Source organism: Ammospiza caudacuta, chromosome 12, assembly GCF_027887145.1.
Source record: "Ammospiza caudacuta isolate bAmmCau1 chromosome 12, bAmmCau1.pri, whole genome shotgun sequence".
Lineage (NCBI taxonomy): Eukaryota > Metazoa > Chordata > Aves > Passeriformes > Passerellidae > Ammospiza > Ammospiza caudacuta.
The window spans coordinates 17,941,622-18,063,998 of NC_080604.1; the positions used below are offsets into that span (position 1 = coordinate 17,941,622).

Sequence of the window (122,377 nt, forward strand, 5' to 3'; positions counted from 1 at the left end):
GAGAGGAATTAGAGATTGGCAGTGGCCCTGCACCAGCTCAGCTCCCCCTGACCACTGAAAGTCAGGAGATCACCCAGAGAGGACACAGGACATCCCAGCAGGACAGGATGAGGAGGATGTGGAGGATGAGGAGGATGGAGCAAGGACCAACAGGGCTTTCCCTGGCAACAAGGACAGGACTCAAGGGTCTTGTTCCATCAGGGAATTCTTTACACCAAGTTTGCCAGTCAATTCCATTTGCTGATGAACCTCACTGAATCCCACTTGGCTTTGAACCTGGCACTGGTGAGACCCTTGGTTGCTCTGACCTCGGTGCAGGTGTCACAGTAAAACCAGGGGTGATCACTGTGGGCACGTTGCCTTTAGGTAAAGGAAACTTTAAAGACTCTTGAGTAAATGTCCGTGAAAGAGCAGGGCAGCAGTAAAACTCGTAGAACTATAACAAAACTCACACTAAGAGCAAAACTGCCAGTGAAGTGAGGACGATGTTGGGGTGCAGCAGATCCACACCATCATCACAGGGCTCTCCCTGGGCTTCTCAGAGCAGAATAATGCTGCTGGAGCAGGTGGGATAATCAAGGCCATGATATCCCTGGAAAGCTGGGACATATCAAATCTATTGGAGTGATTATAGAGCTAATGAGGAGAAGCTGTGTGTTCTCCCTGGCGGGGTATTTAGGCAGGCAGGAGGGGGCAGAGCTCTCCCTGGGCTGTCTGGCAGTGCTTGGGAGGGCTTCACTGCAGAGCTGCAGTTCCCTCTAGCACAAACACCCCTGGAAGTCTCAGCGTCCTGCATTGCCCCTCAGGAGGAGCAGATGAGTCAGAAAGAAGAGAGAAGCTCCAGCTGGGATCCCCTTTTTGACCTGTAAGTCAACCCCTGGGGCAGCTGTGTTCCCACATGAGGGGTGTTGGCTTAGCTGTAAAAGGAGATTAAAGATGAAGTGGCTGTGTTGCCAGGCCTGTGGATGTTTAGCCGAGTCACTGTGGGAGCTTAGGAAGCTTCCCAGTGAGCAGAGGGTTTGTTATTATGTATTAATGATGGAAAATATAACATCACTTTCTTCTGAGGTGTGGGTACTCTGGTAGCTGGCATTGTTGAGCACAGAATTCGTTCCTGGGAGGATTTCTTGACACTTGGAGCTCATTGAAATCTATGAGCATGAGTCCAATGACTTAAATGTGTTTTAATTTATCCCTGGGCTGCTGCAGGCTCTGAGCAGGAGCTCTGTTTCTGTGTTAGCTACAGTGCCCTGCCTGGGCTGTGAGGGGGAACACCAGCACCTTCCCCAGTTTATCCATTAATCCATTCTGGGATTTTCTTCTCTGGGCTCTCCCCTTGCTCCTCCCCAGCATTCCTGTGGTACTTGCAAAGAGCAGCTGCATGCCTGCTGTGCCATGGCTGTTGGCACCCCTTGATCTCAGCTTTGTGTCCCAAGATGTGTCTGTTTGTCCCTGGGTGTCTGTTTGTACTTTGACTTACCCCACCTCTCTTAGGACTAGAATATTCACCAAATGCCATCCAAAATCAGTGGTAGAGAGGTTAAAGTTTTAGAAATTTTAACCAAGTTTTAATTTCAGCTGCTGTAATTAGCACTTGGGCTCTGAGAGCACACATGGAGCTGGTGGTGAAAGCTCCTTCTGTCCTCAGTGTAGAGGAAGGAGACTTGCTCTCAGCTATCAGCCTTGGTCAGCAATGACCTTTTCTTCTTTGACACTTAGCTTATGATTTTTTACCATGTTTGTGCATGTGAAGAACAGAAAAAGGCCCAAGAAGCAGGTGGGGTTGTAAATTGGGTGTGTGAATCCCTTGATGGGAAGAAAGCTCTTCCCCCTCTGGTTTCCTCCTCTTGTGATTTACCAGCAAGGCTGTAGAGTACAGGGGATCTTCCAGCTTGTCCTGTTTGATTTCAGGTGGCTTGGTCCTGACTGAGGCCAGGGAGCACTGCAGGAGAGTGCTGGAGTGTGTAAGGCATGTGCACTGCCCTCCCCAAAGCTTCTTTGTTAAACAGAAGAAATGATGTTAACTCTCTGCTTGATGCTTCTCTGAATATGATCCAGCATCATTCTGCAGGCAATAAAACCCGGTGTCAAAGCACCAAAGTAATTTATTTTACCCATTCCATCCATGCCCTCCTACTCAGGATGGAATAATGCACACCAGCTGTACTTTAGAGCCTAGCTGGCTTTGAACATTACAAAGATATAAGCTAAATTCAGGAAATTACCTTGCTAAGGGTTCATTGAAGATTTCCATATATGGTGCTTATTACTGTTATTACAAATGAATTCATTGGAAACTTAATTAAGTTCTCAAAAAGAAACAAATGGGTTTCTATCTATTAAGAACACTGGCCAAGCTTACTTTTGGCATATTTCCTTGTCCTGTAAAGGTTTTCAGAACATTGCTTTTCTCTGAGTAATCTTGTTACTAATTTAAGCCTTGGGGTCAGCACCAGCCTGCTGTCTAACATGGGAAATGTTGATAACTGCAATGAGCTGCACCTGTAGCCAGGGATGCTTTAAATATTGAACTCACTGCTCTCAAATAACACTCTCAGAGGGCTCACAGTTACTTTTCCTGCCTGTGGCTCCTCTGTATTTCAGTGTGGATATTTGAAAAAAGCATCTTCAGTCCTAGAAGGAAAGGATGCTGTGTTATGTCACCAGATGATGCCATATGTGATGGTGATTATACACATATATATATACATATAATTACATTGCCCAAATTAACCTTGTGCCTGAGAGTTTGGTGGAGGAGACCAGCCTGGGGTGGGACTTGGTTGCTGGAGTACTGAAGCTAATTTAAAATAATGTATTTCATATATTTGCTGCAGATCTCTGAGGACATGAGACAGCCATCCTGAGTTTGGAGTTATACCACAGAAAAGTGGGATTTGCTGATTGGTTGTAAGGTAAGGCTTTTTATGAATTTAGCAACAGACAGGAAATGATGTAATGCTTTGGTCTCTTTGGTCTTTCTAAACTAGCTGTACACTTCTGCCTCATTTATTATTTAGAGCTGATATGTTGCTTTATGTGGTGGGGAATTTGTGCTCCCAGATATTGATTTGGTGAAAAATCATAGAGCCACTTTGGTATTTCTATTTGAGCTTGGAAAAATGAGCTATTGTCAACTGTGTGGAGGCTGCAGCTGCCCCAGGGCATGGTGTGATCTTGGGGTGATGGAGCCAATAATATTAATAATATTTCTAATAATAATAGTAATGAAAAGGAGACAGAGGAGTAAAACTCAAACTACAATTGCTCATCACTCACTGGCCAATACCCAGCCCATTGCTGAGCAGTGATCAGTGGCTCCAGGTTGTGTCCTGAGTGTGACATTGTCTGGTTTGGAGCACCCCTTTGGCCTCTTTGGGACAGCTGTCCCTGCTCTTTGTGTTCCTGCTCACTGGCAGAGCATGGGAAGCTGAAAGGTCCCTGACTCTCTGTCAGCCCTGCTCAGCAGCAACTAAAGCACCAGTGCGTTACCAATGTTGTTCTCACCCTAAATCCAGAACACAGCACTGTACCAATTACTTTGAGGAGCATTAACTCTATCCTGCCCAAACCAGGACATTATGGATACCCAGCCCATCCCCTCCCAAGGGACAGAGATTCAGCTCAGGGGGTGTCAGACAGAAAATGAGCTGCTCTTGTGGCATTCCTGAAAGACCTCAATCCCTGCTTTCACTGGGGAGAAAGGGGCTGCCTTAATGAATTTTGGGCAAAATCTCTGACTGGGAATTGGAGTTAGGGCAAAAATAATTCTTTTATTTAGGGTGAGATCCTAGGCGTACTTATATCTATGTAAGAATTTTTTTTCACTCCCAAAATGGATTATACGCACCAGCAAATAAAAGGTTGTGCGTATTTTCATTGACTTATCCTAGAACTTAGCTGTGCCCAGCCTGCTTTCTAGTTGGAGTCTGGTAGGGGTGTAGCAAGTACTGGGCAGGTTTTGGAGGGTGACAAGCACAGGGAAGGGTGGAAAGGATGTGCTCTGGGCCCTTTCCCAGCAGGACTGGAGCTCCGGGCAGGGTGGAAGCGAGTCAGCAGCACCATCTGCTGCAGGCGGCCAGAACGGCAGCAGTGGGAATTAACTGTGGCTTTCAGGGCTCAGATGCTGACTGCAGACCGCGCTGTAAATCACACAAACATCAGGCTGAAGCTGCCCAGCGAACAGCAATGGGCTCAGCTGGTGCTCCAGGAGAAACACGAACCCCGATGTAAATCTGCCTTGCTAAAATAAGAAATGTCAAGTTTGTACAGAGCCTTTGAGGCATTTCAGATGGAAAGGAGTCAGGGGAAGTAAGCCTTCCCTAATTATAGAAGTTGGTCAAAACCTCTGATTTAATCCCAGAAAAGGAGGAAGTTCAGCTGTGACCTCTGTATCAGAGAGCTATAGGACACAGCAGTTTTGGGACAGTGGTGGCACTTGGTGAGGTCATTAAATGAGAGGACTGACACTGCTGTGAGAGCTGTTTGGAAATCTCGCTGCTGCCCTTTTCCACCCTATAATTGGTAAACTGTTTTCCTGCAAAGAATGGAAAATTGAGCAATGTGCTGAAGGCTTGATCCAAAGCATATTGGTTTCAAAGCCCATCCCAAAACTTGAGCTGCAGGGGAATTCAGAGTGTACTCATCCCAGTAAATCTTCACTCAGAGCAGTAGAGAACAAATTTATTTTTCAACAAACATATAGGAGGTGCCAGATAGGTGCACCAACCACCTGAAAATGTGGGTACCACATTTTGAACTGATCTCAGCAACTGGAAATCCTGTGGAAATGGTGTTGAACATTTTTCTCAGGGACCTGTAAACATGAATAACCTAGAAACTGCTTGTAGGTCTATATGGTGTCCTTGAAATCTTTTCCATGGGAGGAGTGGAGGTGCCCAATACCAGGTCCTTGTCAGACTGATGAGCAGATTAGGGATTTTGAGGGAGCTCCCCTGGGCATGGCAGGATGTCTGACTGAGGCTGGGATGCTCTGGGGCCCTTGGCCCTGCTCCATCTTGCTCAATGCCCAAGAGCAAAGCACAGAGGAGTGTAAGGAGACACTCCAAACAGCCAGGCTGTTGCATCTGTTTTCCAACAAGGCTTGTTCTGCACCCAGCAAGGGCAGCCCAGGGCTGTTTGTCCTATCCAGGAATGTGTGTTTCCAGTAAGCTCCTCTCATGAGAGGAAGGCATGTTCAGGAAACCCAGAGCAATTTTATTTCCTCATTTCTAGACACACAAAAAAAAAAAACAACCCAGCAAAACCCAAAAATGTTGTCAGAAACTCCCAGCAGGATTGAAAATTCTGGTGAGTGGAGGGCATTGATGAGGAGGGGCTTTGAATTGGTCCTGTGGGACATGGGCCAAGGAACCCCCAAAGCATCCCAGTACCAGGAGAGTGCTTGGATGCCCACTACAATATCATGCCACTACCTGAGCCAGAGTGTACAGTCAGCCTTCTGTGGGGGCTTTGGAAAGCAGAGTCCAAAACTAGGATGAGAATTTCTGAAATTACTGTTAGCTTAAAGAGCTGCATCATAAAGGGGCAAAAGTAATTTTAAATGCAAAGTTCTGCCTTAGCCCTGTACTTTGCAAAGCCCCGTTGATAGTACAAATTTTACTTCAATCTCAGTCCCACCCCTGATGTTTGTGCTGGGAGCAGGGCTCTACCTTATCCTCCAAGTGGAAGGTACGCAGGCCTCTTAGAGAAAGCCCCAAGTTCACCCTCTATATTTATTTTGGGGACAGGCTAAGGAAGGATCTAAGATCCTGACCTACAGTTACATCAGCTTATTCAGCTTCAGCAGCCAGAGCACGTGGCTATTAGTAATCTAGTGAAAAATGTAACAGCACTTGCTTAAAAATAAACAGCCTACTCAAAAAAGGAAGTTACAATAAATAATCTGCATGAGAGGTAGCAATAAAAACTTCATGGCTGGGGTCATAATTGGCTGTAGAAACACATGTCTGCAGAGCAGGAGGTATTGAATATTTCCCTCCATACATCTTGCCACTGAAATTTTCCCAAGTGGAAGAAAGCAAAAGCTCCCAAGCCTGAGTGCCTGGGAAGGAGACATCACTGTATTTAGAGTCACCTCAGTGCCTCTGCCCACACAACTTCCTTTCTTCAAGTCACGCTGGAGAGAGAAAATGTTTCCCCTCCACTTGCTCAACAGAGCATGGTGAGCTCATGAGCAGGAGACTTCAACTTTCAAAGGTTGGACTCGGATGAGAGCTGGTTTCCCTCGTTATTTATGTTTTCTTCAGCAGCTCCCCTGAACTGAGGCACTCTCTGCTAAACTCATATTCACCAGCTTTCACTCCTCCTTGTCTGGGAAAGTTGTTGCCAGTGGCTGTGGTCGGCCTGTGAGTAATCCTCCAGAGTTACTGCAATCCCAGATAATCGGGACTTGCCAGATGAGACAGGGACAGCCCAACAGGGGGGTGGGAGAGGTTGCTGCTTACATCTTCTTTCTGCTGGTTTTGAGTAATTTCAGCTCAAAAATGAGTTGCTTAAAAGCTACTCTAAAGTAGAGTGGTAAAAGCAGACAGACTCCCACCTGGCTTTGTACCACCCCAGTCAAAGAGAGGACCCAAATCCCATTTCCAGGGAAGAGACAGATCCAGACCCCAGTAAAGCCATGGCAATGCTGCCAATCTACTGCAGCTCTGACCTGACAGAGTTCAGAGAGTTGTTCTTAACTACAACATCCCACCCTGTGTTGCAGAGATGATATCCTCCCACACATGTTGATATTGTTCTCCAGAAGGCGTGTGGTTTTTTATTGTGCTGGTAGAGTTAGATGAAACTAATGAGTCAATGGTCCCACATTTTTTAACAGATGGTTGAGATATAGCACTTTTGATTTTAGTCAGCTGATGTGCTCCAGTGCCTCTGTGTTTTGGACTGTTTGGGATTACACCTGTAGGGAAAAGAGGCTTGAAATGTCTGTGGATGCAGATTGTGGAGTGATGGTCCTTGCTGAAGGAAGCCTTCCATGGGTTTTAATACCCTTCAAGGAGAGTGGTGTCCTTGAAAAAGAATAAAATAGTGTCCTGAGAGTGACTGGAACATCCTAATTAGCCCCACACCAAGAACAAGCTGGTTGCTCTCAGTGATGTCAACCTGGTTTCATTGCACATCTTCACCCTCTCTCAAGCCATGGTGTTCTTATTCATGCTGGGCAGTACCACTCTGAGGAAGCAGTCACTGGCTACAACAGGGCTACTCATGGCAGGCACCAATACCCAACATGAGTAAACAGCTGTACGTGTGTGATGGGGTGTTCACAGCTCTTGAGGGGCCTCTGGTTTGCAGCTCCAGGAATGCATGCACACTAATGCCGAATTCCAGATAAATGCCCTCAAGGTTGTGCTGGCATTTCTGCAGAGCCAGAAAAACAAAAGGGTTTCAGTGATTTTAGTTGGTAAGCTTTCTTGTCCTCTATTCTGAACTGTTTTCCTTCCTGTCATTTTCTGGGTTCTGTTGACTGAGCTCAGAAGCTAGGAGAAGCAATGTGTGTGAAAAATAGGGTTTATAGACCTTGTGGTACTTGAATTCCTGCTTTAGAGTGCCCATACTGGCGGATCAGAGCACGGCAACCAGCTTGAAGATTGCAAAAGTTGTCAAGCACGTTGCAATGCTCAGTTTTGGCATTTTATGGATGACTCTAAGGAGTGTATTTGTAGCTTCCTGTGTTGACTGTGTAGAAAAGCCATCACAAAAGAGCTGCTTGACATCTTGGACCCATTGTGTAGAATGATCCATGTACCTCCAGGACAGAGATGTTGGGCTGCCAAGTATGATGGCAGGGATTCTCAACACCAGGGATTTTGGGCTCCTCTGGCACTCAGTCCACAGGTATTTCAACAAATCCCAACCTGAAGCATTTCAGAGGAGCTGGGAATGGGCGAAAGGAAAAGCTTTGTTTAGAGAATGGAAAAATCCCATTGCCTGTGCCCTCTCCATAGACTCCTGGAGGTGGGAGGGTGCTTTGAGTGGCATTCGTAGAGGCTGCCAGTCCCACGTAATTCACGTAGGAAGTTTCTCACTGTTACAGTCTTCAGGGACATTTCTTCCCCCTTAGTGACCTAATTTTGGTGAGTGAGCAAGTGTTTGGAAGGACTTTCCTGCCTTTCTGACTGCAGCTCAGAGCCAGAAAGGCAGGACCCAGGTTCAGAGGTTTCCTGGTGGCACCCCACAATTCTGCCCAGGAGCCCCTGGTGTCCACAAGGTGACATTGAATGGACAGAATGTGATAATGTTGCTAGAATAAATAGAACCTTAAGATATTAAAGCAGCAAAAAGCAAGCTTCAGATCCCACTGAGAGTAACTGGATGTGGCTCACTGAACTTTCACAGGGCTTTGCCAAAAGAAAGTAACTTTTTTTTTTACACAAGGCACATGATTTTCCTTTGAAAATATGTTTACAGAATAGAGCCCATTGCTTCATCAGTCAGTGAATCCTTGATATTTTCATTTATGTGGTTTCTTATTCAACACGTGTTTGAATCATAAGACTTCTGCCCCTTTATCTGAATTTATCTGCTGGAAGCATTTTTAAGAGTGAAATGTCAGTCAGGTGCATGCCAGACATGCAACAGTTTTTTCTCTGCTCCCCGACTCAGTTCTCTGGAATTCCCCTCTGCTTCCTTCTCATTTTTCATGTCCTCTTTCTAGCAGAGAACAGACACAGGGTTTTCTCTGACCAAGGGAGCACAGTGAGGTCCTAGGACCAGCTCCTTGCTTAGCATCTTCAATCCATTGGCATCGCACCAGGAGATCCTTTTGTCTCCCAGATGAGTCTTTGAAGACTCCTCATATTTCCTTTGCTGCTCTGTTCTGGTTTGGTGATGGAAGGTCCCTGCAAGCTTTTGATGGGCCCAGAACCAGACAGCAGCTGTTGTGCTGCTGAAGTGTTTTGCAGGTGGGTTTTTCCTTGGCTTTATTGACACAGCAAAGGAAGGGACAACCAAACGAGTCAGGAGCATGGGAAGCTGTGGGTGCCCACCCAGACCTGTCAGCAGGTGAAGCACTCCTTGTCCTCTGGGTGTCTCTTGTTTCTGATCTCTTGTGCTGCAGCTGCATGGAGATCTGAGGATGTGGGCAAAGCTGGAATGGGAACAGAATGTCATTACTTGTGGTGGATTATTTCTTCATGCTGAGTGTAGGAGAAACCGTAAATATATGCAATGACATGGCATTAGCATACTTCTCTCTTCACAATAATAATGCAATTTTCTAGAAAATATCATAGAAATCCTGGCCAGAATTTGAATAAGTGAAATAGATATTTGTTTTTCCCACATTTAGTTTTTCACTTAAAATAATACACCTAGGTGTCACCAACAGCATGATGCATGGGCAAGAATGACAAAGAATAAACATGGGGGTGGTGTGATGCTGAGCAGAGGCAGCTTGATGTTTGGTGGTTTAGGCAAGGCATGTTTAGGACAAAAACACTGTACCTAAAATACATGATCTTGCATGTGTGCCCCTGTTAGCTGCCCCAGAACATTCTCCTGGCTGCTGTGTGCACTGATATCACAGGCAAATGCAGCTGCTGGCATTGATGCCTGTGTCACATGCACTGTATGAGAAGAGGGTAACATCTGGCATTAAGTATTTCAGGCCCCCAATCAGAAAATTGAGTGTAAGAGGAAATGTGGTGGTTCTGTTGTCTCCTGGGTGCTTTAAAAAACAGGACAGACTCAAGAATAAAACTATTTCTTAATGAGGCCTACATGATCTTTCCAGTATTAAGACTGCAGTGAGCTCAGACAGCATCTCCCCAGAGTGCTGACGTGGGGTTTCAGATATGTCTGCAGTCAGCAAAGGCATCACTCTGCTGCTGAGGTCCAGGGCAGAGCCCTCTCCATCACCCAGGGAGCTGAGGGACAGGGTGGCTTCAGCTCAGCCTGACAGCAAACCTGGGAAGGGGACACAGCACACCTGGAAGGTCAGCACATGGTGACATCTTGTTTCCTGACATTTGGATGTGCTGAATTTGACTGGTGATGCCCAAGCTGGGCAAGAATCCTGCTCACTCACCAGCAGTGGAAGAGGAGCTGCTGTGCTAACGGGGCCTGTGATTTCCCATTAATTACAAGGTGCTGTGATTGCACATTTACATTTGCTGCTGATGATGGTGTCTTTCAGAAAAAGGTATAGAGGATTTTACATGACTTTCAGCTGGAACACAGTGTCAACCAACACTCCCCCTCCCAGGCTGGTGGAGCAGTTCTGATTGCCTGCAACACTTTATTAATAGACTTGCCAACATCAAGGAAAGGTTGATGAACACTTAGGATACAGGAAAGTGCCAGTGACTGCACCTTGTGCTGCTTCTGCTAATAATGTGTAGAAATGATAAATAATGTATTTATTTTCTGCCTGAGACAAGTTAGTGTCACCAATAGGTGGCCTTTCCTTGCCCTTTCACAACAGATTTCAGCAGCCCTGACCTCTCTGATGCTCACACCAGGGCAGGGACAGGGGACTGTGTGCTTCTTGCTCCATGGTTTGGCAAGAGTCAGTTTCTGGTAGGAGAAAACTGAGGGCTTTCATGCTTCAAACAGAAAGAAGCATGACTTTCTTTACCCAAAGAAACCCTTATTCCAGAGGTTATATCTGACCTTGGGTGCATTGCTCTGGAGGGGGTCATGAGAGCTGGTTTCAACCACATATTTGATTCTATCTCAGCAAGGTCCATCAAGGCTGTCCTCAGCAAGGACATCACAGTGGTTTGAGTGGTGCTTTTTGCACTTACAGTGGATGGGTAATGCAGCTGGTTAAAAACCCTTCTTCATGGGGAGCAAGATGATTTTCCATGAAAGGCTAGACAGGTATTGAGGTGCCCTGGCATGAACAGGGCAAAATTTAGCTCTTTATAAGAAGCAGAACTTGAGTTCCTGGGCTTGGACAGCACCTTCTCCAGGTGCTCTGATCCTGTGGTGCTTGTAGCTCCCAGTAAATATCCAGTAAATCCAGCCACTGCTGGGGAAAATTCAGTGAGATAGGCTTTATCAGCCCCAGACAGAACAATCCGCTTCAGAAATACCTCTCCCCTGATAGGGATCAGGCCTAACTGATACAGGAACTCCCACTGGTATGTATCTGAGCATCTGTGAGCCACAACTTGGAGCCTCCTCTTTGCCTTTATTGAAATGTAAAAGATTTCTGGGGGTTCTGACAACAATCAGACTAATTAGTGGGTGCAGACAGGGGTGTGAGGTTCCTGGATACTCAAGGCTGCTCTGCACTGCTTGGATGCCACAGGCAGGCAGGTCAGTAGCAAGGGCAGCCCAGGTGAGCATGGGAAGGTGGATTTTGGGTAACTTTGGCTACTCTACACTCAACCCTTGGCTGGCTGCTGAGCAAGGCTTTTGTGCTGCAATAACTTCTCCTCGAGGCCTGCTGTGCAATGACTTTCCATGGATATCACTAGAGAGTTTCCTCCATTCCTCCACAGCTGTACAGAGTGAACTTTTTACTTCATTTTACCCCAGTAATGGCACAAACTGCTGGGAAAGCAGACAAGATGAGCTCCAGGTGTGGCTTTGTGACTGACCAGCTCCTTGGAGAGGAGTCAGCAAACTTCAGTCATATCTATGGAAGCTGCTCTGCCAGATAATTGAGGCCACTGAAGCAGTTTGAGCATCCAGCTCTCAGCACTGCATCATTGGCAGGGTGTGGAAGGCTGAGCTGTGTGTCTGCTCATGGAGTCACTGGGCTCTGTGCAGCTTGATCCAGGCCGTGCTATTCTATATCAGCTCTCCCCACACAGAAAGGAGCACTGGTGCTTCCCAAAGCCTGGCAAAATGAAAAGAAGCAGTGGGTGGTTGTAGCTGCACTGCTGGGGCCATGCACTGCACATGGCTGGGATGTGTGTCTGGGGACACTGATGCTCCTCCCAGAGCATTTTCCCCATCCTCCTCACAGGCTGGCATTGATGGGAATGTGAGTCCTGGATGAACACAGAATCAAGGGAAATGTGGGGGAACAGCTGATGGAGGGATGCAAACAGAGGGGCAAAACCACAAAGGCATTTTACTGGGCCAGATAACTCTTCTTTTTTTGCTTCTTGGGCACACATATTTAAAGTAAACATTTAAGCTCCTCTCTGGATTTGCACTAAGGGAAGGGCCATCCCTTCTTTGTGGCTGAGTGGCCTTTCTTCACAAGCAGGACATGGATTCACATTCAGCTTGCTGGGTTGGGCTCACAGGCCTTTAACTGCCCTTTTCTTAATGAAGCCTTGTTAAAGAAAAAGAATCCTCTGGCAAATGATCCTTTCCAGGTGGATGGAGGCAATGCCATGGCCTCACAAAGCCTGTTCAGATCAAATGGCAGCCTGCTGAGACAATAAGGGGAAAAGAAAGTATTACATCCCTGTGGGGATCTGAAGTAGGCACACGTTCTGAGCAGAGCATTTTATGATCACTCAAGAAGAGTTTTGGGAAGCTTATTTTTTTATATATGGGCAGTTTTGATCTCGACTATACATAGTTTTGGCCCTTGATGCTGCCAATTACCTCTGTATAATAGGGATTTAAAATACTTGTCACACTGTCTTGCTAGCTGAAGGCATCCTTTTTGTACATCCAAGAGTGTGAAAAGTAGCACGAAAAATTCAGCAAATTGGCCTTTATCCTTTAAATCGTCTGCTTCAAAAACCCCACAAGTCTCAGCAGGCTTTATGTACTAAAGACTTTTTTATTTTGCTTTGGTTTTGTGATTCTCTCAATGCTTAATTTTTGTTTGAAGACAAACTCTTTAGGTGGTGACATAGAAATGTAGGAATATAGTAGATGAGGGAAAAAAGAGGGATTCTGACTTCAGGTGGAGAATATTTTAGTATTAATTAGAATAATATTTGATATTCTGATTTCAGGTGAGTAATTGAAGACATTTGAGGAGGGTTTAGTTTCATGATGTGTGTGTAAAGGCCTGTTGGAAAGCAGAAATATGAAAATCTTGGTATTTGAACTCATGGTGACTATTAATATTCATATTTCTAATGTTAAAAAGGTCTTGTTCTCTTCAGGTAGTGCTTGTAATGAAATATCTCAAAAGACACATGAAGCACAGGAATCACTCATGGGATTGTATAGAAACAGCCTGATAAAGTTTTCACTGAAAAATCTTTACTTTTTCCATTCAAAACTATTATTAGACAGTGGGAAAGGAAACAAACACCTTCCCTCTGAATTGATGAGATTGTGTATTTTAAAAATGGGCTGTGATTTAATCTCACCTTTTATAATAGGATTTTTGGGAAGCAAATTTAGACCTGAGTGTTGTTGAAGTGAGGATAGCTCAGTTTCTCAGGAAAGCTGAGGAGAAGAAGGCACCAGAGACCAGGGCTGCTGGGCCAAGTCCCCTGTTCTCAGTGCTCTTTGCTCCTGGTTACAAGCAGTTTCTCACATGTCTCTACAGGTTGTGCTGGTTTAAATACAACAGGGGAAGTTTGGCAGAGGTCTACAGTTTGCTTTTCACTTTAAAGCAGTCCAGTTAAACCAGTGCCAGTACTTAGGGCAAATGCATTTAAACCAGTTAACTCTCTAATCAGTTTAACTACCACTGATGCTGTACTGAATTACATTAAATCAGCATAAGTGAGAGTTTAACCTGGTTTATCTACGTCTGCTCTGGCCTTTGCACCAGTTTAATTAACTGGATTTGCAATGCCTGTTGGCCACATGAGGTTTGGCCTCACAAACTTTATTCCACAGAGGTTTGCTGAGTTTCCAGCCCTTGCTGCCAGCCTGTCCTTGGCTGTTCCAAGTGCCAGTCTGTGATACCTGCTGGGATCCTTCCCTGCCCACTAGAGCTCAGCAGGACGAGCCTTGAGAAGCAAGACCCAAATGATTTCACATTGGGGGAAAAATGCTCCGGTCCCCAAGAGTAGCTGATGACACACAGCCTGCTGCCAGCTCTTCTGACCCTCTTCTTGGCTTTGCTTTTGTCATTCTCAAGGCAGTAGTTCTTAGAGCTGTTCTAGCCCAGGAGAACCTCAGCTTTCACTCAAAGAAAAGGCCAGCTCCCTGCTTCTCCCCTTGCAAATGCACAGTCACCACTTCCGAGCTGACTGGGTGTTGCTGGCTGGAAGCCCAGCTCAGAGCTGGTCAGAGCCTGCTCTCCAGGTCAGGCACTGAAGGCAGGAGTCCCCAGACTCCATCCTGCAAGTCCTGTCCCTGAATACCTCCCCAAACCATGCAGGACTGACCCATTTGTCCCTGCAGAGGCAGCTGTGACCCCCCCACACCCTCTGTTTGAACCCAGGAACATCTGCCTCGAACACCAGGCGTGGAAATCATGAAGGCAATTCTTTTGATGAAGAACCAAAGAGAATGACTTAATCCCAGTCTAGGCTTTTTTTTTTTTTTTTTTTTTGCCCTAAAGCCAAGTCAGAATGACATTGCTCTTCCAGCTTCTGTTTGTGCCACCACTGCTGTTGCTAACCAGTGTCATGAGTTAGCATCTGGAAAGAGGAACATGTGAAAATCAAAACAAGGATATTGAACAAGAGAGATTGTCCAGTTCCCCCTTGAATTCTTCTGTTACCTATCCAAATATGGCAGAGATGAAGAAAGGGAGGACTAGGAATTAGTGAATGATTCATTGGAGTAACATAATTCATTCGGGAGCCCCAGCTGCAGAATTAATCTCCTTCAGTTCTGCTGATAAAACCACCCTGGGACTGACAGGGTTTCAGACTTTGTTCCAAACTGATGACACATTCTTAGAAACTATATTTTAAAATATGAACTCTCCTTATTTCTCCTGGTGTATTCATGTAACAAGGGGGCCCATTTTCAATCTGAGAACTCCTAACTTTTTTTCTAAGAGAAGCAAATGCAACTTTTCAGGGGAATTATTAGACCTGGCACCAGCATCTTGTGTGGGGAAGGCTGTGGAGAGCAGGGCTGTCCTGCTGAGACATGGGGTAGCTGACCTGTTGTTTTCCCTCATAAAATGATTTTTTGGATTCCTTCTCAAAACATCTGGTTGTTTCTGGCTGTCTAGCAAAGCCCTGCCTGAAAACTTACAAAGCTTGGAAAAATTACCTTGCTATATGTGGCTGCTGGTTTTCATGTATGTCAGAGATATGTCATGTCCTGCTCTTGTGACAATCAGGCTAAATGATAATTCTTTGCAGAACTCTACCTGGTATATGGACAGCAAAGCAGCAGTTAAATGTCCATGAGTTTCATCCCTCTCAGGCATTTTCCACCATGAATGGAAGCAGGATTTCCTGTCTGTTACACTTCTGAGGTCCCATCTGTAGGGAGCTGAGAGGAGATTGTTTGGTTTTTTTTCCTGAGTGGGGAAAAGAAAACCCTTCATTAGAAAGCAGAAAGGGTGAAAAACTGAACCTTATTGGAGAAAAAACAAACAGCACTCAGGGTAGGCAGAAACTGTGATTAAATAAAAGTGTGTGGGTATCGCTGGGAGGTGGAGGGAGCTGAAGTCCAAACGAGGAAAAATGTGTCTTGCCTGGGCAAAGAGATGGGATGGCATCTGGGGATGGAAAGAGATGGGTGACAGGCTGGGGGTCCCCAGTGTAGCTGGAGAAAAAGGAACTGGAAAAAGAAAAGAGATATTGGAGATGGGATATTTTAACTGGCATTATATGTGCTTGGTGGAGCAAAGAAATGGGACAGGGATGTTCCTGTGAGACTCACAGAACCCCTCCATGGCTACTGGAAGCTCTCACTTAAATGCCCCCTTTCTTCCATACTCAATACTGAAAGCTTTTACTGAGTCCTCTTCCTTGTAGGGAGGTAAAGAATGATAACTTTTTGTCTTTTAGTCTGCAGGGGTAAATTGCATTCTCTTCATGAATTTCACAGTGTACAATGCAGAGTATGAATGCAAAAGTCAGGGAACTTTCTTCACCATTAAATCACATGTCTGTTTATTTTTTATTTTGAATAGCAGCATTGACTGCTTCCTTTCCTCTTCACATGAATGCACAAATAGTTGGTGCGGGGGAATTCTTGCAAACTGGGAACTCTGCTGAGTTGTGTGTCAATTTTTTGCCTACTTATAGAGATATCAATCTATGTTGTTGCTCCCTGCTGTCAACTAGAGATCCCCAGACTGTGATTGGAGTAACATTGCTGATGGGAGAATCATTTTAAGTGGTACTTTGAAGAAAAATACAAATCATGAGAATTATAAGTGAGGATGTTACAAATTAGGGAATTGCAAAGAGTAATGGGGAGGGGGAAAAGCAGCAGCTCTGCTCAATGTGCTTGCTGCACATGAAATTTTGTACCCCATGGTATCTGAAAAGCATTGCTGAAATCACAGGAAATGTTGGTACCGAATGAGGGAGAGCCGTGTCTCCTGATAAATTTTTCTCAGGAGCTGCACAACCAAAGTCCTTCAGTCTCCTGAACCTTTGTGGTGCTTTCTCAGTCTTGATGGGAATTCACTCTGAAAAGGAGAATTTGCCCAATAAGTTGAACACACTTTAATGGTTTTAGCAAAATCAGACCCATCATTTGAAGAATAACTGAACAATGCTGACCAGTGTCTACATGGCACTGGGGAGCCCAGACACAAGTGCTTGTGGCTTTTGAGGGAGTTGTGTTAGTTTGGGTGAAAAATGAGACAGAAGTGTCACATAAACACTGAGACTGCCTTTATTGCTGGGTTCATTTCCAACTCTGGAAAGGACTTAGCAAGAACTTGCTTTTAACCAATAGAAAACTCCAGCTGAGCATTCCCTGTGAGCCCTAAATCTGAATACATCCCTTATGAAACCTGACTGTACCTCCTAGAGAGTGTTTGGGACTTGCTTCTATGCCATTGTCCTACAGAAATAGCTCCTAGTAAGAGTCTCAGTAGGGTTATGCCCATGATGTGAACGCTAGATTGAAGTTCATGTTCTGCCACTGATTTGATGTTTTGACAAGTGACCCTTCTGTGTTTTGTTTTTCACTGCTAAACTGGATAATTGTTCTTGCTCACCTCCCTAAAGCAGTCTGACATTCATAACTGGAAAGCAATCAATAGAGCTGTACAGAATTCCAGCTATAGAGAGTGTAGAAATCTGAACCCCGCAGCAACACAATAGTCACTTAATCTTAAATTTTACCTGATATATAGTTTGGGGTTAATTTAATTTTCTTTATAGCATTTTAATTGTAATATTGACATAATAAGATTCATTTTTAAGCATTTTTGTTTTGGGGCATGCTTACGGATTAGTATCCTGCTTAGGCACAGTGGGAGTATTGTTCTTTCACCCTGAAAGATGAACTCTAAAATGATGATATAAACATGGATGACTTCTATTATGAATAGAACGCTTTGTATGACTCAGCAAAGCAGTGTCAAGGTCCCAGCTAGCCCAGGTGCAATGAGAAATTGCCTTGGTCTGAACACCAGATAAAACTTTACATTGCACAGAGGTTGCAAGACAGAAACAAAAGATTCATGGTCTGATGAGAAGTAAACCAGATTCCTTTCTCCCTGGGAGCTGCACACACAGCTCCTGCTGAAGCTGTGCTAACTCAAGTGAGGCAGCATTGCCTGGGATATGTATTTGCATAAGAGATCTTTGCTCTTTAGAACTAGTGCTATAATTACAGCAGAGCTGAAGGCTCATAAGCTGTACATTTCAAACAGCAGAAGAGAATATCTCATTTTTACACCTGGAAAAATAGAAACAAAATCATTGCAAAGAGATGAGTCCTGCTGTTTACTGCCTTCATCAAATCATGGAGTGATTCCTCACTTGTGAAAACACAGCTCCTCAGCAACACCCCCTAACCCACAGAGGCTCAGGCTGTAAATGTAGCTAGCAGTGGGTTTATTCTAAGTTGTTTTTAATTGTTTGTTGGTTGCCTTTTTTTTTTTTTTATCCCCAAAGCACTGTTAGCAAGCCTACTCCTCTGTTGAGCCATCCCAGCCATCTGCCAATGTGGGCTCAAAAGAACCTTCTTCAGGGCATTATCCAATTTGTTGTATCTGATTCATTAAAGTAATTACACTTGCTATTAAGTCATTGCTTGGAGTTTGGCAGCTGCATAATAATCTGAGACTTAAATTTCTGAAGCAACTTCAAATTCTTGGGTTTATTTTATCAAATCCTCTACATTGCCTGAAATGAGCAGGAGTCCTGGCTGCCCAGGTGTGAGCAGTCCCCAGTGCAGCACTGAGCAGCTTTGGCAGTTGTGAGGGAGGAAAAGGATGTGTAGAAAAGACATTTTTCTGGCTTTTCTGGTGTGTTAGTCACAGTTGTTCCAGTGGTGTGATTTTAGCTGTGATATGATGGCACCACAGTTATTAGCCATCAGTTACCCACAGCATCCTCAAGTGTCCCAGGCCTCTGAGTTGTGCTATGACTTCATTAAGTGAGGCCAAAGCTCTGGGAAAATGTCATGGATGAAATTCTCTATGGAATTTCTGTACTGAGGGTGGTCCCTGCCATCCTAATGTCACCGCAGGTAAGGGGACAGGACAGAGCTGGGGAAGGTTTCTTGCCTTCCCTTGTTGTAAGTGGAAATTAGAGATGTCCTGAGTCAGTCAGTGCTGGTAGAAGGTCCCTTGTGAGCACAGGGACAGAGCCCCATTCCTGAAATCCATCTTCCTGTAGCACCAAGATGAGATGGAATTGAAACATTTCTGCTGGAAATAACTGATTTGCCAGCATAACTGCTGATTTCCTTAGAAGCCCAGCTGGCTTCAAAGGTTCCATTTTACTGAACCTTTCTTTGCCATGTTGATGAGCTTTGGACTCTTTATGAAGGCAGATAAAGTTCAAAGGAAGCCACTTAGAGCTGTCAATTCTTGTGCTGGGAACTTAACTGGAGAAGTGCAAAGTCCTGGCATGCAAATGCTCATTGCTTTTGTACCTGTCAAAGTAAGTTACAGTAAATGTCCCATGCTCTGTCACCACTTGATGATCTCTGCTGTGGGCATTCAAGCCCGTCACTGGGTTTGACCTCCTGGGTTATAAGTAAACCCCTGGCAGGGCTGATTGCAGTTCTGCAGCAGTGCGGGAATGCTGTTTGCAGCTGGTCCCTTCCAGTACCTGAAGGGAGCCCACAAGAAAACAGAGAGGGACTTTTTACGAGCCTGTAGTGACAGGATGAGGGAGCATGGACTCAAACTGAGAGTGAGCAGGTTTAGATTGTGTATGAGGAGGACACTGTTCCCTCATGGGGAGGCGCTGGCACAGACAGGCTGTGGCTGCCGCATCCCTGGCAGTGCCAAGGCCAGGTTGGCCTTGGAGGGCTCTGGGGCTTGGAGCAGCCTGGGGCAGTGGAAGGTGTCCCTGCCATGGCAGGAGATGTGCTTTGAGGTCCCCTCCAGCCCAAACCATGCCGCAGTTTTAGGGACACCCGCAGCGCTTTGCGGAGGGCCCAGGCCCGGCCGCTGCGGGCAGCGTGACGTCACGCGCGGCACCTGTGCCGTCAGAGCCGCGTGACGTCACGGCGCGGGCGGGGCGGCGCGGGGAGGGGGCGGCAGGTGGCGCGCACGGCCGGGCCGGGCTGGCGATGGCAGCGGGCTGGCGATGGGCTGGGAATGGGGCGGGAGGGACGGGCCGGGCGGGCGGCCCCGCGCTCCGGCTGACAGCGGCGGCCCGGCCCGGCCCTGCCCTCCCGGCGCGGCGCGGCGGGACTTGTAGTGCGCGGCGGGCGGAGGCGGCCGGGCCGGCCCCGGGGCGGACTACAAGTCCCAGGCGGGGCGGGCGGCGCTGTGTGTGAGCCGAGCCAGCGGCGCGGAGCGGGGCGGGCGGCGCGGCGGGGCTCGCTCGGCGCCGCAGCCGTAACCTCCCGTCTCTCCCTCTCGCAGCGGCCGCGGCGACGATGCAGGCGGAGTCGGGGATCGTGCCGGACTTCGAGGTGGGCGAGGAGTTCCACGAGGAGCCCAAGACGTACTACGAGCTGAAGAGCCAGCCCCTCAAGAGCAGGTGGGGCGCGGGTCCCGGGCGGGCGCCGAGCATCCCCCGGCCGGCGCTGCGCAGCGGGGCGGCCGCCGAGCGCTCCGTGCCATAATAGCGGCGTTGTTGGCGGAGGGCGGGCCGGGCCCGCGTTATGTAAAGGGCATTGTTGGCCGTGCGGGCCCGGCTGACAGCCCGGCAGCCCCGCCGGGAGCGGGGGCGAGGCCGGGGCCGCGCCTGCCCCGCTGAGCGCCGCGGCCGAGAGCCCGTCCGAGCGCGGAGCTGCGCACGGTCAGGGAACTGCAAGGTCTCGTAGCGTCTAAGGTTGTTCTGGATTGTTTGGCTTTTGGTTGTTTGTTTGGTTTATTTTTGCGTGTGTTTGTTTTTCTTTTTTGAGCCTCAGCGGGTTTGTTACTTGCTTGGGGACTGAAAAGTTTTGCTAGGTAGGTCACTTTCTTCCTAGAGTGGTTCTTCCCTGAAATAGACTCTGTTTGCTTATCTGGAGCGGCTGCATCGCGTAGATACGCTCTGTAAAGGGAAATGAGGCGGTCTGTGTGTGTTTCCCTCCCTTGAGGGCTGTTAGCGACCCGTTGTCCGTCCTACTGCTGGAAGAAGAAAGTCAGTGCTCTCCCGCGCCTTGAGCATCCTCCTTGTCAGCTGTGGCACGTTTCTCCCTCTGTGTTTTCATTCAAGGAACCCTCTATTTCACCTCAACACTCTCCGTAGCAGCACTCTGCTGAGTATAAGGTCATTGCTGCGAGTGTATCGTGTTTGTCATCAGGTCTGTCGCAAGCCTGTCTCTATATTCACATTTTAGTTTTGAACGCTGCTCTTCGTACGTCTGTGTGTAGTGGAAAAATAAATAAGAATGTAAGTGTTAAAAAAAGAAGTGCTAGAATGAGTTTGGATTATACAGCCTGTCAGACAAACTTCAAAGTAAATAAATGACTTTTTGATCATTTTCTGAATGTTTCAGAAACACTGAAGGTTTGTAGTAAAAGGTGTTAAAAATTCTGTTGCTGTGACAAGGGCTGACAGATGTGGGGCCACCTCTCGTGGCCTGTTTTCACAGCAGCCCCGTCTCACACTCTACCCCTGGTCTGGCTGAGAAATGGTGCAGGTCGTGCTGGTGATGTGCAGCCTGACAGGCCATCCAACCAAACTGAAGTTGCCAGAACTCCTTTGCTCCCTAAGGTTATGCAGGGAAATTGCCATTACCCAGGTAATTATCTGAGAGCCAGGCTAATGTGCAGAACAGATGGGGTTCAGCAGCACTGATGGGTTCCAGCTGTGATGGAGGCAGCTGAGGGACACACAGAGCTTTGGGTTCAGTGCTTGTGTTGCCAGTGGAGTGCAGCAGTGATGAGTGCTGTGCTGTGGCCCAGTAGCCCTGTTTGTACCAGCTGTGTGTCGTAACTGGTGTGCAGGAGTTGTCCCTTTGTAGCTGTCCTCTCTGCAGTCAGCAGTTTGTCTGTGCTTTCCTGGTGTGAGCATGGAGAGCAGGTCTGCACTGGAGCTTAGGTGACAGGTCTGCATTTGACATTGCACAGATGCTGCAACTGCTTTTGGTTTCTGTGACTTGGTGCTTTGGGACCCAAATGCAGCCTTGCATTGTTCACCTCTCTCAGGGAGGAGTGAATAAACTCTCTAATGAAACACTGGAGTATTTTACTGTCTTCTAAATGTTGTCACTTCAGACTTCCCTGGAGTGAATGTCCCCAGTTCATCCTTACCTGATACTCCTGCAGAGACAGCACTGCCCACCCTTTGGGCTTAAAGGGGTCTGTCATCCTGACGCCCTGGTGGTGCCTCAGGCCGGCATCTGCCCTGATGCTGCCCTCCAGGACAGCTTTTGGAGCAGTGACCAGCTTGTCCCAGCCTGCCTTGTGCCCCTCCACATGTAGCCATGTGTGAGAGAAGAGGCAGCCCCGAGGGTGGAATAGCAATCCATGGTTTTTCTGGCAGATAGTGAGCTGTCATGTTAACCTTGGCGTGGAGCCTGCCCAGCTCACGTACCACTCGTACCTCGAGGGAGAGTCTCAGCTGTCTTCCTGGTATTGTGGGAGATGAAGATGCAAGGGAGTCAGGGGCCCTGCCAGGTCCATATAAACCTGTCCCTGGAGCCAGGCTAATAAAACTTAACGATAACAGGAGGCAGAAGTTGCTCCCAAACCTGTTTGTTTCATGATCCTATCTCAGAGGACTTCTGTAGCCCTTCAGCTTTGCTCAGGCCTGGAACCAGTCTGACTGATGATTATCGAGGGTATCAGCATCACCCTGCTGCTTTCTCCTGTGGATGTAAATCAGGGGTAATTGCATAGCAGTGCGTGGAGCAGCAGCAGGTCAGCGTGGTGTAGTTGTGGGACTGTGGCCATGGGAATTGCTTTCTTACCCTCTCCACAGCCTGGCTCTGGAAGGGTGCCTGGGGAGCAGGCAAACCGGAGCTGATGTGAGGAGCTGAGTCTAAACAGCAATCTGCTCTTTTCCCTGGTGAGAACTGCTGATTTCCTAGCAACATTCAGGGCTTTCTCTGATCTTTTTAACCATAAGAGTTGAGAAGCATCTTGGCTTACTCATAGCAGCTGAAATTGTGAGTACACAGAAAATTTCATCCTGCTCAGAAATAGGTAAGAATGTCAGTGCTCTGAACCAAGAAGAAGCAGTTTTGTTGACCATTTTAGCTCAGCCCTGCTGATACTGCCATCCTTCTCTCAGTGAAAGTCTCCTATTTGCTTCCTCCCAGATTGCTTGTTTTCCAATATGTGACATCCAGTTAAAGATTTCTCCTCTCCAGTGTGCTCTCACAGTTACTCCATCCCTGTTTCATAATTCAAGTCTGCAATCCAAAGCCGCAAGGGGTCCAATAATAAAAGCTTTTTGCAGTAAATACTGTACTAACTTAGGCCAAGCCACAATTGAGTGCTAGAGGCCAAGTTAAAATGTAAGCCCAGCAAAAGCTTTAATCACAGGGGGTGGAGAGGATACATGGGGCTGAGATAGATCAGTCAAACCCACACTTCCCAAACCCTCCCGACTCATGAGGAGTTGGATCCTTGGGCAAAGTAATACCTACATTCATGGGACCTCTGGAATTTGCCATGGTCAAATGTCTTTGAAAACTGAGATGATGTTTCAGTTGCTTTGGTTTCTCCAGAGTCACTTTTCTCTGTGGGAGGAAAATGGGCTTTCAGGCTACCCCAGCAAGACAATGAGATCTATTTTTTCCCCCCTCATAGTCATATTTTATTCCTCTCCTGCCATATTCACAAATTATAATAGCTTTAATCTACAAGTACATACACTTAAATATGTATGTGTTTATGTAATGAACAAGCAAATAAGATTTGTTTCCTGGTACAAGCAGTGTACAGTGAAATCGATGGAGTTCTATTACTGAAAGTAAACACAGGTCCTGACATGTCTGCATGCAGTCAGCAGGGCACTGGAGGATTGAGTTACATCTTCAATGTGGACACTTTAAATCATTTGGCAATGTTTTGGATGTCAAGCTGGTGTCTGGAGGTAAAGGCTCTACAGCCTGCCATTGCACAGGGCACTCTAAAGCAACCCAGATGTGGCAAATGCAGCAAAATTTTCTATCTTAAGTTGATTTTCTCCATATTTTTTTTGTTGTCTGCAATGTGTTTCCATTTGGATGGTCTGTGAGACATGGCAAGCGCCAGCAAATTATTGTCAGCTGTTGTAATTTACTGCCATGCTCTTAATAAAACCTGCAGATAAATTACTGCTTTGTGCCCTTTTCTGTTGGCTGTGTTTTCAGACTGGTTAAAAAGCACCTGAATGATGCAGTTACTGAAGTATTTTTAGTGGAAGAAAATATTAGGAAATGCATTTAATTTGCATGATAGTTTCTTAGGAGGCTTATTTTTGTTTTATGAGCAATAACATTGGGATGTAGAGTTTGTCATTATTAAAGAAGTGATGTCTTTATAAAATTCTCTTCATTCCTGCTGTCCAAAAACCTTTTCCTTTGTGCAAACCTTCAATATTTTACTCATATCAGCTGGTGCCTCATCCCTCTCCAGTCAGGATCCTCTGTAAAGCATTCCTTTTTTGTTTTTTCCTATCTGCTCAATGTTGAAGTTTTCATTTAGTTAAAGCTTCCCTTTTAATACACAATGATTGTGGAGGAAATATTAATTTCACCATATAGACACACGTTTTTTAAATGCGTGCTTACTCTGGAGCCAAAGAGGACTCTTCTGAAGTGGCCTAGTGCCTTAGCCTGCAGATGATCAAATTTAATTTTGTAAATGAACTTTGCAGCGTGATTGAATTTGAACTTGATTACATTAGGCTTAACATTGAGTTTGTGCCTTATTGGAGGTAGTCTTTTCATATTACTGCTATTTATGGATCTTGTTCAAGTGTTTTATATTCTGGTTGGGTTCTGCAATGCAGTTTGTTCAAGCTACTGCTTATATCTGTTCCAGTTGTGCAAGAAGTGGAAAATATCCTTTATTTAGAACAGGTCACATGTTCTTGCATCCAGGAACCGTGTCTCAGTGTGATTAAAAAAAAAAATCAAAATGTATCTTGGAGGAACAGATTTAAAAAGTTCCTGAAATATTTTTCCGTCTGTTACAGAGGAACATTACATATTTTAAAGTAAAAGGTAATAATAGCTGAGCTAGAAGTGCTACGTAGGCCAGCACTGCCTGAAATCAGTGGTAAAAGTCTGAAGCGACGTCAGTGGGAGTAGAGCTAAGCCAGAAGTATGTCTCTGAAATCTCTCCGGTAACATTTTTGCGACTGAGTCAATAATTCCATGTTTATTCTGCACCTCAAATTCGCTGCTCTGGGAAGGAAACCCTCACCACAGCTTTTTGTACTTTTTTTATTTTTGAAAACAGTCTTAAAAGGAAAGGCTGCTGTTGGAGTGTCTGTGGTATAAACATGTGGAGACAATAAGTGGTATTTCCGTATATTTCCTTACACAGGGAGCCGGTGCTGCTCCCTGTCTGTAACACAGTATTTGCCACGGTGAGAGATCCTGGGTGACCTTTTCTCTCCTGCAAAACTTTCACTCTGTTATTTGCAGTAGGCCTTTGCTATTTAGCAAGGAAACAGAAATAGCCCATGAAATTCAGTTCAGCATTTGCTTTGATACGAACTATTGAGCGTCACCTTTTTGCTTCCCTGGCCTGCTTTCCTCGGTAGGGTTTTGTGTGGCTGCCAAGCTGATCAGAGAGGGCACAGATATTTTGAGGCTGAGCTGGCTGCACTGACTGTGCATCTTTTAGCAAGCACATGTGTTTGCTTTTTATTTATCGAACTGCTGGCTGCATTAGTTGTGTACAAGTACATATGCATTCTGCTTGAAATAAACCCATACTTTTCTGGTGAGCTGGAAACTTCCCTAGCTGGCTGCTGTTGGTTTGCAGATTCCAGGTGATAATTTGAATCAATATTGTCTCTTAAGAGGCTGAAAATAAGCCTGTGCAGCCCCTGCTGATGGAGAGCTGGGCTGCCCCTGGTACTGCTCATTTCCCCACGTAGAGTGGAGGTCATTTCTGCTGGTATAGAATTTGTGAGGCTGCTGTGAATCTGTCCACTGTCATTAACAAGTAATTGCAGAGCCTCTTGTGCACTGTGTATGTTTTTATTTGGCACTTAGGGCAATGTATCAGAGTCCTTCCCAGCACGGTGGTAGGCAGCATGACTAATTCCTCCTGTACAGCCTGGTCAGGATCTAGAAGAAAACTGGAAGTGAGAGCAGAAGAGATTTGCAGATGCACTGTTTTGCAAGCAAATTCAGCCTCTTAAACTTGTTCTCTGATTAAAAGTTGATTGGGAGAGAATCAGTAGAGCTGCTTAAAAATGAGGGTACAGGAGAAACCTGTTCTGACTTAACGATGCTGTCCTGTTTCTGTGTTGGCTTTTAAAAGCAATGTGCTTTAAGACTTAGAAAACGAAACAGAAGGAGTAATTTTCTGTTTACTTTTCTGCTAAAAAAAAATTGAAATTGTGTGTTGGCTGTTAATTGTCTTCTGTGAACAATCTGCTGTTTCAGTGTTGGGAACAAAATGAGAGTCCAACTTCCATTAAGCTGGTCAGGCTCTTGGCCATTATTGTGTGTCTCGTTCTATTTTGGATTCAAAAAGTTTTTGAAACACACAGGCTGTAACATTTTTTGCTTGGAAAAATTAACTGTCTTTTAATATTATTTTTTGCTGGAACAAAGACAACATGATTAAGCAGCCTGGCATGGCAGATTTTGCTGGACAGTTAACTGTTGCATTACTATCATATTATACAAGAGCTGTGATGATTTATTTTTTATAATCTCTAGTTAAACAGTTACAGCACAACTAATGGCTTGCGTGTAGTTTTACACTTCATTTCATACTGGTGGAAAAAAAAAACAACAAAGGAAAATGAATTTTATTGCATATTCACAATATAATTATGCCACTGCTTTATTTACACAAACATGATGCTGCTTTGAGTGTCAAGATTGAAATATTCAGGTTTACTGGAGCCAAAGTCTTGGAAGAGGTCATCCTGTTCTCCAGTCCATCTAAGGCAGGAGTTAAGTGCAGTTTTCAGTGTTAGGCACCCCAAGGCTCTGCTTGCTGTGGGTGGGCACAGACAGTTTTGGGTGCCTTTTGAAAGGCTCTGTCTCAGTGTCTTTGCCCAGAAATTCAGCTTGTGACTTGCATAGGTTTTAGTCACTGCTGCCTGTGGGCTTCACCTGAGAACAGGTGTTTCAGAGAGGCCACAGTAGTGTCCAGGTGAAACAGGATAGTGTGGGTATCACTGGTACAAGCACAAAAAAGGTGACAATTACTAAGGAGGGCTTGCAGTACCACTCTCAGCTAGTACCTCAACACTGACAGTGCCCTTGGATGGAGCTCACTTTTTCTGGTAACATCCCTGCTGCAAGGCCTGCTCTAGTGTTTGTGTTAGCAGCTTTCTGCCAAGCATGCAAGCCAGGGGCTGGTGGTTTTTAGCTTTTTTCCTTCAGTGGTAAGTGATTATGTAGAAATAGTCTCTGTAGACTCCCCCCACCCTGCCCTGCTGCTCGCAGCTGCTGCATGGACTGGACTGGCAGGTTGAAGGGCAAAATTGTGTTGCTGTGATATATAATTACTTCTTGCAGCATGAGCCAACAGAGCAGCTTGCTGTGATGATTGTTACGTGTACTGCTATGTAAAACAGAATGCAAGTGTAATGTGGGGTTCGGGCTAGTATTTTAATGTTGTAATTAGCAGCCTCTAACTGTAAACAAGTTTTTTTTTTTTAAATCAGTTCCCATGAAGATTATTCCTTTACAATGCAGGCAGACATACATTTGCAGATGTGGGGTTTATGGATTCTGTGTTCCGTGCAGAAATGAGCATCAAGAACAAACAAGTGCCTTTGTTTTAGACCCTTTTAACTCTAGAGCACCTCAGGTGCAGTGTCAGGTGGCTGGAGCCCAGTCCTGCAGTTGGTATTTCATAGGGATATTACAACTCAGGGAAACAGTTGCTTTGGGGACGATGCTGCAGCTGCCACCTCTGGGAAGACTTGGATTCATCCTCCTTAACTGTTCCCCGAAAAACACTGATCTAAATTCCCAGGTACGTTGCACCTTCCTTTGTGCTGCTCTTCTGGCACAAAATGGGCATAAACCCACCTGAACCTGCTGTTTGGGCTGGTGTGGCCAGGGGGAGCATTTTGGGGGTCTGGTCTTCTCAGACCACCCTGTGAGGCTGCTTCTGAGGAGAGCACTGAAGTTTTGTAGAGTTGGAAGGATGTCTGTGTCTGTTTAAACCTACAAAAGCAATCTCTGTGTGCAAGGATTACGTGCCTGGTTTGGCCTACTGTTACATTAAAGAATTTATTTGGGGTGAATTCTGAGAAAATCCGGGTGAATATTGGTATTTTGAGTTCCTGGAAAGATGTTGATAATCTCTGAGATATTTAGGTGGTGGATTCTTGCCAGTTTTAATGTGTTTAAAGCAGAATGATGATAACATAGTATATTGTTAAAGCTTGCCTGTAACCCAAATGCTGAGATGCTGTCTCCTTTCTTTGCAAATATGTGACAGCACAAACTGCTGGAGGAATGGGAGAAACAAGTGGGGCAGGGGAATTGGGGTCCGAAGGTGAGAGAAAAGTAACAAGAAATGGGAACAACCAGAATGTCCCAAGTGAGGGATGCTTTGTAGGATGGAGATTGGAGCAATCTTTGTTACTAATCTTACTGCCAGCTGTCCTGTTGTAACATAGAAACACATAAAACAGGAACTGCTTCTCCCTGGAAGAGAAGCAGCCAGCTAGGAAACTTGGGCTGGAGGTACTGTTTCAGGGTGAGAAGGTGGGAGCAGACTTAGGAAGCTGTCAGATGGTGAGAAATTTGGAATATGGGCAAGGGGAACATGTGGTTCTGGGGCTTCAAACTGGGAGGTCGGAATAATGCCATGGAAGTGGAAAAGGATCTGAGTGGGAGAGCCTAGCTGAGCATGTTTTGTGCACATGTACTATTTCCTTTCAGGATTCTTTGGGTTTTTCTCTAAATAAAGGAGAAAGCTTGTATAAAGTATGACTTTGGAAATGCTTTTTCTGGATGTGTTGCTGCATGGTAATATGCATCTGTAAAGCCAAATTAGGAATACAAACCCTTTCTGTAATGTTTGTGAACTTCAGTCCGGATGAAAGTTGCAACCTGAGAGAGTGAAATAGAATGGAATTGACATGTGTACACATGCAGGAGGGAATGATCTTAGAGAAAAGCAAAGGAAAACAAAATTAGGGGCTGTTCATTGGAAGCTGGAAGGAGTTCAGGGGCCTGTGGGTCTCTTGCAGTGTGTCCCTTGGATGCCATTAACTACTGTGTTTGGGTTTCTGCTCAGTCTAGCAAGCTTTATTTTATTTGTAGCAAATATTTACAACTCTACCCAAGCTCACCGAGCTAAATGCACATTCCAGCTGTCAGTTTGTCTAGTGAAGCCACAGGCACGGTTCACAAGAGTTGCTGGGATCATTTATTTATTTATTGCTGTTGTATCATGAAGGTTGCTATCAGATAAATAATTATTCCACCCTTGGAGAAGGTACGTTGTAAATCTGCTACGCTGCTCCTTTGTTTGTTAGGCTTGTGCATAATGAGTTTGGAATTTAAGATGAGTAGTGTGCAGTGCAAAGTGCTCATTTTGTGACCTCATCTCGGCCGGGATGCTGGCCTGCCCCTGCACCTGTCACATCCTGTGGGACACTCGGGGCTGTGCTCATTAGGGGAGCTCCGGCTTAGCCTTGCGTCATCTCATTTCTGTGCCTTCTGCTGCCTAGTGGAATTTACAAAAACCCCACAAGGTGGGTGTCTGGGTTCCTCAGAGAGCTCAGGGTGGCTTCCAAGTGAGCTGGTGAGCGCTGGCCTGGAGCTGGGCAGTGCTGAGCTGGCCAGGGCAGGCTGTGAGAGGCTGTGTTGGATCCAGGGGAGCTGTTGCTAAACCCTCCTCGCAGTGACGTGCCCAGGGCAGGTGTGCTCTGACAGAAATGAGGAAGAGCAGGTAGTGTGACATCCCCCTGCCCCAGCTTTGTCCACTCAGCACATAGAAGTTTTGAGTTCCAGTCCTGACCGTGACTCAAGACACAGGATTTTAAGTGCCCACTGTCTTTGGGAGTGCCCAAACATAAACCATGGGCTGAGGTGTCTTTATTTTGCAGAAGCTACTACTACTTTTGCATTGTATAATGTTGTTTGAGCCTGGTAGGGGCAGGAGGAACTTGGTGTAACACAAGGGAGAGAATATTTGGATGTTCTGACTTTGCTCCAGAAAATAGTTACTGGTGCAAAGTGGAACAGCTCTACCAGGAAGCAAAATGTGCTCAGAAATGGTTTTCAGCTCCATCTTAAAGGTAATTGTCCAAATTTCTGTACTTGAGGTCACAGCATGACATATGGGGACCTGCTCAAAGTAAGAGCGGTGATATCATGAGACAGAGAGAGTTGGATGAAGGGAAGGAGTCCTGAAGTGTTGCAGGAAGGTAAGGAAGTTGAGGGTGGTGTGGGCTCTGGTGCCCAAAAGGCCTCTCAGAGTGCTGTGTTGGTGAAGCAGCTTCAGGCAAAGGTGGATATTAAGAGTGACGACAAACATACGTTAGTTCTTAGGAGTGCTTAATTTTTTAGGAATGTGAAGTCATTTGTGGTACAGCAAAAGGAGCTTGAATCTGTGTAGAAACAAGTTACAAAGGAGTAAGGTGAGTAAGGCAGGAGCTGAAGTAAGATTATGTCTGTATCACAAACTTGTTTTTTAATTTAGCTGGTTGCACAATTTACAATTTCAATCTAATTGCAAAACTACTGTGCAAGTGATAATTTGGTTCCCAGCTAATGCAACTTTTGATACTGTAAAAAGCTGTAGGGGCTGTCAGCCCTGAAGATGCTGTGGGCCATCCAGCAAAGGCTTTGTGTTTTTCAAGTGTGTCCAGTAATGTAGAAAAGTGTGAAATGGGTCTGCCTGTTACGAAGCTCTCAAAGGTGCTGCAGCTGCCCCTACAAGAAAACCAGGGTTGGCTGGAAGGGGCCTGGACATTTTCAGAGGTGGGGAGGGAGGTCTTCCTTGCAGCTTTTTGGTATTTCACAAGGAATTGGCTGCCCTACCTTTACAGCAGCCTCCTGCTTTCTGGGAGAGATCCCTCGGAGCAGGCAGTAATTGCTGTCTTTCCAGAGCAGTCCTCCTTTGTGGAGGAGTCATAATTATCCCTCACTCAGCCTTTCTAATGAAGGTGCTTGTAAGAGTTGTGCTGGGGTGCAAAGATGTCCATAAGGCAAAGTTTCCCTGTCTGTGCCTGCAGTGGTCTTGCCCCAGTCTGGGGTGTGTTCTTGGTTCTCAGGTGGGATCTTCAGGTGCTTGCTCTTTGAAACTGGGGACCATTTGTCTTTTTGCCTTGCAGCACCATCTGAGACTATAAACAGGCCTGCAAAGAAACAGGTCCAGTGATCTTGTGTTCCTGAATGCTGCTCTGCTGTGCTGAGAGGCACGCTGGGCACCAGCTCTGTGAAAGGAAGCTGCTGAGAGCAAGAAAAGGTGGCCCTTGCAGTGAGCTTCAACCAGGGGCACCTTATGGTGGCTTTATCAGCTGCTGATCCCACCATTTCCGTGCTCAGAGCTTTTCCTGGCAGCCTGGAGAGCTGTTTTAGGAAGGCACAGAGGGCAGCTGGCAGGGTCCTGCTCTCCCCAAGGAGTGTGAGCATCGCTGCGCTGCAGGGCTGGGGGTGAGCCCAGCCAGCAGCACTGCATGAGAAAACATGCTAATGATCTGAAGAAAAAATACTTGAGGGATTTCTTCCTGTGTGAGAAACTCAGTTTAAGTACTGAGTGTGCTCACTGAACTGTTTTCTCCTCTCGGTTTTGGGGTGTGCTCAGCAGGATGGTGCTGCTTTGTGTGATAACCAGTCCCATTCCCTGCTGCGGGATAGATCCTGCCCCGTTGCTATGAAACATTTTAGTTAGATGCCATGTAAAAGGGATGAATATCCATCTCTGACTGCAGAGAGATTTTTTTTCGTGGCTCATCTCTTGCTGATCAGTTTTTTGATTCTGCTGGTGATGGATTTGAATGATTTCAGGTGTTATGTAATTTTATAGATGCTTGTTTCCCTATCTGTAATTGAATTCCTTTGCATTGAGATTTATTAAATAGCACAGCACAGAAAATTGCAGTATCTCTCCTCATCCCTTCTCAGTGGGTTTATTTTCTGTGGCAAGGACTTTCACAGCTCTTGAAATTCTAAATCCGTAATCACTATTTAATCTAAGACAGTTTTCCCTGTATTTAAGAGCTGCAGAATCAGGCTGTGCTTTGGAGAAAATAGCAAATTTGCTAAATTTGGCTGCTTGCAGAGTCATTCAAAGTACATAGGTTGTTCAGCAGGTGCTCTTTGGCTTCTTGTGCTGTAGGAATGCTGGGTTTTGGAGGTTAAGTGGGTGGGAATGCAGTTCCTCATTTCTGCATGTAGCACAGGAAAAATGAAGTGGTTGAACTGCGTGCAGTTCATTTGGTGGTGCTTACAGCTGCAGAGCACCCCTGGCAGCAGAAAGCTGGGCCCTTTAGAACTGCAAGATTGTATTGATTGTGCTGCATTTCTGCTGGAACAAAAATATAATGGGCTCAGCATTTGCACTTTCCACTTGTGCATTGTTTTCTCTTTATTTTGTGTATTTAGAAAACGCTATGCTTTGCAGACTGCTGGTTTAGTATTTTCTGTGGAATGAAAACCATCTGGATAATTTAACTGAATTTTATCGAAATTTTTGGGAACAGGCTCTTTTCTGTTTCCTGGCATCTTGTTAGAAAAAGATGAGAATTTGAGCTAAACTTCAGGGAGGTGTCTGACGTGCTGGAATTTTAGCAACAATTTGGGCTTGTTTGAGGTTTTAGAAGCAATTGAAATAGTAAAATGATGTATAGTGTCTCCCAAAAGCATTCTTCCTGAGCAAATGCCTGCATAGACTGTCCTCCCCCCTAAATTTACTTTAAATCCTTGGCATAGTGCGAGCTGCAAGCTAAGAAAGCATCCAGTGCTCAGGATGAGGCTTCTTTGAAAGAGATCAGACTTAAATGCCAGCTGAAGTTAAGCATATGTTTAAAGATCTGCCTCAACCAGACCTTTGTTCAACACAACACTTCTGTGTAGTCTTTATTTCAGAATCCTAAATAATTCAGTCGGTTTTGTACTGGTAGGTTTCATCTTGTTACAGCCCCAGGCCTGTAACAAACACAGGAGGGATCCACCAAGCCTGAAGCAAGCATGTGAGCTGTGCTGCTCAGAACTATTTGTGCTTCAGTTTCAGCTCATGGTTTGAGCTCAAATCCATGTTGTTGGATTGGGAGAAGAGTGTTCAGCATATGGCAAGATCCTAAATCTGATGTACTTTCCAGCCTGACACTGTGATTGTAATATGTTCCACTTTCACCGAAATACTACTTAGAAAAGTGAAAAATCCCGCTAGAAAAAAGGTAAATTCTTAATCTTTTCAACATGAGATGCAGAATTAACTGAATTTTGGTATATAGTCTGTTCAGCAGAGGATGATAAGTATCAGCTGGTTTTTATTTTCTTTCTTTTTTTTTTTTTTCCCTAAAGACTTAACTGCCCATTTAGTTTCTGATGTCCTGATGATAATATTTGAGATGAGTATTTAGATCTGCACATGCTTATATCATAGAACAGTTGCTCCAGCCCCCACATGTGTGCTTGCCTGCTGTGACAGGGAGGCTTTGTGTGGCTTCCCTGGAAAAGGAGCTCAAAATGACCACAATTTTCTGGATACAAAACTGGGTTGTTCTCAAAGCCAGCCACAATGTTAAATCTGATGCTGGGTGTCACAGGGACAGGGTCTGAAAGTTGGGAATACAGTTGTTTCCAGCAGTCTGAAGCTTTTCCCAGTGGCTGGGCAGACTCTCAGTCACTGAGGTGACACCTCTGCAGATCATCTTGTCCAGCTCCACTGCTCAGGGCCATGTCACACTGGGTTTTGAGTATCTCCAAAGCCAGAGACTTCACAACTTCTCTGGATGACTTCTTCCAGTACTGGTGACCCTCGTAGTGAAAAAAAGGTGTGGAGCCTTTTTTGTGTGTTTTGGGTTATTTTCTGAGTTATACATAAACTGTTTCCTGAGTTCTTTGTCTCAGTGCACACAAGATGGACTGTACAGGAGGCTGCACATCTCCCCAAGCTGCATTCCCTCAGCTTTGCTTTTTGAAGTAAAACAAGGCGCTGCATTTCTCATGTAAACTATTGCATTTTGCCCTAAAAACATTGGATTGTACAGGTCAAGCTTAAAACCTGGTGAGCAAAACTTCTGCACCCTTCAGTTGTGGCTCAAGGGCTGACGAGTTTTCTTCCTCATCTTGATTCAGCCCTGTATAGTTTTTAGCTCTGCCATTGCCCTTTGTGGATGGATGCAAAGCACCCTGCAACATAACCTTGCATTTAATGAGCAGTTCAGCCTCAAAGCAGAGGTTGTGTCCAGTGCTGCAGAGCTGTGCCTTGGTGTTGTTTGTGCAGAGCCCTTGACAGATGCTCATCGCTCGCGATGTTATCTGGACTCTTTAACATGTATAATAATTCCACCAGGCTGTTGACTAAAATATTCCTGTTCTTTGATGCACCAGCACTGACTTGTCTGCTATGAATTCATATAGTGAAGTTGAAATTACTTCCAAAATAGTAAACATGAACTTTGGCCATTTCTTGCTCTGGGATAATTCTAGAATTGGTTCCTTGGTGAGCTGTGCACAAAGTGGCTTTCTGTAACCTGTACCTGTTTCTGTTCATCAGGACAGCATACAATGCACTTTGGCCAAGCTATATTAAATACATATCACATGGAATTGAGCATCTAATCTTTAGCTGGGACTGATCTTGTCTTGACTCTGTAGGACTCTGCTTCAGTTTCATGCAGATGGTTTTTGGCAGCTTCAAGGGCCAATAAACTGGAGATTTTAAAGAATATGTTCCTTAGTATAAAGCAAATTTTATTGGAATTACTGGAAAAGTTTATTTCAGAGATGTCTTCCAGGATAAAATGAAGTGTAGCAATTAAATAAAAATTTTCAGTGATACTGTGAATAACAACCAAGAATACAGTGCTATGTCCTGCCATAGCAGTCTCACTTGATTTACTTGGTATCAGCCATCAGAGTGACCATGGTCAGTCTCCAGTCTGTGTTTTCTGAGGCTACCTTCATTTCTGTGTATTCTCCAGCTCTGACATGTTTGGATAATTGCAGTTGACTGGCAACAGCAAAACATCAAATATAGAAAATAAGCCATGTTTACTGTTCCAGACTTCATTCATTTTGCATTTCCAATAACTGTTGAGAAATAAGCAGAAAGTTACAGGTGATTTCCCAAAGCAGTGTTTTTTGGGGAAGAGACAAGATTCCTTAATGCCATCTAGAAGCTCCAAAGGAACCTTGGGACCCTGTAGTTTCAGTGGTGCTTCTTACTTCACAATTTTAGATGAGAATGATACTATAATTTATGCAATCCTTTTGGGCTTTTCTTGTGTAGGTTAGAGTGTCTGTGGATGGTTAACAGTGAGCAGCAATACCTGTGTAAGTCAGGATACTTACGGCATGGTTAGCTGTTCAGTGCTTTGGTGGCAGAATTAACACCATGTGAATGCTCAATGTTGGCAGATCTTGATAGCAGTTTTTGCATCTACCTGTAATTCATGAAGTGAGAGCTCTTTTTACCCGTTGCTTTTCGTTGTCTCCCCATGTTTATCCCAAGGCTCAGTGGTGTGGATGAGGCAGGTGGGGAGAGGTCTGGACATCTGCTCACAAAGCCATCACAAAGTGCTGCTTGAGTGGCTCACTGCAAATGCAAGATTTGGGGTCAGGAGTCCTGTCCCCTGTCATCTGTGTAAAATGTGGGATCCTGGGAGGTCTTAATGTGTGAGCTGCAGCTTGAATAAAGCTGTTGGGGCAGTTTAACTCTGCAATGCCTAACTTCAATTCAGTTGTCAAGTTTAGCATTGCTTTAGGCATTAATAGAGTTTTACTCTCACTTAAAAATCTGGTTTAGTAATTAACCTCCATTTTATTCTGGAGTTCAGAAGGTGCTCATTTAGTGCAGCAAATCTAATGTCATGTGAATTAAAACATGAAAGATATGCAGTAATGAGAAACCGAAACAGGGTAGTGCAGAAATTTGATTATATGCAGTTTACAGGGAGCTGACTTCCTAATGAGAAGTGTGTTAAAGGCACAGTCTTGCCTCTGCACTTGCAAGGTTAAGGGATGTTCTGAATTAAATTGGGACTTAGTAGCGGAGCTGGTATTTGTCACATTGCACACTGAGTTTTTGTTGCGCTGAGGTTTTATTGTGCAGCTTTTTCTGAAATCTGGATGTGGGATGGCTGTGACTGTACAACTGCCAAAAGGTGTGAGGCATTTGCAGGGGCTGGGAGAGGTGTATAAAGATGTAGATCCCCTTTTCTGTTCTAATGGAAGTTTGAACCCCAACTCCAGAACATTCTGCGGAGTTTATTGTTGTAGAGAGGCACAGAAGGTGGTACATGAAGGAGAATTACACCTGCAGGCAGCAGAGTTGCTCCACAGAAGTTGGCCTGGTCTTTGTGATGTAGTTGCTAGAGCTTTCCACGCTGCTGTGTCTGTATTTTACATCCTACCACAGCCATTAGTGTTATAAAGAAAAGTCCCCAGCTCCTTTGACAAGGGGACTGTTTAACTACTCCCAGCACTGAGTACAGATGTGTGTAATTTTCTTCAGAAAGTGTCACTTTATTGCCTGTGTAATGTGTGGACTATGTGCCAGCTGGTAAGTCCTGAACTTTTCTGGGCTGGACTGCTGGCATCACACTGATTCATAGAGGCTGACTTGCCTTTGGATATAAGGTACAGGCTCTCAAACAGCCTGAAAAACTGCACCAGTTTCTGCTGCCCAAGAGTTTTGGGTGACTGCAAGGATAAAACACAGGTTTCCCCTTTTATGCTGGACATTGCACGCACAAAATGCTGATTACACATCTCTTTCTGGTCTGAGAACCAGAGACTGTGTAACAGATCCAGTTCAGAACATGAACCTCTGCAGAGCAATGCTGTCCATTGTGCTTTTGCCCTGTAATGTGCATTCTCACATGAAAGTGCACTTTTACCAATTCTTTGTCATTGTCTACTTCAGAAAATCTTGGCAGCAAAGATGGACAAGGCTCAGTGTTTTCCACCCATCTCCTCTCTAACTTAGGTATGTGAAATCAGAGGCTTTGTCTTTGCTATCATTTGAGTTATTTAAGGTAAAAAACAGCTTCTTATCACTTCCTTAGCTACTTGATTTCAAGGCAGTAATGCGGGGTAAAAGTTCACCTCACGCGTGTCAGAAGGACTCTGCACTACATGGGTGTGGCTTTGTGCTACACCTGGTCTCTGCAAGGTATGGCTCTGCTCAGTCCTGGGCTGCTGAATGGCTGTAAGGAGAATTGGTTTATCTCACTGATTCGGTGGGAAGGGACCACACATGTTCAAAAATAAAAGGTTTTCTGTCTGCTGACAGAAATTACTTGTGCTATGGCCACACAGTTACAAGACCCAACCCAGGAGGAGACTGTGGGCCAGACTCCTCCTGCTGTGGCAGCTTGCAGTTATGCTGGGTTGGATGGAATTTAAAATCGTTGCTGACCTTATAAAAACATGTTAGAAGTCATGTGTGAGTTGCATTGTTGCTGGCCTGTGTTGTATTAGGTTGAATTTTGCTTTCTTAAAACCAGCATTCCAGTAGAATGTGTGGCAAGTACCACACAGCCAGTGACACCTTTACCAATTAATCCAGTTTGAGGACTTTGTGTCTGATTCTTGGCATACTGAATTTCTGAAATGAACAAGAAGCATATGCCAGTGGTCTGTTAACCTGCCAGGGCTCTCTTCTTGAGCTTTATGCTTACTCCAGAGGAACCATGACCCAAAAATACAGGCTCACTGGGCTAATCATCTTACAGCTCAAGCATAGTTGAGTTAATTCTGTGTAATAATTTACTGCTGTCAGCTCTACAGCAGGAGTTATCTGTGTGCAAAGTCCTGGTTCACAGCAAATACCACGTAGTGCAGGTTAACACTCACCCCTCTGACTACAGACTAAGCTGAGCTGTCTTAGAACACGCTGGCTGTTGTCTAAGCACACACTTGGCTGCTCTGTCTGCTCTGCTGCTGGATGGTAACTGGTTTAGCCAAGGGATTTTGATGGACTGCTGCAGTCCTCTTGCCACCATGGAGGCCTGGGACCATTTGTGTTGGCTGAGGCTGTGATGACCAAGTTGTCCTGTGTTAATCCATTTTCTATGGATGACAGAAAGTGTAGATAAAGGATGAAATGGGGTTAAATTCTTCCCGTGAGTAGCTGCTGCCGGTAACTGTGTACTAGTTTGACAGGGTTCACATCTGTGTTAACTTTCAGAAGACAACATGAAGCTATTATGCAGTTACTACCCACTCCAGGATCTGCACATCAATTAGGAGAGGCTGCTTACTCATGCTCCTCAAAAGTTGTGCCAAAATAGCTATTACATTATGTCAGAGCCCATATTTTCATCCTGAACAATTAATCAGAATATAAACCTTGGTTCTCCTCAGCAGCTTTGAATATAGACCTGCACCTTTGATACACGGTGCTTTCAGCTGCACTGTCTGAAGAGGGCTCCTCTGCTGCTGACACACATCAGGGAAACTGTGATGAAATGTGATATTATTTTGTCAGCAGTATATCTGGGAAGTATATCCAGCAACACCATGTTCTGTAAACAGTTTTAGTTCCATGCGTTATGACTTATTCTACTGTAACACTTCGGGTCCCTGCTCGGGACACAGCATCCCGTGCTGCTGGTAGGTGCTGTGTGAGCATGAGGGGAGGTGGTGGGCTGCTTCACAGCAGCTCTGCCATCTCAGAATAAGGCACAAGAAGCAGATGGCTGCAGGGGGAAACAATGAGGCAGAGCTGTCAGCGTGATGGGATGGAGTCCTAGCACACCCACTGCCTTGCTGCTGGCAGAACCCTGCTCCGTGTCCTGCCCTAGAGAGAGCTCTTGGTGGACTTGGTCAGGGCAGGGACACTTGGAGGTACGTCTGAGGATCTTCCTTTGTGAGTGGGATAAAGCACTGAGCAGGTGTTGTTGGAGAAATGTGGCGTTGTTGGTGACCAGCTTCCAGTTTTCCTTCTTGAGAATCAGGAACCTGGGGCTCTGGATCCCAGCCCTGTCCCCTGGGGTATTTGTGGTGGTTTATTACAGCCCAGAGATGATGGCAGCAGGGCCTTTGACAGGTGTAGGGTGTCAGGTAAGATGTGACATGCCAAGGAAGTAATGCCTGTGGTGAAGTGACAAAACCTGTTGTAACAAAAGCAGAATATTTGCTTTACTGATGCTTCTGGTTTTAGACACGGAGGAACATGGAGACACATTTGTCTCCTCATTTTCCAGGCTGTCCTCCTGTAAGAGCTGCCTGATAATGCTATTCAGGAGCTGCTCTTGTGAGAATATTTGTACTGTGCAGCACAAGGCTTGAATGATGATTCTATACAGAAAGTGCCATCATGCTGATGGCCAGACTAAGCTTTGTGCTGTAATTCTTGATCCTAATTCACAGTTTTCTGGAGTTTTTTGTCTTTTGCCAAATACCTTTAATGCAGAGAACATTATAACTCAGAAGAGATGGTGTATGATAAAAATAGAAGTACTTGCTCCAGTTCTTCCATATGTTAATGGCTGGATTTTCAGGCAAGAGATTCCAGTAAGGTGTGCCAGCAGTCTGCATACCTGCATGTGCTGTGGCCCTCTGCATGAAAAAGCTGTTTGGGTGGGAGACAAGGGTGAGGTCACTGGGAGTTTGGTGTCTCTAAACTGGATCCAATTTTGTGTGATTTTATTAGAAGAAATGAAGTACTGTAATTCCTGAGGTACGTGCAAGGTTCTTGCTTTGGAAATTCTGTCTTGCTTCCATTTATTTCTTCTCCATTGTAAAATCATGAGTGCATAACTTCAGCACACTGGAGGCCATCTGGAAATAGCTGGAGCAGGCTCAATTACACATTACATTTGATAAAAACTTTTCAAAGACCCTTTCTCAGGGGAAGGGGAAGGGTGGAAGCCTGGAAAAAACTTCAATAGGAAAAACAGAGATTAGGGTTCAATAAATAGGAAATTATGGTACTGTTTTCTTTCAAAGAAAATGCACAGGCAGAGATATTAGATGATGATTGAATACAAATGTTGAACCATCAAAGTGGTCCCTTGCCAGTGGCTGTTCTCTTAGTTTATTCTTCTACCAGCTAATGTATATGACTTCAAGATACAAACCACTTTTTCATCATTTCATAAGTTACCTACCAGGATTAAAATAAAAGTAAACTCATTAAATTAATAATACAGGCTTGTAGGGAAAGTAGTAATCTTCAGCAGGTAGTTAACAGATGGATTTGGTTGTTTGGGAGGCTGTGGAGGTAGATTGTATACTGGAATACTCAAAAAGATTGGGCAGTTTCATGGACAAACCAGACAGAGGGCAGCTGGGCTGGGGTTGCTCTGTCCCTCAGTTAATGGCTGTGGATGCTGGAGGGGAGCAGAGCACAGAGTAGCTGGGTTTGTGCCCTTTCCCACTGGAGATGGGGTGCTGACCAGGACAGAGTGTGACTCTGCCATGCCCTTGGCCAGCACCTGGGTCTGGGCACCACTCAGCCAAGCTCTGGCAGGTTGGATGTCTCCTTCCTTCTTTCTCTTGTTGTTTCCAACCCAGGAACAACTCGTCAAAGTGTGGACTAATGAATCATTGCAAGTGCTTGATGTGTTGGCAGCTCCTTGCCACCCAGCTTCACACTCTGTTCTGCTGCTGTAATTTTAAGAAACTATTGGAACAGTGCCCTCCTCCCCCAAAAAGAGTCTATCCAGAGATCTGGGAAGTAATGTATGCAGCCCTCCCCCAGTTTATTTGTACCAAGCCATTTGGGTAGGCCTTGGTGTTAGTTTTAGCAGCAGAGCAGGTTCCAGTCAAGGAATCAAAATCTTGGATGTAGTTTACCCTGAGAAGGTAATTGAGTGAGTTATTCTAGTATTGGTGAAAACAAACTCATCTGAGTTGGGAGAATCCAGTCCAAGACACCAAAATCTCCCAAGTCCATAAGAAAGAGTTTTGCTTTACATGGGGTATTAGTCATTATCCTGTCAGTCGTGTTTGTTAGTTTGATTTAGAGTTTATGTAGCAGTCTCTCATGCCAAGCTGTGTTCTGTGTTCATCTTTGCATCTACAGGAGACTTGTTTGTTCTCCTAATGTCTTGGCTTAGTTGAAAAACTGAAATCTGTACTTTCATCAGCTATTTGTCATATTTTATTTGACTCACAAAGTCCATATCATGATGTACTTCAGTGTACATGCTAAAACAATTTAGTCCAGTGTTTCTAAAAGTCTCTGGGGAGCAGATGCCTTCCCTTGGCTTGGCTGTGGGGTCAGTGGGTTGCATTTGTGCTTTCAGCAGAGAAGAAATAGGGAGTTATGGAAGTCTGTGGTCCTCTCCTGACAGGGTACTCAATGAATCTTTGAGCTTTCACCCCACATCCCTGTAGAACCTTGGCCCTTTGCTTTCTGAAGCAAACCACAAGTCACGTTGCAGGTGAGCCTGGGCAGAGGAAGAGTTTCCATTTTAGAGAGGAGTGAAATCAGGGACAGTGTTTCATCTGGAAGTTGGGAATTGGGCCTTTCCTTCAAATCCAGAGGAACAGTCCCCTTCTCCAAGAGCTTAAACCCTTTTCCAGTATTTGAAAAGTTGCCTGCTCGCCTCTGCTAGTGTTCCTGCCTTTTATTTTCTTCCATTTCTGCAGTGTCAGGAAGAAAAAAATAAATCTGTAATCCAAGTAACATCCTAAATATAGAAGTGCTAGTTTACAAATGAGAAGTCTTTCTGATGGCTTCAAAATGGTTTTGTAATAAAAGGAAATGTATTTGACACTGCCAGAATTTACAGTCCCACCAGAGACTTGTGAAAGAGCTGCTATACCAAACAGCCTGGGCTGGAATGGAGCTTGTTGACACGTAGGGGTTACTGAAGGGTATTTCTGGCTGTTGCCATGAGAATGGCTTAGCAAGAAAAAATACCTTCTCTGCAACTACTGTAGGGCCTGCCTGTACCATCAGCTTTAAGAAAAAGTATTTTAATGGATGGTGGTTCAAGGGGGAGGCTGCTTTTCAAAATTGGTGCCAAGATATGGCCCCTGAGAGCCAGGAGGAAGGGGTTCTGAGCAAACCTGGTGTGGGTGGTACAATCTAATACTGCTTTTGGCTGTTTAACCAAGTAAGAAACAGTTCTTCTGGAGTCCCTGAAACTTCAGGCTTTATTTTTTTTTTTCTTCCTCTCTTTCTTTCTCCAAAATCTTAAGCTTTGAGTCTCTCATGTGTTCAGTTATAATTGCAGGAAGGTATCACAGTGGTCTTCAGGTGCTCTCAAGCACAGAGACCTTTCTCAGCTGCTTGAGATTTCAGCTATGGGTTTAGAGGTGAATGGTCTTATTCCATTTGACAGCAGTTATTTGCAGCTGCATCCAGGGGTCCAGTTCTGTTTGGCACTTAGAGGCATAACCACGAAGGAGTCGGCACAAAGGGGTAGTTTGCCATGGTTGCTGCTTGGTCTGCCTTTGGAGGCACTGTCAATGTGTTGGGGAGAGAGGAACCTTCTTCCCAGCTTCTGAGAGTGTCCAAAAATAAAATGGGAGGACTTTAAAAAGTGGCTGGTGATAGAAGAGAATAAATAGTCTGTAATGAACTTCTGTCCTATCAAAAGTAGTTTGCAGGATGAAATAAGATGGCTAAAGCAAGTATTGGAAGCTTGATCAATATAATTGTCTGTAAAACTGGGGATCTAATGCCTCATTGTCTTCAGATGAAGTTCCTGTCTTATTCACTGTCCCACACAAGGTTTGCACTATATTATTTTTATCTGCAGTCCTCTTAAGGGCTTTATGGCTTGCCTGGGAATCCTGTGTTGCTGCACAATCAAAAAATGGAATGCCATGGAATGCTGAACATCGAGGATTTGCTTAAATGTTTTGCTGAAGATCAGTTCCCCATGCTGAGTGACAGCAGTTTAAACAGCAAAAACCCAGCTTTAAAGCCTTAGTTTTCATCCACGTTTAGGCCTGTGATTGTATAACTTGTTTCTGTGGGTGCTGGGGCTTTGCTCTTTCTGCTGTGATTTTAACTTGAAGGCTTCTGCTGTCCTCACAGCTCTGGCTCTTGTTTGAGTCCCCACTGTGCTGGGACCACCAGGCTCTGCTCCTCCTTGGTACGCAGTGAAAATACCTCCATAAGCTCTCAGAGATGTTTCAGGTTACATAAACCAGGATTTAAAATAGTATCTTTTTCACAACATTTGGAACACGTGTTCGTGAATATAAATTTTCAGCGCAGTGCCAACAGAGTTAGTTTAACAGATGCAGAACTCTGTTACTAAGTATAGTTTCTGCAGTTATCTCCCCACACAAATTTCTCCCTGGGCATTTGCTATGTGCTTATCAACACTGCAGAAGATCATATGCGTGTTCTTCTTTTTTCAGAAAACAGTCTGCAAGCTTTCTGCTTTCAGAAGCTATTGAAAGCACGTTCTTCTGAAGCCACATTGAGTTTCAACTGATGAATCAGAATTCTGCATGGAAAGATTTGGGTACAAACACAATAAGAAATTTTAGCAATACTTTTTTTTTTTTCTTGTGGTTTTTTTCCCCCCCCATTCTTGCTTTCCCTTGGTAAACAGCAACACTTGCTGGCAAGAATGGGAATAACAGATCAATCTGCTTATTTTGAGTTGTCGGATTCGTGTGTGTCAGTCATCCAGCTCTTTTCCAGCTGGTACCCAATGAGAATTTACCTGCTGGAGAGGAAGATTTAATGTGTTAGCAAAAGATCAGATTCCTTCCAGTGACATTAAACACACAAGAGAATCTGAAGTCAGTTTCAGATTTTATTTGAAAAGAGGCCGAATTCTTTGAGTTTTCCCACCAAAATAAAATGCTCTCATGAGTTAGGCAAACGGGATTTGGTCACCAGTGATCTCAGGAAACTATATTCAAACAAGAAAGGAGTTAATTGAAGGTTGCCTGTTCCTCTTTTGCCAAGCAGCAGGACTTTCGTAGGGTGTGAAAATGTGGTTATTAGCCAGGGCTAATGGGGATTGTCTCATTCATTACCATGCACTGTTAAGAGTAACTGTTGGTTCCTCTGTTCAAGCAGCGCCTCTGTTGCCAGTGCTGTCAGGAGATCTGCTTCATTTAAAAAAAACAAAGTCCTGGGCTTGGTATGTTAGTAGCCATTGAAGGGGAACATAAAAGGAATACAATAGGAACAACATACTGAAAAGAAACACGGCTTTTAAGGTTGTTGAGTGCTTAATTCTTTTGTAATCAAAGAGAATTCAAGTGCCCACACACAGTAAAAATAGGGCTGGGGAAAAGAAAGAATCAAAACTAGCAAAAAGGCTTTGGGTTTGCTGAAGTAAAAGGGAAAAAATAGGGGGAAGTATCAAAAACCCCTAAAACTAATGAATCAAAACAAAAAAGAAAGCCTCTAACCAGACAGAAACCCCAGTTTGATTTGCTGGAGGTTGAGGGACATAACTTGATTTACTATGATGTACTTTCTATGTCCCATCACATCTGACAGGTGGCAGTGGAACATGGAGGTTCTGCATCAGGTGTGAGCACTGCAGAATTACCTGTCTGCTGTCTGCTTTGATGTCCAGTAACTTCACAATGGATATAATTTAATAGAAACGTTGGTGTTGAGGTTTTACATCTCTATTTTTGCGCACGTTTTAGGTTTTGTTGTTAAGATTGCATTATTTCTTGTATGTGGGACAGCACAGTCCTAAATCTTTGGCCGATTGAGTAAAAAAAAGTTGCTATGAAGGTGTGTGGAATGAAGTGTGTGGCTTTGCTTGGGAGAGGGAGCCCTCTGTCCTGTGAACATCCCTGCTCTTGGGTTGTTGCTGGGGGATTGGCAGAGTTGGATGTGCGTGGATAACTGAGGCAAGTGAGCATCCCCTAGAGTGGACACAGCTCTGTGCTTTGGGAGTAGCAGGGGAAAACTTCCCTAATAACTGTGTTTTGTACTTTCTTTTAATGAACTTGACAACAGTTGTTGTGAAGGTTGCTTCACAGGGATTGGTGGTGTGGTCTGTAGTGTCAATTCTCATCTTGCTAATTGAGAGTTCAGTTTGTTGGCACCACTGGCTGTGGTAGGTCCAACCTCCCTAGTTGTCCCTTCCCCACCCTGGTGGTTTCAATGAAAAATTGATTTTTCAGCAATTTAAAGCTTTTTCCATAGGTGCTGTTTCTTTCTGCTCAGCCTTTTCAGGCTTCAGCATTTGTGGTGCAAAAAATCTGTGCTGGGGTATTTCCAGGATTCCCTAAACAAGGAACTACTGCTCCAGGTCTGCCTGTGAGTGTTACTGTCCCTTTCCTTGCATAAAGACCACCTGTGTGGTTGGATTTTGCATGGATTCATCTCCTAAAAGTGACTTCAGGGGCTGCTCTTGGGAGAATAAAACATGGCTGGGCCAAGGAGTCTGGAGCCTGCTGTCATGTGCTTTACTTGTCTGCACCTGGGGGCAAAACTGATTCCTGAAGTTGTGTGGGACTTCCCCCTTGAAACAGGGAGTAGGAATATGGGGAGGCAAAGGAAAGCTTGGGATTTTCCATATCCTTGTGCTTAATTTAAGGCAGTGATTCAGCCAGCCAAGGGAGACAGTTTATCTGTTCAGCTCTGGTACAGGCGTTGCCACTTCTTGTGCCAAATACCTTTGAGGATGGGAAGAGACAGCGTGGTCCTTCTGGAAACCTGGGAAGAATTTTGGTGGTTAAAAAGAACTAAAATAAACTTGAATCTGCTGGGTTTGTGCTGCCATTTAGAAGAGAGTACGGATTACAGCAGAGTTCAAGAAAAGAGCCTTGAATCTATGAGTATGTAATATTACAAGGAAGCCTTTTTATTTCTGACTGATCTGTGTACCTTGGCATTTTCATGTCTCCTGGAGAAGGCTGCTGTGTGTGGTTTGCCCATCCAGCCGCTGTGGTAACCCATAACTCTACAGTGCTGTGCTGTAGGTCTGATATTAGTGTTGAAATCCGCACGTTTTTTTCTGAAACACGATACAAATGTAACAACTTCTGCAGATCAGCTATAGATTAGCAAATACTTGGTGAGTCATACCTTCCCCTTGCTGCCTTTTAAATTTTTTTTCTTAAGCATGTCATAAACGTTTAGGAAAGCTCATTCATCCCAGATAGGTGTGAAATCAATCTTTGATGCACAGGGCTGTGACTCAGGGAGTGGAAACAAAAAGGCTACTTGGTGTAATGTCTGCTGCTGTGCTCTTGCCAAATGCCATGAGCAGAGGGGGAAATCTCTGCTGCTCCAGTTTGTTTGGGAGATGCTTTGAAGATTATGGATCTCTTCCATATAGCAGACACCCAATTAACTGTGATTAGGAGCGTTGTAGGTAATAGCTCTGCTATGAGGATGAGGAGAAGATGAGAAAGATGAATAGCACAGGATGTGCAGGTATTGGCTGGATGTGTGAGGGGAGGTGATGGGGTAGTGGGAGTCTTGTTCCCCGTGGAACAAGACAGCAGGAGAAGGGAACAAGACAGCAGGGGAGCGTGAGACATCCTGGCCTGCAGGGAGCTTTTTCAGGAGGGTTTCTGGGGCAGGTGTCAGCAGCCTGGCTGGGAGCTGATGTCAAGGTGAGTTTCTGCTTCATCTCCTCTCTCTGGCCTCAGTCCTTCTCTTTGTTGTGTATGTGCCTTTGGCCCTTCTGATGGAATAAGTGGGACTGCATCCCCACAAGATCCTTAGGTCTTTTATGCAGCACAAAGAGGAGCTCAAAGCCTTTAGAATCTGTCTTTTGCCCATTCTTTCTGGCTTGAAATTAAGTATGTCAAATATATCTTTAGCTGTGAGAACTTTCCTTATCCTTCCATGTCCATCTTCTGTCCCCAGGATGCTCCCCATCTCTTTCTTCTCGTACTTGCTCTTTCAGCATGGAGGTGGTTTTGTCTGTTGTTAAAGGAAACTGGCTGCCATAATTTCCTACATGTTCTTCACCTTCTTGCTTCCCATCTTGGAAGTCACTATTCCAGATTTATCTTGTGTTACACCATATCTGCTTCCCTTTCCCAAAGCTTTTGCTGTGTCCAGCAGATCGTGTTCCATGATTGTTATCTTTGTAAGCCATTTAAATGATTTTATTAGGGACCTGTGCTGTAAGCTGAGAGATGGCAGAGAGTGGGTGTTGTGTTTTTACAGCTCTTGGTGGCACACAGGAGCCTCTGCACTGCTCCCAGTGGGTGCCATGTACTCTAGAGCTTGCTGTCCCAAGCACAGACTCTGTCCAGCCTCCCGCACTCGGGCAGCCGAGGCTGGTGGAGCAGATCTCAGGGCTCTCTGCCATGCCGAGTGTGTTTGAGCAGTGTTGCTGTTCCTGTAATTGCACTGGGTGGACAAACAGGCTGCTTATTGCTCCTGTGATTGCCCAGGAAATGTTCTGTCAACTCCACCCTTTTTTTCCTGATGTGTAGCACATCCCTCTGATCCAGTGTTGAGCTAAGCTGGAGAGGGGAGCAGAGCACGGGGTGAGTCACCTCACAAAGCTTTTGCAGCAGGTGTCTGGCTGATTCTGCTTACCTGCCTTTCTTTCCTCATGGTCTTTTTTTGCCCCATCTCTCCAGTTTCCTTGAGTTGTTGTTTAACAAGATGCTCTTAATAGAAAGAGATTTATTAGCTTATTTTTTGCCATCTGTCTTCCATTCTTTCCGTTGAGATCTTCAGCTTGCAGTGCAGGGGATAAACTGGCAGGTAAATGATGTTGAGGTACTTTTGCTGCAACATTTCCATGGCAGCTTCATTCAAAGAAAGTGAAGGAGAAGGGTCAGGAGAGCAGCACTGGGGGAGGAAGGAGAGGGAGGACTCCCAGCTACAATGCTGTTTCAAGTAAAACTTTGTGTTGGCTCTGTTGCATCAAAATGAGTTGACCATTTCACATGGAAAAGATATTTTTCCTTTCTTCAAAGGGAAGAAGAGATCCACATTATGAAGTGGTTCAGGCTTTTTTGTCATTATTAAAAAAGACAAAGCCTTTGGCTAGCATCTATTGTAAGGACTGCTGCTGTCTCCTGGCACTCTTCTGTCTCCCCTCATGTTTCTTATGTTGTCTGTCTAATATAATTAAAGTTTTTCAGGACATGAGTGGTCATGTTTGCTATTTGTGTGGTGCTGTTTGTACAAGATGCAGATTGATGTTGACTGCTCCTGTGCTCTGTGGCAGTGCAAACAAGTAATTAAGTAGCAGATAGAGATTTGGTGTATGTATGAGTGGATGTGCATAACCCCCAATATGCTAATATGGAGGGGGAAATACAGAGCTTTAGGTTTTGTGACTTTGATAAATAAGCTGTTTTCAGGTACCCAGTGTGCTCAAGGGAATGTGGCAAAGCAGAAGCTTCTGAGTACAGGAAGCTGTCAGGAATTGCAGACACGACTCATTCAGCAGCTGCTTTATTTAATACTTTTAAATGTTATTGTGACTTTTAATGCAGATGGACAAACCTTTACTCATTTAAATATGTAATTTTGTTCAAATATCTGTAATAGTGTATTAATGCTTTTGGTCCTCATCACTTTTTTTACCAGTCAGAAAGAGAAACCTGTAATAGGGTCCTCAGTAAATCCATTTTGATATAAGTCCACTCTTCAACTCCTCTGTCACTGTTTAAATGTTGTATAGTTTCTTTTCACAACATAAATATTTAAAGGGAACATAACTTGTTGGTGGAAACCATCTAATTAAAAGTATTAGGAGCTGTGTTTATTTATAACATGTATGAATAATTATTACTCAAAGTCTGGGTATTATTTTCTTGGGAAGTCCCTCATTAGAAACTCTGCATCATCAAGGGTGAACTGCACTGTTACTTAACCAGTTTCGGTTCGCATCTGGGCAGAGGCACCAGAAGGAAACTGCAGAGGCAAAAGGAACATGCTGTGAATATGCAAGCAAATTTTCCAGCATCCCAGCATTTTTTGTAATTATTTTTATATATGTGTCTGGAGCTCAAACGCTCTCAGTGCTGAGCTGCCTGAGCAGTGCAGTGTTGTGTGTGCAGAGTGTTGTTCTGGGTGGTGCAGGAGGAAGGGGAGAGCACTCAGGGAGAGGGGAGGTGTTTCCTCCCTTAATGCCAGTGCTGCTAAGCATCTCTGGGCTGCCATGCACCTTCTGCCAGACTGCTCTCCCCTGGTGCAGCTCTGCTTGCATTATACATCCAAGCATTTGGCCCCCCTCCATTTCCTTTAGAACAGGGACCATTGTTTGTGCTTGGACAACAGTAGCTGTGTTTTCTAATTTAAAAAAATGCCTTATAGAAGAGGCCTTTATCATCATCCCTGCTTTGCAAATGGGGAAATAAAGAGAGAAGGGAGCAGCTTTCCCTCAGGTGATGGAGATGAGCAGGATCCTTGTCATTGCCAAGTCCTGTAGTTATTTTATCTGATGTTAGTGCCATCAAGTAAAACTCTCCTGTGAGCTTGTAAAATAAGGGTTTATTGTAAAGTATTTCAGAACATGAACAACCTTTCCCTCCATGCAGCCAGAGCTGGATTAGTTGCAATTACTGGTAATCATGGCCTTAAGCTACTGGCAGCTATATTCTTTGACAGGTAGAGATAGCTCAATAGTCAGTGCTGGCTTTTGAGTTGGAGAGGCCTGGCAGACAATAACAGCAAGGCAGGCTGCTTCTCATCCTTCAGGTTCCTGGGAAGGGAAGTTTCTGTACTGTCTGCTCATTACTCTTCTCATGGTCGCATGCATGGAGAGTGAACTCTGACTAGCTCACTTCGTGAAGCTGCTCCTTAGATGTTGTTACACAACACTCGTCCTTTCCTTAAACAGAACAAAACCAAAAGCCTTGGGGTTTCTTGTCCTTATTTTCTCAATTCTTCAATGCTGGGGTTTTTTTTTCTACATTACTTCCCTTTTTTTAAGCTCTGATGGTTAAGTTCTTCCTGGGCCTGTAAATACTCATCTCCTGTCCCATCTATCTCTCCATACACCCTGACAGCTATTCTTCCATCTTTACTACAGTGATACTCACTTGTGCTCTCCACACTTTTCCTGGCCCTTTTTTTGCCTCTTACCTCTCCTGCCCTATCCTACCTTTCTCATGCTGCTGGTGCTTCAGACTCCACCTGTGCCACATCCCTTGGGATTGTTCTTCACTCACTGACTCTGTCCTGACAGCTGCTTCTCTGCTTCTCTTTTTTCTTGCATTTTCCTGTGCCCTTTTCTCCTGAAGGAGAAGACTTCTTGTGCTACATTCTTCCTTTTGTGTTATGTTTTCTTCTCATCACTTTATTCTCTGCCCTCTCTTTTTACTATTGAAGAAATGAAATTTCTGTACTTCGTGCCTAATAGCCAGATCTTGGTTCTTTGTGTTTTACAGTATAAAGGAATCCCAGCAATACCTCTCTCTTGTTTTGTGAATTTACTTAATTTGGGGAGCAAAGGGTAGAAAATAATACAGAAACAATGAATGGTAGTAGTAGTTACAAATTCAGCGTGCAGGACAAGGAGAGGCTGCTCTCTGTATTAAGAAGTTTTTGTTTAAAAGTGGAATTTGTAAGGATTTTGCTAACTGTCCACTTTTGAGACCAGGCTAGGGTGGAGAGCAAGCACTTGTGGCAGGACATGAGTTTGTTTTGTATTCAGAGTAGGGTGACAAGTGATTCTGACCTCTCTGTCACTTTTTTTTCTTTTATCCTCTGTTTGCTATCCATTAATCCCTATATCCATGACCCAAACTAACCATAATGTGTGCTTTGTAGCTGTCATCTCGCTGTGATTTATTTCTGCCTGTTTGCTCAGAGCTGTTTGCATCTGTGGCTGGAAGTGGGGTAACCAGGATCTAGCATGAGGGCTGTGCTGCATGATGCCAGTGATGTTAAAGCCTTGCTGTGCTTCTGTCATGGAAGAGGAGACATTCAGCCTTGAATTTGCATGTTCCCATCATACAGCAAAGGAAAACTGAATTGGAAGCTGAGGCTTAATTGCATTTTTCTGTTCTGTTCATAAACTATTATTTCCTGTCCACCCACCCCCTCCCTCCCCAAGACTAATAGAATTTAAGCAGTCAGCTTTGCATCTAAGAACTGGGCTCCTGAAAAATGCAGTGGAAATGAATCAATTAATGCTTTAAGAACTTTACCATAGAAACATCTCAGTTCTTCCACAATAGCAGCATTTTTCTTGGTTTATGCAACCAGTAGCATGTGAAAAAACTCTGTGCTGCTAAAGATGATCTACATGTTGACATGCTATTGGAACAATAATACATTTCATGGTATTTTAGATTTGGTCAGCCATCAAGTAAAGTGTTTTCTGATAGTTTGGTAGTTTTCCTTAATCATGTGACATTGTGGATGCTGGAACTGGCATATAACCATGCAGAGCTCACAGGAGAGACATGGCTTTGTCCTGTCCCCTCCTTCTGTCTTGTGTGAGAAATACCAAAACCAGAAAGGTGTGTTTTGGAGCCTGGTAGTGCTGTGAGTGCTGTGAGCACCAGGAAGCCTAATGAAGAATTTGTCTGCTAAGAGCTTGTGCTTTCCCCTCCAAGTGCTGCTGTTGATCTAAAGAAGCAGTCTCCTTGCAAACTCTGGAATTGTTCATGCCCTGTGATCCTTGTGGCTGACAGCACATCCCTTTTTGTTATTATAAAAATGCAACTTTTGATGTCTCGGCTGAACCTGTTTGTTCATCAGCTGCTCTCAACAAGTACTTTGTGGATCTGCATCCTGCAGGCATCTGTCCTGGTTTTCTTTATATTTAGGCAAGGCAAAGGAGCTGTACTGAATACTGTCAAGATTGACCAAGGGTGGTCTGGGCCATCTCCTTTGAGCCTTGGAGTTGTGGCCCAGGATCTTCAAACAATGACTTTGCTGTGTGGGTGCCTTGGTCCAGCTCGTGCTATCTGCAGCCTGTCATCCTGAGTGTGGGGTGAGAGTAAGAAAGAGCAAGCTAGGAGGAGGAAAAGAGGATAGAGACAGGCAACTTTTTGTCTTGAAGCTCAAAGCCTGACTTACGGGGGAGATGTGAGAAGTGAGGGTTTCTGCAGGGTTTGCTGGTTTGTCTGTTTTCTACATAGACATGACTACAGTGACAATGCAGCTGGAATCAGAGGCAAGTTCTGGGTTATTGGGGTCACTCCTCTCACCATCAGTGCTCTGTGCTGTGCAGAAACTGGAGAGATCATGAGTGTTTCCTTGAGGAGTTTTGGGAAGAGTTGCTGTGTCAAGATGTCTGTGCTGCAGTGTCTGGTGGCGTGAGTGACACTGCCAGATGGACTCTGTGCTCGAGTGGCTCTGACCACTGGCCAGATCTTCACATGTCTGAAGCCTTAGTCACCTGTTAGATGATGGTTTTGAAATATTTTTATTTTAGTTTATTGAACAAGGCTTGCTAAATTATTCCAAAGCCTATGGAATATTGCTTGTTCTTAGTCCAGTAGAAACAGTAATTTTAAAGTGTTTGGGGAAAGTGTTTCCCAAGATATGCTCTGGAATTTCTGTTGACTGAAATTGCTTATTAACTTGGTGATGCAGCAAGGCTGCTGTCTGGAATAGATCATCCAATACACCCTCTCTGCTCTGCTCAGTCAGTGTGTGTGTTTCCTTAAAAGTGCTACAAGAAGCTGGAGCACCTAGTCTGGAGTCAGGGACAAAAATAAACATGACATTATTATATTAGACTTGGCCACAGTTCTGACTGGTGGTGAGCTTTGATAACTTTGACATCTAATGTTTTTAAGCAGACTTTAAGGTTCACAGCCTTTGCTAGTTTGGTGGATAAGCCTTTCTCAGTCAGTTTTTTCCTTTGATGTTCTTGTTTTGGTGTTTGTATCCTTCTTTTAAGGCTGCAATTACAGCAAGCCAGGGTTGTGCTTTTCCCTGCTCATACCAGAGTGGCACTTGGACACCATGCCCCAGCTGCAAATGCCTTTTTTTTGTACAGCAAGGTCAAAATTACACAGACCTGCAATCAGCTCGCTCTGCTGCCTTACTAAAGCCTTTTTTGTAGCTCTCTTACCTCCCTTCCTGCACGGAAACACCTAAATTTAGAAATGTTGAAGCCCAAGGGTTAGATTGTGCCGTGAATTTGCCACAACTCATTTGGTGTGCATTGTGCCCATTCAGACAGTTCAGTGGCAGTTCCCTTTCTCCTGCTTGTGTTTTGGGAAGCCACAGGCTGCTTGCCAGCAGAGTTTGGCCACTGGGCTGCTCTGGGTCCGTGTCACTGCTGTTACTCCCACTGCTATAGCAATAGCTGTATTTATGTTTGCAGTATCACCAGCTACAGCCCTTCTATTTTGAGAATCCCTGGCATGCTGTAGCCTTTCCAGAACATGATTTGCACTCTTAGGGAGAATGCAAGATGCATCCAACAGAAAGGAGCAAGCTTGCAGAAGTTTGGATGTACATCAAGTTTCCTTGGGGTGTACCTTAGGAGGAGTGATGGCTGGTAATGAATTATGACTGCTAGAAGATTTCTGCCACTTACAGAAAACTAACAAGGAGAGATTCTGACTGATTCTGATTAATTTTTTCCAGTGCATATACACTGGTTGAGTACTTCTTGTTTTCAGTTCTGAATAACTATTAACTCAGTGTTGTGGATTTGTCACTGAAGCTGATGTTCAGTAAAAAAGGTGCTTCTCCAAGCCATAATCTTTTCCTGAACTTACTTAAAGGTGACAAAAAGTGCTCTGGAACACTGGCACTGGTGTGGAGTATCAATATGCTGAACAGCCTATGTGTGTACACATGTTGGGTTGGAGCAGGAACAATGCTGCAGGTTCACTGTTGTTTCAGGGGAAGAAGGGGAATTCAGCCACTCAGAACACTCAGATTTGATCCATTGGTGTTTAAGAAGGCAGTCAGGAAATTTGCTGCCTCCACATGAAGTTCTGTGCTTGATGAGGAGAGGAGAGCATGTGTATGAGGTTTCAGTGGTTTCTTGTTGGCTCAGCTAACTGAATTTTAGTAGTTGTCAACATTGTTAAAAGCTTACATGATATCTCTGGTTAAATCTATTAAAAGGGTTTGGCTGGGATGAGCATTCAATCTCCAAATCTCTTAAAATTACTGCAGGTCAACAGACAAACTTACAAGGATTAATGAAGAATTTAACAACAAGGGCCCAGAGAGTAAATGACTTGTGTAGAGCCTGTGTAGCAATACATGCACAGAGGAGTTACTGAAGAGTATCAAGAGGCTTGTTGTAACTATAAATGTTCTTATTAATCTTTCCAGTGGGTGATGCAGTGCCTGGGCCACGTCATTCTTCATCCTGTGGCTGAAACCTTTCTAATGTGGATGAACGAAATATTTTTAAGTATATGATAAGTAAATTAAGAGAGAAGGATTGAATGTCACTGTTTCTGGACCAGAAATGGTTTGGGTTGGAATGGACCTCAGAGGTTTTCTGGACCAACCTCCTTTGTCCTTCTAACAGCCCCAGCTCTAAACCATCTTGGCAGTGAGCAGCCAGCCAAGGAACCAGTGCAGGCCCACTGATTTCTAATGCATTTCCTTTTTGTCAGAGGGCTCAGCAATGCCAGGGCTGTGGGCTGCTGCCTTTCCTTCCCAGTGCCAGTGCTGGGCACTTCCCAATGCACTTCACAGCCTGGATGTTCCAGGTTTCAGAACATTCTCAGCTGCACTGATAGGTACATCGTGGGTGGGAAGAGTTTGTTTCCTATTGAAGAAATTAATTGCTGGTAACTTCCCACATTCTTCTTTCTCGGTTTTGTCACTGAATATTTTCCAGGACCTGGGGGTTTTTTTTCCAGTGGCAGTTTTGGCTGGAAAAGCTATAGGCTGTTTCTCAGTGCTGTTCACTAAAAGCAGCTAATATTAAGAGGAAAGCTCATTTGCATTTTCAGAACTTGTGGATGATTAATTTTTTGGTAGCAGAGGTTTTTTTTTCTTTATTTAAGTGCTAACAAAATATGTGCATGTACAAAAGCTGTGTTTGAGCGCACAGAGATTAAGCCAGCTAAAAATAGCGACTTCTGTGACCCTGCTGGAATTTTCTTTAAGCTTGGAAACACTGAAGTGTGTGTTTTGTCAGATTTGAATCATGAACCTTGAAGAAGAGCTAATGACTTCTTATTTCTCACCCCTAATCTTCAACTAGAGCATTCTTTATGTGAACAGCAGATCAGTCTGAGACTGTACCTCAGGCTTCGCTTACCTTATTTAACTTTGCTTACTTGCTTTGTTCATTGTAACATCTTTTTCTGCTCCAGTGAGTGTGTTTATGAAAATCATTATTTTCAGCCCTTATTGTCAGACCCATGCAAGCTGTGCAATTGTTGCTGGCGGTGACAGTTCCCCAAATCTGCCTTATTTTCTGTTGTACTTAAAACCAAGCTTTTCCTCTTGAACATCTTGTAACTCTTACTCTGATGAAATGTGTGGCTTTCTCAGTTACTCCCTCTTGTCTTCCTGGCAAATTAATGAAGATTTTTAACTGGTTTTTTAGCTAAATTATCAACTTTTGGGACAAAAACTGTATTCTCTGCTACCTGTCCTGGTGGATCTGGTTGTAGGTAAGGGATTGGCAAAGCTCTTGTTGGCATTTGGGGCTGAGATTCAGTTCTGGCCTTCAAAAGTGTTCCCAGGATGTGCTGCACCCAAAGTGGCTGGGGTGCAATTAGCATTACCATTAATTATGTTTTACCAACAAAAGGACAAAAAGTGATTGAAACACCCCAGTTCAGTTGAAATTGAAATGTTCTGGTAGCAAGTAATCACAAAGCCTTGCACATCCCCTTTTGATGCAGATTTTCTTTCAGATATATTAGTATTTAAACTATAATAGCTGTTTTAGTAATTGGTTGAATCCTTGCTTCAAAAAGTCTTTTCTTTAAATTTGTCTCTGTTTCTGTGTAGAACAGAATTGCAAAAAATAAATTCCAGTGCTTGACTAGCTCTTGTTTGGCATGAAGTTGTAGAGCACTTAAAATTCCTCATACAACAGCTTTAATTGCTTGCTAATCTTGCCTAAAGATTGGCTGAGAATGTCGGCTCAGTTCTCCTGTTGCTTATTCTCAGCAGCACAGACTGCAAATGCTTGGGGAAAATGTACTGGGAGGGTTTACTGTAGTACATGGGTGAAGGAAGGGGTATGGAAACACTTGCCTAGAGGTCAAACTGTTGACTTTTCAGTAGTTGGTTATTGATCTCTATCAGCAGCCTGACAGTTGTATGGCTTTTGTAGAATGAGTTAATAATTTCTTGGTGTGATGCAAAATCAACACCCAATTGACCCGAGCCCCTGAGTGTGACCCTGTGGAAGGGGATGGTGTGAGATGCTGCTCCCAGCACGTCTGCTCAATGAGCAGCTCCTCTGGACAAAGCCTGCCCGAGAGCTGCGCCTTCCTCTTTCCTTCCCACGTTGTGCCGGGCTTTGATGAATGTGTTAGTGCTCATGTTGGTGGCTGTTCCCTTTTTATAGAAACAAATCTTGCCCACAGTAACTCTATATCCACGGTGAGTAATGGAGAAATCATTGCTCGTTAATGATTCACTTGCAGGTTCCTGTATTGCTCTTGCTCATGCACTGCTGTTGCTCTTGGCTCCAAAGTGTTGCTCAGCCCAGCACTTAGACCTGATTTTCATGGTTTCAGCGGGGTTGTTGTAATGGCAGGGTGGTGGGTGGCTGCCCTTGGTTACTGGTCCAAAATATATCCCTTCAGAGCTGGTCCTGAAGATGCTCTTGGCAGGATTGAAGAACTTCTGTGCTGTTGAACCTTTAAACTGCTTGAAAACCAGTTAGTTTTTGTTAGTTTGCAGAAACTGTTGTTTGGTGTTTGCTTAAAGACTACCTCATGATTTACCTCTCCTGCTGTGTGAATCCCCTCTGTGCTCAAAAGGTTAAATACTAAACTTGGAATTTCCATTTTGAACCTTATTTTCAGGTAGAGTTCTCACCCCAGCCTCTCCAAAGTGTTTGTTTTCTGTGTGCACACTTGGTGATTGACTTTCTTGGCAAATGCCAGTGCTTTGCTGCTGCACTTATAGGAATGGTGCCTCTAATCAAGGAGCAGAAAGCAAACTTCAGCTTTTAATAACTCAGAGAATTCTGAAGGATGCCTGGGGTCACAGAGTCCAGTCCTTTGTCTTGGTCGTGCCTGTCATATCCTCCCTAGGCTGATTGAGTTACGCAGACAGAGCTTGCCTAATAATTCAGCTTCCTATTTTGTAACAGTCATTATTGTAGGCTGTTTCATGGTGCTATTGTTCAAATAAACTAAGGAGAAAAAAATAATAGAAAAGGGCTCACACAAGAACAAGAGGATGCTTTCGCTGCTTTTGGCTTGGTTACTTCCTGTGAAAAAAAACATTCACCGTGCAATGCTTGGGATCATTCAGCAGCAGTCAGCCCAATAACAGAAATTAATAAGCTAAAAATCCCTAGAAGCTTTAGATGGAAAAATGCTGTGGTTTGACTTTTGAATATTCAGCACATTTTTTTTTTTTCTTCTTGATGTCTACTCACCTTTCAGCATGGGCAGCCAAAGCAGAGTCATTTTCCAGCAGCATTTACAGCATAACGGAGGCCTTGGGCTTGATTGTGCTACATTTCAATCCATGATTGATGTAAAACCTGCACCCCAAAAAAAGGAAGGGGAGAGACATGGCCTTTGCTTGGCCAGGGGCATGAGCATGGGAGGAGCAGGAGGCTACAGCAGACCCCAGGCCAAAGGGGGTGTGTGGAGGGAGGCTTCATCAAATAAAGCATGGCAGACTTGGGGTGATTTGGAACCCTGTTATTTTTATTGCTTTCAGAAGTTCCTGTAATTGATTTGATTGCAGACAGGAAAAGCAGAATTATTTACCGACAGTAATTCTTGTGGTTTTTCTTGTTTCTTTTTCTCACACAAGGGAAGGCTTTCCGGCGGTCATTCTCCCACTGTCACTGAAGCAATGGCTTCATTCCCTGTCTGTTTTCTTCCTCTCTTGTTGCCCTTCTCCACTTTCTCTTCCCCACATGCTGCCCTTTCCCTGTGTGCCACCTGTTTGCTCCTGGCACACTTGGGGCTGGGAGCTGCTGGAGCTCCTCTGCCTCCCTGAATCCATCAGCTCTGCTGCCAGGGAGCTCAGACCTGCCTCTGCCTTCCAGCTTGTGCAAGAATGTCTCATTCAGATTTATTTTTTTAACTGATCTTCCAATGTCTCAAATGAAGGAGCGCAAAATGTGATTTTAAATTTTTTTTTTCCTGAGATCACTCCACATTGTGTTGATCACAGAAATTGTTCCAGAGTCCTGGGCCTAAGCTCATTTGGGGAAACAGCCCTGGATCAATGAAAGAAAACATTCAGCAATGTGCATTTTATACAAGCATTTAAACTTTTTTTTTTTTTTTTTTGGTTTTGTTTAGTAATAAAAGGAACAAAGCTATTATTAGTGACCATGGGCTTGGGAGTTTGCTAAAGCAGCAATAGTTACTCATCTGTTTTCATTTGCAGAAGTGTTCTAACAAAGGCAGCCACAAATGCAGCAGCGGGGTTAGGAGGTGGATGGTAGGAGTGGAAGTGCAGTTTCTGGAAGCCAGTGCTTGCCAGGACCTTTCTGTTTAGTCTTGGCTCTGTGGCCACCAGGAGCTCAGGTCCCAGGGAGCTCTTGCCTTGCCTTGGATTGAAGGGTGAAAGGATGAATGCCCTGGGTAAGTCCTTGGTCCTTTTTCTTCTCTGAGCTGCAGCAGAGCTCCACAGAGCAGTTGTCTCTCCTGGTGCCAGCCTGGGGTTGTGCCTGCACGTCAGCTCCTGCAGCTGGCTGGCAGAGATGGAGAAGAAGCAGTGATATATAATAATTTTGTTGTAGTTTTCCCTCTCTCCTCCTGGCCCAGGTAGGAATAAAATAGAGAAATTACCTGACTTGGAACCACAAGAAACTCCAATATTTTCTCGCTCATTTCTTTTTCAAACCAGCTGAACAAGCGTGCACAAGACCTTTTGCATGTGCTTTCATGTGCAGCCAGCTGGGTCAGGGTTTGCTCCGTGGCAGATGCTGTGGACTGCAGAGCTGACTCTGTATGTGGGGGGATCCACGCTGCCTGCAAGGGCAATTTCCTCAGGTGCTGAAAGGCAGGCAGGATTTTGGCTCAAAATGCTATGCTGTGCCCAAAGATTCTATGGGAAATCAGAATGAGATTCTCCTATTGATTTCCTTGGGTTTGGGACCATGTTCTACCTAAGTTTGGCTGTGATGTGCTGAGTACGTGCCTGAATTTAATGCTGGAATTAAATGCTTCATGAGCATTGCTGTCTAATAATATCAACCAGCCTCTTTTTCTCCCCAATCCTGCAGCAGTTGAAAGTCTGATTTGCAATTTGAGTTTACATCCTGAGGTTGGTGTGACAAATACCACGAGAAATATCTTGAATACGTAACAAATTTCAGGAATTGCTGTTTGCCCACATATCCGTGTGCTGAAGGTACAAACTTAAAACCATGGAATTGCAGAAGACCTAACTGGAAAGGAGAGATGCAGAAGGAAAACTCTTGTTAGTGCACAGGGATGTGTTGGGGCAGCTGAGCCACAACCTAGAAAGTTGCAATTATTTTTCTAGTGTCAGAAATGATGCTGGGATAACAGATAAGCAGGGGAGGAGTCATTGAGCTACTTTATCATGCTGCTTACAGAAATGTGAAATTTAGCATGATAATTGAATAAAAGGTCTTTTCTGTAGCTACGGTTGTTAATGGCCAGAAACTGACATCTAAGAGAACAGATTATGTAATTTGCACCAACGTTGTAAATACATCTTTTTTTTCCTGGATTTCATGCAAACATTTTTAAAAAAAAAAAACCTCTCTACTGTGTGAATAATAGTTTGGTTTCAAAGATGCAAAACTTTTGGAAGTAGACCGATAGAATAAGAAAGATGTCAAACTTGGTAGCATCTTCCAACATTTTTACACATGTCGTCTTGGAAGGCTTTTTTGGTTTTTAAGAGTGGGTTATTAACATTTTTCATCTTCTAGTATTCTTTCTTTTTATTGTTTTGAAGGTTTTGTAAGCATAATAAAGTATGTAGGCACAAAAGTTTGAAGTGACCTGGCACTAGAGGGAACAAAGAAACCTTCACCCTCTTGAAACAGGATTCTGCACACAGAACTCCAGTTTGCTCGGTTTTCCTCCGTGGCAAACAAATTTTTGAAGTTTACTTTGGCAGGAATTCCCACCACCATTATGTTAAACAGAGATGGAAGGGTGTTTCCAAGCAGCGTGTTTCTTTGTTGCCATGCGGAAATACAGTTTTAAATCTGTTTTCTGTAGGCGCTTTGTTTTTCTTTTCATTTCCTTGTCTTCTTCCCATGCATCTATAGCTTCCCAACACCACTGGGAATCCTGGAATAATGGATTGGTTTGGGTTGGAAGGGACCTTAAAGATCATCCAGTTCCAACCCCCCTGCCATGAGAAGGGACAGCTTCCACTAGACCCAACTATTTTAAGATAAATAGTTATATTCATGTTTTTAATTGAAATGAGCAAAGAACTTCGTTCTGGCTTGGACTCCACTGTTTACATTTTTTTGCATGTGAAATGTTAACTGAAAAAAAACGCCTGCAGGTTGGGATCCACCTTAGATTTGCAATTTGTTTTTTTAGTCCTAAGGAACTTTATTACGTTTAAATGAAAAATTATAGAGGAACTTTGCTGTAGAAAACCTATCAGTTTTCTGCCAACATTTTTTTTTTTTTTTGTGCCCTAGTGATTATGGAAAACCTTCCAGAAAACCCCTCATGTATTGCTTCTTGGAGGGTGGTACTTGAGGGGTTGATAAAATGATGCTGCTTTTGCATAATGCAATGAGAAAATGATAAATCCAGGAGTTTTTGTGCTTAAAACCTGTTTTTTCACCAGGCTCAGGCTATTCAGCCCATCCCTGCCATCTCTGTTACTTGTATGTGGACATGGAAAGGGCTTAAACATTCACTGAAATCACCGTAGCCTTTTATTGCCTTTTTATTTTTAATGGCAGTATATTGAGGTTTTTCTTAACTAAGGAGTGGTACAGTTTACCTGAAGAAGTAACTGTCAGGCTGGTTTTGGTGTCAGCACCTCCCTTCTGGCACTTGCTAATGCTTCATCTGCATTTTTTGTCCTGGGCCACCACAGTACCAAGGTCTTGGACCTGCTTGAAAGCCCTTTGGCCTGGGAACTGCTTTATTCTGGCTGACTCTGCAATCCCCAGTTTACCTGATGCTGGCTCTGCAGAGGCATGTGGTGGGATGGGTGGAGAAAATTGATTATTATGGTTTTTCGCCTAGGGCTTTTTTCCTCTTGTTTCAGGGAATTTCTCAATCCCAGTCTGTAAAGATTTAATGTGCTGGTTTTTTAGTAGTACTTAACACTTGTAAGATTTTTAAAAACATACATAATCACTCAAATATTAAAGACTTCAGTTTGCAACAACTTGGATATGGACTTAATTTAATCACAAGAATATATTAATGCATTTGATCTGCTTTGGGGTTTTATTCAGTGAAACTTTTTCACCTTAGCACTGCTGTGTGTTTTTGAGATCATCTTTGCTTTTCCTGAGTTACTTTTAATAAACTATTTTAGCAGCCGGAGCTAGTGCAAGTGTCCTTAGAAAGCACTTGCTCTGCCAGACAGGAAGGTGTTTTTCAGGTTCCATACTTTGGTTTTGTGTACTTAATTATTACTTTTTTCAGAATAAATTAGCCTGTATTAAAAGCGCACCGGAGGCTGGAGTTCTTTGTTCCCAGGCTGGAAATAACATGGTCAGTGAAGGTGTTTTCATTATGCTCCACTCTTGAACTTCAGAGGAAATTTTGGATGGCATGTTCAGGATGTTGAGCACTTACAAAGGCTGTCAAAGGTTTGGGTTTTCATGCTGCTGTGACAAACTGAAAGGTTCTTCTCTGCTGAGTCTGTGAGCAGGTGGTGTAAGAGCCTGGCAGCTTCAGTGCTGTGTTGCTGAGTAGGATAGCAGGACATGGCTGTTGGCTACAGAGGATGGAGCATTCTGGGATTTAGAGATGTGGTTTCCCCTTCTGTCTGTACTGCCCAGGCTGTGTGTCCCCAAGGGGCTCTGCTCTAAAGCCTTGTGTTTGAAGTCATTATGGGTCATGGTGGCTGTTGGACTTTCCAGGTGCTGTCTTTCCTATAAAAGGTATCCCTCTTAATCTGCTCTGGATGAAACCTCCTGCTCTGCATGCCTTCTGTATATTTTAGGATGTCTCTTTTTGTAGTAGCTATTTCTTGAGTTTGTTTGTTTTGGGGGAACCTCTCATTTTTTGTTTTGAAAGGAGTAGTTGAATTTTGAGGTATTATTAACTGCTTTAATCCAGCATGATGTATGTGAAGGCAAGAGCTCCTGTTGTGTGCAATATTCCAGCACTACTTCAGATCCATCTGCCAAAGAGTTTGCTTTGCTCTGTATCTGTCCTTTTGGAGCCTCTGGGTGCAGGGCATCTTCTGTGTTGAGGAAATGGCTGGATATGTCACTCAGTGCTCTGCTCTGGTTCACAAGGTGGTGGTTGGTCAAAGGTTGGACTTGATGATCTTCTCCAACCTTATTGATTCTGTGATTCTGTTTCCTGCAATTCATTGCAGGCTGCTTTATTCCACAGTGACCTACTTTGATTAGGCAACCAGTCTTTATTTGCAAAGGAGCATGTTGTTCCTTCTCCAGTCCTCCAGCTGGAAATGGTTTCAGGTCTGAACTTCTCAGAATAAGACTGTTGATACCAATTTAATCTTGTTCATGGCTGGTTTATATCGCTTGGTGACATGCCAGGGTTGTTCTCTCCTGGGTGTTTGTTTCTCTGCTGTATTTATAGACAGCAACACTCACTCCTGCCAACCTCCAAACTTTTCTTTAGCTTCCCACTATAGCGTGGGCTTGTTTCCCTTGTCCCCTCAATTTTAGCTCCGTGTTCTTGAGCACATTGCCCAAGCAGGAGCCCGTGCCCACAAGGCACACACAGGTTTTGCTCTTGGAACACGGTGCTTCTCCATCCTCTCTGGCATTGCCTTGTCTGATACTGCCCGAGGCTGCTGCTTTTTGTGCTTTGCAGTGCTTGGCCACTTGTGACATCGGTAGTGACTCACTCCCCTGGGCTCCTCTCAGTCCCATTGAGTTTAAATTCATCAGGGAAATACAGATGATGTACCATATCCTGTTGTGCTTTCAAAGATCCTAATGGAGTTGTGGCAGCTCACCAGAAGGATGACCTGTGATCTGAAACAATGCAGACCAAATCCAGCAGATACAATCAAGGGGAATTGTATCCATGAGTTGCTTCCCCAAAGTGTCAGTGCATCCAAGGCTGGAGCCTGAGCAGAGGCTTTTGGAATGGATGTTTCAGGTTAATAGAGAAGAGATTGAAGAGCTTATTTTGAAAGAAAATAGCTGGGAATATGAAGAGGGATACGGAAAACCCAGTGAGCAATTCAGGTGTGTGATCTAGTAATAAGCTTGAATGCTGTCCCTTTATAAGGGGAGGAGAAGAAGTGCAATTTCACTGTGGTGTGAGCTCAGGCAGTGCCTTGCAGCCATGGTAAAGGCTGGTAGGAGCTCAGCATGGATTGGGACTTAGAATTGTTGAAATCTTCTATTCCTCAAAAATGGCAGAACAGGGCTGTGTTAAAATCAGAGGGCCAGGAGGGCAGGGTGAGAGCCCAGGTCCTCGCTGGTCTCTTGCTGTTCCTGAAGCCACTGCTGTTTATTTGGGGTGACGCTGCTGTTTCACCCTTTGCCTCTTTACCCTTTTTATCCCAGCTCAGGGCTCTGCCAGACGCTGGGGAAGAGGGGACAAAGCTCCATCTAGTGTGGAAAGGGAGATGTCTGGGAGCTGGCCAAATGAGAAGTCCTACAGAAGCTGCCTTCCCCTACTCCAGGCATAGGGGTTGCTTTTTTGGCTGTTTTTGTTTTGGGGTTTGTTTTGGCAGCCTGTGTATAGGACTGCAAAGTTCTTTGGCTGTGCAAGAGTTAACTGAATAACTGTGGCACTGACAGCAAATGTTCATTTTTGGTACTCTAAAAGTGTGTGCAGGGTAATACTGGCTTTAATGCAACTTTAAGTAGTCTTAAAGTTGCATTAAAGGGAGATTTATATATATATCCTTCTATTAAGATTAGGAATTTTGTAGCCAGGTTGTAGCTGTGTGAAGGGAAGTGGCACAGAAGTATAACACTTAAGGAAGAATATCTTAGTCTAAGATGAAGTTCAAGATTTGTACAAAAATAAACTATAGTAAGATAGATGATAAAAGCTGTTATCCATTTATACTTGCATTATGTGCTTTTAAAAACAAGAAAGAATAGAAAAGAATCTTGTTTGTTCTGGAGTTTGTAAAAAAATATTTTTTCCCTCTGCTGAATACCTGTAAAGCTGGTTGCAGTTCCTGAATGTGGAAGGGAAACACATTTTCAGTGTATTAGATATATATTGACAACTAAGCATCAGGCAGCCACTAAATTTATGAATTCAATAATGGTTGTATGAAAAAAACCAAAAAAAACCAACAACAAAAAAACTACTGCAGACTAATCCAGATTTCTTATGTGGGTTATGAAGGAAACATTTTTTTATTTTCCTTAATCCACCTGTGATGTCCCATTCTTACCCAAGCACATGCTGCTTGTCCTCCTGCCTGCAGTACCTCAGTGCCAAAGACCCCTGGGCAGAATTGGTCCCTGCCTAAAGTGGTCGATCACTGTAATCTGTGGGAACTTGGGATCAAGCATCTCTCTGGGTTTTCATTGTTGTTTTGGGGTTTTCATGGTTTCCAGCTTGTTGGGAATATTGGCCTGCCTTTTGTTTCCAGCTTGTTGGGAGTAGTGTGGATTGTTCCTGCTGGAGGAGGATCATGAGGAATGGAAGGTGGTGAGTGCAGAGAAGGTGAAGTTTTCTTCCACAGCAGTAGGCTGAGGTGCAGGCAGGGTTTGTAGCACTGACTTTTCTGAGCCAAGAGGATGAAGTGGCAGGGTCACGTTTGTCCCCAAGGTGCAGCTGCAGGTGCTGACTGAGAGCTGCTGCAATCCTGCTTTTTGGGGACAGCAGCACAGCTGGCTGCTGGGCTCCAGCAAGTCTGGAGCTGCACATCATTTCCAGGTGACTTTGCTGCATGTTTATGAACCTGGCTCACTAATGTAGCACTGTACAGTCGCTGCTGAAGCCTAAAATAACAGAAGGTGTGAAATGCTGCTCCACACCAGTGGTGGGTGCTCCAGCAGGTACTTTGCCAAGGTCACAAATGCTAAGTAAACCAGATTAAACAAAACCCTGTTGCAGGAATGCATGATTAACTGTAGTCTTTGCAGGATTTATTGGTTATAAGCTAAGCCCTGCCTTTATTTTTTTGTCCTGGTAACTAAGGCAGATGTGAACTTCAAGTCCAGTGAAACATTTTTTTGGCTCTTGCCTCTGTTTACATGATTCAGGAGTTTGCAGTAGTTCCACAACAAATATAGCTTTGAACAGAAATAGCCGTTCAAGTGCTGTGCTTCTGGCAGTGCAGAACAGATTAGGAGGGTCTGACAGAAAGGCTTGTAAATAGTTTTGAGTTGGCTGCTCTTTTTTCAAAAGTAAACCAAGGGCTGTAATGTATTTTGAAAGTAAGAAGTGGTGTTCCTGCTGCAAGTGGCATGGACAACATTGGCTTAGTTGTCACTGAACTGTGCAAAACATGGGCTGTGCTGGACAATTTTCTTTGAGAAAATCCCATTTTCTAGAAATTCAGCAGCTGTGTGAATCTTTGAGATTGTATTTGGTTGCATAAAGTTATTTCTGAAGATTTTCCTGATGTCTGCTATTTGAGGTGTGCTTGGGCATTTTAGATGCAGCAGAGGACATGCAAAGCAGAAGGGTGATTGCAAAATTAAATTAAGGCTGTGTATTAGCAGGGCCATATTTGAGGTGTTAAAAGACCTATAAATAGGTTGGGGTGGATCTTTTTGTGTATATTTTTGACTTAGTGAAATCAAGACATATAAATGTTTCTTGCATGTTTTTATTTTGAATGAGACTTCATTCTGTACCGTGGTTTTCATTTGGTATTTCTTTTATTTACATGTCACCCCATGTTTAAGTAATTATTTTCCTCATTCCCTCTCTGATGTTCACGAGCAGTTTCTGGCTTGAAACAAGATGCAGAATTATTTTGATGAGGGAAGAGGAGGAATTACCATAATAGTCCTTGGAGATGCAATTTCCCAGTGCTGAAGGCTTTAAATCAATGCCAGATATTTCTGTGAATTACTTCAGTTCCTGCAAATGTGACAAATTTAAAACAGAATTTACGGTTGTTGGATGGCAGGTGAAAAGGTCCCTCCAAATAATGTTTGCACTGTCCTGAGTGTGCAACAGTGCACACTCTGAGGTTGTAAGCACACAGAAACTGTACCCAACTTTGGGAATCCCCAAACTTGGGATTTGGGAGAGGTACCTGGTGACAGAGGGCTCTTTACTGGGTGTGCCTGTACTGAGGATGCTCCTGACAGCATATCAGTGATTCCTGATGAACTGGGGAGGTTTACTTCCTCCAGGAGCCTTGGTTTGGGATTCTCCCACGTCGGGGATGTTGTGGGGGCATTGAGTGGCCTAAGCAGGGAATTGAAGGCTGCCTGTCTTCAGTTGTTTGCAGTTGGATTCCTCCATTTTGCCTTGCCTCAATTAGCAAGTTTGTAAACATCACTAATGCTTCCTTACATGGACAGCTGGAGCTTATCCCACCTTCCTGTCTGTGCTGTGAAAACCCAAGGCAGCAAGTCTGGCACATCTGTCCTGCAATTGCAAATCCTAATTGCGGTGTAAATATCCAAGCGGTTGGTCAAGTAACTTGTTGCTGAATAAGGGCTTTTTTACCCCCCACCCCAAGTAGTTCAGCTTGCACAATCCTCTTTGCCCCAATAATGTTTCCACAAGTAGATAAAAAGGTAGAAGAAACATGAGCAATGCTGAAGGGACTCTAAAATTGGAGTTTGTTCCAAGCGTGGGGATGCTGAGGAATTGGTTTACGCAGCCTGGGGAGTTGGTCTGCTAGAAAGAACAGTTGCTGAAGACATTTGCTGATCTGATCAGGTCCAGTAATGAACAGCTAGTGCTGTGGCTAGAGACTGAAGTGAGAGTTTGCATAATATCTGTCCAAGACTGGTTTAATGTTAAAATCATTGCAGTGGTGGGTTGTTTGTTCCCTTGCATGTTGTTTTTAGTGTTGTGAGCAAGTCCTACGTGCTGATAATGCCAACATACCGAGCACAGAATTCACTGTGTGGTTCTCATCATGACTGTTTGGGATTCTTAATCATTTGAAGCAAATCTTCCATAAACACTTTCCCTTTTGCTCCTCAAGATCCTGTTTGCTCAGCATGCCAGAGCGAGGATGTCATCTGCAGGAGATGAGGCTTCCAGCTGCCTCATCCTCTTTGGAAGGCTTTGAATAGTGCTGTGACAGTGGAGTCAATAAGCAGAAAGCCTTGGATGAATGGAAGGGTTTAGGCTGGGAATTGCTGGTCCTGGAAAGCCTTGAGGGACACCATGGCTTTTTAGCTGGGAAGGAGTCTGGGCATGTAAATTATGGATACAGGCTGTGGGCACTATATGGTAGAGCCTTATCTTCTGCTGAAAGCTGCCTCTGTGAATAAACTTGCTATCCAGCTGTGGAAGTGATAATTTCTAAACCAAGATAAGATGGAAAGGTGCTGTGAAGCCAGAGCTGGGCGCTGTGTAGTTGTAAAGTATCAAAAAGTGTGGTGGTCATACGTCATCTTCTGTCAGCGACAGTGTTATCATCGCTGTTTGCCCAGATAAAAAAAGGTAAATTCTGCATTACAAAATCAAAAACTACAGAGATTGCTCGTGGAGCCTTATCTCCTTGCCTTTTCTTTTATCACCTTTTGGTTGTTTTAGCAATCTGGCCTTTTGTTTTGCAAATTTGTGTAGAGCCCTTTAGAGAGGGAAGTGCCCATAGATGTGGTGTCTGAAAAATCGTTTAAAAAGCCTTTAACAAGGTCAGACTTTTAAGTGAAAGGCAAATCTGCGTCATCCCTTTTTTTCCTCCTTTATTTTTTGGCAATATTTTTTCTGAGTTCGTGGTGGGAACTTCAAAAGTTTGAGGAAAAAGATGAAACCAATATCAGGTAATGCAGTCAGCTACATTTTAAATTCCTTTAGCCCTTCATGGGACAATTTTGGGAGCTTGAGGTATTTTTGTATCTGTGTGTTCTTTTCCAGCCTGTTTGAGCAGAGGTGGGGCTGGGGAAATGGTGTGTGCACTGTCACATCCACTCTGTGCCATTACACATGTAGTTCAGGCTCTTGAGAGATGCATGTCCAGTGGTTCCGAGGTGGAGGTTCGCCTAGGTGAACCTTGAATGCCAAGTTACATCGCAGAAAACAAATTTGTCTTGCACCCACCCTTTCCCTTCATCTTTTTGGCGATAAAGATCGTGAGAAAAAGGTGCTGTTACAGACAGCCCTTATCCACCGATGGTGTTAATGGCCTGATCACACCCCTTTTAATTAATGAATGGGAGAATGCCAGCCCGTGTCTTCGGTTTCTCCCATTCCTTGCGGGGCGGTGAGGGTGGTGCAGCCCCTGGGATCCTCTCAGCCCACGGAGGTGCCGGGAATTTGCCCCAAACCCTGCGTATCCAGGTGCCCATCAGGAGGCTGCGCGGCGCTCCCATGCAGGTGAGACAGGATGCAGCAAGATGCTGCCTCCAGACTCCTGCGCTGTTTTGGAGCCTTTTCGTGGTTCCCCCTGGCCGTGCTGCCTCAAGCCCGCGGTTTTCTCCTCGGTAGGTGCTGGATTGCACAGGTCTGCAGTGCCGGAGCTGCTGCTCCCTGGGGATTGGAGTTGCCAGGTCCTTATCTGGAGCCTCCCCTGGAGACACAGCCGGCCCGGACGCTGCTTGCCTTTCACCCGGGGGTGCTCAGCACAAGCCCTTGGACACCAGATTTGGGGGGGAAGATGGAAGCTGTTCAGGTGTTCATGCCCTGCTCCTTTGACAGCCTCTGTCTGTGAGTGATGCTTTGCCGGGCACCGTGCGCGGATGATTGTGGGGTTGGTTTGTGGTGGAGGTTGTGCTCTGGGAGTTGAGGATTGCTGTGCTCTGGACTGGCCACTGTCCTCTGCAGAGCCACAGCAGCTGGGCTGATGGTGACTTTCAGGAGGGGAAGACTCTATGTTTAAATATATATAAATATGTATGTCTCTTATTCTAAACCTTGATGGCAAAACTGCAGATTTGGGCTAACAGAGGTTCGGTTTCTGTGTAAAAAGACTTGGTGTATTATCACTGTTATAATATGGAAGTCTTTGAGGATACTTTAGGTTTGCAATTTAGGTACTTTAGGTTTGCAATTTTTCATCTCCCCTTTATCAGCAGTAGTAGTAAAGAATTGTAAAATGTGACCTTTGCAGCTTCTGGATTGAACCTTTTAATTTTACCTTGTTCCTTAACCTGGACAAGATCAAGCTTTCCAGGCTATACTGCAAGCTGTGTCCCCAAGTAAATGGGCATTCAAGCAGATCAACTTACGGCATTTTATTAAGTCAACACTCATGCAAAAGCCACCTCCAGAGCTTAATAATTATTTACTGAGTGCTCCTGGGTCATGAGAGAGGTTTTCATTAAGTTCAGAAAGCATTATGTTCAGCCACTTGTGAAGGTGTGTTTTAAAGACAGGAAGAAAAATGGAAAACTACTACATGGTGTACAACAACTTAAAAAAATTTCTGAGGCTTGAATATTTTTGTTTGTGGCGTTGGGTTTTGTTGGAGGGGTTTTGTGTGTGTGTGTGGGTTTAAAAAAATTTTTTTCCAAGCAGGTTGGTCCTCTGAATTAATTTCATTTGAAACTCAGCCCTTATCTCCTTGGTGTAGTAGGTGTGTGTAGTGGATGGACGTTGCAGGGTTTTGCCTTCCCTCCCCAACCAGGTGCACTCAGTGCATCCGAGCAGGTGGGTGGGTGCCTTTTGGGGTGTGTTCTGTTCTGTGAGTGCAGCCCATGGTGCAGGTCAGGATACAAAAGCATTGTAGGAGGCACAGAGAACATTTACCTCGATGATGGAGCAGGGGCAGGCAGCCTATTTCTTTAAATGTGTAACCTTCAAGTGCGGAAACCTTTCATGTAGGAGCCTGAAACACGGTCCCGGCTTTATTATAAAGGCTGATAAAGGTCTCCACACCGTTTTTGTAACTGCTTTGTCCTTGGCAAGCCAGGATGTAGGAGGGTGCCAAATCTTGAGCTTGTTTTTTTTTGCATTGATACTTCAAGCAGCGCCAGGCAGTTGGCGGTGAGCGGAGCGACGCTGTAACCCACAATCAATTATTAAATGTTAGGAATGAGGTACAAAGTGCTCCAGGGAAAATGCTGTAGTAGTTGGAGTCCCTTACCTTGGCTGAAGGGGAAAAGGGATTGTATAGGGTTTTTTTATTGTTTGTGGACTTTCTGTGTTTTGTTTTAGACTTTTTTTTTGAGTGGGGGTGGTGTGTGCAATCTGGCTCCTCCTTGCATTTATTTTGTTTTCTTTTGCTATTCTTCACTTTTCTGTTACTACTTTCTGAGGCAAACAGCATTGCTGGCTAGCAGGTCAGAAGCTAATACAGACATTGTTCTTCAGCCACATGTACAGTGCAGAGAACAAAAAATTTCTTGAGGTTTTACTGCTTGGTAGAGAGATTGAAAACAGAATTTGTAGAGATCAACTTTAATTTTCAAGAAACTCTAGTAATTTTCTCCAAGTGATGTTGGGAGCTGAGTGGTGGTCTCCTCTGAAAATGTCTTCTGGAGGTCAAGTATTTAAGTAACCACCATTATAGCACAGAACAAACTTAATCTTTAAAGCAAGGAGATGAGAGGTTGCCAACATGGCAACTCAAATGTGGATGCCTTTATTTTCTCTGTGAATAATTATGAATGGGCTAAGGGTAAGACATAAACAAAAGCGTTTAAATCCGGTGTTATTTCTTACCTCTGATATCTGGTGCAGCTCAGTGGATTTCTTGAGGTGCTAAATCTGCTTTTCTTGGCTGATTTCGCTGTGGACTAACCCATTAACAAACATTTGGCATGAATGGAGGGAAGAGAGCAGCAGCCTCCCTCTTATGTGCCATTTCTCAGTTAAGAGCAGGGAAGTCTATCCTGCCCAGAACAAGTGGCTTTGAAGGCTCTTTGTCTAATTTGTATAAGAAAAATTACACTGGAGACTTTTTTTTCTTAAAAATATTCAAAAGTAGTTAAAGTTTCCAAAGTAGTTAAAAAGCAAAGTTGAGTTAATTATATTTTTTTCCAGTTCAAAGTCTCCAGAGAAGTTTCTTAATCAATGCATAGATAGTGCAAAATAATGCATGTACATCAGATAACTCGTAACTAATGCATGTGAACCAGAGCATTTGTTTGATCAATTTATAGAATCTGAAAACAAAACTGTCCAACGAAAGATGAGTTTGTGTTTTTGCCTAAAGGGATAGATAAAATAATCAGTAAACATCTGGGAAGGTTATGGTCTCTGTAGGTCGATGGCAACAAAATCAAACTTGATTTTAATGTGATCAGTTACCTTTTATTATGTAATGGCTAGCTGCATAATAACTCATGTATGCAGTAGCTAACATTTCCCAGGCATCTGTGCAAAGGATATGTGATTTAAACTATTTAATAAAGCTTTATCACTTCATGATTAATTGGATTGGCTCATGACACATAACTAATAACTCCCAGTCTCTATTGCACTGTGCTTATTAGAGTGCTAATGGATAACTGGTTTAATCGTGTCAATTAAAAGGATGAGTCGGTTTCATTTATTGCAATTAGATGGTTTCCATAAACTGTTTGCAGGAAGTATCTGAATTGCATCGTGTATTAGCTGTGTGTGGGCTCTGCTGCTGGCTCCACGCAATCTGGGGGTGAATCAGTTCGTGTAGGGGAGTTTTGGATCCACGTGTCCACCCTGGATTGTTCTGTGGTACATGGCACCGAGCGTGGTCACGGGACATCTGCCTCTGCACCAGCATGGAAGGATCAAGAAGCTTTAAAAATGACCATTTCCAAAACTCTCTGCATGAAACTTTAGAAAATAGCACGTTTTTAATGGCTTCTTTGGTTGGAAAAGTGAGTTTCTGACAGCATGGTCATGGAACCCAAACCATGTTCTGTTCCTTCTATTCTATGCTTGAGATGAGCAGACATGGTGCAGAAGGGAAGCTGGATGGGAGAGTGACCTGTGTAATGCCTGGGACAGACTTAGAGGAAGAGGTACCAAATTTTCAAAGTGTTTTCCATGTTTGATCAGTGCCACTCATGGCAGGTAGAAGGAATGCTGGTGTGGGAGACTGTCATGCACACAGGAGGAGCTTTGCAGACACCTGGGAATAAATAGCAGGAAATCTGGCCATGTTCCTTCCCAGTGCTTGTGACAGAAGCATCTGGTTAGGCAGGCAGGTGTTGTGCAGCAGCTTTTATTCCAGAATAAGCATTATTTGAACTCACCTGCACTGATGGTGTGATGGTTGGGTGCCCATCTCCCTTTCTCAGTTAGTAATGGGTAGGATAAGAGGAGATGGCCCCAAGTTGTGCCAGAGGAAGTTTAGATTGAACATGACAAAGAATTTCTTCACTGGAAGAGTTGCCAAGCACTGGAGCAGCCTGTCAGGGAGATGGTTGAGTCACCATTGCTGGAGGTATTTAAAATTCACGTAGATGTGGCACTTGGGGACATGGTTTAGTGGTGGGCTTTGCAGTGCTGGGATAATGGTTGGACCTGATGATCCTGGAGATCTCTTCCAACCTAAACAATTCCATGATGCTGTGGCAGTAGCTGCAGTCTGGCAGCACGTGGCTGTCCACACTGTGTTCAGGGCTTGTCTGCCTCTTTGCCATGTGAAATACTGAGCAGAATTGCAGAGGAAATAAAGCCCGGGAGCATCCTCACCCTTTGGGGAAGAAGTTGGCAGAACAGCATTTTCTGGGACTGCCATCTCATTAAAAGTCACAATACTTGAAGCTTTTGTTTACAGTTTTTGATCAACAGTAGAGCCTTGAATCACCTGCAGGAAGATGGAAGTACACTTGGTGCAAGGAGGTAAAATAGTTGTGTGAGCAAGATGAGGCTCCTGGCAGGAGCTGTTTGAAATGCTGTGCAAGTAATTTCTCCTTCCTGCTCCCGCTCTTTCCCCAACATTTTTGTATATGGAAAGGTTCTTCTGAGATGGTTTCCAGCACACTTGGCTTTGGTAGGCGGAGAAACAGTTCAAAATGAAAGAAGGTGGGAGGAACTTCTGGGTTACCAATTTTGCAACATTAGGTATCTGTAAAAATTGCCAGTAGCACACAAATGAGAATGCTGACAAGTGTGGTACAAAACTGGCCTTTTTCCAACATGAGGAGAATGAATCCTTCCCTGAATGCAGCATTTGGGTGGATTTTTTCTTTTTTTTCTCTCATGTATTACAGTGGTCTCTGAGGTGGGATGCAGAGTGTTGTTAGTGGGCAGAAAGAAAATGTGAGCACTTCAGCAATACATGTATATAGTTCATAAATAAGTAAACATTTTGAGAATGCATGTTCAGACATTCCTGGTAGGAATGTGTAATCAAAACAATTGGGAGACCACTCATCTATAACTATCTTGGTCGTGGAAATAAAGCATCTCTTGGGTTTAGAAATGTTAAAGTGGTTCAGATGTGCAGCCAGAAAACAAGCTGCTGGATTTAGATGTGAGAATGCTTCACCCTTAATTGAAAAGGGAGTGTTTTTTACAAGTATCACAGTCAATGACTTGTCTTGAGCAGCTAATTAGTACGATTATTCCACAGCTGCATTAGTTTCACCACAAAGGTTTTCTCTTGTTTTATCAAAAGGATCAGTGTCTCTGTGAATGTTTCAACATGACAGGTCTTAAATAGCAAGATGGTCCCCTGCCTCCCTGCCCCCAAAATGTGTGCTCTGGAAGAGCAGAGTTTGATCTCTTGGGGCAGTAGGCATGGGTTCTCTTTTTTGTTTCTGCCCTGAACTGTGTTCAACATCAGTCCTAAACAAAGCCAGAAAACTTCCAGCAGTGCTGGCTCTGGCTGTCACAGCACGAGCAGCAAGACCTGGAAGGGATGCTGGCTCCCAGACTTGCGTGTCCTGCCAGCATCCCACAGGTATCAGCACTGGAGCCAGAGGTGGGGATTTCAAGAGCAGCTTCCTCCTAGCGCCAGGAGGGTTAGTGCTGGCTTGCCAAGGCATGGCCCATGGATTTTGGTTGTGCAGGCTAAAAAAATGATGAGTTGCTCTAGAAAGTGTCCATGGTGAAGTCCTATGGTCTGTTTGCCAATGGTGTAGAAATGTCTCTTAGGTGGTAAAGATGAGCTGTCTGCTGGCTTGGGCCAGCCTGTTGCTCTTTGTAAAGTATGACTGGAATAAAGCTGTTACTGTTGTTTATTTTGCCTGGCTTTTGTATCTGGAAGTGCTCAGAAGATGGTGGCAGGCCTGGGGTGATAGTTGAGTTTTTGGTAGAGATCTTTTTTTCTGACGCTGAAAAGTCACTGCCAGCAAGCCCAACCCTAAAGTAGCATTATGCAGGAAATAACTGAACTATGTTTTGTTGTTCATGGGAGAAGTAGATTTACTTTAATTTGAGTTAGGACTGGAGTATTATCCATACCAATCATTAGACTTGCTTCAGCTCTTTATTACTAAGGAAAAAGGAATAAATGTGCCTACTACTGTCTATAAACGCATTTGTTTTTCTCGTGGGTGTAAAATTTGAAAGAGCAAATGGCTCTTTACAGCTGGATGTTGGTGTTTGGGGAATGGTTTGGCTGCAGTCAGGTTAAGGCAGCCTAAGGTGGCTGCTGAGTACCTGCAGTAGGTCAGCTCCAACTTCCCTTTGCACGGAGCCGCGGATCCTCACCCATCGCGCCCCACGTTCCCCCGTAACTGCACCAGCTCTGGCCCCCAGAGCTGCCATCCCGCTTGGTGGAAGCTGAGCTGTCTTTCTCTGGTCTTCCCACAGCAATTCCGAGCATCCTGGCGCTTCCAAGCCTCCCTTAAGCTCCTCCAGCATGACCTCACGAATCCTGCTCCGACAGCAGCTCATGCGTGAGCAGATGCAGGAGCAGGAGCGTCGGGAGCAGCAGCAGAAGCAGCAGGCAGCCCAGTTCATGCAGCAGCGAGTGCCCGTGAGCCAGACACCTGCCATCAACGTCAGCGTGCCCACCAGCCTGCCCCCTGCCACCCAGGTGCCCATGGAGGTCCTCAAGGTACGCACCTTTCCGCTCAGGAGCTCCTCAAAACCCGCTTTGTTTACCAGGGACGTGGTTCTAAGCGTTTTCGGCGACCACCTTTTGCAAATAAGCTGCTCTCTGGCTTAGTTTGCAGCTTGTTCTGTTGGCCTGGTAGCAAAAAGTGGAAAAACTTTAAAAAAAAGTTTGTACAACTTTTGTTTTCTTTCAACTTTGAGATCGCCGGAGGGAGGTTTTGTAACAAAACTGAGTTTTCCGTCATTTTCCGTTTGGAAAACGCTTCTCCATTTTCTAGTGCTTAATTACTTTCAATACGAAGAAATTATTAGTAGATAACAAATCCATGTTTTGGTTTATAAAGGAAAACAATGAAATAGTTTTGTAAGATGGAGTCAAAACTCTTTACAAAAGAGTTCCTCAGAAAGCCTTAATCTGAAATATGGGTGAGTTTCCAGCTACTTGCAACGAGTCTTTGTAATCCTTTTTTTGTTTAAATGACTTGTTTGCGATTAGTAGCTTTGGATTCCTTGTCCCACTGGAAACTGTAGGAGCTTGTTAGTGTCCCTCTGTCAAAGGGCATGTAGCTTGCTAATTACTCAGGGAAAAACGTGCACAGCTATAAGAAAAGAGATAATTTCACGCACTGCTTCAATTCAAGTAGGCTGAAGCACCGTGAAATGTGTGAGTAAAACAATGTCAAATGTTCTGGAGAAGTTTGCTGACATATTTCATGAAAATACAATTTTCAGCAGTTTTGTAGAGTTTGCTCTGCATTATTGCTGCATCTTTTTATTACAGTTTGTTGTTTAGTCAGTGAGCATATTCTTACCACATAAGTTAGCTGAGCTTGGGAGCTTGGTGACAAACCGCTCATGTTGTGCTTTTTGCTGTTGTATACCGATGATATGCAGTCAGAAATTCAGTTTTAAAACAGACTTGCTGGCACAGGATTTTGAAGGGGTCTGTGTGACAGGTTTATGGGGAAAATATAAGATAATTTTATTTATTGAATCTGCATTATGATGTTGTGTTGCCAGCACTAAAACTAACACTTGATTTGGGATCGTAGAGTCATAATCCAGTATGTGATCGAGGAGCAAAAAGGCAGCAGTTGAATTTTGAATTTTATTTCTCCATAAACACACATTTCCATTAAAAATTAAATATAATATTCTTTGAACATGTGAGCATATGTCTATAGTAAGGAGTCTGAAATAGTCTGGGAAGAATTGTTTTGTCTAATGTTTGTGTATTACTCACGATGTTTGTGTATAATAATTTCTTCAGCTTGTTTCCAGGTTATGGCTGTAGTTATAATTCAGGTTCAGCAGATGTGTAGGTGCTATGAAATAGGGTTTTTTTTGTGATACACCTAGCTAAATAAACATATTTTACTTATATATGTTTATTACATATATACTTACATTATGTTTTTTACATCCTTTCATCCTAATCTGTTAAAATATGAGTTTTAGGGTATTTTTCAAGTACTGTGAAAACTTGTCAGAAAGTGTTTACTTTTTTGATGATACTTTACTGATAAGGAAGGAATATAACATCTTGAAGAAGCATTTGCAGTTGTCATTATTGTTCATTTTACAAATGCCTCTTTCTATGGGAGAGGAGGGAAGGCAGCCCTTGATTTCTGAGGGACAGACTTCAGAAATCTCTTCAGCCAAAAGGTGATGCAAATGGGGTTCCTGGGACCTGGCTTGCCACAGGATCTGTGTGCAAAGCTGTAACCTGCTGAAGCATTGCTAGGAAACTTCACCCACAGGACTTGAACCTGAACCCTTGTCCCTTAGGATTCCAAAATTTGTTCCCCATTTCCCTCTGATGGAGAAGAATCTCCTGGAAGGAGTTAGGACACTTCTCCTTCTCTTTAGCCCAAATAAGAGTGCATGACCACGTATAATAAAACATTAGGAGAATATGTCCTTAAGCAGTTTGTAAAATAAAACTAGTTACTGGCAACAGCTACCTTTTGGCAATGGAATTCCATTTTGAAGGTGATAGTTGTGGAAATATCAGCAACCTGCTGGACCAAAAATGTCTGTCTTCTCATCACCTACATTTCCATAAGTAACAGTCAAAATCAGCAAAACCAAGTCCTCTGGGACTCTGCCTGTGAGAGGACAGAAAAACTGCAAAACTGAGGAAAACAGCAAAGCTGCTTTGCATGGCTTTGCTGCTTGTGTTTCTCGTGGAGGAAAGCAGAGGAAGATTCACCCTTTTATCCTTACTCATAACAGTGGACCAGTTCTGTACAAAAAAAAATATTAGTACAAAATGTTTGAAGTCCTGATCTTCCTGAAAATTACCACTGAGGCTTCAGTGAGAGTAAGATTTGGCAACAGATCCATAGAGTTTTCTTTGTGGTTTTTGGGGGGGATTGTTTTGGGGTTTATTTTTTTTGATTTGTTTTTCCAAATAGGATATTTGGCTCAAAAGCTGAGATTAACAATAACTCAGGATCTTCCTGGTGCCAGTGTGCTGACAGCCAGCTCTGGCTGCAGTGACATCATTTCCCTGCAGCTGCTTTTTACACTTCAGTTGTTTTTTAGCTGTAGACAAATTTTCCATATGAGCTGTACAGAAGTTTTAATAGATAAATAGGGAGCTAAGTTGCTAACTTTACTATCCATATGGTCTGAATTTAGTGACCATAAACAATGGGAAATAAAAAAGGAGGTTTTTTACACTTTCAGGAATTTTAACCTGCAAGGCAACTTTGTTTAAAAGTGATCTTTTTCAATGTTACTTCACAAACAACACCAAATCTAGCAGCTGGTTTTGTTGTGTTTGCTTGCTTGTTTGTTTTGGTACTTTGCATCAAAAAATCCCACTCTAAGCCTGTTGAATTTGTCAGTGTTTAGTGGTTTTAATTATGTTGTGTGACTTGCCCTTTCACCCATATCTCACAGTGTGAGAAGGAGAGTAATACTTGCATATCTGAGGATGGTAATTCAGAATGACTGGTTTAAAAGGAAGCCAGAGGTGTTAATGAGCTTGGATTTTATATTTGTTTTCAAGATGTCCATTTAGAAACAATACAGAAAGAGAAATATGTACTAATCTATGTCACGTTGCATAGGCATCTCCAAATTGCATAACATTTTATGCTCAAGGCCATGTGAATAAATTGGATTTCATTTTCTTGAGTAATGACTTCTCATTGCATCACTCTTCTGCCAAGTAATGTAGCTTGGCAAGGTAGGAGATGACCTGCTGGAATTCGAATTTTGCATTGCTTTGTGCTGCCTAATTAAGAGATGGTCTGAGAGTAGGTTTGATGCTTTTGGAACAGTATCCCTTCAACTCTGATAGCAAAAGGAAGATTTGTTACAGCTTGTGGTTATCCTTCTGCAGAGCTGGGGTTGGCTTCCTGGGCTGGTTTGTCTTTGAGCACCTTCTCATCCATCTCCAGCACTACTGAGACATGTCACCAGGAATTCTTTGCTTCTGCTGTAACTCACCTTCTTTCTCTGCCTTGGAAATAGGAATATAACATAAAAAATTATTTATTGTAGTTTCAAGCCCTAGTAAATCCCTTTAAGGATGGGATCCCATAAGGACGCATGGGTCCCATAAGGACCCATTCCTTATGTTTTTATTTATTTATATTTAAAAGGATTAGCATCTTTGCAAAAAGTTCATTTTAAAACGGAACTGTTGCTGTGCTATGTGACTTGTGTAGCTTTGCCTGATTTTTGGATCAAGCTTACTGTATAGAAGTATGACACAATCCCCTAAATCCTTTGAACCTACCTGTCCAAAAGCCAGTGTGGCACTGCAGAATCTGTGGCTGGTGTGTGTGTGCTCCATTGGAGAGGAGCACAGGAGCATCCTCAGGAGGCAGAACAGGCTCTGTGTGTGCTCCATGGGGGCAGCAGCACAGGAGCATCCTCAGGAGGCAGCACAGGCTGGTGTGTGTGTCCCCTCCATGGGGGCAGGAGCATCCTCAGGAGGCAGCACAGGTTGGTGTGTGTGCTCCATGGGGGCAGGAGCATCCTCAGGAGGCAGCACAGGCTGGTGTGTGTGCTCCATGGAGCAGGAGCATCCTCAGGAGGCAGCACAGGCTGGTGTGTGTGCTCCATGGAGCAGGAGCATCCTCAGGAGGCAGCACAGGCTGGTGTGTGTGTCCCCTCCATGGAGCAGGAGCATCCTCAGGAGGCAGCACAGGCTGGTGTATGTGTCCCCTCCATGGAGCAGGAGCATCCTCAGGAGGCAGCACAGGCTGGTGTGTGTGTCCCCTCCATGGAGCAGGAGCATCCTCAGGAGGCAGCACAGGTTGGTGTATGTGTCCCCTCCATGGAGCAGGAGCATCCTCAGGAGGCAGCACAGGCTGGTGTGTGTGCTCCATGGGGGCAGGAGCATCCTCAGGAGGCAGCACAGGCTGGTGTGTGTGCTCCATGGAGCAGGAGCATCCTCAGGAGGCAGCACAGGCTGGTGTGTGTGCTCCATGGAGGCAGGAGCATCCTCAGGAGGCAGCACAGGTTGGTGTATGTGTCCCCTCCATGGAGCAGGAGCATCCTCAGGAGGCAGCACAGGCTGGTGTGTGTGCTCCATGGGGGCAGGAGCATCCTCAGGAGGCAGCACAGGCTGGTGTGTGTGCTCCATGGAGCAGGAGCATCCTCAGGAGGCAGCACAGGCTGGTGTGTGTGCTCCATGGAGGCAGGAGCATCCTCAGGAGGCAGCACAGGTTGGTGTATGTGTCCCCTCCATGGAGCAGGAGCATCCTCAGGAGGCAGCACAGGCTGGTGTGTGTGTCCCCTCCATGGAGGCAGGAGCATCCTCAGGAGGCAGCACAGGCTGGTGTGTGTGCTCCATGGGGGCAGGAGCATCCTCAGGAGGCAGCACAGGCTGGTGTGTGTGCTCCATGGAGCAGGAGCATCCTCAGGAGGCAGCACAGGCTGGTGTGTGTGTCCCCTCCATGGGGGCAGGAGCATCCTCAGGAGGCAGCACAGGTTGGTGTGTGTGCTCCATGGGGGCAGGAGCATCCTCAGGAGGCAGCACAGGTTGGTGTGTGTGCTCCATGGAGGCAGGAGCATCCTCAGGAGGCAGCACAGGCTGGTGTGTGTGTCCCCTCCATGGAGCAGGAGCATCCTCAGGAGGCAGCACAGGTGGCTCACGGCCAGCACCGGCCCACAGAATTGCAAATCAGTTCCACTGAAAATATTACCAGTTCTTGCAGGATTGAAAACATTTCTGGTGGGCAGCTGACACCCAGCCCTCTGCATGTCTCACTAAGCAGATGGAAGGTGGAAAGTGAAGGGTGAACATTTCTTCCCTCTGGCCCTCCATGGTGCTTGTTGGCGTTCCTCGGTGCGTGGATGTGACACTTGCTGTCATGGTTCTGATGTGATGCACCAGGTCACAGGCTGATGGAACCTAAACTGGGGATGTGCTCTGGGTTCCTGTCCCTGCTGCTGGATGCAAATACTCCCAGGGATGAGGCTGCTGCACATCCCCTTCCTCCTGAGTGTTGTCACACCAAGTACATAGCATGACAGAAATCTGCTGGACTTCTTACACCTCTCTCTCCTTCTTTATCTGCCTTTGGGGTTTGTAGAATATAACTTCTTTGGCACAGATGGGAGATGGTTGATACCACTGCCAAGATCAGCCTCCAGGGCTGCAGTGGGAACCTGCAGTGGTACAGATATCTTTGGAGAGCTGCATAAATGCTTTGCAGGTGATAAGGTAAAAGCAGGTCTCCTCACCAGCAGGTCCGTTTCATCCCCTTTTAGCTTGTTTTTGGAGAATAAGGAAACAGTTCCCTTGCTCCAGGGTCCTGCTTTGGGGATCTACATGTTGAGGTCTCTGCTTTCTGGGCAAAAATCTCTACTTGTGCATATACTGCCAGCCCTTGCTAATAGGGCAGTTCACCCCAAAATATACACATGTATATTTTATATATATATGTATCTAAAACATATGTATGGAAGCATAGGCCACAAACTCAGTTTTAATGTTTCTCCTTAAGGCATTTTAATAGTCTATCTCCATACAACAATGCTTATAATATGTGAAATATTAAAAAAATTTATCTGCCACTGAAGCCCTCACTTTGGATTCCCCCTGCTAAACTGCCTGGGTTTGTGTCCTCACGGTAGATATTAATTGCTCTTTTGGTGCCAGAATTTCATCATGGCCTTTCTTTCTTGTCCTGAGCAAAGCCTAGAGCCCAATCCTGTGTACTGGATTCCCTCTCTTGCTTTGTTATTCCAACATCTTTGCCCACCTCATGGCAGTACTGTGGGCTGATCACTGCTGATACCAGAGTGAGTGTGGTTGTCTTCTGCTCAGGGCCATCCCATTGCTGCAGTTTGTGCTCATCTTTTTGTGTTCCCACTTTTTCTGAGTGCACAGGAGTGCAGGCAGCCAGCCTTGCCTCTCTCCTTCACCCTCATGTCATCACTCACTCAGACTTTAAATGTGCCACCACGATAATCCCTGCATCAGAAACACTGTATTTCTTCATTTTTGAAATGCCAAGCATTTCTTCCATTTGATGTTAATGACTGTTGGGCATATATTAAAAAAAGTACCTCCTCCTGTTTTTTTTTAAGGTGCTTATTCCATAGATTGACCTGTGGAAGCTGTGCCTGGCAGGGAAGGCTCAGCAGCTGGCACTTGTGTTCTTGGTGTAATAATTACCATAAGACTTCATTGTGTGCAGGACTTATCTCACAGTTCTGAAGAACAGAACAATGGGATGGCAAGATAGATATGTGGCAATGCCTGCCCCAGCAAATGTCTGTTTGTGGACATGCTTATCTGATTAAAAGTTAATTTAATCTCACCTGACAATGGTAGATAGTGGTGTGTACTGGTGTGTTAGGTAAGCCTGGTGTGTATTTCTAATCAAGAACTTAGACAAGTGATTTGCCAGACTAAGTCTTGGTGAGCTGCAGATAAAGCATTTAAACTAAGGTTACTTACACTTGGTGACATACTCTAAGTCATCAGCAAAGAAGAACTTGCATTTAGCTACAGAACCACTAAAGTCTGCCTTGCCTCTTCAGCTTTCATGTAAGTAAAAGTATCTCTCTGGTCTAAAATCTTTTGCTTACTCAGTGGGTTGAAAGCAGTTTTAAAACAAGCACTAGTGCTCGAGGTCTGCATCAGAAATAGAGGTAAAATGTAAACTCTTGCTTAACACCCAGGGTATTAGACATTAAAAATGCATGGAATTCAAGGGGGCAACATACTTCTGTGTACAAGTATCTGATGGTTGATTGCTAGTGCAAAACACTGCTCTCACCCTTCGTCCCAAATGCCCTTTTCCTATGCATGCAACATGTGTGCACTTGGCTCTTGAGGGAAATGGTTGTTGCTGATAAGGGTGTCTGATTTTCCATCTTGTTTCTTCAGTTGTGGCACAAAAATGCAGCTCCCAAAGTTGGGGGACAAACTGTGCTGCTGCTGGGGTTGAGAAGATTTCTTGGGAAAGTGATGTGAGCAGAGTGGGGAAAATAGGTGAGAAACTGCTCCTCATCACAGAGCTCTTGCCTTGCAAGTTCACAGTAGTTGCCTGGAAGTTTGAAATAACTTATTTGCCATGGAGGAAATCAGGATATACTCAGACAAAATGATGCGGACAGTTGGAAGTCCAAGCTCTGATTGCTCCTTGGAAATTCTTGCTGGTTTATATCCTAGTTGGTGGTCTTGAGGATTTGCTGTCTTCCCACTGGCAGGGGAACATCCACAAAATTAAGAAGAGCTTGCTAAGTTCGGTCTGTTACAGCTTCAAAGCACTCTTTTTTTTTTTTTTAATGGTCTAGACATATTATCTGCTGGCTGAGTTACCAGACCTTGGGAAAATGATGGTTCACCATGTGTCACTGGCTGTTTTGGACCTGCGGAAGATGAGTTAATCTTGTGCAGATTAAGATTTGTAGGTGCCCATAGCTGTGGGTATTAAGAGCATTGATGAGGCTCCACAGCCCCCAGGTTTTAGCAGCTGGTACCAAGTCCTTTGTCAGGCAACATGAATTTAATAACCACCTTACTCCTGGAGCCAAGGCTGTAAGAGGAGGGGGTGAGTGCTGGTCACTGCAGTTGTGTTTGCTGAAGCCATGGCTTAATTTAGCAGAAAATAATGCCCAGAGCCACACACAGTGCTGGCAAATGTGGGAGCTAGGGGGAGATCCAGGGGGGCCTCTGCTGACACCTTTGATAGGCCTTAAATTTTAAATGTGAAAACTCAGATCTGCTTAAAGTAATCGTTGGGTATTAGGTATACTCACAAATATTTCAGTTCTTCAGCTGGTTTGGCAGCATTATTCTCTGAGATGCTGAACCTGTGTAGTGAATGAATTCAAAGTGACAAGCTGGAGGCATTCCTGCCATTCAAGAGAGGCTTAAGGAATTTCTTATTGGCTAAATTACAAATATGTAGCATTTTGCCCAGCACTGCATGGCAATTTCAACCTGCCTGACCGTGACAAGATTAGTACTTTTCCTCCCTTTCCCCAGCAGTAATTTTTTTTTTTTTTAAATTAGATTAAGAAGTACCAGGCAGAGATGCAAAAGCTTGAAAGAGTGAAAACCAGCCTTACCTTGAATGATTCTGTCTGTCATTGGATTGGTTCCTTAATTAGCCCCATGTCCTTTGACCTCTTGAGAAATAAGTAAGGGATAAATTTGGGGATAAAGACAAAGACGCCTGGAGATTTACCACACACCGCTAGGTAATTCATCAAGGAATGTTGGTAATTAGCCCTGCCTCTTTCCTTTCTGGCTCATTTAATAAAACTGGTTGATTTAAAATAATGCCTGCTGGTTCATTATCAACTACTTTAAGAGCCAAGTTATGAACTTGAAACAAAACCCAGTATTGTGTTGTCTGCAAAGGACCTGGCAAGTGTGTTTTGTTTTGTTTTTTATAAAAAAAGAAATTGCTCTGTCTGGTCATCAGTCTCCCCAGCTTGATAATTAAATATTACTTTGTTTGGATTACGATTTGGCTTTTTGGGTGTATTTATTCCTGGTGTCTGCTGCTGAGAGGCAGAGAAGAGGGGAACAAATCCAAGATCTTGAAAAGGTACATGTCAGATGGTGTTAAGAAAGCATGGCCTGATGGAATTCAGCTGAATAAGGACTTTACAATAGTAGTAGTTGTCCAGTTGAGGAAATGGGCAACTGTTTTAACCCTTTATCTCTCAGAAGTGAGTGCCAGCTAAGTGTCTTGTTCTTTGAGCAAAATGATCCATTTCATTAACCCATCTCTTTATTGCTTGTAATGGCAGTTTTCCCTGAGCAGAGGACAGAACTCATCTAGTTTGTACCAGTCTCTCTTTTTCTTTAAAGATGGGAATAGCATTACTTGGAAGTTAAGTGAGAGGCTCAGGCCAGCGCTGGATCAGCACTGCTGCCTTTGCAGTGTCTGGGAGAGTTTCTCAGTGTCCACTTGGAGTTTGTTACAGCAACACTTGCTGGCCAGGAGACCTGGTTGGGTCAGTCTGCCTGAATGAAAGAATGAGCTTACTGTAAACCTTCCTTTAATAATTCATGTCAGACTTAGGTTGCAACACCTCTGAAACTTGTTTCAGGAGAAGCTGGCAGTGCTGGCCTGCTGATGGAATCCTCTGTAAGAATTTCTGAGCATGGAACCTCTCAGTATCACTTGGAGCAGAATTGGATGCAGTGTTTCAGTGCAAATAAGAAAGAACATCCTCCTGCTCATCTTCCATCCATCTCTTTTCCATCCCCTGGGGTAGTGCTTATTCTTGGAATCTTGTGTTCCATCGATGCTTTTGTGACCCAGCAAAACTACGTGTCTGCTTTTGTATACTTGGCAGATTAATAAATAAAAGAAGATATTAAATGTGATGGCCTCTGTGGAAATACAACTCTGCCAGTGATTCTTTTGTCACCAATGATAAAAATAACTTGCTGCTGCAAACAGTTGCAGGGAGGCCTCTGGGGTGTTGGGATAACAGCTCAACCCTGCAGGTTGTCACTGGATGTTCTGCCACTGGATGCCAGTTACCTGCTTATTTATTATTTTGAGACCCGTTAATAAACTCTAATAGTTAAATTGATTTTAAACTAGGTTTGTTTTTTCCAGCGTGTAATGATGTAGAACAGAAAATCAAGTATCTTTTAACCAAAATGACCCCAACAAACAAAATTCTAATACCAGTTTTTGTAAAGTTAGAGTGTGCATGCCAAATTAATAGTTTGGGTTTTACACATCATCCTATTAGAACATACTGGAACAATATTTATTATGGACCTCTGTGACTTTGAGTCCTAGACTTACTGAATATCAGTAGTTGAAGTTCCAGTCAGATGTTTGAAAATTCTTGTGTAAGTTATATAATGCAAACAGATTATTTTTGAGTTGGTCCCCAGCAGCAGGCACTTCCACATCAGCATTACAGTAATTTAACAGTAATTCATAGTGCTGCACTTCCATAATTTCTCAGCAGATGGCATTACGGTTTCCAGGACTGTGTATTCCTTGGGAAAGCTCTCAGCTGCCAGGGAATTCATCATTTTGAACTATTCTCTTCACCAGTCAGGGCTAATACTCAGCTGTAAGCCTGTTTTGACACATTATATTAATCGTGTTGTTTGGTTGTGTTGTTGTATTTTATTTTCCCAGAGGTGCCTTTAATCCATTAACCAGGTAAAAAGCTGTATGTGATAGTTATTGCATTAAAAAACTAAGGCAAGCTGCCTGTTTTTAAATAAAACTGCTCCTGGTGTCTAGCAGAAGAAATAAACTTTTTCAGCAGGTAAGACTAGAACATTAGAAAAGGTTAAAAAACAATGTTTTCTATTGAACATTCCCAATCCTCAAAGCTATGTAAGACACAACTGTTCTGTGTTAAATTCTACCCGCTTCCTGCTTTGTGACATAAATTCTGGATTTTGTAGAAAATGTCAGCTAGTGAAAGAAAAATCATTTGGAGCAGAATTTGATGCCTTTGTGGAAACAGTAACAAATATTAGTGTGTTCCTAAATAAAGGTGGCTTGCAGAGCACAGAAGGCATCAGGTGTTTTTGGGCACCCCTCCTGTGTGCATCCCTGGCTTCTGGGGATGTTTTTGTCACTGACCTGGCTGGAATCCGTGTCCTGTCCCCCATGGACACTCTGACATCAGCAGGAGCGTGTCTTGCGTGTCTGAAGAAACCAAAGTTTCAAAGAGCTGGTTTTTCTGTCTGGGAACAGTGTGCTCCTTGTGTCTGTCTGTGTGTCCATCCTCGCTCTCCTCCTGGGTGCAGAGAGGGGCAGATCTGCTCACCAGGGAGCATCACAGGCCGTGCCTGTGCCATGGATCCAGAATGAGCTTGGGGCACCGGGAGTTATCCTGACCTACAGTCCAAACCACTCCTTTCATCTCAGAGGAAGCTTGCAAGTTAAGCAAGGCAAATCAAAGCTTGTATTTCAGGATGCCTTCCTAAAACTCACCCAGAAGTTCCTGGTTGAAACCAAAACTAAATTTTGTTAGTAGACATAATGGCTGGCTGTGAATTAAATCTCTCTGTTCTGTCAGAGGAAAATAGCAGTGTTCTTCTTGGAAATTAGTCCCTTCCTTGAAGACATTTGAAGGCTGAGGTGTAGCAAACAGCCTGTCTGCCTCTCTCAGGTCTTCATGAAGCTCATGCCAAGACCTGCAGGCAACACACTAAATTTTAAGACTACTTCTGACTTCCTCAGGCTGGACTTGCCTGCTTGTGTTTTTTTTCTACAGGTGTGTGGACTTCTTTTTCTTCTTTCTTTTTTTTTTATTTTTTTTTGTCAATTTGGGCAGCTTTTTCCAGTTGGTAAACTTTTTCCAGTTTACCAATATCAGTGATCCAGAGTGCCTTTGCCCTTAACCAGCATCTCTGTCCTGATAGCACCTAAGTGATAAACCTGCTTTTGGGGAGACAGCTTGTTTTTACTGGGTGGGGGGAAGACCTGCTGTTAGTTCTGCTACAGCCTCATGTGAATCAGGGCTGTTCTGTTGAGCAATGTTAACATTTCAGAAGCTGCTTTAAAATTAATTATAACAGTGCTTTAAAGTTCATTTTTGGCTTGTTAAACAGAAAATTCTGAGGAGTGAAACTTCTGTTTAAAAAATCATGGCAATCATCTATATTATCAAAAGTTACTGATTGAAGACTTGTCCATTGAGCTGTCTGAAAGCATTGTTTGTTATACACAGTTTTGCTTCCTGACTGCCACCAAAACCATACTTTGCTGAAATACTTGTGAAACAGTTTAGGGAGGGAATAAAATGACCTTGAATGAATCAGCTCTTGTGCGTGGCAATCGTAAGCCTTCCGTGCTCTTTGCTTTCCAAAAGGAAATGAATTCTGGACCACAGGCACCATTCATTGCAGGGCACTTAATGGGCTCCATTCACATCAAAGTTCATATATTCCTTAAGGCTTCAGCCCTGTATTGTTTGCTGTGTAAAAGGAAAAATACTATTTAATCATGCTACTTTGGCTTTTCAAAAGAGTTTATCCTTTTTGTACACTGGCTTTTTGAGGGAAGGAGTGATTCCTTCTGCTCTGGAGTGCTGCTTATGCCATTAGTGGTGGCTCTGTGCAAAGTGCCACTTCCTCCATGGGTCACTGTTCCAAATTGCTTTCTGCCTTTCCCTGCACTGCTTGATCTAAGACATGAGGAGAAAGCTTCCAGCCAGGGCTTCTGCAGGATTATTCTTCTCTCTGAACTTGCACCTTCCCCAAGGAAATGTGTTAATTACATTTGTCTGCCTTGGTTAAAGGCTGCAAGGGCTGAGTTGGGTCTCAGTGGCTCTGCATGATCTCAGCACAGTTTGGATGCTCCTCCTTGGATGCAGGGTGAGGAATGTGCTGATTGCTACTGGAGCCAGGGAACAATGGCAGATAACTGTTAGAGGAACCCAGTTCAACTTTGTGTTTTCCTCTCTGGTAGCTGCAATTCCATAAAACATGTCCAGGTAGCTATTCCTGCCAGCTGTACATAGTCAACTCAGAAAAAAATCAAAAGCAGCTTTGACTGTTACTCAGGCATAGAATCCTGGAATGATTTGGGTTGGAAGGAACCTTAAACATCATCTAGGCCGATCCTCCTGCCATAGAAAGGTGACTTGTTAAAAATCAGTTTAGTGGTTTTGTTTACCTGGGTTGTTGGTGTGGTCCTGCAGACATCTGTACCTGTGTCACAGGGAGCTGCTGTGGCAGGGCAGGAACAAACAGTTGGACATCAGCCCTGGCACCTTCTGGGGCTGACTCTGCCTTCAGTGTGGAGCAGAAACACGGTTCTGAAGTCAATTCCCAGCTGCCCCCAAGTATTACATGTTAGCTTATTTTTGCCAGTGCTGTTGATGAGTATTAATTAGATTCTTGTCAGAGGAAATTAAATCAGGAGACCTCATGTTATGCAGCCACTCTGGGGAGTTCAGTCTGAGAGCAGGCTGGAGCTGGTCTGACACCAGTGGCTTGAAACACATCATACTGTTCTGAGCCATTCACCTGTGGGTCCCACATCTCAGACCACATTGTTGGCTATGGTGGATATAGTGGCATCTTCTTGGCTCTAGCAGATGTTAAAATATCCTGAATTTTCATTTTTCATCTGTTGAAACTTCATTTAAAATAAACTCTTCAGTGGGAGCTTAATTGTATTTTTAAAGCAAATTAAGAACCATCAAAACAATTGTTCCATCCTGTAGCGTTATGGTAAAATGGGTTTATTCTTGAGGTTTAAAAAAGGACAAGGGAGGTGGGGAAGTCTGAGTTAAGATCTAGTTAATCTCCATCTAGTCTCTAATTGCATCCCTAGCATCTGGTTGCCTTGAATTGTGTTATGACCCATACAGTTCTTTGGGCAGCTACAACCTCATGTGTGTTGTCAGTCAATGATCTGAGGGATGTTGTGAAGTACATGTCATGTTTGTATTTTTTAGTGTAAGAGGAGATGCACAGTTCTTTGCATAAATACAACTTTAGTGAAAGGTACTTTGCCAGTTTCCCCTTGTGAACATCAAGCTGTTCTTGCAGTAGCACTTCAAGGGTTAGGTTTGTGCGGGTCAAGTGCGGTTTAAAATAGGATTCTTCTGAGACCAAGCCCTGCAGGCCCTGAATTTCTCTCTCAAAAGACATTTTCATCTTCTGACAAACTATTGCTTCTGAATTTCTTGGTGCTTCATATTTGCAGCTAACCTTTGGAGAACTGGAATGATAACACACACTCCTCTTTGTGTTTTGTGAATGTGCCTCCCCTGGTGAGTCGATGGCTTGTGCTTTTTGAAGTTCAGATGAAATCATTAAAAAGAGTTTTCTGTAAGATGTTTGGCAAGATGGAATTTTTCTGGTGTCATGTAATAAAATGTGTTTCCAGTCCTGTAGAAAGAGCCCTAACACTTACCTTGACAGGATTTCACACAGGAGAGAAACAAGAGCTTGCAATCCCTTGCAAGCAGGAGGTTTTATATTTGCTCACATGCTGCAAATGCTGCTCTGACAGGTTTGTGCATATGTTGGAAAAACACCATGGCAGAATTTCAGACTATCTCTTTATATAACCTGTTTTTCAGTCCTCATATTTTTGTGATAAGCAACATACTTGTGCAACATCTGTTGAAGTAATGAACCTGAGTGCAGTTCTTTATTACAACTGCAATATAAACAGGGCTCCTGACAGCTGACTGGGGTTTTGTCCAAGATTTCACTCCTTCAGTGAAATCCTGCCTGTGCCCCATCCTTTGGCCTGATTGAGGGTCATTTGTATGGACAGCAGCTTCTCATTTCACAGGGTAAATAATTACTTGCCTGCCATATGTGAAATACCATGAGGAGGAGGATTTTCAACAGCTCATCTCAGGGAAGATGTGGAGGGGCAGGTGTGGGGAAGGTTAAAAAATCAGCCAGGGGATGTATCTTGTTTTTGTAGGTATAAAATAACTTATGATGTCATGGCTCCATGCATGTAAAGCTTGAGATCTTAAAGGGCTGAATTGTTGGCATCCTTGTTTAATAAATGAGCCCATGTTACTCTTGGTTTTTGATAGCTGATAGCTACTGTCTGACTGTTGTGGGAATAAGATTATGGGGTGCAGAGGTGAGGTCATGCAGCCTAATGCTTATTTGTCCTAAATATGTCCTTCTGTTACAGAATCATTATGGTGACATGCCTTTAGCTAAGAGATAACTAAACCACTAAATTCCATTGTGGTTTCTGGGTTTAAAATGAAGAGTGAAATAAGCTTGCTTAATTTCTTACTCTTGTTACTTTTAATCTCTTGTGGCTGCTCTGGTGTCTGCTCTGGCATCTACTTTGTGAGTGACATGTCAGGAAAGAAAAGATGTGATGTTGCTTAATGGAAGTGTTGGACTTAAGCACTCCAATCCCAAGGAAGAGCCACCATCATTGAAAAGTAATCCTGACAGTGTGGCTTTCAGTTTGAATGCTCTCTGTGGCATCAATTTGGCCCCCTGGGTTAATTCTCCTCCAGAGAGGAGTCATGCTACTCCACACAAGGGGTGACCCACCTTTGTGCCTTGCCAAAGTCCTCAAAAAAATCTCTGTTCTGGTATTTAGCAGAATACTTCAGATCAGAGCCAGTTGAGTTTGCATGAAGGTGACTTGGATTATTTTACCTTAGCAAACATGATGATCAAGCACTCTGAGGGACTGAAACTCTTTTATTATAACTCAGTAGGTTTTAATACAGTAATAAATAACAGCACAGCTCGTTGAGCAGAAGGATAAAAATCAAGGAGTTCAGTGGTAAGCCAGCTTGCATTTCCTTCATGTAAGTGAAGTCAGCGATTTATTATTATTTTAGGCTGTGTCTAATGGTCATATTAGTGGTGTGAATAAAATGGATGTATCTGGAGTGCTTTATTCTTCTGATTGTTCAAGCCTTCCATATTGGGGCTGACATGAGACATCCTCAGCTGTAGGCAAAGTGGTATAGAGCCCAGCTAAGTCCTTCTATTTCTTTATTAGCTGTAACATGTGGAAGCTCAGGGCATGTTACCAGTGTAGAACTGGTTTGGATTAACACCATCTTCATTCTCTTGCTTCTTCTGGCGGCTTCTGGTGTGTTTGCTGTAAAGCAGATCCCCTCCCAACAGGTATGCTCCAGGACCAGTGGCCTTTGTGCTTGTAGCCAGTGTGTTGCCAATTGCTTTGTTAAAATAAATGGTCCTTTCAGAATTGTTTTCACTCATATTTTGGGATGCTTCTTTGAGAGTTTTGGTAGGAAGACTTTCCAGTTGATGTTGAAAGCTGTTCCAGCAAGCACTGTTTGGGTTTTGGTGTGTTTGTGTTTTCACATTGGGGTCATGATTGGCGGCATGCTCTTGGTGTGTGCTGTGTAAGCGACCTTGAGAGCAGCCCAACGTGTCCTGGGAATTATGTGAGCACTGAATGGAGCAGTCTTTCACTTGATCTTTTCCAGACAAGTAGGTCAGAAGTGTAGATGTCTTTGGACAAGTAAGCAACAAGATGTGGAGGTTGGGCTTGATGACCTTTAAAGGTCCCTTCAACTCCAGATGTTCTGTGACGTCCTGCTGATATAGAGTGTGCCCACAAAAAGAGATTCTTTTCTGTGATAACCCAAGAGTTGCATTTGAGTTTACAAATGGCTTTTATTTAAAAAAGAGAAAGATACAACTGTTTCTCTGTGTGGCATTTGGGTGTTTGATAGATTTTGATCTGGTGCCATCTTTACGTCTCTTGTGTTTCAGTGCTGAATGTTGAAGTTTTGTAAATAAATACTTCAGTAGCCCACAGGCAATATTCTGAACACCAATTCATTCTCACAGGCTAATGCTGTGGATGTGAAAGACTTGTAAATCAAACTCTCTTCTTGCTTTGCCCCAAAATGCCAACAATTACTCTCCTTAATACTGGAAGTTATCTTGGCACAGGTGTGTGTCCATGCGCTATAGATTTGAGCAACCCTTCACAAACCTTATAGGGACAAATGAGACCAGGTTTAAGGGTATCAGGTTCTGAGATTTCTGAAAGCAACAGGTTGGGTGATTTTCCCAACTCTTACACTTTTTATTCATGGTTTGGGCAAAGTAGCCAATTTTAAGTTAATTTTCACCTGTGAAAATCAGCATTTCATGGCACATTAAGAGAAGATCATACAGGGGCAAAGTAGATTTACTGCATTAAAATTTTGAAGCTACTTGAATTTTATTTCTTACGTCTGGACAAGCAAATAACCTGTGCCATTCTGCACATGGATAACTCTACATCTCTAGGAAGTTGATAATAAGGAGTTTCATTTAAAAGTCATCATGTGCTGTCTCTCCTGCTGTTTTAAGCTTAGCTCTGGTTACTTTTTACCCAACATCTTTTATCAAACTTCTTTCAATTTTCACCATTATTCATTTTGTACGAAAGATGCCTTTATCTTTACCCAGTCCCATTTGTGTTCTTCACATTTGACAAGAGTGATGGATGAACAACCTGAGCAAAAACAGGTGTGGAGAAAGATGTCAGTTCTCTCTTGTGAAAGCTGCATACTCAGGGCTTCTCAGGAGCTGAGGGGAAACTCATGTTCCTCCTTTTTCATAGCAGAGTGCATGCTTGCTCAGGTTTGTGGCTCCAGAAATACACCCAGAATCTCCAAACCCTGTGCACATGTGAAGGTTGATGTGATTTAAGCAGCACTCTGCTCTGGGTAGAGGATGAGTGTTCTGCACCTCTTCCCTGCCATGGGAAATGCAGTGAAGTCATTAAAACACCCATTTTTGCAGCTGTTTTACAGGCACTGGAGACCTGTGTTGCAGAAAGAGTTATTTGTTGGGGATGAGCCATTTGTCAGGTGCAGGGAAAACTTGGGGCTCAAAATGAGTTATCAACAAGTTCTGTTTATTGAAGAGAGCATCAGGCACTTATACAACAAGTAATAAGCTCATGAATATTCTGTAATTTACACCATCTATTAGCCACACCACAACACTAGCTCTTCTTCATTCTTCAGAAGTTACACCTCTCTTTTCTCATGCTTCTTCCACTATTTATTATCATACTACAGTTAAACTTAAAAACACGCTATCTTGCAAATGCAAGACTTAAAATTAACTACAGCCTTATACTTTTCCAATCTCTAGTCAGCTAAAATCTCAACAGACCTGGGAGCTCCCATGCTCTGTCCCTCAGGTCTGTCAGGGGTTGCTGTGGGCTGGAGCAGTGCCAGGGTCAGTCACCCCTGGGAAATGTCACTGACCTGCCCAGGCTGCCAGGACGTGACTGCTGCTCCGAGCTGGCCTGGCCAGCACCGTGCTTGGCAGCCCCTCAAGGAGGATAAGGTTGGACAAATTGTTTTACCCCTCTGATGTGACTCTTTTAAGCCAGTAGTGATCTGTGCTAGAGGGCTCTGGTAATTCTTGTGCTGGTGCTGCTTGGGTTGTAGCAGGGGTGGGGGATTATGCTCGGGCTGTGGAAGGCTTTGCAAGGGGAAGCTGGCAGAATAGGTGGCTGCAGACCATCTGCCTGAAGTGGTTTTGGGCTTCCAGGCAGCTGAAATGTCTGTAGTCCTGTGACTATGCTCTCTCTTGAATTCACATCTCCATGCCAAGTCTTGCAAGAGATTTTGGAAGCGACTTTATGTCTATCTTTGACAATTCCTGTGAGGAGGAGTCATCGGTGTCCTACTGTGAGTAATCTCAAACCCCTCTAGTGCTGATGCAAGTGCTCTCAGCTTCCTTCTGAGAGGGAAGGGTGGCAGAAGTGGACCTCAATATGTGGTGCTTGAATTAAGCTTTTCACCGTGGTGGTACCATAACTCAAACTTGTGTGTCAGGTGTCGCTGTGTGGCTGCTGTTGTTGCCTGTGAAGTCAAAATATTTACCCTCTGAAGCACCTGGGGTAGGTAAAATCATGGCAAAATATTTGTGCCTGACATTTTATGGAGTCAGTTGCTTGTCTGTCCTAAAATGTTGCAGTGTTTTTTGGTATATTCTCAGAAACTGTATAAAATAAAAATTTATGGTATGTGTGTTGGGAAGTAAACAGCTGAAATGTTGGTTTCCTAACAGAAAAGTAGCAAGACTTCAAAGGACCTAATTCTGATTGAAAGCCACACTTGTAGAATGGCAGCCAGCAGGCCACTAACTTGCAAATTACATCAGTTCCTATCTCCATGAGTACATCTAATTTCCTTAGATACCATTGTCATGTGCTTCTATAGCTAAAGCACAGTTTTTAAATACTAATCTACAAAAACTTTATTCTTGTTTGCTTCGTGGCTTTCCCTTGGATGAAAAGTCACATTACGCAGAGGAATTTTTGGTGATGGACTAAACAACCCCTGGTTGTGTAAATGATGATAATTCTGTACAATGTGCCTTTTCTTTTTCATAACTCTGTGCTTGAAGATGAGTGTTGGATTCGCTTACTTAGACTGTAATCATGATGGCAGATCTTAAATAACTTTCTCCTATCTGCTTTGGTTTTCAAGTTCAGAGGGATTTGGGGTGAATTAGGTAACCAGAGAGTTTTGTTTGCTGACTGATGGAGTTTCCTTGTGTTTGCTGTGTCCTAAGGTGAAATGATGGAGTCAGCTCACCATGGTTGTCATTCCCCAGTCAGTACAAGTTACTTTTCATCTTTTTCTTGGGCTCTTGGGCTTTCTGGTCAGTGTTGTTCTGGCCATTTTCCTGGGTAATAGGCTAAGAGAAAGGGGAGCAAATGTACTGGAGAAAATTTGGCATTAAGGTGAGAATGGCAGCTGGGGAAGTCACTGAAAAGGTTTATCTGTTACTAAACTCACAGTTGGCCTTATGGGGAATCACAACCCAATGAACTTAATTTTGATGACGTTGTAAATGAGGTGGCTGTTCCATCTTGGAGGACTGGGAGGTCTCAGAAAGCAAGAGGACTGAACTTCTCATGTGAAGCTTCTTCAGGCCGCTGACGTCTGTAGGGGGGGAAATGTGATGTTGTTTTTTAATGTTTGAATGCAGCATGTGAGGAGATGTCTTTGAGGATGAGTTAAACCATTGTCTGGTTGTTTGGATTGCTCCAAGTTTCATGGTAGGAGGGTACTTCCTGGCATTGCAGTGAAACCCATGATCAATAATTAATGAACTTAATTGAGGGGGTTTTATGGTCATTAAGATTCTCAGACTTAGTGACCAACCTATGGTGAATATGATTTTACAGATCAACAGAATCTTGAACCTCTACTGGAAAACTTAAGGAGAATAAATCACTCTTACTCTAAGTGGCACTAATTGATTATCTTTCTCAGATATCATTCTCCTAATTTTATTCCCTAGCAACAAAGAACAGACACTTATTGATACAGCTCCCTATTTTTTTCAAAGTCCTAGAAAATAGCTTGTTCCTGCTGTTGTTGGGTCTTTATACTTGGAAATGATGGGTTGAATCAGCTTTGAAGCCCAGGACTAGCATGGTTAACAGGCATGGTTGTGCAGTGGACACAGCTGAAGCCTGGAGCCCTTGCAGAACACATCAGTGGATGTGGTTTTGTATCTTTGGGTACCATTAATTGTTAAATGACAGAGAATTTTAACCTTTCTTAAAAATCCCATGACATTTAGCTGTCTAGGCAACAAAAAGTTCTATTGAACTGAGAAAACTGACCCAAAAGTATTTTACTTGTAATTGTAAACTCTAAGTCCTAAGGCAATTTGCCTGAAACAAATGGTCTTTTTAATTAAAAAAAAGAAAAAAAAAAAAGGTGGGGGGAGTGGGGTGGGGAGAAGAGTCTTCCTCCCCCTTGGTTCACTGTCCTCTGGACATCTCTGGTATGTCCCTGCTTAAATAAAGCATTGAGTGCTTCAGCTCTGCTGTCACAGGAAGCTTCAGAGATGTTTTTGGTGAGAAAAATCTTCTGTGTGGTTTTGGAACAGGAATATGCTCCTTCCCAGCTCGTGGGGGCCAGAACAGTGGGGCAGCCTGGAGCTGCTGGCATTGTCATGGCCTTTGCTCACTTGTGTTGCCCCAACAGAGGATTTTGGGCATCTTCAGCTTTGCTTTGAAAGCAGCAGTGCTTGGAGATGAGTCGAGTAAGATGATGTGATTTGAAGCAGTAACTGCAATGGGAAAAGCAATTCTTGGTGTTCCACCTTCAAGAAGTACTCTCAGCACAAGACCTGCTGGGTTTGTGCTTGCTTCCAGAATTTACCCATTGCAGAGAAATCAAACCTGTGCAAGGACAAATTCAGGAGTGTGTAAGTAACCCAGAACAACTCCCTGAGCCTGGTTACCTTCATCCAGATGTACCAGACACTCAAAGCTTGAGCCTACAGTAATTAATTGACTCCCAGCTATGGCTGAACTTGATGGTCTTAGAGGTCTTTTCCATCCTAAATATTTCTATGATTCTGTGACCTTGAAGCTTTCCTAGAGGACAAGTGGTAGTAATGCCACAGTTCATTAAATATTTTTATCCTGGTGTAAGTCCCGTTAGTTTTTATTGTTAGCCATTTAATTTCTGGATGACACTGTGCAAAACACATTTGCCAAGCCATTAGGCTGCCCTGGCCTGTGCCTGCCCAGGAGTGAGCTCTCCTGGGTGCCTCTCCAGAAGGAATTTGGTTACTGCAGCGCTGTTCCAAGTTCTTGCCATCATTAGCAAGTCATTAGTAAATTTAAGTCTGAGTGATTCCCAGCAAGACTCGACAGAAGGAGCAAGTATCAGCAGTATTGTTTCTGTTGTTTGTGTTGGCTTCATGCAGAGGAACTTCTTGAGCCATGTGCTTTGTGCTTAAGCACACAGCTCTGCTTTGTGTTTAAATTCCTGAGTCCTTGATCACTTAACAGGAAATATTTTTACTTTTGGAAACTGAAGGAAGTGTGTGGGTCTGCTCAGAGGTTCTGTCATTTATGTGTAATGTAATGTGGATTCTGAAGAATTTCATCTGATATACACCTAAAATTCCCACTGATATGGTTTGTGTGCTTAAAGCTAGTGAAAATAGTTGATTAAATGTTTGCTTGATTGATACCAGACCCAAGGGCTGGGAAACCTGCTCTGTTTATATGGGTTATTACTGTTCTTTCCATGATGTGGAAGAAAATAGGCAGCTACTCAGATACTTGAACTGGATGTATGCACTGGAATTAGCAGTCAGATTTCAAGATGAGTGAAGGTATGGGAAAGCCTTTCCCCTGCTCCAGATAATGTTGTTCTCCAGGGCATTCCAAAGTGTGAGGGATGAGTGCTGAGTAATCAGGGTGGCTCAATCCAACCCTTTTCTAGCCTTGTAGGCCTGAGCTGGGTTACACCTGGGTGCAGTCAGGTTGGTTTCTTTCTAGCGCCTTTCTCTGTGCTTCATCTGAAGAGCAGAGATCCTCCTCAGTGCCAGCATGGCAGAGCAGATGGAGCTTGAGTGGCTGACAGAGAGACTCAGTGCAGCAGTGCCTGATGCTGGGGCCAGCCCATGGAGAAGGGGAGATGCTGCTGAGCTGGCATTGAGGGCTCTTCTGGACCTGAACCAGATTTGGGGCTCTGCTTCTGAGGCAGTGTTTTACTCTTGTAGCCAAATTCTTGTGTTACTATGCTGTGATAAATTTATATTTCTTGCCATCTTGTCTTAACTCATTTCTGAAGTTCTGCAGAACTTTTTGTTTGTCGATACCAAAATGCCCAAAACCCAATGTTCTGCTCAATTGAATAACATTACAGCAACACTTTGGTTGAGATTGCTGGAGATAGAGGGTTGGAGATCCAGAGGATTTGGTTTCAAGTGGGTTTATTTTTCCTTTAATGTCCTTATTCAGTCACATTTCTTAGGAAGTGTATCCAAACCAATAATTTGTCATCTTGCACTTTGTGTCTCATGAATTTGGACGAACAACAGGAACTATTCTTCACCCAAAATGCTAGAAGGGGCTGAGGACCAAAATTAGATCTTAATTCAAAGCTTTTATTCATGGTTTCAAGTTCAGGGTTGTGGAATTTCATTGTAGGGTTTCTGGGGTTTTTTTGCAGCTCTTTGCTCATGGGATATTTTGTCAAAAAGGAAGAGTGCTTTATGGCTTATCTAAAGAGTGACTCTGGGGCATTTGGGGAGTTTGCCCAAGAAGGCACATTTAGGTTGTCTTTGATGTAGAATCTGCAGAATAGGATGCTCTAGGCCAAAGACAAATTCTCAGCAAACAGCATGGAGTCCATTAGGGTAGTCCCCACCAGATTTCCATGATGGAACTCCTAAGGAAACTCAAGAGAGCAGCCAGTGACAAAACAGAGAATCAAAAGTCTTCTTCGTGTCATTTTGGAGCAACTTAATGGCAGAAAATGCAGTTCTCTGTGTTCTTTGGTTTGTTACTAGACTTGTGTGAGCTTGTGACATGTGATCTCAGAATTTACCTTCCCTGGCATGCCGAGAGCAGCGCAGACGATTAAAACATTAATTATTAATTGAGAAACAAAATAAAATATTTTAATGTAGAATAGCACAACAAAATCACAGGGAGAGTATGTTCTTGTGAAATAAGTTTGTGTTTCACCAACAAAAATCCTGCCAGTTAGGCAGTGTGTGTCTCAAAACTTGATATGTAGTGGATTCAGTTAAATGTGTTGGTATATATTATAAATAATGTAGTATTTGATGATACAGGATTGAGGTGTAGATTTTGGGTCTCTCCTGGGAGTGTGAAGGATGGACAAGTGATGGGTGCACAGAGGAGAGACTGTTCCATCCTCGGATGGAGAGCAGCAGAGATACCTGATGCCTGCAGAGGAAAAGGAATGTGCAGATTCTGTCAGGCAGTTTAGTTTTAAAATAACATATTCAGAGATAAGTGTTACAAAAAACACTTGTTTACTGGCAACTTCATCTACTTGGAAGAGGAAAATTTAGTGAAAAATAGACTTACCTGGATAGTGTAACTCTTAGCATTGATGATAGGAAAATTGGTAATGCAGTTTGGGACTGACAGAGAAAGCGCTGCACTTATCACAGCACAGTGTTGTCTGTTGATACAAGTGCAACAAAGCAAATTAAATGTTGTAGAAATGCTATCTTAATGTGCTTCCCTGTGAGCTCAGACTACAGAAAATAATGCCATTAGGGCAGTTTTTATGTGGTTGAGTACAGACTTCTTGAGGAGCTGGATAGAAAGAAAAAGTAGGTTCTGGAAGGTGTAGGGACTGTGCCCAAGTGCAGATAAGTGCAGTTGGAACATGCATTAGCCCTTTGTCAGCCATTCCTGAATGGGAAAACTTCTTGCAACTCTAGATTGAGACAGAATTAATGACTTTGAAGCACCAGGGAAGCTGAGGATGGGGTAGAGCTTTTTCAGGTGCTTCACGTTCTGCTGCACGTCCTGGGTTGTGCTGGGAAGCTGAGGACAGGACTGCAGAGCCCTGTGGTTTATCCAGGGCACCCACTGCCAGGGAATATGCGTTAGGCTCATAGGGCATTTATTCAGTTATTTCTTACTCTGTACTTAAAAACTTTTAACATTACTGCTAAAGAAAACTACCATTGTGTGTTAGTAGGACTGGAACGAAAGCTGAATAGCGAATTAGCCTTGAGCGAACTGTCAATCTGACTTTGATAGCCCATCACTTGAAAAGGTCCTTTTATGTTTATGAAAAAGCATGACATCAAAGCCAGGGGAAAAAAAATACCAATACTTAGAGCTTAACTTAAACTTGCATAACTTCCAAGAGGAGGCCTTGTGTGAACTGTTTGTTTGTCCACTTGCATGGCTAATTAGCGTAGGTTACTAAAAGTCTGAGCAGTGGCCATCAAGTTTCTTCTGCTCTTCTGGGGTTTGTTGTGCTTCCATATGTGGATCCCTCAAAGTGGAGTAGCATAGACAGAGGATATTGCAGTCGCTTCTCTTGCAACCTCTAGGTAGCATGCTGGAAATGCTTGAGTATAACCATTATCAGGTGAGTTGTTATTGGAGACTTATTTTAAAACCTGTTGCTAAGAAGGTGTACAGTGTACAGGAAACCCTTTTCCTCTGGTGTCTTGGGTGCTTTATTTAATTCCTTTCATTCCAATAAGTGGGGGTCACTTGTAACAGCAAAAGTCACTTTAATAGAATTATTTTAAAGCAAGATAAGTTCTCAATGTTTTGCCATATTTTGGATGGATTTCTAGCTTCTGATAATAACTTAAATGATCAATGAAAGGCGACAAAGAGTTTCCAGGATGTGGTGGAAAATTTTAATAAGAAAACAAAATGGCCTTTCTTCTCTTGCTTATTTAGTGTGCAACAGTTGTTCAGTATGAGGATTTTCATATTTTGTATGTAAAAAATTCCTAAGTGCTGAGAAGCTTATCTTAAATACAGAAATAGCTGTTGCTGACGACAGTGATTGATCTGAAATGAAACACTTCTTTTCTTGCATCTTATTTGCATGATGTGTTTATAAACAGGCTGTCTTATTTGTATATGATTTAGGCTGTATCTCTGAGGTATAAATAATCTGTAGGCAGAAAAAGGTGTCTTTGTTTCTTCTTTTATTTTAACCAAGGTATTGATTTTAAAAAAACCCAAGCATTCAAAACCAATAACAGACCTTTTATATATCTGTTATTTGATACTGGATTAAGGATAGCAATCCATACTTCTTGATTTTAATTGTTAGCTACTAACAAGTAAAATGAGTCCTGCAGTACAAGTCATTTCTCCATATTTTACTGAAAGCTAAATGTCACATAGCTGAAGGTCTGAACTCGGAACTGACTGTTCTGGAGTGTCTGTATCAACTGAAAACCCGAGTGTTGGTCTTAAGTGAGAAATCTCATGTTGTAGAAAAATAGCTGGAACTTTTTGGTGTACTGATAGTAAGTCAGCTGTTGAAAGGCCAAATCATAAAGTGATTTCTTGCCACCAAATGCGAGTTCATGAAGCACTACTTCCTTGGAGATGTAGACGTTTGTCCTTATGTCACAAATCTATAGCTGAGATCCATAGCACCTGCAGTGATGTTGTAAAACATTAAAACCCTTTTATCCTTTTCAAATTGTGTCGTACAGGTGCAGACTCACCTTGAGAATCCAACCAAGTACCACATTCAGCAGGCCCAGCGGCAGCAGGTAAAGCAGTACCTCTCTACCACTCTAGCAAATAAACATGCCAACCAAGCCCTGAGCTTGCCATGTCCAAACCAGCCTGGGGATCATGTCATGCCACCTGGGACAGGGAGCAGCGCACCCAACAGCCCCATGGCTATGCTCACCCTCAACTCCAACTGTGAGAAGGAGGTAAGAGCTCTCCTGTTTGTGTTTCTGTTAACACAGAGCTGTCATCTGCTTTAATCAAGTTGTTTTAAAACCATACTTGCTCACTGTTACGATATTCTGTTTATCTTTGTCTGTTCGTCGTGAAAATGTAAATGTTTGTCATGAAATTGTGACTGCTACCTCTGTGTCTGCCTGAGTAATAGATATTTTGGCAAAAAGTCTGTATCCCTCCAGCTTCCTCTCATTTGAACCGTTTTAGCTAGTTTATACTTATTAAAACTACTTTTCTTGTTCCCCACCCCATTGCATTGATGCGCACAGAGAATAATTGACCTTTGGAGAATACAAAGCAGCTTTGTAAGCTGTAGCTTTCTGGAATAATGTTATTTATGGCTTGTTCGTCTAGAAAGTGCAAAGAGCATAGCAAAAATAACTGGAAAAACACAAAGCTATTTTGCGATATTTTAGGTATTTTTATGGTAAAATTTGAGCGAGTCTCCTGCATAGCTGGAAGGCCAGATTATCCCAGCTAATATGCCCTAAAATGTCACTGATTGCTGTTCCAGTGCTGCAAATATAAGACTTCAGCCTATGTCTAGAAGTCCTTTGCAACCATTGGCAACTATTGGCAAAAACTGAGTTAGATGTTACCTGTGTGCTCAGGCTCCAAAGGAAAATAGTTGGGAAGATATTAACAAATATAAGAATCATGTCAGAATTTTTGTAACATGAAAAATAGGAGGCAATTGTAGAGTTCCTCTTGTCCCCTCATTCCCTCTTCAAGCTTTGTGCCAGATTTTTAGTACAGATGCCTTCCATGAGCAAAATGTTACACAGCTTGGAGAAACAGTTATTACAGAACATACTTTGCACATGCAAGGGTAATACTTGTGCTCCATAGTTTTGAAAGAAATGAAAATGAGATATTTCCATCCTATTGTCCCAGCTGTACCCAGACACTTTTTTCTTGAGCATATTTACAGCTTCACTTTGCTGTGTCATCGGGGACATGTGTGCATGACACTATTTCATTCGTGCTCTTTTTGGGACTGAGACTGTGCCATGAACTCAGATCCATGCTTTGCTTTTTCTTCTTTTTTTTTTTTTTTTTTCTTTTTATATCTGCAGGGATTTTATAAATTTGAAGAGCAAAGCAGGGTTGAGAGTGAGTGCCCGGCTCTGAATACACACTCACGAGCATCATGCATGCAGGTACTGGATGACACAGGAGGTGGAGCACAGGTCCCCTTTCTAATGAGCATGTTTCTTTCATGTTATGTTGAAAAATAAACTTGCCCCACAGTGTCTCTAAGAAGTTGAATATAAGATATATTTATGGTACAATACAGCAATGTTGTTTATTAGCGTTGGTGTCAAAAGCAGATGAAGATACCTGAAAAAGGCTCATGCTGTTCTAGCACAGTAATGCCATAACAGAAGAACACATCAACCATTTAAGGTCTTGCATCAGGAAATCTTTTCTAACTGCGTTTTCCAAGACTGCATGGATGTGGTTTTGCCCTGATAGTCTCTAAGTCCACATTTCTATGCAGATCACACTTGTGCTTTAAAAAATGATATGAGAAGGCTTTAATCCATCCGTGGTAATTCATCCTCAGTAATCACCCTTTTATATTTTCATTCTTTTTCTTAAAACTAAAGGGCTTTTATTTCTTACCAGAATCAGTAACAAGACTTTGGGTATGGGCTGTAACTGTTAGTTCCTTTCTTGCCCTCACTTCCAGTCAGTGTAATTTGTTGTGATCACACTTTCTGGAGCTGATAAAAAAATCCCATGTACTGCTACTTTTACCATCACCATTATGCATTGATTTTGTAGATCTCTGTCATTTCAGCTCCGTTTTTATAGTGAGCAAAAAGGAAATAGTCCAGTTCTGAAATAGTCAATCCTGCAGGACAGTTTGGAGCACATGTGTGGGTGCTGTGAAGGGCTGTTTCCTCCTGCCTGTGCAGGAGCTTATGGAGGCACCTTCCAGCACAACCACTGGAAAAAGGTGTTTTGTACCACCTAAAATCAGCTCCGAGCTGGGAGGGTGTGTGAGGGACGTGAATCTAATGGATTCTGCTGTTGGGGGCCAGCAGCAAATCTCTGCTCCCTCTCCTTCCCTGCAGATGTCCAGGGCTTGGTTTTCTGCCTGTGCCCAGATTTTGTCCCATTTTATGGAGGAGAAGCAGCAGTGGGGAGAGGGAGTGGTGTCCTTAGAGTCATTTATTCCACAGTTTCCTCCTCCACTGCCCAGGAGGAGCAGTGTGTCCGTGGGCAGGAGGTGCAGGGGAGCTGCTGGTGGGAGGAGGCGGCTGGACCATGAATCCTCAGCCCTGCCACGAGCTGGGTGTCCTGCCTGGACAAGACAGCAGGAGTCACAGCTGAGGGATGGCACAGCTGCACAGGCACCTCTGAAGTGCTTGGTCGGCCTCCTGTGTCCCTGTGATTCTGACAACTGTCCTGTTTCTCTTTGTGCTACAGATGGATGATGTGATTGATGACATCATTAGCTTGGAGTCCAGTTACAATGAAGAAATCCTCGGCTTGGTGGACCCTGCCCTGCAAATGGCAAACACGGTACAATGGGCCTTTCCTTCTGGTTTCCCTGTTAAGCCTAACTGGTTTTCCTTGAGAGGAGGCAAAACTGCAGCAGGACTTTTCTTCCTTGCAATTAAGTAGTTATTGTGTTGTTCTACAGAGAGTAATTAGATTTGCTTTGAAGAGTTTAAGGTAATACAGTTGCAATGAAAAATGTAAATTTAAAAATACAAGCTGGAGTCAGGTCGAGAGAATACAAACGACAATTTTGCTTTTCTTATTTCTAAGTGGTAAAAGGATTGCAGCAGAGGGGTAAACTGTGCTACCAGGAGTAGCTCATTCCCACTGATATTGAAAATTGTGATGGACTTTATACTTTGCTTCAGAAAAGAAGGAATTTCTGGCATCCCAGGCTCCTGAATGTTGTCATATTCAAGTAAGAAATTGTCTGCTGTGTGTTAGCATCCCTGTCCAGATACACTTTCTGTTATCTCTAACATCACAGCTTTATCTCTGCCTGATTTGAGCTGGGGAGAAGTCCCCAGCTAGATGTCAGCAAAGATGTTACAGAATTTAGCAGGAGGAAAAAAAAAATTAAAAAAGCAATCTTCCAAACAAACAAAAGGGAAAGAAGAAAGAGGGTTGAAAACTGAACGAGGCAGGGGATGTGAGAAACCTGTGATAAAAGCCAAGAACACAGAGGTGCAGAAAGCGCTGAGGGAAAGCACAGGTGTCCTCCAAGTGGCTCTTTTGGTTTGGTTCACATTGCTTTGAGAATTAATATAATCATACTTCTGGCATAATCTGATTTTGATCTTCTGTGGAGGGTAGCTCCAGTGAATTTTTTGCCTTAGGCTGAAGTGCTGTTAGATCTGGCTGAGTAGATGTCTGCCAGTGCTGGCGTCTGCTTCTGTTTCATCTGCTGCCAGAATTTACAGCTTACCGCAGAGCATTGATTTTGTGGCATGGGTTTGCATTTGCTGACAGTAGCTGTCTGATGTCATGTTAACCTGGTGCTGTGCTCCCACAGATCCCCAGAGCCCTCTCAGAGCAGGGTGGATGACGCAGGCAGCGTCCCACCAGCCTCCCCTTCTGAATGGTGCCCTTTGAGCGCACAGGGAGAGAGCTGCACGGTCCTGCTGCGGAGAATAAATCTGCCTTTAATCTAAGGTGGCTTGCAAAGTGCAGCTGTCCTGGAATCTGTGAGAAAAACCTCAAGAAGCTGACAAAAGATAGCTTTCAAAAAGTTAATCTGTTTTTCAATTTATCTTTTTTTTTTTTTTTTTTTTTTTTTTCCCCATGGAGGGATGAAGTTCTTCTTGAGTCCTTTATCTGAAGTTCCATTGGATTGTGACACATTAAATCAGAAGGGGCTTGGATATCTTTATGCTTTTCTCATTTCACAGGGACCTCAGAGTGGTTCTTTGCTTCCAGGCAGGGATAGAAGGATACTCTGCACTCTTTTTGGTGCAAGGAGCCCCTGTAGTCAATCTTTTGGGTAGTCTGCATCCCTCCTGTGCTTTGCTGTGCTTGCTGCATGGCAAGAAGCCTTGTAGAGACTGCCTGATCACAATTACGGTGGAATTTCAGAATTTTCCCACTCTGTGTGGTGAAGTCTGAAAAATAAGGATATGAAACAGTGAAATTAAGACTTCATTAGTGATAAGTTGAAATAACTGGAGGGAAGAAACATATTTCAGTCTCTGAATCATCCTAGTATAAATCTTGAAAAGATGGAAATTGAACCATGTTTCTCAACAATTGGTTTCAGGAAAAAAACCAAGCCAGACACTTTTCTTTTGGAACAGGACTTAGCTCTTAAAACATGCAGTATTTTATTAATAAGGAATTAATGCCTACTGACTGAGCTAGGTCGAGGTAGGCGAAATGGGGAAATGGTGTCTAAAGAGACACAGGCTATAAATAGCTGTGCTGAGTCTGTGACAAAGGCAGTTGTTGTTCCATAACCAACAAAGAACAAAAGGACCAGTTTGTTACAGTTGGTAACAGTACTTAATTGATAAGCAAAATCAGAGATTTCTGTGCAGGGCAAGCTAAGGGAGTTCCCAAGTACCTTGAATTGAAAATGGCCCATTGCAGTGAGCTGTGAGAGTGGAATAATATCTGTGGTGGAAAGTATCACAAAATGGTAACTAGCTTATAGAGAAGGTTTTCTGCCTAGGTATCACTTGCTAATTGAATTACTGAGTACTGTGTGAAGTGCTTTTGTGGAGATAACAATTAATTCATCCAGCTAATCAACTCCTGCCAGGGCTTGGTGTGGAAAGCTCTGTGCATAGCTACAGCTCCACTTCTAAATGTGACTTTCTTCTGGAATTTAAACTCCACAGCAGAGGAGTTTTTTTACAGGGGCTGATGCTTGTAGGTCAGGGAACATCACAATCCATTGTGGGCTGCACAAGCTGGGGTGCAGAGCCCATCCAGGGTGTGCTGGTACCTTAGAAACAGCCTTGTTGATCACACAGCTGATGTCTCAGTGATTTTAGACAGAATGTGGGTGCTTGTTTTGTTGGAGTAGTGGAGGAGAAATGAAAGCCTCAGACTCCCATGAATGTACACTATGATGAATCTGCAGTCATAATTACCATATTTCAAATTTCTGTTATATAAAAGCCATTATTAGGGCTAAAAAAGAAGCAGATGCAAAGTGATAGGAAGATTTTAATTTATTTTACTTGGTGTTTGTGCAATTTGTGATGCCGGGACCTTGAAATACAAAATCTCCCAAGTGAAAGCATTTTCAACCATGCTGTTTCAATGAAGATAGCATGCTAAACCTGGCATAAGCCACCCTTCCTTCATTTACTTTTTGGAAGAGTAAAGGTGGATGATCTGGCTGGTGCTGCATTTAAATTCCTTCTTAGCCAGAAATAGCTAAGAAAGCTGTAAGGAAAACCATATTAGGTTGGAAATATGCTAGAATTTGAAGAAGACGGGGAGGGAGCCTCCTTAGCTCCAGAAAATTCCATGCCTTTCTCAAGTTTGAGACTCCAGCATCCCTATGAAATGGCTGTGGAAATTTTGACACTTTCCCATCTTGTACTTGAGGATGGTGGTGAAAGGCTCCACTGTCTTAGAGCCAAAATGTTTGCTAACAATTTGTATTTTTTTCCCAGTTTCTTCAAATAAGAAACAATTGAAATAAATGCCCAGGTGTCACTGTAGTGGGCACATAATAAATTCCTTTTGGGCTTTTTTTGCCCCATTTAAGTCCAGTGGCTGCTTTCGTGTGCTCACCACACTGCTGTCTTGTGCATCTCAAACCAATGCCCTCAGCACAGGGGTCCTCTGCCCTTTCCCAGTTCCCTAAACCCTGCACTAATGATTATTTGGTTTACCTTAGTCAACTGATTTTATTCCTCTGGGAGCTGTTGTAAAATTGTGAACTGAGGATGTGCCTCAATTTTAACTTAGCTTTAGCTGCAGGTATTTTATGTGACATGGCCCAGAGTGTTGCATGCACTTTGTTTTTGGAAAGGAATTATTGTAAGTTAGTCCCAGAGATGTGACCTGCAGCCATCCTGGAGAAAAGGCCTCTCAGGACTCATACTGAGCATGGACCATGTGTAGGAAAATGTTACAAGTGAAGCTTTGACCTGTGGGGTTTGGGTGCTGGAGAAAGTGGTCAAAGAAAGGAGCTGATCAGTCTCTTTGCTCATGGATCACTGATTTAAGTGGAGATTGTTGGCATCTCCAATGTGAATTTCTCTGATAAGCATTCCTGTGCACGGCTTTAGCAGCCATGCACATGTGCACGTTCAGCAGTTGCTGCCTGTCTTCTCTGTTGCCCTTTGTGATCATTGCTCACACTGGTCCTGTTTATTGACATGGAAATCTGGCTCAGTGTTTGACTCCTTTGGGGAAAAAAATCAATCGCAAACTGTTGTAACAATCAGAGTCCATGTTGCAGTAAGGAAAGCAGCTCAGTGTTCTCCACGTTTCATTACAACCCGGCTGCTTTACTCAGGCTTTGAGATGCCGGTTTTGAGATTTCTAACAAAAAATCTTTTTTATTTCTAAATTCCCTGAAGTTCCTAATTAGATTTCACATGTCTGGTTATGAACTTCAAGTCCCTGGGCTATAAACAAGGTCTTTGTGCTCTGCCCATGCTTAGGAGCATGAATGATTCAAGCACATCCAAGTCAGAAGGGTGTGTGACACTCTGGCTGTGTTGGTGTCAGGGATTTGTTTGGGGGACCCAAAGACACAAGGATCAGCCTTGCAGAGCAGTGAGACTGAGTGGCATTAATGTGGGCAGCACAGCTGTGACCTGAGCAGCACTGTTAGATCTTCCTTTTTTTCCTTTTTCAATAAGGCTGACTCATAGTGAGAATTCAGTTGCATTTATTCCTCTGTCTCTTAAAGTCGGAGTCAGGGGACTTTGGTTTTGCAGTTGGCCATTATCTGTTCTCAATAACCATCAGCATGGCTTCTAGATGGTGGTACTTTACATATCCACTCCTGTTTAATCTGCTTCCATATGGCAGAGAAATTTTCTTGGGTCCCAGTCTGGCAAGGCCCATCAGTAGGAGTTTAATAGTCCTGGCTGTGACTCACTGCATTGTATTCACCAGCATTATTTACATGGGTGTAAAGTTAATACCTACTCTAATCTCTGCAGGATCAGTGTCTTGGAGGGATTGGTTGTCTTTGCAGCAGTGATGATTAGTGTTGCCACTCAGATAAGATACCCGAGTGTTTTATACCTGTCTTTTCAAAACCAAATAAGAGATGGGTAAAATAATCCACTCAGGATAATTGCAAGCTTCTTTAAATATGTTTCAATATAAAGGGATAGCTTTGATAGATCTTGTTGAAATACTGTCCTATTTCTGAATAAATCTACTTGTTTAAATACCTAAACAAACACAGCAGAGTGAACAAGCAATTGAGGAAATTTACTGTAAAAATAATCTTCCTCCTACTGGTGTGCGTTCTTGTTATGTAAGGCAAAAAACAAAGTAAACTGAAATGTTTTCTGTGTAGGTAGCTTTCAAATCACATGAAAAATGTGATTAATTAATACAGTGTTCTTCTTCCAGCATGTGACAACTTGCAAAGTGCTTCCACTCACATATCCATGGAAAAAGTGGGGGGTTTCTCTGGGAGAGTTCTGTAGGCTCTTTGAGATGTGAGAGAAGTTTAAGGGATATATATGTAATAGTTTTAGTGAAAAATAAGGAGCAGCAGTGCAGCGATATCATCAGCATTTTACCTCTTCTATTACCTCTTAATATTTTATGTCTGCATACTTCTGAAGAGAGAGAACAGAATTTTCCCAGTGTAGATGTTTTACCCCTCACGCTCATGAATATCTGTAGATTTTGCTGACCTTCTTGCAGGCTCTGTTTGCACATGGAAAAGAGCACAGATTACCTAGCATATCCTGACTCTGTTCTTCTGTACAAAGGCATTCATAAAGGCAAACCAAATGATCCTTTTCCTTGTTTATCTTTTCCAGTTGCCTGTGTCTGGCAATTTGATTGACCTTTATGGCAACCAAAGCATGCCTCCTCCAGGACTAAACATCAGCAACTCATGTCCAGCTAATCTTCCTAATATAAAAAGGGAGCTCACAGGTAAATACATCTAAAACACCACCTTGTAGTAGTATCATTTTAATTCAGGTGATACTGGACATAATTTCTGTGATTACGGGAAAGAATATATGGGTGAACAGTTACTTTCAACCTGTGTTCTTGTGTGGGTGCATCTGTGTTCACTGTCATAAGTTCATATAAATCCTTAATTGTTACAGTCACACCTGCACTGTCTTGTGTTCCAGGAAGTTTCCATGCACCTTTTCCAGAGCTGTTTTCTAGCTTGGGCTTAGCGTTTGCTCTGTCAACACCAAACTTTAACAACTTCACATCTGGAGTCTCTGTGGGATTCATGTCAAGGAATGGTACACATTGGGGCTTTACTTCAGTAGGGGAGGGCAGTAATGAACAAATAACCTGCTATGATGTGAAGTCTGGACATGCAGATCCTTTAAAATGTAAAATTAGGCTCTTGGGGGATTGGAATTTGATGATCTTTAAGGTCCCTTCCTACCCAAGCCATTCTGTGATCCATGAATATGCATCACTAAATTAAAATGAAATGTTCCTTCAAATTTTATGCCAGTTCCTGCAGCAATGCTCTGAACAAGCTGTGGGAGGCAGGGGCAGGAGAGTGGGACACTAAAAACCTTTTTCTCAAGCACATGTGTACAGGAGCAAGATAGTTTGAAGCAAATAATAAGTTTCATATTCACAAGCATGTTTTATTTCTGCTCACTTGGAAGAATATAACCACATATAGGGTGCATATACAAAGAATGGTTGTCTGTAGGCTGAACAAATGAAGATCTACTCTAGAAATGATGGCAAAATCATATTAATGCCCAGAAATGCCTGTTCTTAAGCCCAACAGAGTCACTGACCATGCAGTAGGGTAGGGGCCTGGTTTCTTTTTTGTCTATCATCTTTCTGGGTTTCTGTTGTGAAAACTCACAGGCTGACTCAGTTGCAAAGCAGGTTCTGGGCAGAAATTAGTTTAAGAAGAGCATTGTTAATATGCCAGGAGGAAATGCCACCTCTCTGAGCCAGCAGATATTTGCATTTATAGGACAGCACAGAATTTGAACTCAGCACCAAAAGAAGACACACAGAGCACACAGTGATTTGTGGCTGTTACAAAAAAGCAAAGCTTGTACAGAGATGGAACTGTGCAAGAGGAGGGTGGGAAGGAAGGAGAGCTGCTCAAAATCCTGCATTACAGGCAGTTTTGTTGCCCCAAGTATAGAAAGTTCCAGGGGCTGTGGGCTGCAAACTCAGCCCAACCTTGATGTGCAGACTGGTGGATTTTCTGTAGGTGCTTGTGTCAGGTTTCAGGCCAAGAAGGCAGAAAGAGAGGGGAGATTGTGAGTGAAGTGGTCTTATAGAAGTCATCAATACATCAAACACATCAAAACAGAACTGAAATAAGTTTAATGTTTATGTGCTACGCTTACCTGAATTTATTTAGATGAGTCTTTTTATGATCAAAACAAAGTAATACAGGAAAGAATTTATTTGCTACAGTGAGGGATTGTTTTCACAATGGAATGTGTGATAAAAGGTGATGCACTCATTGCTCCTCACTGACTTACTGTGGAACTGCAAAATGCTTGCTGGTTTGGGGATTTGAATGCAATGGGGCAAGGATTAATGACCTCACCTTTTAAAAAACTGAAAAGGGGTAGAGTAGAGATAAAGTACTTGAAATTGCTTGAGAAACTTAGGACCAAATGTGTACTGAAAAGATGAAATTTAGTTGTGCTGTTGCCTGAACTATTGCATTCTGAAGTTAATTATATTATTATTATTATAGAATATAATAATAATAGAATAATAAAATATAGATAATAAGTGTGTGGAGCAAGGTGAAGGGCAGTTCTGAGTTGAGGAGACAAGTTCTGTGCAGCATGACTGCCATTACGTTGCTTTTTGCTTTTCCCAAAGCAAGAACCATTGTTTTCCAACTTTGTTGCTAAGAAAGGTGTTGAATTTTTCACCTTTTTAAAAAAATATATAATAGAAACAGTTAGCATAGCTGGAAAATACACTGTTCTTAACAGGTCACTTAAGTGATCTCTTGGGTGCTGTGGTGGTGTGTGTGCACGTGCCACAGAAGGATGCAGCGTTAATTTGGGCGAGCAGAGCCTGTGAGTCCTGCGTGTGTCACATCCTGGGCAGGCAGCAGTGCCCTGGGCATGCTGTTCCCGTGGCTCAGCTCCTGGGACAGGTGTGCACACGGGGAAGGTATGCTGGATTGCAGCACCTGGCTGTCCTCAGATCCCTTGCTGAGTCAGGGCCTCCGTGGGAAACGTTCCCATCCTGGGAGTCACTCTGGAGGTGTGGGAGGAGATGCTCCTCAGGTGCAGGGGTGAAGCGCAGTCCCAGCCTTGTGTTCTGGCATCCACAAGCCCTTCTTGCCGCTTGGAATGAGGTTAATGATTGGTGTGACAAATACCCATCAGGCTTCCTGTGCAGGCATTTCACAGGCTGAAGGGCTGTGATTGAATTAATTCTCATTACCTCATTCACATGCACAGCATGTGTTTTTCCTACAGAGTCCGAAGCGAGAGCGTTGGCTAAGGAGAGGCAAAAGAAGGACAATCACAACTTGAGTAAGTTTTGGTTCCTCACATTTTGCACCAATTCTCAGAATGATTTTCGGTATTAAATGCTCAAATGCTGATTTTAAATCTGGATGAGGTACTGCACGTAGTACAAAGCACTAGATCATTGTGTTATGCCCATAGATCAAGCATCTCAAATTCTTGTGAAATGTGTCCTTAAATCTACTACTGAATTGTAACTCTATTTTTATTTGTTTTCAATAAACCAAGTGAATGAGTGGTTGTTGTCGATGGAATTGCTGGGTTCAACATATGACCCAATTGCTTCTAACAAATCCACCTTGCACAATTTTACTTTTTTAATTTTAATTTTTTAAATTTAAATATTAGATATCTGATCAATTTGTGACTTTAAACAACAAATGGGTCCTCAATATGGAAATTTTATATATTTAATTTTTGAAAGGAGCTCGTATTTCCAAATTGGAAAAAAAGTGTTTTAAAATAATGAGCATCTTATGACTTAATAAAGGATCCATATCTTTTCTTTTTATACTTTATAGTAGTAGAAAAAAGGAACTGTTTCATGCCTTGAGCCACTCAGAAGCCTTTTCCATAGCATGAAAAGGTAATACAGGAAAATTGGTATTTAAATTTCACTTTTGGATCCTCAAAGTGTTGCACATGGAAGACTACTTCAAAAAAGAGACTGTGCCTTTTGTCCCTTTTTTCTGTCTTGGGATTTCCTTGAGCATCTAAATATTTCACTCTGAATTTGTCTGTGATCCTTATCCCTAGAATCAGTCCTTCTGATTTTCAGTCTCAGCTAAACTCTGCAGTCCCAAAATTTACAGTATAGACAGAACCTCTGTCTTAGTGTGTCCATGTGTAGGAGAGCAAAATAAATTATCACTGGATTTTAAGTTTCGGGCATACATTTCAATGGTACTTAAAGAAATCTTTGATAAAACACTTGATAAGTTGTGATTAAGTGTGAATATTACTTGTAACATTCGTGCTGTTTTTCCTAAAGTTGAAAGAAGAAGAAGATTTAATATTAATGATCGTATAAAAGAACTGGGCACCTTGATACCCAAGTCAAATGACCCGTAAGTACAACATGCCCAGGGAGATTGTGGGAGGGAGGAGGTAAAAAACCCCAAATTCCTATATTTCCTACTTGCTCTCAGCACTCTGTGACAGCAGAAATGCTTGAAAGGTTCCATTATATTTTTTGAAGATTTTTTTTGAGGGGCTAATTTTCCCCCCTTTGGAACCTGCTTGTGTTTGTATTAATTAGATGATTTTTGTCTCAAATCTGGGCTTGGTGCTGGGTGTGACTGGCTGCCTTTCCAGAGTTGTGAGGATGGGAAATCTTACGCTGGTCTGGCTGCTTAGATGGCTGCATGTTTTGCTAAATAATTCTTTTAATTAATTAGATGTTACAGCTTGACAAGACAGGACTGGTCCCTGTTTCAGTGAAAATAGAGGGTAGTTTATTTGGGAAGCCATTCATTCCCCTTCCCTCCGAAGGAAAAAAAGAAGGAAAATAAAGAGCATAACTCTGTGCTTGTTCACTGATAATTTGTCAGTGTTTGCTGTGATTTCCTAGATGTTCTTTGTGACAATTCTACCACGATTTTGCTGCTTTTAGCTTGTATTTACACTTTCTCAATGCTGATTCAGCAGCAAGGAACCTTCCTTGCTCTGGAGTTTGAAGGTTCCACTTAAATCTGAATCAATCCCCCGTGATGATTTTGGGGAGATTTTCCAGTATTTTGAGGCACTTGCTCTTGAAGCAACTTCACAGTTACTCTCCAGAGAGACTCTGCAGCCTCTTCCAAGGCCAGCACAACAATATATCTTAGTACCAGCCTCCAAGACAGGTGAATCTTTGCTCTGACAGGCTGCAGAAAGATGTTTTTTGCCCATTTAGAGAGAGTGAGATGATGTGAGGAGATGGTGATGCAGCAGCCTCTCTCTCTCTCTCTGAAGCAAACGTGCTTCCCAAGGGCTGTGCTCCAGCCCCCTCTAGTGCACTGCAAACGCCTTCAGCATCCACAAACCCGCACTAAATAGCAGCTGGGTGCTATGTGTGGGTAAGGAGCAGTCACAGGTACAGGTGTGGAGGGAACAGCTGTGAGACAGAGCGTTACCTTGTCCTTTTGTGTCCTTCCAAAGCGACATGCGCTGGAACAAGGGAACGATCCTGAAGGCGTCGGTGGATTACATCCGCAAGCTGCAGAGGGAACAGCAGCGCACCAAGGAGCTGGAGAACAGGCAGAAGAAGCTGGAGCATGCCAACAGGCACCTGCTGCTCAGAATACAGGTTTGCTGAGAAATGAGCTGCAAACGCTCTTGGTGCCGCAGCGTGTGATTGCGAATAGTGGTGGCTTGTGGGGTGCGAGTTAGAAGGAACCAGCGTTTAAATCAATGGCAGGCAGTGCTGAGGTATCTGCAGAGATTTTTCTAGAAAAAGCCAAAGATATCTTAGTTTAAAAAAAAGAATCCTAACACTCTAGTAGAAGCACTTAAGAGTGGTCTGTTTTTGTTCTACCATGACCAACGCTAGTTCCAAACCATACCATCAGAAAGCTTTATATGGTATTGCATTCTTCTGTTTGCCGGCCTAAGGCACTGGGACTTCTTGTATCATGTAGTTGTTGATAGTCACAAAATTAAGTTCAGCTCTTTGGGAGTGTTCTGTGCTGCTTGCAGTCTGTAGGACTGTACAACAGTTCTCCTCAGCACTGAAAAGCAGTAGGTGGCATGAATATGTTTTCTCTGTGGGTTGTTGCCATGTTAGATTCAGCCAGGTTCCCAGTGTTCTGAGCTACACAGAAATTTAGGGGTGAAAACTCTGTTTCTCTAATTCCTTTGTCTTCACTTCAAGCTGGATAGGAAACTTTAATCTTGATGCCAACACGGGTTTTTTTTCTGGACAGCCACCCCTCTCAATAGAAGGGTAATTAAAGTGTACCAGAACTGGGTGTAAGAACACCTACCATGGAGACAGTGATATCCCAGATATCCTCGTGTTGCTGCTCCCCTGCAGCACGAACAGCTGAGCTCCGCATGCAGCTGCAGCCTGCCAGGAGACCCCTCAACACCCCAGATAATCCACCAGGGAGATAATGAAGCTGCAAATACCTGAGAGTCAAGTGTGGAAGTAAACAGCTTTAAAATAGAACAGGTCAAGTTGAGCCTCAGCACAGTTTTGTACTTCGTTGAGCAATCTGCTGCTAGAATGAGATGATAAAAACACACAAGCTTTCTGCAGAGCAGCATCGAGCAGTGGTGTTTTGAAGCTAAGTGAGATCACTTCTTAAACATCTTTCATCTTGCTTTGTATTGCCCATCTGCTCTGGCTCCTTCAATCAAAATACCATAAAACCCAGACCCTTGAATAACAATACATCTGGCAGCAAATAACCTCAAGTGTGCATTTTCCTTTTTGTGTTGATTTTGATTAATCATGAAATAAGAAACTTGTGGTTCTGGCACATTAGTTGATGGAAGAAGTGCTTGCTCATTCCTCCTTCTCCTCTGATCTTGCAGTGTGCCATTACAAGCCTGTTTTAGCCTGGAATGATGGAAAAGGGTAATAATCAGCTTCAGTGACAGGAATATCCAGAAACAGCACAATCACAGCAGAGAATGCAGAAGTAGAAGCAAAACATCTCTTTTGCTGATATATTTGTGAGAGAGCATTTCTGTGTGATTAAATGTGAAGGTGGGATTTAAACTTTTCATGGAAATTTGAAGAATCTTGGCTCTGTGTGAAGTCTGAAACCTTCCTGTGACTTCCTTGTGATCTTTCTGCACAGGAATAGTGTTGTTGCTCAGTTTTGATTGACCTCTTCCAGTTCTGCCAGACTTGTAGAGTGAGAAGTGTCCCTTCCAGAATCTTAACAGGATTGATAAGGATCACATAGACATGCTGTGCCTTCACATATGACTTTTTAAAAATTACTAAAAACACATGCTTTTGCTAGTTCTTTTTTTTTTTTCCCCTATTTTTAAATGTTTTCCTCACCCTACCTGATGCCAAACCTGCCTATCCTGGCACTGGTTTGAGAAGAAGCCTGAGGGGAACATGTCTGTGCTGCAGGGCTCTGGGTTTTGGCTCTGGTCTAGGTGCTGAGGAGGAGTGTGAAGGGCCTGTGTGGGATGGTGTTCACCCACCTCTTCAAGACTCTGCTGTTCAGGTGAAAATCTGCAGGGCTGGAGTGTGCAAGGTACAAGCCCTTGTCACTATGGGAAAGGCAGGAAATGTGTACAGGAGAAGGAAACTGGAAGCTGCGAGACGAGCATAAGACGACAGATTTTATTTCCAGATTGTCTTTAAATTTGCCCCTTATTCCCCTTCACAGGAGCTTGAGATGCAGGCCCGGGCACATGGACTGTCCCTTGTCCCATCCACAGGCCTTTGCTCCCCTGACATGGTCAACAGGGTCATCAAACAGGAGCCCGTGCTGGACAACTGCACGCAGGAGATGATGCCACACCACACAGACCTGTCCTGCACCACCACGCTGGACCTCACTGACGGCACCATCACCTTCAGCGACAACCTGGGCAACGTGACTGAACCAGCCGGCACCTACGGAGTTCCTGCCAAAATGGGATCCAAGCTGGAAGACATCCTGATGGACGATACGCTGTCCCCCGTGGGAGTGACTGACCCCCTGCTCTCCTCCGTGTCTCCTGGGGCGTCCAAGACGAGTAGCAGGCGGAGCAGCGTGAGCATGGAGGACACTGACCATGCCTGTTAGCACCTGTTGGCACAGCTTTCAGAAACTGCTTTGGTTCTTTGATCAGTAGATGAAATAATTTACCCTTTTGTAGAATTTTTTTGATTTTTTTTTTTCCCCCCTCGTGCTTCATCAGTGTGTGTGCGTGTGTGTATATATTATATATATAGAATTTTTTTTAGAATTTTTTGTGAAGAAACTTGTATATTCTATTTTAAAACTACCAATGCCTCCAAAATATTGTACAGCATATGTACAGAATCTGTGAACTGGATTCGCCAAGAACTTTGAACTGGTCAAATCTACTCAAAGCAATAGAATTACAGATGAAGAGTCTGTTTCTACTGGGGGGGAGGGGGCAATTGTAGGATTGTAAATGCAACCTATTTACTTGGAAACAAAATGTAAAGTTTAAGAATGTAAAGAAACAACAACAACAACAACAAAAGTCCAATTTGTAATTGTATTAATTGAATAGTGCTGCCTTAAAGATACAGTGTCCCTCAAATGTTGGTCTTACATGACAAGTGTTTAGGGAAAATATCCACCTGACTTCACTCAGAAAAGAAACTAAACCCAAGTGTTACGACATCCTGATTGTGTTGATTGTGATATAAAATGCTGTTGCTGAAACTGCAGGGAGATGTGAGTGTCTCAGAGTGTTGTTTAATTTTACTCTGAGCCGATTTGGGTTTTCCTTTTGAACATGGTTCAAGTTTTTCCTCTTAAATTTTTATTTTGTTTTGTGACACACATGGGTGGCTTTGCCAATGGCAAAGCAAGCAGGAGCACTGTAAGTTGGGATACACTCTTTGGACAAAAAAAATTATGCATATTATAGCTGGGCACATTATGTTGTACATATCTAATTGGCTTTATTTTTTTTTTTATTGCATTGTACAGTTTCTTTTGATTTGCATGGATTCCTTAGTTATCCTCAACTTTTTGTTTTAAATTTATTTGTATTTCATTTGTAAGATTTTTGCCTCTTAATATTGCAGCGATTTTTTGACATTTTTAAAACTCATTGGAAGTTTTCTGCGTTCTTTGTAAACACTTGAAAGGAAGCTTTTATGCAGGGTTCTGTGTTTTAAGAGAGATTTTGAGAATATTTTGTATATTACAGTCTCACTTTGAAAATGTTTTTAAACGCATTTAAGGTAGAGTAAAAATTTAGATTAGGTAATAAAACAACTCTGTAGAGAAACTGAACTTACATATTTATTTTTAGTGATACAGAAACAAAGTAGTAATATGCTTGGAAACATAACTATGTAGTTAATATACCCGTTAGAGCAATTCGTGTTCTATTTCAGCACTGGGGCTGATATAAGAGAAAAAAAAAAAACAACAAAAAAAAAAAAGAGTAAATTACTGTATCTGCAAATAACTGTTACTTGATAACAATGTTATTAATTTTTAACATGCAACCATGTTGTAAAAGTAGTTTGGTGCATTATCTACTCAAGTGTAGTCCTATGCAATAATGGTAGTTTTCCTTGTTATTATATCCAGCCTAGGTGTTCCATGGAGGTGACAGACAGGTGGTGTTCGAGGGAATGGAGTTCTCCACGGCAGCCTACAGCCGATTGGCAGGCGTGGCTCGTTCAGAATGAAGTGCCTTAAACTCTAGTTGTAGTCTTCCTCGACTAGCACTGACTGAAGTGTGGCGTAGACAGAGCTTTGGGGTGGTGGTGTGTAGGGCCTTGAGGTGTAGCATGGTGCCTATGGATAGAAAACCAGAGCTTCCCTTTCTCCTTTGTGCTACACTGGAAATTACATAGGATGGGTGCAGCGGTGAGTAACCTGAGTGCCAGTTTGGCCAGCTTTCCCAGGAAACCTTGGGCTCAGCAGGTGGTGTTCAGAAACCAAATGTGAACTGGGTTAGGATGGGGTGGCTGGGGGTAGTGATGGGAGTTCCCACAGCGCTGAGCCCTCTCACAGACATTTCCCCAGGAGGATTCCCTGCAATGGAGTGGGGGCAAGGGCTCCTGGTGTCCCCTGCCTGGTGTCCCCAGGGGCCTGGGCTCTGCAGGGCTGTGGAACTCGGGCTCTGTGTTCCTGTCACTCTTCCCGTGGCTGTGTCCAGCCCTCCCTTCCCGCTTGAGCCGCCAGCGATGTATTAGCGTTGATGCAACCATGGGGTTGTGGCTTTTTTCTTTTCTTTTGTAATTCTTGAAGGAGGAGCTGGAGTTGGGTTGTAGTGATGCCTCTCCCCCTCAGCCCTCACAGCTTTTGGCAAAGTGTCTTTCCTTAGGGTAGAGAAGCTCTGGCCCAGGCAGGACCCAGGAGGCTGCAGGATGTGCTGTGGTCACCATGGTCCTGGGGCAGGAAATGCCCCCAGTCCCTGCAAGGCAGCTGTGCCATATCTCTGAGTCAAGTGTGAGGGTACAGGCTTCTGGTGCTGCTGTTTGGCTGGGGTGACTGGTAGGAAAATGTGTAAAAAATGGTTGTAGCTGTAACACAGGGCTGTGTTGCCCTTCCCCAAAGAATGGGGCAGCTCTGCAGTGTTGGTACAACAAATCAGGGTGTGCATGCTGGAGTGTAGTAACTGAGAACCACTGAATGTATTGAATGAGGCTTTTGGTTTGGTGCCTGCCCTGGGCATTCAGAAATTCAAGTCTAGACTGTGGTATATGAATATTTTTCAAGCTTATGTGAAACCACTGGTACTCGCTGACTTCTCATTTTAGGCTGTGTGGAGGTGAGTTAGGATTCAAGGCCAGCCATTCCATCAGGAGCTGGATTCCCTGGCAGAAGTCTCTGTGGCTGCAGCAGCTGTGTTGTGTGCTCCCATACCTTGTGTTTTCTGGGGTAACACATGACTTGGCCATGCCCTGCTCACTCTTCCCCCTGTGTTTCCATGGGTTACAGCCTTCCTCTGAGCCTGCCCACCCTTGGAATGGTGACACTGCAGTGGGGAAACCTCTAGGAGACACAGACCCTCAGTGGGTGCTAATGGGAGGTGCCTTTGCCCGTTTGAGTGTGGTGGAGGGTGTGGCTGTGACATTTTGGAGGGGTTGGTGGCAGGGGACAGGGGCAGCAGTCACAGGAATGGTTTGGCATGGGCTGGGTGGAGTGAGATGGACAGAAGTTGCTGCCCAGTCTGCTGACAGTGACGTGTGTGATGCTGGGCAGCGATGGCTTCCCTGAGCAGGTGGGTGGGGAAACGACCAATTCTCACTTTGTCAAAGCCATGCAACAGGCAGGGATGTGCAGAGTACCATGGAAAGTTCTTCCTTACTGCTTTTGGCCTATAAAGCAATATTTAACTCTTAAAACCTGTAAAAGCAAAAAGAAGGTACATAAGGAAAGCACAAAGCACAAAATAATGCACTTACATTTATGTTGTTTGACATAAAATGCACTGGGGGGGGAAGCTGATGTTGATAATAGTATAAATACCTATATTTCTTGAAAAAAGTGACATTAATTACTGCCTCTTGCTATGATGCTTGGTACTGTAATGTTGATATTCATCTGCTGTTGACTGCAGCAATAATTTGTGTACGGTCCATAGCACTGTAAAATATGGATCAATATTAATGTATCCAATGAAATAATTTGAACTGTTGTTCTTGATAGATGGATTAAAGCATTTGGTTTTTCACATACATCTGTGTAAGTCCCTCGTTTTCCATGTGAGTGGATCTTGTTTTTCCTGTGCATCTGAAGTCCCTGCAGTGCTTCTGTGTCTGTGACTTGGCCATGGATGTGTCCATGTCCCTGACCCGGTGTTGGTTGGCATCCTTGGTTCCACCAGAGCTGTCCAGTTGTGTTTGTGGCAGTCACACACGGGAATGAAGCTGCAGACCAGACCCCACCTGGGCTTTGCAAGTACCTGCCAAAGTGGAAAGAACCAGAGCCTGTGGTCCAGAGTAAGGAATAAAACAGGTGGGTTTTGTTTAACACCTCCTGCCATGGGCTCATGTAATTTGCCTCCCTCCCTGCCCCTTGGAGCTCATCAGGTGTGAGGTCATGGGCTCTGTGAGGCCTTGGGGTACCTGCCCCCCTTTGCCTTGCTGTCACTCCTGCAAAGTCACCTGTGCCCAGCAGTCCTGCACAGGAGAACCTCGCCCCTTCTCCAGCTGTGCATTGCAGGATCCCCATCCCCTCTCTGCTCACTCCTCCCAAACCTCTCAGCCAACATGCAAACAGCTGCTCCTGGTTCTGATGGTGAGGAAACAGCTGCAGTCTTGTGTCTTCCCATCTTCATTATTTCTCCTGTCTCTGTTGCTCTCATCCCTTCTGGTCCTGTTCTTCAACAGCCTTTTGCTTCCTGTGCTCAAGCATTGAGTTCCTGCTCTCTGTGGACCTTGCTGCAGCAGCATTGGAGGTTACTGAGTGTTGTCTCGGGGGCTTGAGCCCTGAGTGTAAACAGGGGTACTGAATTTGAGCAGTGTCCTGAAAGTCTGATACCTATTAGAGTAGAAAATACCTGATTCAGTGGGATTAAAAATTACTCGCTCAATTTAAAAAACAACCCAGCAAAAAAAGCCTGACTCTACTAGAACTACAGCTGAACAGTCCCACTCCTTCATAGAAGATATTGAGTAAAAGCTTGTGAGTGTTTCCAGCAGGTTTTGTAACGTAGTTTCTTTGGAAAATAAGCATAGTATTAGATTGTAGTAGTGCTGCATTAGAAAATCTATTTATTAGCAGCCTAGGATGTAATTACTATTTTAAGTGTGAGTTCTTGTATGTATTTAGACTTTGCTTTTGGTGGTCAGTTGGGTTTTTTTGTCATGAGCTTGGAGTGAATTTCTTGCTGTGGGTGGCAGCACCTCAAGGTTTTGGCTGGGTTGGAGAACCCAGGAGGAGGAGGGAAGAACACCCATCATGGGGATATTGGCACTTGATCTATGTCAGTAAAGAGTTGGTGGCAGCTCTGCTTAGAAGCCTTTTCAGTTGTGTTGGACAAGCCTGAAAAATTCAGCACAGGGTAGGAAAGTGGATTTTAAGAGTAAGTCCAGCTGTACCTGGTGTGGTCTCTTTCACTGAGAATCTCCATGTCCAGGCTGGAGGATGCTGAAGGGCTCAGCTGTGTGGTGTGGTGGCACAGCAGGACACTGCCACCGTGTCGCCTCATTGTGCTTTCCTTTCCAGGACACCTGGGAGCCCAGCAGCTCCTGATGCCAGGAGGGAGGTGGTGATGGCTCTGCCTCAGTGGGTTCAGCAGTGCTGGCTCCTTCTGCTCTAACGTCTGGGGGTGGTCCCAGCACTGAAAGTTGTCCTACACTGTTGCTCCAGCTCTTTTGAAATACATTTAAAATTTCAGGGGAATGTTGTTTAAAAATTGCAGGGGAATGGCTTGGAAAAGTGTTCCTGAGTTATTAAAACCAATGAGGCTTGACAGGATGCTGGCTCACAAGGCAAATGTGTGTGCACTGAGCAACAGCATTGTCTTTGCCTGTGACCTGAGCTTCACCCTTCCTTGAAACTGCTCCTTTTCCAGCTCAGTTTCTGGGAGTGATGCTCTTACAGGGGCTGTGCTCTGGAATCTGAGGGAAGTGATGGTTCCTGTGACAGACCCCTTTGTATTAGTGCTGTCCAAGAGCTGTGCAAGGAAAGGAGAAGGCTGCTATGGTCAGCAGGAAGGGCCATGGCATAAAAATATTTATATGCAATATTTATGTGCAATGTATGTAAATATTGTTCTTTTATATATCTACATATATAGAGAGATAGTTATATATAGATATAAATGTCACCATGCGATTGATGTCCATATTTAGGATGCTGCCTCAGAGCAGGGTTTGGTGGATGGGCGCACAGCTCTGTGGACTCTGCTCCTGCTCACTTTGCCTGCTCCCTTGCTGTTGAGCAGCGCCTCTCCAGAGCTCTCTGCTCCCTCTCTGGCTTTCCTCCCGTGTGCCGGCGGCTGCAGCAGGAGTTAGGCTTGGATTAAAAGAGGGGGAACAGCACACTCTTGTGGGGCTGTGTCCTTCCCAGCACAGACCCATCGGGTGGATTCCTGCGCTCCATCCCGGCGGCTCCATCCTGGCAAATCCCCTGCTCCAAGGCGAGCTGTGATTCCCTGATGCCGTTTGCAGATTGTTCTCTGCGAGTGCAGCGTGTA

At 43.7% G+C, this 122,377-nt stretch overlaps 1 protein-coding gene across 1 annotated transcript; it reads left to right on the top strand.

Moving 5' to 3' along the window:
• The first annotated feature begins 717 nt into the window (after positions 1-717).
• MITF (melanocyte inducing transcription factor) lies at positions 718-117,672 on the top strand. Its single transcript, XM_058812762.1, has 12 exons — positions 718-865; positions 2,838-2,915; positions 19,817-19,934; positions 74,515-74,761; positions 100,667-100,894; positions 102,002-102,085; positions 103,362-103,457; positions 108,902-109,019; positions 111,536-111,592; positions 112,578-112,653; positions 113,726-113,873; positions 115,918-117,672. Exons 3-12 carry the CDS (start codon positions 19,831-19,833, stop codon positions 116,317-116,319), a joined length of 1,560 nt encoding a protein of 519 aa, XP_058668745.1. The 5' UTR covers positions 718-865; positions 2,838-2,915; positions 19,817-19,830; the 3' UTR covers positions 116,320-117,672.
• The last annotated feature ends 4,705 nt before the right edge of the window (positions 117,673-122,377 follow it).

Coding starts and splice junctions, on each gene's coding strand:
- MITF (XM_058812762.1), top strand. CDS start 19,831: ATGCAGGCGGAGTCGGGGATCGTGCCGGACTTCGAGGTGGGCGAGGAG. Junction 74,762..100,666: donor TGCCCATGGAGGTCCTCAAG/GTACGCACCTTT, acceptor TGTGTCGTACAG/GTGCAGACTCACCTTGAGAA. Junction 111,593..112,577: donor GAAGGACAATCACAACTTGA/GTAAGTTTTGGT, acceptor TTTTTCCTAAAG/TTGAAAGAAGAAGAAGATTT.